At 42.5% G+C, this 119917-nt stretch overlaps 1 protein-coding gene across 1 annotated transcript; it reads right to left on the reverse strand.

Moving 5' to 3' along the window:
- Nucleotides 1-20943: 20943 nt before the first annotated feature.
- LOC139422074 (gamma-aminobutyric acid receptor subunit beta-2) lies at nucleotides 20944-111213 on the reverse strand. The gene is made up of 10 exons (XM_071173220.1): nucleotides 111130-111213; nucleotides 110902-110993; nucleotides 110140-110207; nucleotides 75210-75430; nucleotides 59519-59601; nucleotides 37979-38116; nucleotides 35945-36097; nucleotides 31761-32005; nucleotides 28560-28700; nucleotides 20944-25525 (listed from the first exon to the last, which is right to left on the reverse strand). Exons 1-10 carry the CDS (start codon nucleotides 111210-111212, stop codon nucleotides 25175-25177), a joined length of 1575 nt encoding a protein of 524 aa, XP_071029321.1. The 5' UTR covers nucleotide 111213; the 3' UTR covers nucleotides 20944-25174.
- Nucleotides 111214-119917: the final 8704 nt, after the last annotated feature.

Consider the following 119917-nt stretch of genomic DNA (forward strand, 5'->3'; position numbering starts at 1 on the left):
TTTCATGAAAATAAAAATAGTGAAATAGTGCTAAAACTATACTAACAATATTCACATGCCAACAAATAATTGATTAAAACACAATGTTCTGCAATGGAAGTCTAGAGTAGCCTCAACAGTACTCTGTAGGGTAGCACCATGGTGTAGCCAGAGGACAGCTAGTTTCTGTCCTCCTCTGGGTACATTGACTTCAACACAAAACCTAGAGGACTCATGGTTCTCACCCCCTTACATAGACTTACACAGTAATCATGACAACTTCAGGAGGACGTCCTCCAACCTATCAGAGGTCTTGCAGCATGAACTGACATGTTGTCCACCCAATCAAAGGAACAGTGTATCTGAAAGCGTAAGCTACAGCTAGCTAGCACTGCAGTGCATAAAATGTGGGGAGCAGTTGACTCAAAAAGAGAGAAAGGCAATAGTTGAACAGTTTTGAACAAATTAATTTATTCCACAATTAAGGAAAAGCAAGAGAGAGAGAGGGAGATATATATATATATATATATATATATATATATATATATATATATATATATATATATATAGCTATATATACACTCAGCAAAAAAAGAAATGTCCTGTTACTGTCAACTGCGTTTATTTTTAGCAAACTTAATATGTGTATGAACATAACAAGATTCAACAACTGAGACATAAACTGAACAAGTTCCACAGACATGTGACTAACAGACATGAAATAATGTGTCCCCGAAGACAGGGTGGAGGTCAAAATCAAAAGTAACAGTCAGTATCTGGTGTGACCACCAGCTGCATTAAGTACTTCAGTGCATCTTCTCCTCATGGACTGCACCAGCTTTGCCAGTTCTTGCTGTGAGATGTTACCCCACTCTTCCACCAAGGCACCTGCAAGTTCCCAGACATTTCTTGGGGGAATGGCCCTAGACCTCACCCTCTGATCCAACAAGTCCCAGACGTGCTCAATAGGATTGAGATCCGGGCTCTTAGCTGGCCATGGCAGAACACTGGCGTTCCTGTCTTGCAGGAAATCACGCACAGAACTAGCAGTATGGCTGATGGCATTGTCATGCTGGAGGGTCATGTCAAGATGAGCCTGCAGGAGGGGTACCACATGACGGAGGAGGATGTCTTCCCTGTAATGCACAGCGTTGAGATTGTCTGCATTGACAACAAGCTCAGTTCGATGATGCTGTGACACACCACCCCAGATCATGACTCGATCCTGCTCCAGAGTACAGGTCTCGATGTAACGCTCATTCCTTTGATGATAAACATGAATCCAACCATCACCCCTGATGAGACAAAACTGTGACTCATCAGTGAAGTGCACATTTTGCCAGTCCTGTCTGGTCCAGCGACGGTGGGTTTCTGCACATATGCGATGTTGTTGCCGGTGATGTCTGGTGAGGACCTGCCTTACAACAGGCCTACAAGCCCTCATTCCAGCCTTTGTCAGCCTATTGCAGACAGTCTGAGCATTGATGGAGGGATTGTGCGTTCCTAGTGTAACTCGGGCAGTTGCAGTTGCCATCCTGTACCTGTCCCGCGGGTGTGATGTTCGGATGTACCGATCCTGTGCAGGTGTTGTTACATGTGGTCTGCCACTGAGAGGATAATCAGCTGCCCATCCTGTCTCCCTGTAGCGCTGTCTTAGGCGTCTGACAGTACGGACATTGCAATTTATTTCCCTGGCCACATCTGCAGTCCTCATGCCTCCTTGCAGCATGCCGAAGGTACGTTCACGCAAATAAGCAGGGACCCTGGGCATCTTTCTTTTGGTGTTTTTTAGAGTCAGTAGAAAGGCCTCTTTAGTGTCCTAAGTTTTCATAACTACGACCTTAATTGCCTACCGTCTATAAGCTGTTAGTGTCTTAACGACTGTTCCACAGAAGCATGTTCATTAATTGCTTATGACTCATTGAACAAGCATGGGGGAAAAAAAAACTTTACAATGAAGATCTGTGAAGTTATTTAGATTTTTATGAAGTATCTTTGAAAGACAGGGTCCTGAAAAATTGACGTTTCTTTTTTTTTGCTGAGTTAATATACTACTGTTCAAAAGTTTGGAGTCACTTATAAATGTCCTTCTTTTTGAAAGAAAAGCACATTTTTTGTCCATTAAAATAACATTAAATTGATCAGAAATACAGTGTAGACATTGTTAATGTTGTAAATGACTGTTGTAGCTGGAAATGGCTGATTTTTATGGAACACCTACATAAGCGTACAGAGGCCCTTTGTCAGGAAACGTCAAGTTGTGTAGCTAATCCAAATTTATAATTTTAAAAGGCTAATGGATCATTAGAAAACCCTTTTGCAGTTATGTTAGCACAGCTGCAAACTGTTGTTCTGATTAAAGAAGCAATAAAACTGGCCTTCTTTAGACTAGTTTAGTATCTGGAGCATCAGCATTTGTGGGTTTGATTACAGGCTCAAAATGGCTAGAAACAAAGACCTTTCTTTTGAAACTTGTCAGTCTATTCTTGTTCTGAGAAATGAAGGCTATTCCATGCGAGAAATTGCCAAGGAGCTGAAGATCTGGTACAACGCTGTGTACTACTCCCTTCACAGAACAGCGCAAACTGACTCTAATCAAAATGGAAAGAGGAGTGGGAGCACAACTGAGCAAGAGGACAAGTACATTAGAGTGTCTAGTTTGAGAAACAGATGCCTCACAAGTCCTCAACTGGCAGCTTCCTTAAATAGTACCTGCAAAACACCAGTGTCAACATCAACAGTGAAGAGGGGACTCCGGGATGCTGGCCTTCTAGGCAGAGTTCCTCAGTCTGTGTTCTTTTGCCCATGTTAATCTTTTATTTTTATTGTTCAGTCTGAGATATGGCTTTTTCTTTGCAGCTCTGCCTTGAAGGCAAAGCATCCAGGAGTCGCCTCTTCACTATTGACGTTGAGGCCATGCTCATTAAAACAAATAACCATCCTCCCTCATATTCAACAGCACCGACCGCCACTGTGTTCCACATATTTCCTACATAATGGTTAGGTCATTTCCTCCTCCTGTATTGTCTGATCTCATCTCTGATTCATTCTGATTCATACACAACTGAATAGTACAATTTCCAACAAATGCTTCATGTAAACTATGTACAATTGTATACCACTATCATATGTTCTCTCTATTCTGTTGCCTTTCAAATTCAGCTTGCTGAGAACTGCTATAGAAGTAGTATTTCATAAGAGGACTGGAACTACACAATTATCCCAGTAGCTGCCAGTACCTCCACTCCTCAAGCCTCAGTGACCCGACACCTGGTGATGGGTTTTGTTGCCAAATGTTGGAGATTGGCGAGAAAAGGGTGCAGTGATCCTGTAGGAGTGATGTGAGCATGTCAGCAGATGGTGAGGGATCATGGTTTGAGAAATAATGGATTGACAGACTAGCCTCCTGAAGAAAACACACAGGGGAGAGATGTGAATGCGTCAACCCATGTCATGCTCCCAGTCCACTCGCCCTAGTGTCCATGGAGAAATATCTCTTTTGACTTTGCACCTACTTTCTCTATTAAAGCCATACTCTAGTTGCATCAACTGTGTGTGTGCAACCATCCACCATCATTACACATGTAATGTGCAGCGACATATTAGTGTGCAAATATGCATTCACATTTAACTTCAAAAGACGCATGCTGCTGACAGGAAAGAGTTCCAGGATTTGTGCACAGGAGGTAGTTGCAAAGACACCATGCCTAGTCTTTCTAATCTGTAGAAATATAGGATCTTTAGCAAATATATTAACTATAGCCTTATATCCCACATATACTGAATAAGAATATTTGGCAAAGATGGTATTAGTGGATCTAAGATGCCATTTAGTATGATCCACACATTAAATGTCCTCTTGGCCTTTAGTGATGTCAAGATGTAAGTCTCAGTGACCTACGAATCCCTATTATATATTTTAGGTTCATGAGCACATATTTCTTTATCTATACATAATGTTTCTGTGCCATACACACATAGCAGGAAAGTAGAAGACATGCAGGGTGGAGAAGATGACACAAATGGTATGTGAGCTCACATCAAAAGCATGCGGCTGCTTAGTGACAGCACGACATTCTGCGTCAGCCCGTCCCTGGAGTGGAAAGAGCTGTTGTTGGATATGTGGGGAGAATTCTTGGGAGATTATGATGAGAGGAGAACCAGCAGGGGGCCTCCACGAGGAACAAGCCCCAAGGCAGGGTAGGATAAGTGTACCCTCCTCAACACCTCTGCCACTCCAACTCATGACTTCCATGGCTTTGAGGTCGATCCCATTTAACTTCAAATGTAAAGGCAAAAGGCTCTAATTCCATATCCGTTATAAAGTGTTAACTTCTTGGTGACAGGGGGCAGTATTTTCACATCCAGATGAAATGCATGCCCAAATTCAACTGCCTGCTACTCATCCCCAGACGATAAAATATGCATATTATTAGTAGATTTTGATAGAAAACACTCTGAAGTTTCTAAAACTGTTTGAATCATGTCTGTGAATATAACAGAACTTATTTAGCAGGCGAAACCCCGAGGACAAACCATTCAGAATTTTTGTTTGTTTGAGGTCACTCTCTTTTCAAATGGGTTTCATTGGGAATCCAGATTTCTAAGGGACCTTCTTGGAGTTCCTATCGCTTCCACTGGATGTCAACAGTCTTTAGAAATTGGTTGAGGTTATTCCTTTGTGTAATGAAGAAGTACGGCCATCTTGAACGAGGGTAATTTGAAGTGTACTGTTAGATAGAGGCGCGTGACCAGAAAGCATGCTTCAGTTTGTTTCTTCCTGTATTGAACACAGATAATCCCGTAAAAATACCTAAAGTTGTATTACAAAAGTAGTTTGAAATGTTTTGGCAAAGTTTACAGGTACCTTTTGAGATATTTTGTAGTCACGTTGATGAATTTGGAACCGGTGTTTTTCTGGATCAAACGCGCCAAAGATATTGACATTTTGGATATATATCGACCTAATTAATCAAACAAAAGGACCATTTGTGATGTTTATGGGACATATTGGAGTGCCAACAAAAGAAGCTCGTCAAAGGTAAGGCATTAATTATATTTTTATTTCTGTGTTTTGTGTCGCGCCTGCAGGGTTGAAATATGGTTTCGCTCTTTGTTTACGGAGGTGCTATCCTCAGATAATAGCATCGTTTGCTTTCGCCGAAAAGCCTTTTTGAAATCTGACATGTTGGCTGGATTCACAACAAGTGTAGCTTTAATTTGCTATCTTGCATGTGTGATTTCTATAGTAATTTATTTGAATTTGGTGCTCTGCATTTTCCCTGGCTTTTGGCCAGGTGGGATGCTAGCGTCCTACATATCCCAGAGAGGTCAATGACTCAAACGTATGATGAATGTAAATGTGCTGTTAATGCCTTGAAGTGTGCTATAAATGCAAATACATAGGTTGGATGACTAAACCTGTTTTTCTCTTGTGCTCATCATGCTTCATAATCTGTACTTAATCAGTACATCTCTCCTATCCACCAGAACAAGAAGATACCTCAGGCAAAAATAATCTACAGCGGGGGGGTCAAAATACATTTGCCCCGGAGGCCGCACTCGGTCTTCATTGAGATCCAGAAGGCCGCACTGAAAATGTTTTATATTTCTTTGCTGTCAAAATGAGCAAAACATAGTCTAGCTGTCACAGATCCCTCCGGAACTTTCATTACGCACACTTGTCCCCTATTCCCACAGATTAGTACTTGTGTAAGTGTGCCCTTTGGTTTCCATTGGGCTGTCGATTATTGTTACAATGTCCTTTTGTGTGTGTGAGTACCTGTGCTGTGTGTTTATCATTGTGCACGTGTGTTATTTATTCAAAGTACTCCTCGCTCTTTTGTTTTGGCTTTCTAGCCTGTGTTTTGTTACATGTTTGTTTGGTCTTCGTCCCTGTAATTTGGGCACAATTTTAAAAAACTATTACGCATTCCTGCACCTGTCTCCCGAGATCATTTTTACCATCGTGACAGAATAATCTACCATTAAGGGAGACTGATATGTATCTGTTTCCAGATTCTGTGAAAAAAAGGTTGGGGCGTGGATCAGAAAACCGATTGGTTTGGTGTGACCACCATATGCCTCATTTAGCACAACACATCTCCCTCACATATAATTGGCTGTTTATTGTGGCCTGTGGAATGTTGTCCCACTCTTCAATGGCTGTGCTAAGCTGCTGGATATTGGTAAGAACTGGAACACGTTGTCATACACGTCAATCCAGAGCATCCCAAACATGTTCAATGGGTGACGTGTCTGGTGAGTATGTAGGCCATGGAATAACTGGGAAATGTTCAGCTCCCCAGAATTGTGTACAGATCCTTGCGACATGCATTGTCATGCTGATTGGACCTACTGCCAAATTCTCTAAAACGATGTTGGTAGAGAAATGAACATTCAATTATCTGGCAACAGCTCTGGAGGACAATCCTGCAGTCAGCATGCCAATTGCATGATCCCTCAAAACTTGAGACTTCTGTGGCATTGTGTTGTGTGACAAAACTGCACATTGTGGGCATTTATAGTTCCCAGCACAAGTGTATTGATCATGCTGTTTAATCAGCTTCTTACTACGATACACCTGTCAGGTGGACGGATTGTCTTGCCAAAGGAGAAATGCTCACCAACATGGATGTAAACAAATTTGTGCACAACATTTGATAGAAATAAGATGTTTGTGTGTATGGAAAATGTCTGGGATCTTTTATTTCAGCTCATTAAAAATGGGATCAACACTTTGTGTTTCTATTTTTGTTCAGTGTATATTGAGTTTGTCGCCCCTTACTATCTATTGTGTGGTTCTTTTGTTCTTTGGCCATGAGGAGTATTCCCTGGAGTTGCAGTGGGTTGAAAGGTTCCCTCAGCCTTGGAAGGAAAACAGCCGTGTAGAGAGTTCAATAGTGGAATTGCTGAGTGTGTCAGGCAGATGGATGTAGCAGGGTGTTTGAGTGAACGCTCCATTTACATCCCTCAGATTGGCCTGTTAAACACCTTTCAACCGACACATTACTCAAACTGTGTATGCCTCGACTAACCTGGAAACATTGGATATAATCTTCACCTCCCAAGAGATACTGTAAGTCACTGACTAAGTCCAGTCCATCACTTGTTTCAGCACTGATATTTGACTAAACTTTAGATTGGGAATTTCCTGGAATGAAATATGTAACAGTGAGGAAAGTTTGTATTGTATTTCAAGGTACTGTGCAATTATATACATTGCTTTTTTAGTTAAAAAAACAAACACACGAGGGACATGTAATACTACATAAACTGTACATATCTATTGTAGTAACCGTTGACAGCATAGAAAGTGACTTTCCTTTTCCATGCTGTGAGTTCACAAAGCTTTGTGAAGCCCTAAATCACTAGTAGAGACACAGCTAGCCAGGCAAGTGAAAATCCTATCTATTATTCAACAGACAAGAGCATGGTTTGAGAATTGTGAAGCACACATACACACACACACACACACACACGCATGCATGCAAGCACGCACGCACTGTGCAACATGGTCTGTGCCACAGTCAAAATTACTTGCAGAGGATGATATCAAGCCCTCCACCCCATCACTCTCTATTACACACACGTGTGAATGGACGTACGCACGCACACATACTAATATTTCTCCCTTGTTTGTCTTTTTGGTATCACCTTAGCATCCCTATGTCATTATTCTAACTTCTATCTTCCAGTGGCTGAACCAATACATTCTTCATCAATGGAATTTTGGCTCTGCCTTTGTCTTTTGTCATCCATGCACAACATCCACTACTGTATATGACCTTGCAGCACAAGCTCATACAGTATATCAAGGCGTAATGGCCATTCAAGTTAGATTTGCTTTCATGATTGTGGAGGCAGAAATTGAACCCTTGTGCATCTCATTGTTCTAGACCTTTGGTGTGCAGATGAGAAGCCTAAGCGAGAGGAATGGCAGCCCCTGTAGACCCCTGTAGACCAACTCCATACAGCGCAGACACGTGTCACTGCATGTGGTAACGCTGGAGACTGCAGCTGCTGAATTTCCACTGAAGGTAGAAAATAGGAGAAATCCGTCAGACAAAAATGTGATGAAACAAAGGAGCAGAGAGAGCGGGAGAGAGAGAAAGAGAATGAGAGAGAGGAGGAACAAGTGAGAGAATCTGAGACAGATAGAGAAAATGAGAGAGAGAGAGAGAAATATTCATCACATTTCTCTCTGTCTTCAAGCCACTGTTGCTATGCTGGAGTTACAACATATGTGAGAAACCTTTGATTTTCTCACTAGTGGGAGGAAACGTGATCTGCCTGCACATTGCAGCCTGCTCTACACAATGTGACACCTCCCTCCACAGAAATGTGACTAAGGTGGCTCCACACCTCATTAGGAGGCAGTTGAGGGCTACTGTCTCCATGATGCACTGATGATCACTTATATAATATCATCTGGTTATTTGAACAATCTTCGCCCGGGGGCCACACACTCACACACACACACACACATACCTCACGAGGCTTCTTCTCTCCAAACTGAGACCTTGCAACTGGGCGTACTGCCAAATTGCAGATACTGATAGTGAGGATTTGTTCAATGTGTCACTTGCATGAACACAGAATTTTTATTTTATTTTATATTTTTACCTTTATTTAACTAGGCAATTAAGAACAAATTCTTATTTTCAATGACGGCCTAGGAACAGTGGGTTAACTGCCTGTTCAGGGGAAGAACGACAGATTTGTACCTTGTCAGCTCAGGGGTTTGAACTTGCAACCTTCCGGTTACTAGTCCAACGCTCTAAACACTAGGCTACCCTGCCGCCCCAAATTGGTTATTAGACAAACACAAACTTAACATTTTCCATCACAATATACAGTCATATCTTACAATGGCACTTGTAAGTCCAGTTGATCCAGTTGAGGTCATGTTTCTGCTGTAAATGTCAGTATCTGGGTAATTACCCCAGCACCAGATAATGTTCTGGCTGAAAGTATCTGTGCTCTAATCAGAATCTTCATTATTTCGTGGAAAAAGACAGAGCTTTTTGCACTGTTACCAAAAAAAACTTTTATTTTCCATTGATTATGACCTGCCACCTACATCAGAGATAAGTGTCGTGGGGTGACATTAGTTCTTAATTTTTTGTCTATTACATTGCACTATAGTTGCGACCAAAATTGCACTATATTCTCTATATAATATACCACCATTCCCCATATTATAGTGTACCAATATTGTACCAATTTTAACCAGGGCCTATATGGCTCTGGTCAAAAGTAGTGCAGTACATTGGAAATATGGTGCCATTTGAGAAACAGTTTCTCCTGGAGGTAGTCTTTAAAAAGCACTAAAGCAGGCTTTGCCTTGGGTCAGTGGGTGCCAAGCAGACCACATATCAGACATGCTACTAAACAGGTATTACTATAGCATGCCACACACAGTCACACACACAGTCACACGCAAGCATACAGGCACATACACACACACACACACACACACACACACACACACACACAAAGGTAAAGCTGCCTCCTCTTCCCAGTGTGTGTCCATCCTCCAGATGACTCCTTTCATGAAAATATTAAGTGTCCTTGTTGTGAGTGAGTCACCCTGCAACAATATCTTCTATATGTTATCTGGGCCCAGCAAACCTTGTTCACATTGTATGTGTAATCTGAAACGCTCAGTACAGTAATCGGGAGCCATGGGCTGTGGGTGATGAGCACCACAGGAGACCATGCTCGTCATCAGCTCTCCTGCTGTTCCTTTGTGGCCCTGCCAAATATGCCCACAAATGGGTATCATGACTCATGTCGTTGTTCGTTCCTTCTCAAGCAACCCATCTACATGTCTAAAGGGACATGGCAAAGTTTCAGCTGACGGCGAGGGCAGATAAAGGTATTCACGTCAGTCCCAGTGTAGTGTCATCATGACACTAGGACACATAACACCATGAGTCTTTGATCTGTCTGACAGGAGAGAGACCTCTTTAGCAACGGTTGTGCTTCCGTGATCTCCAGTTTTAGTGTAAGTTTCACTGGAAAAGATACATGAGCCAACAACATCCAAGCCGCCAGTAACCTTTCCTCGCATAGCCTTAGTGAGTTTAGCTTTGTTTATGGCCTTCAGATGAATTGATCAGACATGATAATACGATCAAGCCATGATTAGATAGGATGAGACCCTAGATCTGAGAACAGAAACTCGGGTGCAGTAAGCCCTGCTCAGGTTCAGATGGATCCAAGGTGTTAATATTATTAAATCAGACATGAATGTATTTATGCAATCTAAGTCAACGGGAGTTCCGGAAAATGCTACATCGGAATGCTACGGCAGAATGCTCAATTAGGAGTGCTCTACTGAACACGACTAACTAAGCTGCCTGGGCCCCAGAAGTGGAACGCACATGGGTCTCCCCTCATCTGGGAATCGCTGTCTGGACCAAAAAGCACTCTTCCAGCAGATCTCCACATCCCCTCTCCTCCTCTCCATTTCTCCCCGGTGCCACCTTGCACTGTTATTGTGCACTCATCACATATGTCTTTCACCGGGGCCAAGCTCCAAAGATAAAATAGGATTTGTTGGGGTGTGAAAACTGTTTCAGATGCAAAGTTTGGATTGGGATGTATTTCTGAATATAAAAAGGCAGTGAGAGGTTGTGAAATGATTGGCATAAGTGCAAGGGTCTCAAAAGGTTTTCACGGGTTGAACTGCTACAACACATCTGGCCTATTTTACATGTTTTACCAAAGCAAATTGAGGTTATGTTGAGTTACACCCCTCAGGACTCTCTGCTATGATCTCCAACTCCAGGCAGACGGAATAACTCAAGTTTTTAATACCAATATTCCTATATCCTCTTAAAATTGTATATATATTAATTACTTCCATGGCATTAAAAGCTACAAAAAACACTGAAAAATAGCTTCTATCTCAAGGCCATCAGACTGTTAAACAGCCATCACTAACACAGAGAGGCTGCTGCCTACATACAGCCTTGAATTCATTGGCCACTTTAATAAATGGATCACTAGTCACTTTATTAATGCCACTTTAATAATAATGTTTACATATGTTGCATTACTCATCCCACATGTACATATTGTATTTTATACCATCTATTGTAGCTTGTCTATAGCACTCGGTCAATGCTCATCCATATATTTATATGTACATAGTCTTATTCCATCCCCTTACTTAGATTTGTGTGTATTAGGTAGATGCTGGGGAATTATTAGATTACTTGTTAGATACTGCTGCACTGTCGTAACTAGAAGCACAAGCATTTCGCTACACTTGTAATAGCATCTGCTAACCATGTGTATGTGACCAATTACATTTTATTTGATTTTGATTTGATGTTACATTTACGTGTGGGTGTGTGGGCATCACCTACATTTTTTCCTAATGGTGTTCTATACCACTGGTGAGAATGTAACATGGTGACTGTTACATCTATAGTTACTTAAAGATGCAGTTTGGGATCTTATGAACTTACAAATTTCGTAACATATTGTACGAATTGGAATTCCTAACATACGAAATTGATGACGTAGTACACAATTGTGCACAATTTCCGGGGAACCGTTTTGGCTCTGCTTTCAAAACTCCTGGCTGAAATGATACAAAAGCTCTGGAGCATCACTATACTAACCCATTAGAAAGGAGGCTGATCTGATCCTCAAAAGGGAGGAAAAGGTTTTGAGGTTTTTCATGTCAACGGTTACCCTCTCCAGTCAGGTTTGAATGTACAGCCAGCACCATTCCAACTTTTTTATTGCATTCTAACAAAATACTACAGTCCCCTTAGGCTTCCGGACCACTACACCTTCAAGTGCATCCGAAAAAATCCATAAACTCTGTGGCTACATCATTTTTCCATTCAGACTGAAATGCTGTCTCCCTGTTGCCATTAGGCGTGAACGGGTTCTGTGGGGGATTTCTGGTTCACCAGCTGGGATAGAGCATGTTGACATAAAATACTGTACATACTTCCCCTGATCAAGCTCTTTTCTTTTTCCATACAGAATGATTAAACCCATCATGATATTGCATACATTTCTAACTTACCTCCAAGAGAAAAACATATTTGATACAGAACCATGTTTAGCTCTAAATAACTCATGTGTCTGCTTTAATCTGCACTTGAATTAATCAAGATCGGTTTGAGATTCTAAACATGGTTCTTTATCAAATGTGTTTTTCTCTTGGAGGTAAGTTGGAGATGTAAGCAATGTCATGATGGGTTTAATCATTCTGTTAGTCTCCAGTCATTGGGTAAGGTTCAGACTTTGATTCATTGAGTGTTTCCAGAGAAACATAAATCACGCACATTGTCAAACTGCTTCTATCACTCCAATGAATAGAAAGTAACACTTGGAGGCCTTACCTGCAAACATTTAAAACAGTTTAAATTTAAAATGTGCATCAGACAATTTAAATCGTTGCTTTACTTGCACGTGATAGAAAGCTACATTGTAGCTGCTACTAGTTCTCACAGTCTCACTTCAGAATTAGACGTTCATTTATGTTTCTAAAATGTAAAATGTTGAAGTTGTTCCAAATGTCAAATGTAAGGATACGTTTAGGCATCATCTCCACATGTTTAAGGTTACAGTATGGTTAAGTTCAGGTATTAACCTCCAATGGTTAAGGTAAAGGGTTAAGGTTTAGGATAGGCTTAAAATAAAAAATATCAAAACCAACTTTCTATCACTGGATTCAAACTTGCAATCGTTGAAGTCAGAGGCAGATGCTTATGCTTTTATGCTCATCCGCCATCTCTCTCCACTGTACTGTAGCAAAACCCAAATCTTCTTCAAGGTAACAGCATTCACTGTTGCCCCTACTGGCCGGTTTCCATGTCAACTCCCGATGTTCTTAGACATGGATGGACATCGAATACTGACTTGTATCATGGGTGACCTGGCTGTGTAGTTGGTCCCGTCAGATAACCTGGCACACGTTAGCCCTATGCTAACCTCGCCAGATGACAGTGATTATTTCCTGGAACAAAATTCTGCATCATCAGCCCTATCAAAGATCTTAGACTTTATATCTGCCAACCAATGACATTTCTTACAATAGGTCAACCCTGGCCACAAGATAGATATGTAGCTGGGGATTTTAACAAGGCTAATCTGAAAACAAGACTCCCCAAATTTTATCAGCATATCGATTGCGCAACCAGGGGAGGAAAGACCTTGGACCATTGTTACTCTAACTTCCGCGACGCATATAAGGCCCTGCCCCGCCCCCCTTTCGGAAAAGCTGTCCACGACTCCATTTTGTTGATCCCTGCCTACAGACAGAAACTAAAACAAGAGGCTCCCACGCTGAGGTCTGTCCAACGCTGGTCCGACCAAGCTGACTCCACACTCCAAGACTGCTTCCATCACGTGGACTGGGAGATGTTTCGTATTGCGTCAGATAACAACATTGACGAATACGCTGATTCGGTGTGCGAGTTCATTAGAACGTGCGTTGAAGATGTCGTTCCCATAGCAACGATTAAAACATTCCCTAACCAGAAACCGTGGATTGATGGCAGCATTCGTGTGAAACTGAAAGCGCGAACCACTGCTTTTAATCAGGGCAAGGTGTCTGGTAACATGACCGAATACAAACAGTGCAGCTATTCCCTCCGCAAGGCTATCAAACAAGCTAAGCGCCAGTACAGAGACAAAGTAGAATCTAAATTCAACGGCTCAGACACAAGAGGCATGTGGCAGGGTCTACAGTCAATCACGGACTACAGGAAGAAACCCAGCCCAGTCACGGACCAGGATGTCTTGCTCCCAGGCAGACTAAATAACTTTTTTGCCCGCTTTGAGGACAATACAGTGCCACTGACACGGCCTGCAACGAAAACATGCGGTCTCTCCTTCACTGCAGCCGAGGTGAGTAAGACATTTAAACGTGTTAACCCTCGCAAGGCTGCAGGCCCAGATGGCATCCCCAGCCGCGCCCTCAGAGCATGCGCAGACCAGCTGGCCGGTGTGTTTACGGACATATTCAATCAATCCCTATACCAGTCTGCTGTTCCCACATGCTTCAAGAGGGCCACCATTGTTCCTGTTCCCAAGAAAGCTAAGGTAACTGAGCTAAATGACTACCGCCCCGTAGCACTCACATCCGTCATCATGAAGTGCTTTGAGAGACTAGTCAAGGACCATATCACCTCCACCCTACCTGACACCCTAGACCCACTCCAATTTGCTTACCGCCCAAATAGGTCCACAGACGATGCAATCTCAACCACACTGCACACTGCCCTAACCCATCTGGACAAGAGGAATACCTATGTGAGAATGCTGTTCATCGACTACAGCTCGGCATTCAACACCATAGTACCCTCCAAGCTCGTCATCAAGCTCGAGACCCTGGGTCTCGACCCCGCCCTGTGCAACTGGGTACTGGACTTCCTGACGGGCCGCCCCCAGGTGGTGAGGGTAGGCAACAACATCTCCTCCCCGCTGATCCTCAACACTGGGGCCCCACAAGGTTGCGTTCTGAGCCCTCTCCTGTACTCCCTGTTCACCCACGACTGCGTGGCCACGCACGCCTCCAACTCAATCATCAAGTTTGCGGACGACACAACAGTGGTAGGCTTGATTACCAACAATGATGAGACGGCCTACAGGGAGGAGGTGATGGCCCTCGGAGTGTGGTGTCAGGAAAACAACCTCACACTCAACGTCAACAAAACTAAGGAGATGATTGTGGACTTCAGGAAACAGCAGAGGGAACACCCCCCTATCCACATCGATGGAACAGTAGTGGAGAGGGTAGCAAGTTTTAAGTTCCTCGGCATACACATCACAGACAAACTGAATTGGTCCACTCACACAGACAGCATCGTGAAGAAGGCGCAGCAGCGCCTCTTCAACCTCAGGAGGCTGAAGAAATTCGGCTTGTCACCAAAAGCACTCACAAACTTCTACAGATGCACAATCGAGAGCATCCTGGCGGGCTGTATCACCGCCTGGTATGGCAACTGCACCGCCCTCAACCGTAAGGCTCTCCAGAGGGTAGTGAGGTCTGCACAACGCATCACCGGGGGCAAACTACCTGCCCTCCAGGACACCTACACCACCCGATGTCACAGGAAGGCCATAAAGATCATCAAGGACATCAACCACCCGAGCCACTGCCTGTTCACCCCGCTATCATCCAGAAGGCGAGGTCAGTACAGGTGCATCAAAGCTGGGACCGAGAGACTGAAAAACAGCTTCTATCTCAAGGCCATCAGACTGTTAAACAGCCACCACTAACACTGAGTGGCTGCTGCCAACACACTGACACTGACTCAACTCCAGCCACTTTAATAATGGGAATTGATGGGAAATGATGTAAATATATCACTAGCCACTTTAAACAATGCTACCTTATATAAATGTTACTTACCCTACATTATTCATCTCATACGCATACGTATATACTGTACTCTATATCATCGACGGTATCCTTATGTAATACATGTATCACTAGCCACTTTATACTATACTATGCCACTTTGTTTACATACTCATCTCATTTGTACATACTGTACCCGATACCATCTACTGTATCTTGCCTATGCTGCTCTGTACCATCACTCATTCATATATCCTTATGTACATATTCTTTATCCCCTTACACTGTGTACAAGACAGTAGTTTTGGAATTGTTAGTTAGATTACTTGTTATTACTGCATTGTCGGAACTAGAAGCACAAGCATTTCGCTACACTCGCATTAACATCTGCTAACCATGTGTATGTGACAAATAAAATTTGATTTGATTTGATTTGATTTGATGTTAAACCTATAAATTCAAGATTTACTTTTGATCTTTTGGTCTGTAACAAAAATGCTGTGTGCCAATATTGCATTGATGCATCCTCAACTAGTCTACTACAGTAGCTACAAGTACTACTTTCAGGTTTTCGCATATACACGTATACATTCTCTGCTTATTGGCCCCCTTCCGTCCTTGACTTATCCTAAATAAGTCTGTTTAACACACGTATGTTGTAGGAATTTCGATGTCACAAGCATCATTTGTGCTACATGCAGTTTTAAGAGAACATGGTGAATGTTCTATCAGAAAGAGTAGATTCGGAGGTTTCCAAAACCCTTACAATTGCCAAATATCTCTCAAAATTGAAGAGATGAGCTCTATTGCAAAATATAACTTTTCCCAAGAATTCCCACTGTTCTATGCGTTCCACACGCGAGAGCACGTGGCAACAGGTAGTCTACAGTAACACCAACGAATGAAAATACTATTGTGTTCTTTGAAATGACTATTTTTCAGTATTCCCAAGACCTTCATATCACAACCAAAGGATAATTTTCCCGATAGCATATACAGTGCCTTGCGAAAGTATTCGGCCCCCTTGAACTTTGCGACCTTTTGCCGCATTTCAGGCTTCAAACATAAAGATATAAAACTGTATTTTCTGTGAAGAATCAACAACAAGTGGGACACAATCATGAAGTGGAACGACATTTATTGGATATTTCAAACTTTTTTAACAAATCAAAAACTGAAAAATTGGGCGTGCAAAATTATTCAGCCCCCTTAAGTTAATACTGTGTAGCGCAGCCTTTTGCTGCGATTACAGCTGTAAGTCGCTTGGGGTATGTCTCTATCAGTTTTGAACCATTCCATTGTAGATTTTGCTTTATGTTTTGGATCATTGTCTTGTTGGAAGACAAATCTCTGTCCCAGTCTCAGGTCTTTTGCAGACTCCATCAGGTTTTCTTCCAGAATGGTCCTGTATTTGGCTCCATCCATCTTCCCATCAATTTTAACCATCTTCCCTGTCCCTGCTGAAGAAAAGCAGGCCCAAACCATGATGCTGCCACCACCATGTTTGACAGTGGGGATGGTGTGTTCAGCTGTGTTGCTTTTACGCCAAACATAACGTTTTGCATTGTTGCCAAAAAGTTCAATTTTGGTTTCATCTGACCAGAGCACCTTCTTCCATATGTTTGGTGTGTCTCCCAGGTGGCTTGTGGCAAACTTTAAACAACACTTTTTATGGATATCTTTAAGAAATGGCTTTCTTCCATAAAGGCCAGATTTGTGCAATATACGACTGATTGTTGTCCTATGGACAGAGTCTCCCACCTCAGCTGTAGATCTCTGCAGTTCATCCAGAGTGATCATGGGCCTCTTGGCTGCATCTCTGATCAGTCTTCTCCTTGTATGAGCTGAAAGTTTAGAGGCACGGCCAGGTCTTGGTAGATTTGCAGTGGTCTGATACTCCTTCCATTTCAATATTATCGCTTGCAAAGTGCTCCTTGGGATGTTTAAAGCTTGGGAAATATTTTTGTATCCAAATCCGGCTTTAAACTTCTTCACAACAGTATATCGGACCTGCCTGGTGTGTTCCTTGTTCTTCATGATGCTCTCTGCGCTTTTAACGGACCTCTGAGACTATCACAGTGCAGGTGCATTTATACGGAGACTTGATTACATACAGGTGGATTGTATTTATCATCATTAGTCATTTAGGTCAACATTGGATCATTCAGAGATCCTCACTGAACTTCTGGAGAGAGTTTGCTGCACTGAAAGTAAAGGGGCTGAATAATTTTGCACGCCCAATTTTTCAGTTTTTGATTTGTTAAAAAAGTTTGAAATATACAATAAATGTCGTTCCACTTCATGATTGTGTCCCACTTGTTGTTGATTCTTCACAAAAAAATTCAGTTTTATATCTTTATGTTTGAAGCCTGAAATGTGGCAAAAGGTCGCAAAGTTCAAGGGGGCCGAATACTTTCGCAAGGCACTGTATATATAATATATTTATTATATATATGTTAGAATGTTTGAGTCAAAATGACTGCTCAAGGGCTCGAAGGGGGGCACTTGAGGCCCGGCTTTTCTAGTGTTAAATAATTCATCCTTAAAGAGGAAAGTTACAAAAGCTATTTAAGACCGGTTTCCCAGAAGATGAAAAACACACTACTGAAATTTCTACATGTAGGAATGTGAGGTAAAACACTACACTTTGGGTACTGATATTAAGCCTCGATTCCAAACTATTCACATGTCTACAGTTGCATCTATAGAGGCTGAGTATGTTTATCCTCAACATTACATTTTATGTTAAAGGCTGTGTGTGTGTGTGTAGTTTAGGCAGGTAAAGGGCAAAAGGTAGAAAGCTCACATACAGTAACATGATAAAGGCATGTAGAGTGGTTCTATAGTGTTTCAAAGGAATCTTTTCATCAAACAATCAAGTGTGCATCTACCGTCTACCGTATGTGTAGCCGATGTGAAATGGCTAGCTAGTTAGCGGTGGTGCGCGCTAGTGGCGTTTCAATCAGTGACGTCACTTGCTCTGAGACCTTGAAGTAGTGGTTCCCCTTGCTCTGCAATGACCGCGACTTTTGTGGAGCGATGGGTAACGATGCTTCGAGGGTGACTGTTGACGTGTGCAGAGCGTCCCTGGTTTGCGCCCAGGTCGGGGCGAGGGGACGGACGTAAAGTCTATACTGTTACATATGCATGACTCAAATGTGCAATACCATACCACAACTTCACACTGTATATCACAAAATAGGACACAGTACTGACACAGACAGAAGCTTGATTCTAGATTGATGGATGAAAAACAGGAATATGATCGGAAACCTGCAGAGAAGACAAAGAAGCATGGACACCGTCATAGATTACTCTCAACAGCAGACAATAAACATGTGGATTCATAGATTCAGAACTATATACAATATTTATTGACAATGTTTTTTTCTCTCCATGTGTATTAAAAACAGATAATTCATAGGTTTCAGTACAGATCTTGTTCTGGAGATGCTCTTTGTGAGTGGCACGAAGAGGGAGGGGTTGCTGCTCTCTGGAGTGACAATAGAGGGACCGCCTAGGGCAGGGCAGGAGGCTAAAGCTTCATCTGTGAGTGTGCGCAAGCACACTGTCACCAAGATGGTTCATTTAGGCTCTGACGTCACTTCTTCCATATCATTCACCAAGAGGAATCTTTTTTATAGGAGTTTACAAATATAAAAATATATGAAAGCAAATGCGCTGTGAGGTACAAACACGTATTTGTGAAGCCATTTTATGAAGCAGACATTTTGCCAGAGATGTGCTTTCAAAACATCCCACTGGCTGACATACGTGCACACACTCTCAGACGGAAACACACACATACATACATTTATAACATACTACAAACAGTTGTACTGTATCATCACTGGGCAGATTAAGACGGGTCTGTAGCACTTTAGTAGTGAACTGGTTAGTTAGAGTTGTGCGGACCTGAGATGGGTGACTTTTCACTTGACCTGTGTGCATGTGTGTGTGAGGGGTACGTATACGTATGTGTCTTTGTGTGTGTTTGTGTGTGTGTGTGTGTGTGTGTGTGTGTGTGTGTGTGTGTGTGCGCGCGTGTGTGTGTGAGCATGTGAGTTTGTGTGTATGTGTGCATATGTACAGTATTTGTTATGTCTTTCTGATCAGCGGAACTAGAAATGCTTATACTCGTGCTTACATGTCACAGCTAGCTCAGGCATGTGCTGCAAAAGAATAACAACTACATTCTTGCCTTTGATAATGCTTTAAATTTGGCAAAACTAAAGAAATTGTGATTTGAGTGATTTGGAGCATATTGAAAACAAATCATGTATGTTTACCTAAGTGATCGAATGGTACTCTTCAAAATATTTACATTATTGTTGTCACATCAGCTGAAACCATGGAATTGCTTTGCAATCATCTTACAGTAAAGTACAAATCGGGAAGTAAAAATGTATTTTAGTATTTTCTTAAGAAATCTGCAAATATTTACAGGAATATTAGGCTCCAAATGATGTTTACTAACATATTATTTTATACGTACACCTAGAAACAGGTTTTGGAACACAGTATTTTAAGCCCTACCCCAACTCTGTGAAAACTGTACAACACCAATATCAAGATATTTTTGTAGAGCAATTTACATATAAATCATATTTAAGCATCTACAAATGTATATGTAGATTCTCTGTTAACATCATAAAGTGGATGAAGTTTGAAAGAAAAGAAATGCATGGTCATATGAGAATATATTAGCAAATTGGTGAATGGTCATGTGCTTTACACAAACACAATATTGCGATGATAAGTAAAAAGGACAAATAGCAAAAATAACCAGCCATCATATAGATGTAGATTAGGTTAAATAGCCATAGTTAATATGCATCATTAGGGGAGTATTCAGTCAACCACAGTGAAGAGTGTGGTGGCAACCTTTGTTTGGATTGTGGAAAAGTAAGTATAAGAGCAGGGGTTAAACTTTATGGGCTTGGGACCCCTTTCATGATAGGAAATTAATCAGGGATACCCTCATAATCCACTCAAACTTCCTGAGTGGCACAGTGGTTTAAGGCACTGCAGCTCAGTGTAAGAAACATCACTACAGTCTCTGGTTCAAATCCAGGCTGTATCACATCTGGCTGTGATTGGGAGTCCCATAGGGCGGTGCACAATTGGCCCAGCATTGTCTGGGTTTGGCCAGGGTAGGCCGTCATTGCAAGTAAGAATGTGCCAAGTTAAATAAAGGTTAAAAAAAAACAATCAGAAACTTGAGTGCAATAAAAATAGCATACAGATGTAGGATCTTAATTTGATCAATCTTTTGTTGCTGAGAATTTTCCTGCAAAGAAGGAAATGCAAACTTGTAGCGTGCTTGTAAAAAAGGTGTAGTGTACTTTTAAAAAGGCATCTAAAGTTTGTAATTTCCACTTTGAAATGTCAGACTTGATTTGCCCTAACAAAATCTACCCCTACACATGTTTTTATTAATTATAATCCACATAATAATTTCCATTTCCTGTTGCTGCAAGATTATTTTCTTGCTGTAGCAAACTGTACAAGGTGTTTTGCTATGATGTCTGCAGTACATGGCTGGACGAACCAAGTCTCAGGCCCGGTGAAAAAACAGGCCCACTTGGCATCAAAGAGAAAATGTTGCAGTTTTTAAGCTGCCAATCCATACAATTGTACATATTTAGAAAGAAAAATGCAATTAATTTATGTTCAAAACAAGTATTGAGTTGAACATTGGATAATTGGTGGAGTATTGTGGATACCATTATCCCTGTGAGGATCTCAGACCCATTTTGCCCATGGTTAAGAACATACTGTATGTTATAGATTAATAGAATGACATAGTATTGTACTGTATTACAACCTCTAAATGTATTCCACGACTCTCTTGGCCAAAACATGTTTAATCTGTTGTTGTTAGCAATATTCATAAAAAAAACTAAAATAAAACATATCTGGCTGCGGACACCATTTTGGGAACCCCCGTGTTAGAGGACCTAATCAAAAGCAAGGAACTGGACACAAGTTGACAGCATTGAGAAAAGAGCATGTAGATGTAAAGCATGTAGATGCAATGCAATATTACATATTTTGTGAATATCAATGATGTTGAAAACATACGCAATTGAACTTGAGGTGAAGTCACTACATCTGCATTTAAGGATAATACAAATGTTCATGGACATGTTTTCTACATTTTATTGTTACCGATCATCTAGGGTTCATCAAACACTAAAATGATCAGAAATCACTAAGGAAAATAATTTATAATATTTGTGCATTTATCCCTGTTTTTGTTTCCATTACTATTCCAAGGAGCATAAGAGAGAAATGGTAATGGTCTAGCCTAATCCTTGAAACTATCTCTGTTTGGAGGGAGTGCCAAGTTATTTTGGAACACCTACTATACAGCCACTATGGCTTTTGTATCGGTTTGTGAAAAATGTTGTTTTATAAAAGACAGTGGTCAAATATGGGAATTCCAACGTGTACAGTTCTTCACGGGGTTTCACTAATAAGTTAAACAAACAGACAGAAAAAGAGTATTATTACAGTATTGTGTGTTTTGATGTCAAAAATGTTCGAGGTTTCTTAATTTACAGTGCATTTGGAAAGTATTCAGACCCCTTGACTTTTTCCACAATTTGTTACGTTACAGCCTTATTCTAAAACGAATTGACAAAAAAAAACGTATCATCAATCTACAAGCAAAATCCCATAATGACAGGGCGAAAACAGGTTTCTAGAAATGTTTGCAAATGTATTAATAATAAAAAATAGAAATTGATTATTTACTAAGTATACAGACCCTTTGCTATGAGGCTCGAAATCGAGCTCAGGTGCATCCTGTTTTCATTGATCATCCTTGAGATGTTTCTACAACTTGATTGGAGTCCAACTGCGGTAAATTCAATTGATTGGAAATTATTTGGAAAGGCACACACCTGTCTATATAAAAGGTCCCACAGTTGACAACGCATGTCAGAGCAAAACCCAAGCCATGAGGTCGACCGAATTGAGGTCCGTAGAGCTCAGAGACAGGATCGTGTCGAGGCACAGATCTGGGGAAGGCTATCAAAAAATGTCTCCAACATTGAAGGTCTTCAAGAACAGTGGCCTACATAATTCTTAAATGGAAGAAGTTTGCAACCACCAAGACTCTTCCTAGAGCTGGCCGACCGGCCAAACTGAGCAATCGGGGGAGAAGGGCCTTGGTCAGGGAGGTGACAAAGACCCCGATGGTCACTCTGACAGAGCTCCAGAGTTCCTCCGTGGAGATGGGAGAACCTTCCAGAAGGACAACCATCTCTGCAGCACTCCACCAATCAGGTCTTTATGTAGAGTGGCCAGAAGGAACCCACTCCTCAGTAAAAGGCACATGACAACCCGCTTGGGGTTTGCCAAAAGGCACCTAAAAGACTTTGAACATGAGAAACAAGATTCTCTGGTCTGATGAAACCAAGATTGAACTCTTTGGCCTGAATGCCAAGTGTCACATCTGGAAGAAACCTTGTACCATCCCTACGGTGAAGCATGGTGGTGGCAACATCTTGCTGTGGGGATGTGTTTCAGCAGCAGGGAATGGGAGACTAGTCAGGATCGAGGGAATGATGAACAGAGCAAAGTACAGAGAGATCCTTCATGAAAACCTGCTCCAGAGCGCTCAGGACCGGGGGCGAAGGTTCACCTTCCAACAGGACAACGACCCTAAGCACACAGCCAAGACAAAGCAGGAGTGGCTTCGAGACAAGTCTATGCATGTCCTTGAGTGGCCCAGCCAGAACCTGAATGAACATCTCTGGACAGACCTGAAAATAGCTGTGCAATGACGCTCCCCATCCAACCTGACAGAGCATGAGTAGATCTGCAGAGAAGAATGGGAGAAACTCCCTAAATACAGGTGTGCCAAGCTTGTAACGTAATACCCAAGAAGACTCAAGGCTTCAACAAAGTACCGAGTAAAGGGTAAGGAATATTTATGTAAATGTGATTTCAGTTTTTTATTTGTAATAAATTTGAAACATTTTTTTTAAAAACAGTTTTTGCTTTGTCATTATGGGGTATTATGTGTAGATGAGCTGGGGGAAACGATGTAATCCATTTTAGAATTATGCTGTAACGTAATAAAATGTTGAAAAAGTCAAGGTGTCTGAATACACTGTATGTTGAATGCTGATTCTACTACTGGCAATGCTATACCTAGGCGTGATTCTTTATGGAGTATCACCATTAAGGTAAAAATTGAAGGAAAAGTAGTATTGTTACAGTATACTTATGGTAATGATTTGTCAGAAAAGTAGAGTAATGGAATGCACTGATAACCAAAAAAGAAACATATCTTTAAAATAAAAGAGGACAGTCCCTTTTCAATTGAGATTTGGAGCAGTATTGTGCTTTTATGTATTCTCGTTTGTCTTACCAGCTTGCAGGAGCAGGCTTTTCTCTCTTTCGTACATGTTCATATCGAAACCTGGATGTTAGTAATGGCAGTCATGACAATGTATATTTAGTATGTGGAGTTGCTCAAAACTGTCATGCAAACCCTTCAAGCTTCCTGAAGTGAATTATGTCATGGACAAATGCTGGATGGATCCTCTCTGGAACTATGATAGATATCATTCCTTTTTAACAATCAATCATTTACAGGAGATATTTACACATCATTGTGATAGAAAAGAATGGCTTGTGATGCATCACAAAATGCCCATGATAGACGCCTTAACTGCTGGCTCAATGTCATCAGTCATTAGGACTAGGCATGACATATCTGATGCTATCGGATGTTTCTTAACAAACTAGAGCCAAAGTGTGTTTCTGTATATCTATATGAAGAGCAAGCATGAACAAATACATCATTGTATCCTGTAATCTTAAGGATATGTGAACAAAGGACTAAAATGGACAAAGGACAATATTAAGATACACATTTGTGTATCTATCTTCAAGATACCTTTGATCACATACAGCATCTATCCCTGTATCACTGACTGGTGAACTGCATTGATGACTAATGCAGCATTATCTTTCTCAGTCTCTCTCTTTTCTTTTGTCCCCCTTTTTTGCAATATATTCAACCTCTCAGTTGACAGGGGGCTTGACATTTTATCAATCAAGCGATACATTTGATACACTTAGTGATACATTTCTCTGTACGGTGTGCTATAGCATTCAATGTGAATCGTCTATACGCTTGAACTTCTAGTTTCTTCGGTCAAGGTTTGGAATGATGTTAGTTTCTGTTGTTTGAAATATCAAATGTTTTCTTAGAATTGAAATAATGCTTGAAAGAAAGCTTATGATTTGTCAACTATATCAACGTAGAAAAGGTTGGTTCATCATAAAACCCTCATGCTATGACTTCATATAGCAATACTATGAAAATGGAAACTTCACAATATAAAGACAAAATCAATTGTAGGATAAATAACATCACATCTGTCTCTTTGAATGAATACACCTTAGAAAAGATTGACCTGAATGTGCTTGTAGCTGTATTAAGGAATGTCTTTGTGGTCTGTGAGTCATTTTAAAATCAATATATCATTAATATTTCTAACTATGTTTTGGCAACAAATTAAATATAGATTGTACAAATAAAACAAAAATATATGCAAACAAACACCTAAAAATGATAAAATACTATATTCACTAAATAATCTAAATTATAAACAAAAACTCTGGTACAGGCACCATATATGTTCTGAATCTTTCTCTCCTCTAAGGTTTTCATGTGTTAGCCAGCAATTAAGGTGTTCCAAGCTCAAATGGAATCAGTCCTGATTTTGTTTCAGTAATTCAGTCTTGTGTTGCAAGAACAAACAGCAAAATACAAATTCAGAGAAAAACAAGCAACATTTTTGCTGTTTGTTTTGTTCTGCCCTTGCTGAAGTCCATTTAGTTAACGTAGTAGAGCCAATAGATAATGTTGAACAAGGAAAATACAGTGGGGAAGATCATTCTCGACCACTTGTCGATAGAGTTTACATCAGTTAAATCGGGAATGTTAATCTTCAGCTGGGAAGCACGCCTCCGTAGCCGGCTCTTCTTCTGAGTCACATGCCGCTCCAGAGTGTTGCGTCCAAAGTTGTGCCTGGCCTGCAGCCCTGCTTTGCGGTACTGCAGGGTGGAGCTGTCATAAGTTAACATTGTGCTCCTGGGGTCACTGAGACCAAGGGTCAGCTCCGACGCTCCCATCTCATTCTTAATTTCTATTGTGCCCAGTAGAATGTTTTCATGTGGGTCCATCTAAAAGGTGAGAAATGATACAAAGAGTTAAGTTACAAAATGCTATATCCACCAAGTTTTGTTTTTCATCGGAAATGATTGCTTATGGGTACCTTTATGTGTGTGTAAAATATCACTGTTCTCAGATGTTTTATTCATAGATTTTAGATTTTCCAATGCTTACCACAGTTGTGTCGCGTTGTCTGGATGTCCTTTGGGTGGTGGACCATTCTCGATACAAACAGTGAACTGTTAAGCGTGAAAAACCAAGCAGCATTGCAGTTCTTGACACACTCAAACCAGTGCACCTGGCACCTACTACCATACCCGTTCAAAGGCACTTAATCTTTTGTCTAACCCATTCACCTAAGAATGGCACACATACACAATCCATGTCTCAAGGATTAAAAACCCTTATTTGACCTCTCCTCACCTTCATCTATACTGATTGAAGTGGATTTAACAAGTGACATCAATAAGTGATCATAGCTTTCACCTGGATTCACCTGGTCAGTCTATGTCATCGCTCGCGTAAGGAGAAAGTTTGGGTCACGTTGAACACGAAAGAGGCTGGATAGGGCACGTACACAATACTCCTCTGCTGCTAGGGCTGCACCCTAAGTTGTCTGGCCCTTCTTGCCCCCTATCGGGGGGTTCAGGCGGCGGAACCTTGCTGCGGCCGCAACTTGTTGCCCTTTGCCCACTGTGGGGCAGGTTGCAGTGACCAACGGGTTGCCACATGGCCCGGGTCTGTACAGGTCCCTTACGGAATCCTGGCCCCCAAGGGAGCCGGCCACTCGATGCCGAGTTTGGCTGTGGATCGCTACCAAATGTCAAATAGCCCAAATTTCAGGTGGGGGAGATCAAGGTTCCTCCGTCCTGGGGTCAGGAGGCATGGGGATTTTCGATGGTGGAAGAGCGGTATCTACACCCTCAATCTCAGATTCAAAGTCGAGGAGATCCACAAGATTAATCCTGCCATCCTCCTCATCATCCCATAGCTCAACCTCCCTGGCACCAAGTTGTCAGACAGTGAGGGGATGGAATTGATGCTATCCATAACGTCGACCAAACTTGGCTTGACTGTGGGGGACTCAGCCTCCACCTCGGCCAATCACTTAGAGGTGAGGGAGGTGGTAGAGATAGTGGAGCGTTTGAGCCTCCTTCTCAAAACCACTCTAGCAGTAACTATTGTACAGAGCAGGGCTTGCTGATATGAAGATGCCTGTTAGGCATGAGCTAGCTAATTAGAAGCCTTGCGGCTAGGGTGAGCACCGTGTGAAAACTAAGCCGTGAGGCCAGTAATGCGTTAGCTAGCTAGCAGTTACCTTGTAGCTAGTACAGTGCTAGCCAAGGGAACTGCGTTGGGCAGTTTGTTTTTGGGTAGATATAATCTCACAACCGTAGAGCTGGTCAAATTAACACAAATGAGTAAACAAAAGTGACATTTAGATGAGAGAAGGGATCTAACAATAGTACAATGTTGCAGGTAGTAATGCTGGTGTGGTTAGCCATCTTTCCAGCTAGCTAGCCAAGTTAGCTAAAGCCTTTCGGCGAGGACTAATAAAGTCTCGATAGCTAGGAGTAGAAAATGAATTCTACTCTAAGCAAAACTTTCCTTTCGATTAGTACTCCACACAATCGACAGGAGCTGGAGTCCTACGCTCCTTAGTGTCAACCTCGCAATTGGCCAAAGAACAGAGAATGACTAGAGGCGGGGCACGTCTCGACATGTCTGTCACAAAAAAAGATGCTGTGATTGATACCTCAGAGAATAAGCGAGATATTAAAACTTTATATTTTTTAAATTGAACCTAGCAGTACTAAATTCTCTGAGAGTGAGGCAGATATTGCGTTTTTCCGAAAAAAAACATAATTATTTGCCTCTGAAATGAAACCATCAAGTGATAGGTTTCAAATGAATACATGTCTGCCTTGCCATGGTACACCAATCTCTTTCATGTTCTTTAAACAATAAAAGCTCATATACCAACATTTCTGAAAATGGATATATAGAGTTTTGGATTTAAACTCTTCATATGTATTATTAATTACGCTACATGTAATGAATGAAGAGCCTAAGGCTTAATGTCTTCATTAGAATCCATACCAAGAAATCACTCTTAAAAATTGTGTAACAGCCCCTGCTGTTAAAATAATGTTTGTTTGGTTGAAAGGGAGCTCTGGGTCCCTTTTACCATAGAATGTGAAAGGCATATTGTACTTACTGCTTTTTTTCATTAAGTTATACTTCCTGACAATTAAGAGTTGAAGGAACAAAATCGCAGGCACAATTACAAACATATTTTAATAGTTTGATGACAAAAACACTGATACGACAAAGTGTAAACAGCGATAAAGATAGAAGACACTGTCTTTTGTCACCATCATTGCACACTCTTTGTGTTGTAAGTAGTTTTAGTAATCTATTACTAGATTAAAATATGTTTGTAATTGTGCCTGGTATTTTGTTCTTTCAACTCAACACCCCTTGCCTGGACATGCTAGGAATGGAGGATTCTGGGTTTATCAGTGGAGCTGACTCTGGCTGACCACCTCGACCCCACATGCCATGCAGCTAGAGGCATCTCTAATTCCCTCCCTGGAAAGATGAGGTGCTTTTCCGCCTCCATTTTCCAGAAGTTGAACAATAACGTATGGTATAGGGGTGAGGACAGAGAGGGCACAGTGAATGAAACACATTATTGCACAATGAGGCTTATCAGAGGGGTTGGGTTAAATGCGTTCAGTTGGACAACTAACTAGGTATCCTCCTTTCATTTCCCATGTATTCACCATCTACTAAAATGGGAAGCTATCAATCACAGTGTTTATTTGCTAGATGTTACTATAGAATACTGCCGATAAGTACATCAAACTAAAATGTGTTTAGAATGTGCAAACCAGCATCTAAAAGTGGAGTTCAGGGGAGGACAATCAATGATGGTGGTGGAAACTATAGGTAAAATGTAATAAGTGGTGTAAAGGAAATACCAAAGTGGTTCTAGTTGGGTTCTTTTTGCTATATGTTGTCACTCAGTTGTTAATCCAGTACCTTATTCTTTTGATCGCCTAGTCCCATCGCTGCGTCATCCACAAAGATTGGTTCCCACATTGAGTCATGAGCGTCAATATCCCTCTGTTTCATTCTCGCATACAGAGTATCGTCTCTCTGAACTACATTTCCCACCAACCACTGAAAGCATACAAAAACCATAATGGTCACTTGGGTCAGATGCTAGGAGAAGCAACACAAAATAGACAATTCAGGTAAAGGTAACCATGTTCAGAGAGGCAGTACCAGCAATTATCAAATTTCACTGAAAACCACCCCCAAAAAACGAACACTTTGACTCAAATGTAATACTACAGGAAACTACTATACATCCCTTTATTTAAATGCAGTCCACAACATCCAAATTTCTATCCAAAGCATGTTTTCTCTGTTATACAGTGCCTTTTGGAAAGTATTCAGTATTTTTACCACATGTTGTTAGCCTTATTCTAAAATGGATTGAATAAATTAATAATCCTCAGCAATCTACACACAGCATCCCATGACGAAAAAGCGAAAAACAGGTTTCTAGAAAGTTTTGCAAATGTATTCAAAATAAAAAACACATATGTTATTTACATAAGTATTTAGACCCTCTGCTGTGTGCCTCAAAATTGAGCTCAGGTGCATACTGTTTCCATTGATCATCCTGGAGATGTTTCTACAACTTGATTGGAGTCCACCTGTGGTAAACTCCATTGATTGGACATGATTTGGAACGGCACACACCTGTCTGTGTATAAGGTCCCACAGTTGACAGTGCATGTCAGAGCAAAAACCAAGACAAGATTGTGTCGAAGCACAGATCTGGGGAAGGGTACCAAAAAATGTCTGCAGCATAGAAGGTCCCCAAGAACACTGTGGCCTCCATCATTCTTAAATAGAAAAGTTTGGAACCACCAAGACTCTTCCGTGAGCCGGTCGCCCGGGCAAACTGAGCAATCGGGGAGAAAGGTCTTGGTCAGGGAGGTGACTAAGAACCCGATGGTCACTGACAGAGCTCTAGAGTTCCTCTGTGGAGATGGGAGAACCTTCCAGACGGACAACCACTCCATCAACAGGCCTTTATGGTAGAGTGACCAGACAGAAGCCACTCCTCAGTAAAAGGCACATGACATTCTTTGGTCTGAATACCAAGCATCACGTCTGGAGGAAACCTGGCACCATCTTACGATGAAGCACGGTGGTGGCAGCATCATGCAGTGGGGATGTTTGTCTGTGGCAGGGACTGGAAGACTAGTCAGAATCAAGGCAAAGATTAAAGGAGCAAAGCACAGAGAGATCCTTGATGAAACCCTGCTCCAGAGCGCTCAGCACCTCAGACTGGGGCGAAGGTTCACCTTCCAACAGGACGACGACCCTAAGCACATGGCCAAGACAACGCAGGAGTGACAAGTCTCTGAATGTCCATAAGTGGCCCAGCCAGAGCCTGGACTGGAACGTGATCAAACATCTCTGAAAATAGCTGTGCAGCAACGCTCTACATCCAACATGATAGCGTTTGAGAGGATCTGCAGAGAAGAATGGAAGAAACTACCCAAATACAGGTGTGCCAAGCTTGTAGCGTCATATCCAAGGAGACTCGAGGCTGTAGTCGCCACTAAAGGTGCTTCAACAAGGTACTGAGTAAAGGGTCTGAATACTTGTGAATGTGATATTTTAGTAGGTTTTTTTTGTACTGGGGTATTGTGTGTAGATTGATGAGAAAATAATTATTTAATCAATATTAGAATAATTTTAGAATAATACCTAACGAAATTTGGAAAATGTCAAGGGGTCTGAATACTTTCCAAATGCACTAAGTGTCAACCTGTAAACAGTACACATTCTGATACACCCTGTTTTCATTGAGTTAACCCACTTAACATGTAGATAAGAGAAGCTTTTACAAAACTTAATCACATTTTCAGGACATAGAAGCCCCGTTTATACCTGGTTTTAAAATGTGTACTTTGTCTTGACCTTGTCAACATTCTGATTTGCCCACATTTTTTGACAGGTGTAGATGATTAAAATATGCATTGTGATCGGATTGCGATCAGATCTTCCTGACCACCTCCTGAGGTAGTCAATGATCCATTGTATCTGGACAATAATCAAGTCTAAACAGATCTGGATGGTCAAACCTTTTAAATCATTATACCGGTCTCTAAAATAATTGACAGGTAGCACCACTGACTTATGGGATCAATAGCTTTAAAATGAATTCATTTATGTTATTTTGAAGGAATATCTATCAAATAATCAGCATACAGTGAGGCACCAGGAAATCCGGTCACATGTTATGTCGTGTTCACGTGATAGTTGGAACTAGGAAACTCTGAAATTTCCAATTGACTAATTGGTTGAAGCATCACGTGCATAACTACAGCCTATTAGCAAGTTGGACATTTCCAAGCTTCTTAGTTCCGACTAGCACATGAACGCGGCAATAGCACCAGGTATAAACAAGGCTTAAAACAGGTAAATGTAACAGGAAGAATGCTCTTCACAAGCTCCACGGGCTCTCTTACGGGCTTTAAATGTTTCCTGGCCTTTCATTCCATTTCATTTAGGCAAAAGAAACGGAGAAATTCTCTGCCTGTGTGGCAAATTGCCTTATTTGGAATTCACACAAGACTGGCGTAGGCTTATTAAGGCTGGTTCTCCTTGACGGTAAAGCAGAGTAGCATTAATCCAACCCCCCTATTTGAAGTGGTGACATTCTTCATCAAGATTTCCTTACTGGTCTTCACTACATTTTAGCTTCACAGTCAGTTCTTTCAATAATTAAATTCACTTTCATGAGGTGAAGAAAGAGAAAACATCAGCTTCATATACAGTAAGCTCAAGAATCAAGTCATGCCACTGCTTTCATCTGAAACTGTCAGCTCACAGGGGTGTGTGTGTGTGCGTGTGTGTGCGTGTGTGTGTGCGTGTTCATAGTGAAATTATGAGAATAAGACTGGACAGGAACAACTTGTACAGCGATTCACAATAAAGAAAAGACTAAGCACTCATTTTCATCAAGTATGCATTGTATGAAAAGTAAGAATGTATCTAAATGTGCACGAAGATAATTCACTACCTAAATAATTTGGTTCTTTTCAAGGCTGTGATTACATACAGTAACTTGTATCATCTATCCAGTGGGCTACTCTTTAAAATACTGGGTATCCTATCAAGGTGAAAACAATGTACAGTACATGGTGTGTACTGTACCTTGTTTGGATCCATTCTCATTTTCTCGTTGTTGGCGACAGCTGCTTTCTCAGCCGCCCTCTTCTGGCGCTGGGGTCCCCTGCCGAAGAAGATGTAGTTGACCAAGGCGTACTCCAGCAGGGCCAGAAAAACGAAGACGAAGCAGCCCATCAGGTACATGTCAATGGCCTTGACATAAGGGATTTTAGGAAGGGTCTCCCGCAGGTGAGTGTTGATGGTGGTCATGGTCAGCACAGTGGTGATTCCTGGGAAAAGAAACCACCCATTATCATCACAGATCATCACTGGAGACCAACCTCATTAGCAGAGGACTCCCGCAGAGAGAGCTACTCAAGCCTTGACCACAGATCAGATACATCAGGTTTGTTCTGCTTCTCATTTGAATGTGCTAGCAAGCAGACTGCTGTGACTGACAAGGAATCTCCTGTAGACTTTCACATCCTTTCACAACCATTTCTGTTTAATGATGACAGTCAACTGGGAGGTCAGCTCACTGTTAAAAAAGGGGTCTTGGTGTTCTTGTTTCAACTCTTTTATGACAGATTAATCTGCCTTTTTTTTCCCGTATCGACTCTGCAATCTGTAATTGACTTCATTTTCCAGCTCTGATTCTGGTCAATGACAAGTTGATAGAAGAAGGGCATTGCATCCATACACAATTGCAATGCACAAAGCCATACCTCTGTTGTTAGTGCCTATAAATGACTGAATGCAGGACAGAGTCAAACGGTTCCTGAACAGAGGTCTGATTTGGGTTGACCAACCCCCTGTCCAGCTGCCTCCATTATCAAGCCTTACATCTGGTTTTCAGTAAATCCCATACATGCCTCCCCTCTCCGATAAATAAACGCAGGTCAGTCTACAATCAAGGAGAGTGCTGCTCTTATCGAGGGCGCCAGCGATGTGGACGGGTGAGGGAGAATGGAGCTTTCTATATCCTATGCAGGCAGGCAGCACCACAAGACCTCATGGGCCAGACTTATGCAATGAAGGTTGACAGCGAGAAATTATGACTTCCAAAATACAGGGAACAAAAAAATGCAGAGGCACTCAAATCAGAGTGGAAAGAAATCACTTCAGTCATCCATCACTCTACTTTAGGAAGCATCTCGGTTGTTGTGTTCTGTAAGGCTGCTCCATCATGCTTTTTCTCCAAACCAAATTTACTATTTAGTGACTTTTTTCATGTTTCTCTTGACTTTTTTTATACCAAGAATTCATACTATTATCAAATATGGCCGCCAAGCACTTTTCAAAAGATACTAACCTCGACTTCGACTCTGACTCAGCTGTTCTTTTTGTTCATACAGGACATTATTTCTTTGTTTCATGGGGTACCAAAATTCAGCAGACATAGACGCGGTAGATGGGCTGACATCCTGGTTAGAGAAAATCAACCAGATTCCCCTCCGTTTCATTGTCCAAATGTCCAGTCACACAAGAAAAGGAGCTTCATTCGAGAGTCTTCGAGACTTAAAAAGCTGCAATAGTATATGCCTCACAGAAACTTGGATAGCCCAATCTATGAACATGGAACAGTGGTTTCTCCATGCAGCAGCATGATCGGTCAACAGCAGCCTCGGGCAAGTCCAAAAGGGGAGGGGTCTGCCTTTTCCTAACAAGAACTGGTGGCCTGCTTCCAGTGTGGATATCTCAAGCTTTTGCTTATCTGACATAGAATACCTCATGGTACCAAGAGAGTTCTCATCCATTATTATCATGGCTGTCTACATCCCTCCACCTGACAACACCACTTTGGCACTCAAACTATGACTTATGAACAAACAAGAAAGTACACACACCAAGGCAGCGTTTCACTAAAATTCATAGAAGGCCTTCCCTCGCCCTCCCTTTGCCAAATCAGACCATGACTCTATCCTACTGCTTCCTGTTTACAATCAAAAGCTCAGACAGGAAGTACCAGTGATGCACTGAATACAGAAGAGATCTAATGAGGCAGATGCAAGGCTACAAGACTGTTTTGCTAGTACAGACTGGGATACGTTCTGGGATTCATCTGATAGCACTGAGGAGTTTACCACATCAATCACAGGCTTCATCAATAACTACATAGACGACGTTCCCCCACAGTGACTATGTACGAATGTATCCAAATCAAAAGCCATGGATTACAGAAAATATCCATTCCGGGCTAAAAGGCTGGAGCTACTGCTTACAAGGAATGGGACACGGACATGGATGCATACAAGAAAGCATGCTATGACCTCCAGTGAGACATCAAACATGCAAAATGACAGTACAGGAGGAAAGTGAAATCCTATTACACCAGCTCCAACTCTTGCCGAATGTGGCAGGGCTTGCAGACGATAACAGATTACAAAGTGAAACCCAGCCGTGAGATGCCCAGTGACGCAGAACTCCCAAACGAGCTAAATGCCTTTTATGCTCGCATCGAGGAAAACAGAGTCCTGCCCCTGTTGTTCCGGATGACTGTATGATCTTTCTCTCCAGGGTCGAAGTGAGTAAAACTTTTAAACAGGTTAACACTCGCAAGGACACTGGGCCAGACAAGAGCATGCGCAGACCAGTTGGCAAGTGTCTTCACTGACATTTTCAATCCCTTTTTGTCCCGGTCTGTAACCCCAACATGTTTCAAGCTGACCACCATTATCTTTATTCCAAAGATTTCTGCGGTAACCTGCCTAAATTACTATCGCCCTGTAGTACTCACATCTTTAATTATGAAGTGCTTTGAAAAGCTGGTCATGACACACATCAACAGCATCATCCCAAACATGCTGGACCCACTCCATACCGCCCCAACAGACCCACAGATGATGCAATCTCAATTGCACTTTATACTTCCCCCTGCCACCTGGACAAAAGGGTAAACAACTATGTGAGAATGCTGTTCATATACAGGTCAGAATTCAACACCATAGTCCCCTCCAAGCTCATCACCAAGCTCGGAACCCTGAGACTGAAAACTTCCCTCTCCCTCGGCCTCTCAGGGGTGGTTCTTAGTCCACTCATGTACTTCCGGTTCACCCATGACCTCGTGGATTCGCACGACTCCAACACCATCATCAAGATTGAGGACGACATGACGGTGGTAGGCCTGATCACCAACTGTGATATGAAACAGCATACAGGGAGGAGATCAGAGACTTTGTAGCGTGGCCTTCAAGACAACAACCTTTCCCTCAACGTCAGTAAGACCAAGGTGCTGAACTACAGGAGAAAGGGGGGAGAGCACGCCCTTATCCACATTGACAGGGCTGTAGTGGAGCGGGTCGAGAGATTCAAATTTCTTGGCGTCCACATCACTAAGGACTTAAGATGGTCCAAACAGACCCGCACACTTCTTAAGAGTGCTTGACAGCGACTCTTCATCCTTAGGAGGCTGAAGAGATTTAGCATGGGGATCTTGGATCGTAAAAAAGTTCTAAAACTGCACAATCGAGCGCATCTTGACTGGATGCATCATGACAAATTCACCGCCATCGACTGCAAGGCACTACAGAGTGGGGCAGCAGGTAGCCTAGTGGTTAGAGCGTTGGCGAGTAACCGAAAGGTTGCAAGATCGAATCCCCGAGCTGACAAGGTACAAATCTGTCGTTCTGCCCCTGAACAAGGCAGTTAACCCACTGTTCCTAGGCCGGAATTGAAAATATGAATTTGTTCTTAACTGACTTGCCTAGTTAAATAAAGATAAAATAAAATAAAAACAGAAAGTGGTGTGGATGGCCCAGTACATCACTGGGGCAGAGCTCCAGTGTCAAGTTTGTATTAATCTTTCATGTGAACTCAAGAAAATATGTTTTGGCAATACAAGGTGTGACTATTAGAGATTCAAAACTTAGCTAAAAGAAACAGCATACCATCCTGTTAGTATGTGTACTGTATGATGTTGTGTTAAGGCTGTTTTCTATCAATAGCTTTGAAGATCCTCTATTATAGTGCAATTGACAATTAAAGGCAATGTTCCCGTGGTCACGGAGACTGAATTCATGATAAATGCTGCATATGTCTGCTCAATCAGAAATTCCCGGAAACATTTTCCACGGATCTTCAGCGATACATCCACGATTACAGATTGAATCCAGCCCTTACACTATGGATTCCCGCTAGCTTAACCATGCCTTAGACTTTTGCTTTGGCTAAGGTTGTTGTGAGCTTAGTCATTGGTCACATGACAAAATCCATGACACACAAGTCCTTACCTAAAGCCACTCTGGCAGCAGAGGCATCATAGTTGATCCAGAAGGAGACCCAGGAGAGGATTGTGATCAGGATAGAGGGCATGTAGGTCTGCAGGATGAAATAGCCAATGTTCCTTTTTAGCTTGAAGCTGAGGGAGAGTCGGGGGTAGGATCCTATATGGAGAGAGATAAACAAATAGACATTGTCAACGTAAGATGACACAAGACTAACATACATACATACAGGTGGTGGGTCTCCTGGGCTTGTTTGACCCTTGTTGTGTAAGACACTGATATTTCCCTCTGTTCTCTCATCCGGATCTGCTTCTACTGACTTTACTTTGCTTTATGCTTGACTCCTGAGGCTCTCTACAGTATACAGCTAACAACCTATGCCTGACAAAGGCTGATTGAATGGTCCCACTCCCTGTTGTCCTCTCCAATAGCCATGTTGGGGAAATACTCAGCCGAAAAAAATCCTGGTTCTGGCTTTAACTGTGTGGCATCAGCGTTCTCCTGCATTATCAGTTATGCCTATATCTATCTGCATGTAGAGAGGGGTTCTTTGCCTGCCTAGGAGAGCCCTCTATTTTTGCTTATCTAAGCTTTATAAAATAAAATAAACCCAGTAGGCTGTTCTATGGTAGCATTACTTGAACATGCTCATATTTTTGTGTCCTTGGGGATTGGGTTGTATTTTGATTATGTTGTATTATTCTATTAAAATGGCAGGCGAGGGACCATTAGAGCTTCATATCAAGAAGGACCCACGGTATAAGGAGCTGGGGAGAAGCTACACAGCAGGCGCAGTAAGAGCAGGAGAAGAAAGATGAATGTATTACAGAGTGGGCATAAAAATGCCTCCGGCACACATCTCCAGTGAGTAGTTCACAGTTAGCGTTTGCGAGTTTAGTGTGCAGCGCACGGCACATAGAGACGCAGGAAGGGTCTCCTCGAGGACCAATGAAATAGTGGTGTTGTTATGGTTACAGAGGGGAGGTGTTACAATCTTGTCAATAGAGCAACAAGGGCATTTTTCTGTCCTTATCACATCATAGGGGGTTGTATTGGATAAGTGCCAACCATCTCTGCTGATGTATACTTCTCCATGTGACCTGATGGTCAGTCCTTACTAATCTCAGCATGCTGCTGTAGAAATTGGGAATCCCCCATCCTCAATGCCTAAGCAGTGCAGTAACGGCAAATAAAGAAACAGGTGAGCTATAACTACTGATGGTAGTTCTCTATGCATCAGAAAACATCGGGTTTACCAACATCGGGTTTACCAGCTCTGTAATTGTTTGACTCACTCTGTGTCATTGTATTGCTCCAATTCAATAAAGCAGTTTCCCCGACCCTCTATATACAATACCATTGTGCTCCTGCCTGCTTGCACGGCAAATTCATAAATATGAAAATGTACGAATATGAATAAATCATTCCATCAAACCGGTTCTTTTTTAAATAACACATGAGCATGCTCCGTTTCTGAGGGCAGGAGTGGCCCCCATTCTGCCTGTGGGACATGTGCCAGTTTGGCTGAAGCGGGAATGTCCCACATCCGTTCCGGCACCACCACGGAGTCTCCCATCCACATCACTCACAGGACCCACCATCACTCCTTCCCCTTCATAGAAGCCTCACTCTCCTCCCACCTCCCCCTATGTGCCAAATGTCCTGGAAATAGAATGCATGTGCCAGCCTGTCAGAGAAGATCCAATGTCAAAGCTATGTGCAATCAGGGAAGATCTGAACCTCTAACTGACCTATAAAGGGATGCACTTTACCAGCTGACCCATTGCTCTACACACTTCCCCATGTTCCTTGCACTGCACAGCGGGGGACTCTGGACCGGCCTGTGGCATTACGGGAAACCAGCTAGACTGATGTAACATGGCATTTTCTGGAAATGCTAAGAGCTCTTATTCAGAAACAGGCCAGAGATAACCTTGTGAGAGAAGCAGTTTTTGTCTGCTCTGCAGTCCTTTGTATCTGTATGGTGATAAGTTAATGAGAGAAGCTTCATTTAGGGGCATTTTGGGCATAAGACATCACCTGTAGAGAAGACAACATTCTTGGAGATGAGTTTGTGGTCCACAATGGAGAACTGGGGGAGTTCTATTCTCTCCACCCCCGTCACAGCGTTGTCACCTCCTCGCCAGTAGAACTCTATGTCATCAGTGGTGTACCCATCTGAGGAAGGGCGAGAGACAGGGCATTTGATGAAGAACAAAGGGGGAAACTGCAAGTTAGTAATGTAATTAATGTGTACACGTCTCGAATGATTATTAATTCAACATTAACACTTGTAGGCACACAATCATCAATAAGGCATACAAATAATGTGTTGACTGGATCATTACCATTGTAAATACTGTAGTGTAAACCGAACATGTCTACCACTTGGATCGATACAAATACACTCCTCTACATATTTATTTGGACAGTGAAGGTAAAACATTTCAATTGGTTCTATACTCTAGTATTTGGGGTTTAAGATCAATTTTTTTTATATCAGGCGACGGTACAGAATGTCACCTTTTATTTGAGGGTATTTTTATACATTTCTGTTTTACCGTTTAGAAATGAAAGTACTTTACTGTATGTATCTCATACCCCCATTTGAAGGTGTCATAAGTATTTGGCCAAATTCACTTATAAAGTATTACATTTAGTCAAACGTTTACTAATTGGTCTCGTATTCTTAGCACAAAATTGCTACATCAAGCGTGTGACTACAAACTTGTTGGATGCATTTGCAGTTTACTTTGGTTGTGTTTCAGATGATGTTGTACCCAATAGAAACTAATGGTAAGTCATGTAACAGTGTCCTTTTGGAGTCACTTTTATTGTAAATAAGAATAGAATATGTTTCTGAACACTTCTACATGAATGTGGATGCTACCATGATTATGGATAATACATATCATACCCCCCCAAAAAATGCTAACCTCCCCTGTTATCAATAATGGTGAGAGGTTAGCTTGTCTTGGGGATGTGATCTTTGTGAATCTGTAACTTTCTCACTCATCGTTAGTCATGATTCATTTATGATTATCTGTCATCATGGTAACATTCACATTAATGTAGAAGTATTCAGAAACATGCTGTGTCTACAAACACAAGTTTGTAGAGTCACAAGCTTGATGCAGCCATTAAGTACTAGGAATATAAGGACCAAATACTACACTTTTGACTCTCTTATGAGACATTCAAATAGGCAGACTAGATACATATAGTACATTTATTTCAATGAATATATCCTCAAACATAAAGTTACATTCGGTACTATCGCCTCATAATTATATAACATTTGATCTGAAATCCAAAATACTGGAGTATAGAGACAAATAAAAAAAATGTAGCTATAAATACAAAAGTATTTGGACGCAGGCGAGACAAAAGTATTTGGATGAGTGGATTTGGATATTTCAGCAACACCCGTTGCTGACAGGTGTAGAAAATTGAGCACGCAGTCATGCATTCTCCATAGACAAATATTGCCAGTAGAACGGCCTTACTGAAGACCTCAGTGACTTTCAACGTGGCACCGTCACAGGATGCCACCTTTCCAACAAGTCAGTTCCCTGCTAGAGCGGCCCCGGTTAGCTGTAAGTGCTGTTATTGTGAAGCGGAAACGGCTCAGCCGCGAAGTGGTAGGCCACACAAGCTCAAAGAAAGGGACTACCGAGTGCTGAAGCGCATAACAAAAACATATCTGTCCTTAGTTGCAACACTCACTACCGACTTCCAAACTGCCTCCAGAAGCAATGTCGGCACAATAACTGTTTCTTTGTGAGCTTCATGAAATGGGTCTCCATGGCCGAACAGCCGCACACAAGCCAAAGATCACCCTGTGCAATGCCAAAAGCTGGCTGTAAAGCTCGCCGCCATTGCACTCTGCAGCAGTGGCAATGCGTTCTCTGGAGTGATGAATCATGCTTCACCATCTGGCAGTCCGACGGATGAATCTAAGTTTGGTGGATGCCAGGAGAATGCTTCCTGCCCCAATGCATAGTGCGAATATGTAAAGTTTGGTAGAGGAGCAATAATTTGTTCCAGTGAAGAGAAATATAAAATTACATTCTAGATAATTCTGTGCTTCCGACTTTGTGGCAACAGTTTGGGGAAGGCCCTCTCCTGTTTCAGCATGACAATGCCCCCGTGCACAAAGCGAGGTCCTGTCACGTTCTGACCATAGTTCTGTTATTTTATTCTTTGTTTTAGTATGGTCAGGGCGTGAGTTGGGGTGGGCAGTCTGTTTGTTGTTCTATGTTGGTTTTTGTGTTCGGCCAAGTATGGTTCTCAATCAGAGGCAGGTGTCGTTAGTTGTCTCTGACTGAGAGTCATACTTAGGTAGCCTGGGTTTCACTTTTGGTTTATGGGTGTTTGTTTCTGTATGAGTGTTTTGGCCACACGGTACTGTTTTGGTTTTGTAAATTCACGTTGTTATTTTCTGTTTAGTGTTCTGAGTTTGAATTGAAAATCATCATGAACACTTACCACGTTGCGCTTTGGTCCGATCCTTACTCCTCCTCAGACGAACAGGAGGAAATCCGTTACAGAAACATCCACCACAAGAGGACCAAGCAGCATGGTAACTGGCAGAAACGGCCGAAAACACAAGACTCCTGGACTTGGGAGTAGATATTGGACGGCAAGGGACACTGGGCAAAAGCAGGGGAATATCGCCGCCCTAAAGCAGAGCTGGAGGCAGCGAAAGCGGAGAGGCGCCGGTATGAGGAGGCAGCTTGGCTGGAAGCCCGAGAGGCATCCCCAAAAATGTCCTGGGAGGGGGCACACGGGGAGTGTGGCTAAGTCAGGTAGGAGACCTGAGCCAACTCCCCGTGCTAACCGGAGAGCGAGAGGGACCGAGCAGGCACTGTGTTATGCAGTGGAGCGCACGGTGTCCCCGGTGTGTGTGCATAGCCCGGTGCTGTACATTCCAGCTCCTCGTATTGGCCGGGCTAGAGTGGGCATCGAGCAAGGTGCCATGAAGCCGGCTCTACGCATCTGGTCTCCAGTGCGTCTCCTCGGGCCGGCGGACATGGCACCAACCTTATGCAGGGTGTCCCCGGTTCACCAGCACAGCCCAGTGCGGGTTATTCCACCTCGCCGCACTGGCCAGGCTACGGGGAGGATTCAACAAGGTAAGGTTGGGCAGGCTCGGTGCTCAAGAGCTCCAGTGCGCCTGCACGGTCCGGTCTATCCTGTGCCACCTCCACGCACCAGCCCTCCGGTGGCAGCCCCCCACACCAGGCTGTCTCTCTGTCTTCTCCCTACACGTGCTCCCGCCTCTCCAGCGCTGTCAGAGTCTCCCGTCTATCCTGAGCAACCAGAGCCGCCAGTCTGTCCTGAGCCGCCAGGGCCGCCAGTCTGTCCTGAGCCGCCAGAGCCGCCAGTCTGTCCTGAGCCACCAGAGCCGCCAGTCAGCCAGGAGCCGCCAGAGCCGCCAGTCAGCCGGGAACCGCCTGAGCCGCCAGTCAGCCGGGAGCCGCCAGAGCCGCCAGTCAGCCGGGAGCCGCCAGAGCCGTCCGCCAGCCAGCAGCCGCCAGAGCCGTCAGCCAGCCAGGAGCCGCCAGAGCCATCAGTCAGCCAGGAGCTTCCAGAGCCTTCAGTCAGCCAGGAGCTACCAGAGCCGTCAGTCAGCCAGGAGCTGCCAGAGCCGTCAGTCAGCCAGGAGCTGCCAGAGCCGTCAGTCAGCCAGGAGTTGCCAGAGCCGTCAGTCAGCCAGGAGTTGCCAGAGCCGTCAGTCAGCCAGGAGTTGCCAGAGCCGTCAGCCAGGAGCTGCCAGAGCCATCAGTCAGCCAGGATCTGCCAGAGCCGTCAGTCAGCCAGGAGCTGCCAGAGCCGTCAGTCAGCCAGGCGATGCCAGAATGGCCCTTCACTCTGGAGCTGCTGGAGTCTCCCGCCTGTCCGGCGCTGCCGGAATCTCCCATCCATGGCTAGGGTCCCCAGTCGGAGGTCGGCGGCGAGGGTCGCCGCTCGTAAGAGGCCATGGAGGCGGTTGAGGAGGCGGACAAAAATTGTGGTGAAGTGGAGCTTCCAGAGCCGTCAGTCAGCCAGGAGCTGCCAGAGCCGTCAGTCAGCCAGGAGCTGCCAGAGCCGTCAGTCAGCCAGGAGCTGCCAGAGCCGTCAGTCAGCCACGAGCTGCCAGAGCCGTCAGTCAGCCAGGAGTTGCCAGAGCCGTCAGCCAGCCAGGAGCTGCCAGAGCCATCATCCAGGAGCTGCCAGAGCCATCAGACAGCCAGGAGCTGCCAGAGCCGTCAGTCAGCCAGGAGCTGCCAGAGCCGTCAGTCAGCCAGGCGATGCCAGAATGGCCCTTCACTCTGGAGCTGCTGGAGTCTCCCGCCTGTCTGGCGCTGCCGGAATCTCCCGTCCATGGCTAGGGTCCCCAGTCGGAGGTCGGCGGCGAGGGTCGCCGCTCGTAAGAGGCCATGGAGGCGGTTGAGGAGGCGGACAAAAATTGTGGTGAAGTGGGGTCCACGACCCGCGCCAGAGCCGCCACCGCGGACAGACGCCCACCCAGACCCTCCCCTATAGGTTCAGGTTTTACGGCTGGAGTCCACACCTTTGGTGGGGGGGGGGTACTGTCATGTTCTGACCATAGTTCTGTTATTTTATTATTTGTTTTAGTATGGTCAGGGCGTGAGTTGGGGTGGGCAGTCTGTTTGTTTTTCTATGTTGGTTTTTGTGTTTGGCCTAGTATGGTTCTCAATCAGAGGCAGGTGTCGTTAGTTGTCTCTGATTGAGAATCATACTTAGGTAGCCTGGGTTTCACTTTTGGTTTGTGGTTGTTTGTTTCTGTGTGATTGTTTTGGCCACATAGTACTGTTTCGGTTTTGTAAATTCATGTTGTTATTTTCTGTTTAGTGTTCTGAGTTTGAATCATGAACACTTACTACGCTGCGCTTTGGTCCGATCCTTACTCCTCCTCAGACGAAGAGGAGGAAATCCATTACAGGTCCATACAGAAATGTTTGTTGAGAATGATGTGGAAGAACTTGATTGGAATGTACAGAGCGCTGACCGAAAAAGCCTCGAACAACTTTGGGATGACTTGGAACACCGGTTGCAAGCCAGGCCTAATCACCCAACATCTAGTGGAAATCCTTCCCAGACGCGTGGAGGCTGTTATAGCAGCAAAGGGGCACCAACTCCATATTAATGCCCATGATTTTGGAATGAGATGTCTGAGCAGGTGTCCAGTAGGGCTGTGGCGGTCATGAAATTTTGTCAGCCGGTGATTGTCAAGCAAATAACTGCCGATCTCACGGTAACTGACCATTCATTAACATAAACTGGCTTCCACGCATAGCCTACAAGCCACTGAACCAGACCTTCGTAACGTTTACATTTTAAAAAGTCAAATAAATCATTTTAATATAGCCTACACTCACAATAAATTCATTTTTTATTTTAGACAGGTCTAAAGAAACATAATATGAAGAAAATATTGTCTATTTGAGAAGAACTGAATAGCATACTCTGCGTTGTCCTTATGTTAGGCCTTGATCTGCCTATGCAGTGGGCTATACAAGTTCATTTAGCAGACAAGATTTGCTTAGAATTCCATGCCATTATTTTATAGCATGAAGAATACAGTTGAACATGGCTGAATAAAATAGAAAGGATGTTTTCTCCAAACGATTTCGGTTGGAGTATGTGCACATGCGCCTACTCTGTGTTGAGTGGTTAACAAAGAAACAGTTCCTCCTATATGAATATTTGAGAGTTATTTATGCAACTTTAGTTATGATACAAACAGTGGGCTGTGTTTAGATTTTTTATACATTCTAAGGTTGCATGATGCAACTGTAATGATGATTTGAAAAAAGTAGCATGAAAGACATGAGCTCTGCTTTGTTTCTTGCACAGGCTGTACACACATCATCAGTCTCTCATTCACAATTTGACAAGCAATTGACAATGCCTTGAATTTCCCTGCGGCATCCCCATAGTGTGGCCGTAGTGGCCCCTAAAAAAATCCTTGCATTTTGCGGCCATTGGCCGGTGTGCCCTTGGGCTGAATATAATAATTATAATTCTGTATTCCCAGCTGTGTTCCGAAGCACCTCTCACTCACATAGCTCTCTTAGATATCTCAATTCTTATTAGTCAATGCCCGTTGCATGTTTGGGTTCTTTTCACAGGCATCTATCTCAGCTCCAAAGTAGGCTACAAGTGAAGACAGACATATCGGGGAAACAACTGTGTCCTCTTATCGAACTCCAAGGCGCATATTGAAGATGTTATAAGAACCATCATCATTTCCTTTTCATCAACCAACAAGATGAGTAGGCCTAACGAACAACAAAAGCACTAGCCTATGTCAATTTACTATCTCCCATATTACAAAAGTTTACCTATTCTACTGGTAGAATCTCAATTCAACGGCTCAGACACAAGAGGTATGTGACAGGGTCTGCAGTCAATCACGGAATACAAAAAGAAAACCAGCCCCGTCACAGACCAGGATGTCTTGCTCCCAGGCAGACTAAATAACTTTTTTGCCCGCTTTGAGGACAATACAGTGCCACTGACACGGCCTGCAACCAAAACATTCGGCCTCTCCTTCACTGCAGCCGAGGTGAGTAAAACATTTAAACGTGTTAACCCTCGCAAGGCTGCAGGCCCAGACGGCATCCCCAGCCGCGCCCTCAGAGCATGCGCAGACCAACTGGCCGGTGTGTTTATGGACATATTCAATCAATCCCTATCCCAGTCTGCTGTTCCCACATGCTTCAAGAGGGCCACCATTGTTCCTGTTCCCAAGAAAGCTAAGGTAACTGAGCTAAACGACTACCGCCCCGTAGCACTCACTTCTGTCATCATGATTGCTTTGAGAGACTAGTCAAGGACCATATCACCTCCACCCTACCTGACACCCTAGACCCACTCCAATTTGCTTACCGCCCAAATAGGTCCACAGACGATGCAATCTCAACCACACTGCACACTGCCCTAACCCATCTGGACAAGAGGAATACCTATGTGAGAATGCTGTTCATCGACTACAGCTCTGCATTTAACACCATAGTACCCTCCAAGCCCTGGGTCTCGACCCCGCCCTGTGCAACTGGGTACTGGAATTCCTGACGGGCCGCCCCCAGGTGGTGAGGGTAGGCAACAACATCTCCACCCCGCTGATCCTCAACACTGGGGCCCCACAAGGGTGGGTTCTGAGCCCTCTCCTGTACTCCCTGTTCACCCACCACTGCGTGGCCACGCACGCCTCCAACTCAATCATCAAGTTTGCGGACGACACAAAAGTGGTAGGCTTGATTACCAACAACGATGAGACGGCCTACAGGGAGGAGGTGAGGGCCCTCGGAGTTTGGTGTCAGGAAAATAACCTCACACTCAACGTCAACAAAACTAAGGAGATGATTGTGGACTTCAGGAAACAGCAGAGGGAACACCCCCCTATCCACATCGAAGGAACAGTAGTGGAGAGGGTAGTACGTTTTAAGTTCCTCGGCATACACATCACAGACAAACTGAATTGGTCCACCCACACAGAGAGCATCGTGAAGAAGGTGCAGAAGCGCCTCTTCAACCTCAGGAGGCTGAAGAAATTTGGCTTGTCACCAAAAGCACTCACAAACTTCTACAGATGCACAATCGAGAGCATCCTGGCGGGCTGTTTCACCGCCTGGTACGGCAACTGCTCCGCCCACAACCGTAAGGCTCTCCAGAGGGTAGTGAGGTCTGCAAAACGCATCACCGGGGGCAAATTAACCTGCCCCCCAGGACACCTACATCACCCGATGATACAGGAAGGCCATAAAGATCATCAAGGACAACAACCACCCGAGCCACTGCCTGTTCACCCCGCTATCATCCAGAAGGCGAGGTCAGTACAGGTGCATCAAAGCTGGGACCGAGAGACTGAAAAACAGCTTCTATCTCAAGGCCATCAGACTGTTAAACAGCCACCACTAACATTGAGTGGCTGCTGCCAACACACTGACTCAACTCCAGCCACTTTAATAATGGGAATTTATGGGAAATGATGTGAAATATATCACTAGCCACTTTAAACAATGCTACTTAATATAATGTTTACATACCCTACATTATTCATCTCATATGTATACGTATATACTGTACTCTATATCATCTACTGCATCATTATGTAATACATGTATCACTAGCCACTTTAACTATGCCACTTTGTTTACATACTCATCTCATATGTATATACTGTACTCGATACCATCTACTGTATCTTGCCTATGCCGCTCTGTACCATCACTCATTCATATATCTTTATGTACATATTCTTTATCCCCTTACACTTGTGTGTATAAGACAGTAGTTTTGGAATTGTTAGTTAGATTACTTGTTGGTTATTACTGCATTGTCGGAACTAGAAGCACAAGCATTTCGCTACACTCGCATTAACATCTGCTAACCATTGTATGTGACAAATAAAATTTGATTTGATTTGATTTGGAACTTGTCCTGTGCGAGAAAGAAATATTCCAAACATAGTCTGGGTCAGCTGTGGGATGCAATAGATCCCAAATTAATACAACCACTCAAAATCAATGAGGCTGATGCAACAGAACGTTTAGCTTAAAATGTTGATAAACAATTAAGCTATTTCTTCACATTTTAAGCGCAGAAACGTGCACAAAATGCAATTAATTCTCAAAAGTGATCACAAATGCAATTATTCATGAAATACTTCATTATAAAAGTGCATTTTTATGGTGAAAATGATCTTCCCCAAACCAGTTAGGCTCTACACTGGTTGTAAAGAGGATTAAAGTGCTTCATTTTAAGAAGTTATTTGGTCACTTTAGTGGCCTATAGGCCTATTGGCTAGGCTACATGAGGTGTGGAACTATAGTTTGAATAAGTCTTGCCTAACTGCACAAAAGCTGGGCATCATTCACAGTGATAATATATAATTAACAAGTGATAGACTAATATTGTCACCCATCAGACTATTCTTGATATAATCTTCTTTACATATACTAAATAATATATGTGTGAAATTAGTTTTGATTTAGAATGGCCCATTATCATGCACCTGTCTCGGAACAGCTGCAGGGGGAAAAAATACATGTGATCCAGGGGCGCAACTTTGGTTTTAGAAGTGGGGGAGGAAATATATATATTTTTAATAAACACTCCAAACAGCCTACTAGACAGCTCGGAGGCGTCCGTATGGTCCTAAAGCACACCGTTGCCTCATGTCGTATCATATTCTAATGATAAAACTGGGGGGAGCCTAGTTACCATGACTAAATGGTCATGTGGAAATTGGACTGCGGTCATGACTCGTGACTGCCGGCGTGGCGGTAATACGATCACCATAACAGCCCACATACTTTTGGTCACGTAGTGTACTGTATATCACAATAGAGAAGCTGTTCAAATAAAACAACCAGAAGACAAAGTCAATTTACTGACCACAATTAGAAATAAAGAAATAGAACAGAGGATAAATACTCACATAAAACAATGTTGTTTTGTCTGCCTTAGTGCTCGCTCAACTGAAACTAGTACAGAAACGAGCATCCAGCCAGTGCACTCCCGGCTATAAATGATTGAGCAACATCTTACAGAATCCCAGTGAAAAAAAGTGATTTTCCATCAGACCATGAAACTGGGCCTTGCATAATCCACTGCCTGCCAGCCTGGGCCAATGCAGTTGTCAAGTCGTCTGACTCCAGGGTACTGTCGGTGCACGCATTGTAACAGAGAGGCAAGAGACAGGGTTAGTGATAGAGGGTTCTGCACCACTCAAAAACACAAAAGAAATTCAGGGTAGTGAAATAAATTGTTGTTTTTCTCTTTTCTCTATTAGAGTTATGTCAAAAGCATTTCCTCCTCATATTGTCTGGTAATCAAAATGTGCGTCTGTATGTGTATTTGTGTGACTGTGTGTCTGTGAGCCTGAAATATCACATTTACATAAGTATTCAGACCCTTTACTCAGTACTTTGTTGAAACACCTTTGGCGATTAGAGCCCCAAGTCTTCTTGGGTACGACGCTACAAGCTTGGCATTCCTCTCTGCACATCCTCTCAAGCTCTGTCAGGCTGGATGGAGAGCATTGCTGCACAGCTATTTTCAGGTATCTCCAGACATGTTTGATCGGCTTCAAGTCCGGCTCTGGCTGGGCACTTCAAGGACATTCAGAGACGTGTCCCGAAGCCACTCCAGCTTTGTCTTGGTTGTGTGCTGTGTCCTGTTGAAAAGTGAACCTTCCGCCCCCAGTCTGATGTCCTGAGCCCTCTGGAACAGTTTTTCATCAAGGATCTCTATGTACTGCTCCGTTCATCTTTGCCTCGATCTTGACTAGTCTCCCAGTCCCTGCCGCTGAAAAACATCACCACAGCATGATGCTGCCACCACCATGCTTCACCTTAGGGATGGTGCCAAGTTTCCTCCTCTTGGTTTCATCAGACCAGATAATCTTGTTTCTCATGGTCTGAGAGTCTTTAGGTGCATTTTTGGCAAACTCCAAGTGGGCTGTCATATGCCTTTTACTGAGGAGTGTCTTCCATCCGAACACTCTACCATAAAAGCCTATTGGTGGAGTGCTGCAGAGACAGTTGTCCTTCTAAAAGACTCTCCCATCTCCAGAGGAACTCTAGAGCTCTGTCAGAGTGACTATCGGGTTCTTGGTCACCTTCTCTGACCAAGGCCCTTCTCCCTTGATTGCTCAGGTTCTGCCTTTCCAAATCATGTCAAATCAATAAAATTTACCATAGGGTGACTCCAATCAACCAATACATGTTTGTAGAAACATCTCAAGGATGATCAATGGAAACAGGATGCACCTGAGCTCGATTTTGAGTCTAAAAAAAAACTAAAAACCTGTTTAGAATTTGTCATTATGGGGTATTGAGTGTAGATTGCTGAGGATTTTTTGTTTATTTAATCGATTTTAGAATACGTCTGTAATGTAACAAAATGTGGAAAAAGTGAAGGGGTCTAAATACAGTTGAAGTCGGAAGTTTACATAAACTGATTTTAAATATATTTGGCGAAGGTGTTTCACAATTCCTGACATTTAATCCTAGTAAAAATGAGTTAGGATCACCACTGTATTCTACGATTGTGAAATGTAAAAATAATAGTTGAGAGAATGATTTAGTTCAGCTTTTTTTCTTTCATCACATTCACAGTGGGTCAGAAGTTTACATACACTCAATTAGTATTTGGTAGCATTGCCTTTAAATTGTTTAACTTCGGTCAACCGTTTCAGGTAGCCTTCCACAAGCTTCTCACAATAAGTTGGGTGAATTTTGGTCAGGTGTTTAGGCCTCCTTGCTCACACAAGCTTTATCAGTTCTGCCCACAAATGTTCAATAGGATTGAGGTCAGGGCTTTGTCCTTAAACCATTTTGCCACAACTTTGGAAGTATAATTGGGGTCATTGTCCATTTGGAAGACCCATTTGCGACCAAGCTTTAACTTCCTGACTGATGTCTTGAGATGTTGCTTCAATATCTCCACATAATGTTCCTCCCTCATGATGCCATCTATTTTGTGAAGTGCACCAGTCCCTCCTGCAGCAAAGCACCCCCACATGCTGCCACCCCAGTTCTTCACGGTTGGGATGGTGTTCTTCAACTTGCAAGCCTCCCCCTTTTTCCTCTAAACATAACGATGGTCATTATGGCCAAACAGTTCTATTTTTGTTTCATCACACCATGTCCCCATGTGCAGTTGCAGCCTGTAGTCTGGCTTTTTTTATGGTGGTTTTGGAGCAGTGGCTTCTTCCTTTTTGAGCGGCCTACAGGTTATGTCGTTATAGGACTCGTTTTACTGTGGATATAGATACTTTTGTACCTGTTTCCTTCATCATCTTCACAAGGTCATTTGCTGTTGTTCTGGGATTGATTTGCACTTTTCGCACCAAAGTATGTTCATCTCTAGGAGACAGAATGCGTTTCCTTCCTGAGCAGTCCCATGATGTTTATACTTGCATACTATTGTTTGTACAGCTGAACATGGTAACTTCAGGCGTTTGGAAATTGCTCCCAAGGATGAACCAGACTTGTGGAGGTCTATAAATGTTTTTCTGAGGTCTTGGCTGATATCTTTTGGTTTTTCCCATGATGTCAAGCAAAGAGGCACTGAGTTTGAAGGTAGGCGTTGAAATACATCCACAGGTACACCTCCAATTGACTCAAATGATGTCAATTAGCCTTACTATCAGAAGCTTCTAAAGCCATTAAATTATTTTCTGGAATTTTCCAAGCTGTTTAAAGGCACAGTCAACTTAGTGTATGTAAACTTCTGACCCCCTGGAATTGTGGTACAGTGAATTATAAATGTAATAATCTGTCTGTAAACAATTATTGGAAAAATTACTTGTGTCATGCACAAAGTAGATGCCCTAACCGACTTGCCAAAACTATAGTTTGTTAACAAGAAATTTGTGGAGTGGTTGAAAACAAGTTTTAATGACTCCAACCTAAGTGTATGTAAACTTCTGACTTCAACTGTACTTTCCGAAGGCACTATACATGTATATGTAAGTGCGAGAGCGTGGTGTGAGCGAGCGGGTAGACCGCTGGGCTGATCTATGACAGGATTATTCAGGAACTCTCCCACTGCCTCATTGATTAGTACCATGCAGGCATTCCCTCTCTCTTCCTCCTCTCTCCTCTCCTCCCTCGGCTTTCTCCTCATAATTACTACTGGTGACCTATTTAGATGCTATAAATAATTAAGTCACTCAGAAACTGGTTTTACCATATTATGTTCAGAGTGTGTTCTAATTTCTGGATCATCCTGCACAAAAAAAAATTGGTGCTCATATCTAAGCTTTAAAACAGCAGATGGTATGTGTTTAATTGGAAACATGTGGGATAGGCTATTTCCAAAAGGCTATTAAAGAGATATTTGCTTTTAGGATATTTCATTTAGTTAATAAAGCGTACAGCATATTATTACGTGAAGTTTGCAATTATGAAATCAAAGTGCTATTATCGTAGAGCCTACACGATAAATATCCTTTCATCCCTTGCTATAGAAATGTCTAGATCTGGCCGTTGCTTGGTCGGTTGAGCTTATCTGATCCACTTAACTCCATTGTTTCAATGTCATTGAGCCTGACTTTGCTAATTATATTTAGCCTCTATTTTTCTGTTACATCACTGCATTTTGCTTGGATGGATCCCAAATTAGAACCGGTGGTGCACAATAACTGAAGGGAGGAAATGGGGGGGGGGGAGGAGAAAACTCCCTGCCTTTCCACAGAGGCTGGGAATTCCTTGTGCAGGGGAACGCACCAGACCCGATCCAAGAATTAAACCATGTCCTTGGTTGAAATAAATACAATTCCCTCTTGATAACATAGTTGGAGATATAATAATAATAATACTGAAGCTGTTTAACTAGGGCCGGTCATGTCCTAGGCCCATCTGACTGGAGGCATTTTATACAGCTTAAATAAAATAAAGTTGTACAAGAAAGACATTTCTTATAAAAATGAAGAAAATAAAGAAATTGATTTGTTTTATTGTTCCAAGGAAGGAGGCCTTTGTCAGAGTGTGGTGGGGAAAACTATGTATGGACTTTACTAACAATCTACTGTACCTTGACTTCAAAATTAACATTTTGGTTCAAATCAAACATTCAAATGTGTCTCTGTTAGGGGATTCAACTTGAGTAGCATTGAAACAAAGTGACAACTGAATCCTGGGGGTATACTCTCAGGTAAAATCCTAACTTGAGAGATGCGCTTGACTTTGAATTTTGTGTAAATCATGTAAGTCCAAAACGAGGATGGATATCAGCTAGTATTAATGGAAAAGCTGTGGCCTGTAATGAATTAAAACTTGCTTTATGCTTGGAGTTATACGTAAGCTTATTAAAGATCAGTGATACTATCAAGAGCAGTGTGCGGTTTCCTTTTTCCTTCATGCTTGGAGTTATTAACATCCCTTGGTTCATACATGAGTACCTCATCATCAAAATTCAATCGAAAGTAGACAAAAAACAGAGCCCAAGCCTCAGTAAAGTATGCATTGAGTCAACAAAAGTTTCAGACATGCCAAACAAAGGTCTACACAGGTAGACTTAAAAGAAAATTCCACACCAAAACTATATTTTGGTATTTATTTCATTAGTCCATTGTTGACACAGTCCCAAAATGTTTTACTTGTCATCAATGAGGTTTTCCAAATATGTTAAATCATCCCTATATGATGCATTTTCATAGACAGAGCTATTTTATAGTTGTAACCATGTTTTGAGGCTATATAGTGTTTACAATTACTTTGTTTATAAACATTGGAGTAAAACAAGCTTACATGAATACTGAATTTTGGGTTGTGATGTGGGTGTGAAAGTTGAACCAAGCTCATGAGGCATTTGTAAGCTTTATTCTTCAAGGATCAATGGGTATGCAGTGTTTTTAGAAGGTATTCATACCCCTTGACTTTTTCCACATTTTGTTGTGTTACAAAGTGGGATTAAAATAGATGTATTTGTCAATAATCTACACAAAATACTCAGTCAAAATGGAAGAACAATTCTAACATAAAATAAATAAATAAATAAATAAAAACACTAACATATCTTGATTAGAGAAGTATTCAACCCCCTGAGTCAACACATGTGAAAATCACCTTTGACAGCGAATTCTTTGAGTAAATCTCTAAGAGCTTTCCACATGTGGATTATGCAACATATGTCCATTATTCTTTTCAAAATTCTTCAAGCTCTCTCAACTCTCTCAAATTGGTTGTTAATCATTGCTAGACAACCATTTCAGGTTTTGCCATAGATTCTCAAGCAGATTTAAGTTAAAACTGTAACTTGGCCATTCAGGAATATTCACTGTCTTCTTGGTAAGATTTTGCCATGTGTTTAAGGTTATTGTCCTGCTTAAAGGTGAATTAATCTCCCAGTGTCTGGTGGAAAGCAGACCGAGTCAGGTTTCCTCTAGGATTTTGCCTGTGCTTAGCTCAATTCTTTTTTTATCCTGAAAAACTCCCTAGCGTTAATGATTAAAAGCATACCCATAACATGATGCAGCCACCACTATGCCTGAACATGTGAAGAGTGGTACTCAGTAATGTGTTATATTGTATTTGCTTCAAACATAACACTTTGTATTCGGGACACATTTTCAGCAGTATTACTTTAGTGCCTTGTTGCAAACAGGATGCATGTTTTGTAATATTTGTATTATATACAGGCTTCCTTCTTTTCACACTGTCAATTAGGTTAGTATTGTGGATTAACTAGAATGTTGTTGATCCATCCTCAGTTTTCTCCTATCACAGCCATTAAACTCTAACTGTTTTAAAGTCACCATTGACATCATGGTGAAATCCCTGTGCGGTTTCCTTCCTCTATGGCAACTGAGTTAGGAAGGACGGCTGTATCTTTGTAGTGACTGGGTGTATTGATACACCATCCAAAGTGTAATTAATAACGTCACCATGCTCAAATGGATATTCAATGTGTGATTTTTTTTATTTTTGTTACCCATCGACCAATAGGTGCCCTTCTTCGCCAGGTATTGGAAAACCTCCCTGGTCTTTGTGGTTGAATCTGTGTTTGAAATTCACTGTTTGAGTGAGGGATGTTACAGATAATTGCATGAGTGGGGTACAGATTTAGCCAGATGGTTAAAACACGTAGCTGTGTTAATTTACATCCACTAGATGGCAGTTTCCCGTTAAGAGACCCATAAATAATGTGTGCAAGCGGTTATGGGATTGCGTCTGAGTAGTGTGTAAGAGTGAGAGCAAGCATTACACTGAAGAGCTGTTTAAAATCCATTATGGGTTCAACATTACTTTAAATAATACTTTTTCTTTTGCTCTTGTAGCGGAATATACCATATTTCGCATCATCTGCAGTGTGGTTAGGGTATCACGTGGACAGTGTGTTTTTACGTATTCATATTGCTTTATGACAACATTTATTTAGTCCATAGAACTTATGTGACTTGTGAAAGACAGTTTTACTCCTGAACATATTTAGGCTTGCCATAACAAAGGTGTAGAATACTTTTGCCTCAATTTTTATTAATTTGCTCAAATGTTGAAAAAACAACATAATTCAACTTTGACTCCACAATCAATTTCTAATTCAGGCTGTAACACAACATAATGTCGAAAAAGTCAAGGGGTGTGAATACTTTATGAAGAGCACTGTATATAATACATTTATAAGTCAAAACATGTATCTAGTAACTGCTGATTGCCCCTTTAACTGGACAGGAAAAGTCCAAATCCAAAACAGCTGATGCATAGTCCCCCTGTATGTGCTTGGGAGGTTCTTCTTAAACATGACTAAAATTAATGTTTGATACCGATGGTTCAAAGGTACTTTAATCTTATTCCTGGTGTCCAATTAAAAGCTTGGCTCTAAAGTCTGGCAGTGTGCAGTGAGCTATCTATCTTCAGCTCAGCAGGTTGGCAAACGTGCAGGAGCGGCAAAAGGAACATCTAAGGCACGAAATATACTCCAGTGTACAAACTGTTCAGACCCCAGAGGACATTTGTGGTGTCTAAAAGAGGATATCATAGCAGTGCTGCTCTCTATATAGGTTGTGCACCGCTGGTGCAGAAAATGTAACTATTACTTGGTGGAACATTGAGATGATCATTTCATAATTTCACACTGACAACAGCGTAAAACCAGCCCAATAATGTGGCATCTCAACTTTTGCCAAGACATCTTAGAAAGAAAAACAGCATGTAGGTGGAGAGATAAGGCTGGTATGTGGGTCTACTTGTGGCATTATCCGCTCAAACACAATATATGTTCTTCAAAATGGTACACAGGCGCAATTTAATCTCACTTTCTCTCAAAATAGGTCATTTGAATGCCTCAAAGTTGTCAGAGAATAAAGTAATGTACTCAAGGTTGTCTGGACAATGATTACATAATGATATTCATAGATATATTTTAGAAAAAGGGGTTCAGAAAGAAGCAAGATGTAATCTATTCTACATCACCTACATTTGGCACTGGCAGCTCGATTTAAACTGTGTAGTAGTCCATACAGTATGCTTTAATAACACAGGTCTGTGTATGTACAAAACTATGCAACTACTATAACATGCCTATACGACTGCAGGGGTTTGACATTGTTCATCAGGGCTGACTTTAGCCTTCTGGGGGCCCAAAGCAATAATTTTTTTTGTGACTCTTTTGCACTGGTTCTCTGCACACTCACTGGACTCTACCCATACACTCACACATACTACACTGACACTCCAGCACAATCACACACACACACAAAAAAACACACACACACACACATGCATATTGATGCAACACACACACACACACACACACACACACACACACACACACACACACACAGCCAAACTAGACACTCTAATGTACTTGTCCTCTTGCTCAGTTGTGCACCCGGGCCTCCCACTCCTTTCAGAAGAAACTTATTTGTTTCTGGTCATTTTGAGCCTGTAATCGAACCCACAAATGTTGATGCTCCAGATACTCAACTTGTCTAAAGAAGGACAGTTTTATTGCTTCTTTAATCAGAAGAACAGTTTTCAGCTGTGCTAGCATAATTGCAAAAGTGTTTCCTAAAGATCAATTAGTCTTTTAAAATGATAAACTTGAACTAGCTAACACAACGTGCCATTGGAACACAGGAGTGATGGTTACTGATATTGGGCCTCTGTACGCCTATGTAGATATTCCATAAAAAATATGTCGTTTCTAGGTACAATAGTCCTTTACAACATTAACAGAGTCTACACAGTATTTCTGATCTATTTTATTTTAAAATCGACAAAACATGTGCTTTTCTTTCAAAAACAAGGACATTTCTAAGTGACCCCAAACTTTTGAATGGCAGTGTACATTTTGGGAGGGGGTTGGAGGCCACCTAGCGGCCTGGGGCCCTAAGCGACCGCTTAAGTCGTTTGTGCCATGTTGTTGAATAATACAGCCCACGGTTATCGCTTCCCAGATATATGTTATGTGTACTACTGCACTTACTACAGCCGAGAGTTACGTACATGCATTATAGAGAAGCCGGGAAGAAACCACTGCCCACCATGAGAACACCAGTCTGTCACACTACTAGTCCCGGGAGAGAACAAGTCTGCGCTAAAGACGTATTTCATTACAATCAAATTAATATGAAGACAGAGGGGCATATTAGTGGAACAATTTATAGAAGGAGAGTAACTAATTGCATCACAATAATTGTATTGTGCATGTTAAGTGCTCTCACAATAATGATTTGAGTAATTAAGTGTTGGATATGTATTATTGCTTGCAGACATATACTGTATCTTGGGCAGTGTACTGTATACAGGTGCCCTGTAATTACCCCTCTCTTTACCCAGTCAAACTATGTTTCTGATGCTTCATCCTCTCTTCCCTTCCACCTTCTGAACCTGACAAAGCTTCCATCTCACCATATGTGATATCTTCAGAAGCCATCTGAACTACCTATATGCATGCATCAGCTCTGACAGGCATGAAGAGAAATACATACAGTGCATTCTGAAAGTATTCAGACCCCTTTACCTTTCCCACATTGTGTTATGTTAAAGCCTTATTCTAAAATAAATAAAATAGTTTTTTCCCCTCATCAATCTACACAGAATACCCCATAATGACAAAGCAAAAACAGGTTTTAGATATTTTTGCACCAAAGAAAACGGCTACAAGCTTGGCACACCTGTATTTGGAGAGTTTCTCCCGATCTTCTCAAGCTCTGTCAGGTTGGATGGAGAGCATTGCTGCACAGCTATTTTCAGGTCTCTCCAGAGAGGTTCAATCAGGTTCATGTCCGGGCTCTTACTGGGCCACTCAAGGACATTCAGATACTTGTCCTGAAACCACTCCTGCGTTTTTTGGCTGTGTGCTTAGGGTCATTGTCTTGTTGGAAGGTGAACCTTTGCCCAGTCTGACGTCCTGAGCACTCTGGAACAGGTTTTCATCAAGGATCTCTCTGTACTTTTCTCCGTTCATCTTTCCCTCGATCCTGACTAGTCTCCCATTCCCTGCAGCTGAAAAACATCCCTACAGCATGATGATGCCACCACCATGCTTCACAGTAGAAATGTTCCTCCAGACATGACACTTGGAAATCAGAACAAAGAGTTCAAGCTTGGTATCATCAGACCAGATAATCTTATTACTCATGGTCAGAGTCCTTTAGGTGCCTTTTGGCAAACTCCAAGTGAGCTGACATGTTCCTTTTACTGAGGAGTGGCCACTCTACCAAAAAGGCCTGATTAGTGGAGTGCTGCAGAGATGGTTGTCCTTCTGGAAGGTTCTCCCATCACCATTGAGGAACTCTGGAGCTCTGTCAGAGTGACCATCGGGTTCTTGGTCACCTCCCTGATCAAGGCCCTTCTTCCCCCGATTGCTCAATGATGGAGGCCACTGTGTTCTTGGGAACCTTCAATGCTGCAGAAATTTGTGCCTCAACAGAATCCTGTCTCGGAGTTCTACATATTTGACTTTTTGCTCTGACATGCACTGTCAACTGTGGGACCTGATATAGACACGTGTGTGCTTTTCCATGTCCAATCTATTGAATTTACCACAGGAGGACTCCAATCAAGTTGTAGAAGCTCATTTACTGCATTGCTATACAATTTAAAAACTCTAAAATGCTATTTGGAGAACAGGAAAAGCAAGCAAAACTTGCCCAGCTATTATCACATTGGTTGCTATAGCTTCATTCAGCTCAGTCGATCTACAAACACATAACCTATTAGCTACACAATTAGCCGCTACACATTAACTCAGCACCGGGATTAAAAACTATAATTTAATTCGTATAGAGAGATCTCTTAGCAAAAAAAAAATGTATTAAGAAAAGGTAAACAAATATATTTTCTTTACAGAACACATTATTTCTTACAGTTTTAAAGCTAATTTCCTGCAATTTTACAAATGTTTACATGATATCTGAGTGAGTGACTAACAAAATCAATTGGGGCTCCCTGGAGGTCAGGACCCCTGGGAACATGCCCTGTGTGCCTGGTCGGTAATTCTACAAGTTTAGATAGCTGGCTAGACTAACTACACTAATTTACCAATCACTTTTTTTTACTGACATTGGCTAATTGAGTGACTGTCAGTGAGTGACATATAACAAGAGGAAAACTGCTGATGCACAACCAATTTTCGAAAATTGCACCTTGTGTATTCTACTATTCTGACTTTCAAGTTGAGACCCCGACTGATAATACTGATATGTAGCTATGGCCCTGGCTGTATGTAATAACACTGCAGACAGAAGAGCTATAGTACTTAATCTGCACCTTATTTCACATTTCCACACTCACTTCCTAGTGGACTTCTAATTGTGATTTACAACATGCCATTTAAGTATGTTTTGGTTATGTTCCTTCCCCCGTATTCTGTTTCATTCTATAGGCAGCAGACCTTTACAAGTTACAAAACAAGAACATTTCAATATTATTCATTTTCTAGTAACGCTGCTTTGTAAGGTAATTGAATAATTATAATAAATGAATTAACTTCTGAAAAAAAGATGAAGCCTCGTGTTTTTCCACTTTTATTAGGGAGAGACGCATTACATATTCACTCCACACAGTCGCTGTTGCGCTGGGAAATAAATCAGCCACCAAAATAGTAGGCTTTGTGTTTGAGAGCTGAAGTGTTCTGTGAGGCATGTACACTCCCATACGCTCTCTGTCCCTGCCTTTAGCTACTGAGCCATGTCTGAACAGCAGTTGAACAGGACCACACTGGACCTAACATTTGCCTCCACAAAACTACACTCTCGACAAAGGCAAAACAGGTCCCAATTAGATTTGATTAGGTCATTTTTGTTCACTGTATTCCTAATACGGAGAAACAATGGATGCACAATGATAGTTGGTTCTGTCAAGATAAAGGTCAGCATCATTAGGATAATGCAAATGTAGTGCTGTTGCCCCATGCTCTTGCATTGCGTGGCCTTTCAAATTGTCGCTATATTTCCAAAGATGAGAAATCTAGTAGAAAAACATTGATATGCTGTTTGGGAAATTAAGTGATTTAGCAAAAACGAATTAGGCTACTCACTAATGCTCACCAGAAACAAGAATGAATAAAAAGTGGAAGGTGATAATAGATATTTTTTGATTGAAATGTTTGTTTTCTGTTTTGATTTCTTAAAGTGATAAATGTGGGGCAATGAAAGGCCATAAAGCATTTACCAAGCAGTTGAGGAAGGAATACACTTTTCAAACAGCAGCATTTACAGTAGACCTTGGCCTCCAAATGAACTGCCTTGTTTGGCTTCCTTTCTTGCACAACGTTGTTATGCGGAAATCCCTGAATTGCTGAAATGATGCAAAATAGTATACTGTCAAATCGGCTGACAGGAAGCACTGTTCATTTCCCCTCCTGGGGCCACATTTACTGTACAGCAACACATTCTTACAGAGATGGTTCATGTCCATGAGTGGTTTCAAGGTTTGAGATATTATTGTGTTATTGTAACTGACTAGAAATTGTATGTCTTACACTGTGGATTGCTTATAATGTGCAGTGCTAGTACAGAGCATTGGTTTGGCACATGCTGTTTCCCATTTATGCCAATTCAAATCAAATTGAAATGAGGTGAATTGAAAGCGAGAAATATAGGGAACTCACAGCTCTCTATCTCCAATGTGCAGTTTTGCTCGTCCAGTGGATATCGTCTCAGGTCCATCATACAAGCTGCTGTAGTGGTGATCCTGAAGAGAAGGGGAGGAAAAATACATTGTCAAGAGTCTGTACAGACCAAGGAGGTCACATTGAAGATTCAAGTGGTACTCAGCACTGCCGATGGGATCCTAACTTCACTCGGTAATTGCTTAATTGCAGCTTTAGGTCCAAGGCCGATTAGTATGAAGACAATTTCCTACAATCAAAATATCAATCAGTATCTGGGCCCTGGGTCTAGCAGATAACTACACCCTAGTAGCAAGGACACATATTGCTACTAAACGGCTTGGCTTTTTATAGCAGCGTCAGGAGGTTCTTCATAATGTACTGCTCTCATCTTGTGTCTTGTCAGTATACAGACAAACTAAATAGTGTGATGAAGTCGACGATAACCATGAGCTAATATTGATCCCCAGTTAAATCAACGTTGGATAAATCTCTAGATTATCTCAACCTTATTTAGCAGCTATAACACTGTAGCAGCACTTCCAGCAAGATTAGACAATTAAAATAAAGAACTAATTTTCAAAGTTTCCCAGACACATGACCAAAGAAAGACGATACAAAACAACGGTTATTTACCAGCAATGGGCATTATCGTCTTTTTCTGCGAACCAGCCCGTCTACAGTGGTGTTTCTATAGAGCAGGTGAGTAAGCCTACAGCTGCACGCAAGTAAATATGAACTTTTTATCTAGCCTGCTCTCAGCATACAGTATGTTGCCAGATAAATAAGCAGTCCATGACTACAGAAACACTAAACAAGCCGTACACGATTCTGTATCTGTAGGTGCAGTCCATGGGGCCACGGATTAAAAGGCCAAACCTAATACTTTTCCTGAAGGTAGCATTCTTGAAATGATCCCACTGTGCACGCTCCAGGTTCCCCTACCTGAGAGGTGAATCACACCCTAGGTAGCTGCAGGCCAGCAAGGCCAACCAGAATAGCTACTGGTAACAGTCCCACACTGCACTAAATCACTCAGCGACATACTGTATCCTCTGGATACTGCTACGCTACATTTGTAGGATCTTCACATTGATTGGGGGGGAACTCCTGTTCTGGTCCTGAGGAAATGGGTGTGCAGGCTTTTATTCCAGCCCATTACTAAACTAAGCCAATTCAAAATATCAACAATGAATATCTTCAGTCGGGACCATGATTAGCTGAATCAGGTGGGCACGGAAGGGCTGCAATAAAGCTCTTACGTTGTCGGATCATAAGTGACCTTGTTGTCTAACCTATGAGGCAAGGTTCTCTAGTCTGATGAAACCAAGTTTGAACTCTTTGGCATGAATGCCAAGCGTCACGAACTGGAGGAAACTTGGCACCATCTCTACGGGGAAGCATGGTGGTGGCAGCATCATGCTGTGGGGATGTTTATATCGCAGCAGGGACTGGGAGACTAGTCAGGATCGAGGGAAAGATGATATGAGCAATATACATAGAGATCCTTGATGAAATCCTGCTCCAGAGTGCTCAGGACCTCAGACTGGGGCGAAGGTTCACCTTCCAATAGGACAATGACCCTAAGCACACAGCCAAGACAACGCAGGAGTGGCTTCGGGACAAGTCTCTGAATGTCCGTGATTGGCCCAGCAAGAGCCCTGACATGAACCCGATCGAACATCTCTGGAGAAACCTGAAAATAGCTGTGCAGCAATGCTCCCAAACCAACCTGACAGAGCTTGAGAGGATCTGCAAAGAAGAAAGAGAGAAACTCCCCAAATACAGGTGTGCAAAGCTTGTTGCATCGTACCCAAGAAGACTGTAATCGCTGACAAAGGAGCTTCAACAAAATACTGAGTAAAGGGTTTGAATACTTATGGAAATGCGATATATCCTATTTTTATTGTTCATACATTTGCATACATTTCTAAAAACCTGTTTTTGCTTTGGCATTATGGGGAGTTGTGTTTAGATTGAAAAAACAACAATTTAATACATTTTAAAATAAGGCTGTAATGTAACAAAATGTGGAAAAAGTCAAGGGGTCTGAATACTTTCCGAATGTATTGTATATTCTTATTGACACAGAGCCCACTAACAAGACATAGATATCAGGAGAGAAAAGATGAGGGTGATGGTGAGAGACGGTTTGGGAGTATTCAGCTCTGAGTCAAATCTATTTTTATCTCGTAAAGAATCAGCTGTGTAGAGCTAGGGCAAAAAAACGAATCGTGCACCCAGGGAGGGTCCCCAGGACCAATTTTGGTAACCTTGGAAGTCTACTGGCATAACTCAACAAGAACAAAGCAAATGGATGACGTGAATACTTGCGAAAAATCAACTCCGCGTGCTCTCTAGTCAGTGTTGTGTAGGCAACATAATGACTGTGGCAATTAACTCGAAAAACAGAGCCGCATCGTAGAAAATATACAAAAATGTTCTTTGCAAATGTGCAGCCTATTGCAAAAAACTGTCTACAGTGCTTTTTAAATGATGTACTACCCTTATCATTCCAATATTATTAACATACCTGCCCATTTATTATCTTGCAGTGTTCATTATCATCAGAATTAAAGCATTAAAATTACTAATGGAAATCATATAGTCCTGGATCTAGTTATAGGTTCTGGCACATCCTGATATTGCCCCAGGTGCCAAACAGCCATTAAACCTGAACACTATAATTCTTTATGACAGATACTGGCATAAAGATCATTAAGTGTGTAGATGACAACTCCAGGGTGCTTTTATAGCAGCTTAAATGAACATTGCCAAAGGTAGAAGGATGCACAAAGCTGACCTTAAACGTTCCACTGGTTCAATCAAAGTTTGTTTCCATGTCATTTCAATGAAATTAGGTTGAACCAACATGGGATAGATGTTGAATTTACTTCTTTGCCCTGTGGGTTCCTTCCCCATCATCCCAGTAGGCAGAAACAGGACAAACTGATTGAAATGACTGCTGTTTCAACCAGTTTCTTGTTGTGAAGATGTCATTATAACACGTTTTGCCTGATGAGGTGTTTAGCACGCTAGTCTGATCACATAAAACAAACTCCCATTTCCCCTGGTCTGTGTTTGTGTTTGGACCTTTTGCAAACATTCCTATTTGTAAGCCAAACGTCTGACTGTGACGTTCTTTTAGAAAACACAATGCATTCAAAACACATTTGATGGGCTTTTAGGGGTCTGAATATTAGGCCACCTTTGTTTACCCCGCAGAATGTGGAGATAAAGGTGTTTCAAATGGTAACCGTGGAGAGTTGAGAAACATTTATGCAAGGTCTTGTGTGACCCAAGGGGGACAGGGCACCTTTAAAACCAAATTACTCTCTGTCTGCGTTTACTGGGGCTTTAAAGGGCACACACTGAACTGTAACACCTGTATCAGAAACACTGGGAGATTTATTGAGTGCCAACACAGGGGACTGTTTATGTTCGTACAAGAGGTCTGCCGTAGATGAACCCAATGCTATTTTCAACAGCAACATGATTCTACATTCTGGATGTAAGACAGAATGATTACTTTGCCTACTCGTAGGGTCCAGAGTTTTTTGTAATCAGGTTGCGTGGTCAGGAAAAACTCTTAGCCCAAACGAAGTCAATCATCCACACAGAGGACAGAGCAGCCTTTATCCCACTGGAACTGTTTCAACACTGTAATACCAGTCATGAGTGACTAGATAAGATCAGCGTATCCATCAGGCAGGAGCAGGAACAGAAGGCGCTCATAGAGAATGAGTAATAGGGCGTAACTCTCCCTGGCTCTGGCCTTGTGCGTGAAGAGGTGGACACCCACAGTCGGTGCTGCCAGCCAGCCACGGACCTGCATGGCAACATGGGCAATCGTCTAAACCCACCTGACGGCGCTGATAAATGCCGGCCAGCGGAGAGGCTCATCTTGGAGCCCAATCCTCTGCGGTATGGCACAGAGATAATCACCTGCTCCCTGCTTTCTACGCACCTGTCTCTCTATCGTCCACCACCGTCCCCACACTACAGACGAGGTCAACACATCCTTCAGCTCTGCTCTCCACCACAGGAGTGGTCAGTGTGTACAACACTCTCCATCTCCACTTACAGTCTGGAGATCTGGGCCAATAATCCATTATAAATTGGTATATTGGTCAACCACTAGTTGATTTCAAGTAACAGTAGATGGTCCAACTGGGTGCACTGGGTCTTTGCTTCATATTTCCCATAAATCAGAATGACAGGTATTCTCTCATAGCCTATGTCAGGTAGCTACATAGTTGGCAGTAGTGATCAGGTTATTATTAGCTAATCAGGCTCAAATAAAATAAGTAAAATTACCATCTAATTATATGATGTTCTTGAGCACATTCATGGGGCACACTCATATTCATGTCCTCTATGATATCACATTTTAGAACAAACACATTGTTCGTCATCACCATCCGTCTCACTACCAGCGAGAGATAATAGGCAATTTATTTGAGATCATGAAAGCAGACCAGAGAATGGTTGGTTGATGCTCTCACAGTGGTGGCAAAGCCTAAATTATTTTTGCATGAGCAATCGGCCGATCACAAGGGTGTCAAGTGTAGAATTAACTGTCTACATGCCACAGACCTTCCTGTGATGAGCAACACTTCAATGCCCTAAACACCTTCTGTACTGCACTGTATTGTCCCTCAATCCACACTGTGAGAGGGATTGGGGTTCTGTGAAATAGATAATCAGGCAGTGGAATGTCCCATCAGATAATCTCACAAGAAACTGAAAACCAGGCCTACAGATTCTCCATCTGAGCAGGCCCACAAATGATCCATGTCACGTCACTTCACGTCACACCTGTCAATTATCTGTGTTTATATATAAGATACTGTAGCATTGACCTACAACACAACGGAAAAAAAGGTTCCAGAGGTCAATCCCAGTTTGATCCCTTATCCGATCTTTAATCTAATACAGGCACCATCCTGCCAAAAATACATATGCTAAACAGAGGTTAACAGGAGGGAGCATGGCACTGATTTATGACCACATACAGATTGGGAAGCTATTAATGTGTTAATCTCATGTCCCCACAAAACGCAATGCTCTGTTTCTGTAGGTGTAGTAGTACTTAACAGGCCAAACTCTCGCATGACACAGAGACAGATCTTGTCACAAAGCCAGTTAATATCAATGAAGAAATGGAGAAAAAAAATACATTTTTGGTCGTTTCAAATGAGGGGTTCTGCACCCAGGAGTGGCCTAGTTCTTTGAGCCTCTGAGGTCGAGATGAATGTCCTATTTCTGCCTGTGGTCACCCTGTCTTTGTTAGCAGTCATTTCCCTTCGATGCATCTGCTGCAGCTGATGTGGCTTCTGACTTCCAAGTGTTTAACCAAGGAGCAAATTGGCAGTTACTTGCCAGCAACTTTCTGATCTCTGTGTCAAGATGGAGTCAATGGAGTAGAATTTGAGCAAGCGCCTTTGGCACAGTCTTCAAAGGAGTGTGTACACATACAGTGGTAGGCCAGTACTGTTAATGTGAGTGTGTGTAGCAGCGTCTGTATATGCTTGTGTATTTGTGTGTGTTTGTGTGCGCGTGCGCTCACTTGAGCGTGGTGTGTGTCTCCGTGAATATTTACCTCAAGCATTAATTGATGTACAAAATAATTGTTCACGTTTCCACCACAACCCTCGGTTGCTTGGTTACTGACGACAAGCGGTGCCAAGCGAGCCCCATATGGCTGTCCACCTACTGTGACCTCAAGTGTCAGGCAGCGCGCCTGGACTCTGGCACGGGCTCAGTGCACATTATGGCAGGGGTTTTGGGTCACACTAGGATCCAGCACCCCTCTGGAGCTCCAGAAGTTTGAGGTCAGAACAGCGGCCTCAGGGAGGGGAGGAGGGCACCAGCGCCAGGGGGAAGGAGAGACAGACCAATCAAATCCATCCACATGTCTTAGCAACCCACTTCTACTGCTGTCTGTTCTGGTTTTCACACACAGGCATCAGCACTTCTCCCCTGGACATATTTTCACACAATATTTTGTTCATTATATGTGTGGTCACCTTGGCTTTCCTACTGCTGGTCTTTCCTGATGAATGTTTGGGACATGGGTTTATATATTTTCACATGGATAGGCAATACAATGCTGTTCAATGCTCAAGCATCATTCCCCCCTTTAACAGAGCAAGCACATCATTAATAGTGTCTGTTTATGCATGAAAAACATACAGTTATAAAAAAACTATTTTCAATTCATGAAAGTCTTCTCACTTGGCATTATCATTTTCTAAGGAGTGAGAGGGGGATCAATTGTACCTCAAGTCACCTCCTGTGCTGGGCACATGCAGTGTAGCAGTCCTATCAATTCTCAATATTTTTCTCTAGAATTCGTCATTGTTTTCTTGGACTAGTTTTCTTTGTGCTCCTCTGCAGTGACTCAAGACAACAGCTACTTGAACAAAGAGCAATCATGTCCATAACAGTGTCTGCCTGCAGAAATACAACACAAATACAAACCAAAGCCTTGTTTCATGTGCTGCTCTGTAGCGGATTGAAACTTGGGCAAACAAAAAGGCATCTTTTTTAACCTAGCTAATTCCATAGTTTCCTCTTTTCAATTGGTTTCCTTCGAAAGGTCAATACGAATCTTTATTGTTGGGTCGAAAGGAATGCCCTTGAATAAGTGAATTTCAATGTTTAATATCAAACCAGGCTGCAAGTTATTGCTTTATCAAAACACGGTCTCAGCATGTCAACAAAAGCACATTTGAATACACACTGGGGCATAAAAGCCTGTATTGTTTGCTTTGTAGTGGACTGTAATCATTCTGCAGGCGAATTGGCAGCTCAATGGCGAATAAATGAGTTTGGCAAATTTGAATATTCATCATGTATTTGTGCACAGTGGCTGTGTCAGCAATCAGGAAACACTACATGCGCGGAATCTAATTAAGATACCAATGAAAGACATGTATGAAAAGATCTAGCAGCACTATTGTAATGCATATTGTGTTTTTATGTGGATGCTGCATGTAGAACAGTCTGACCACTCAACACAGGTAATCTGCATCTCACTGAGGAGGAATAACGAGGTCATGGAAAGAAAGGGCATGATTCCCGGTTCCATGACTGGGTCAGCCAACCTACACAGTTATATTGTTACAACAATATGCAAATGTGTGAATTGCATTTTTCAAAACAGATCTGTGAGAAACAACTATTAAAATTCCATGCGGATGCACACCATTTTTGCCTGTCTGATAATAGAAAATCAAATACATTTTGGTTTGTCACATGCGCCAAATACAACAAATGTGTAGAATTTACCGTGAAATGTTAGCTTGAGAAACCTTCCCAACGATACAGAGTTAAAAAAAATAATAATAATAGCACAACCGGAATATATATACACAAGAATGGAGCTAGTATATACAGTGAGTACCAGAACAAGATCACTGTGCAGAGGTGTGAGGTCTTTTTTTTATTTTGTATTATTATTTAACTAGGCAAGTCAGTTAAGAACAAATTCTCATTTTCACTTTGAGGTAGATATGTACATAAAGGAAGGTTAAAGTGACTAGACATCAGGATAGATAATAATACTATTAAAATAAAGTACAGTATCAGCATATGATGAGTAAAACATGTGTGTATGTGTGTGTGGTATGTGTGTGTGTATGTAGTGTACGTGAATATGTGTGGGTTTTGTGTGAGAGTGACAGTGTAGTGTTTGTGAGTGCGTGTGTATTTAGTTTGTATAGTCTTGTGAATGTGCATAGACTCAGTCCAAAGTAGGGTCCGTGCAGATTGTCCAGGTAACTGTTTAATTAACTATTTAGCAGTCATGGCTATTTAACAGTTTTAAGGTTTGGAGGTAGAAGCTGTCTAGGAGCCTGTTGGTCCATGAGTTGATGATCTGGTACCGTTTGCCGGACGGCAGCAGAGTGAACAGTCTTTGGCTTGCATGGTTGGAGTCTTTAGTAATGTTTTGGGCCTTTGCCTGATATCTAGGTCTTGGATGGCAGGGAGCTCAGCCCCAGTGATGTACTGGGCTGTCCGCACCACCCTCTGTAGCATTTGCAATACCAAGCGGTGATGCAGCCAGTCAAGATGCTCTTAATGGTGCAGCTGTATACATTTTTGAGGATCCGAGGGCCCATGCCAAATCTTTTCAGCCTCCTGAGGGGGAAGAGGCCCTGTCGTGCCCTCTTTACGACTGCGCGGGTGTATGTGGACGTACCCTGGTATTTTGTCTGGTCTGGTGGCCTTGCGAGGGTTAACCTGTTTAAAAGATTTACTCACATAATTTTGCTTATTTGGGAGATCAACATCACTGGGCATCTCATGGCTGGGTTTCCCTTTGTAATATGTTATCATCTGCAAGCTACTTAAAAAAAGTATATAATGTTAGACACAACCATGCCGGGTGTCAAGGTTGGAGGATTTCAATCAAACCATATTTTCACTGTGACCTCCACCTCCACCTTCACATCCACCTACACCATAAATCTCATTCCTACCATCACTTAAAGATGCACTCCGGGATCTTAAGCACAAGAAATGTGTAACATATTGCACAAATTGCATTTGTACCATATCAGACAAAATGGATGACATAGTAAAAAAATTGGATGATTTAGTACACAAAAAAATGGGGACCCGTTTTGGCTCATGAGCGCCACTTTCAAAACTACTGGCTGAAATTATACAAAAGTTTGAGAGTACAGTGGCTTGTGAAAGTATTCACCCCCCTTGGGTTTTTTCCTATTTTGTTACCTTACAACCTGGAATTAAAATAGACTTTTGGGGGGTTGTATCATGTGATTTACACAACATGTCTACCACTTTGAAAATGCAAAATATTATTTATTGTAAAACAAACAAGAAACAATACAAAAAAACTGAAAACTTGAGCGTGCATAACTATTCACCCTCCCAAAGTCAATACGTTGTAGAGCCACCATTTGCAGCAATACAGCTGCAAGTCTCTTGAGGTGTGTTTCTATAAGCTTGGCACAACTAGCCACTGGGATTTTTGCCCATTCTTCAAGGCAAAACTGCTCCAGCTCCTTCAAGTTGGACAGGTTCCACTGGTGTACAGCAATCTTTAAGTCATACCACAGATTCTCAATTGGATTGAGGTCTGAGCTTTGACTAGGCCATTTCAAGACATTTAAATGTTTCCCCTTAAACCACACGAGTGTTGCTTTAGCAGCATGCTTAGGGGCATTGTCCTGCTGGAAGGTGAACCTCCGTACCAGTCTCAAATCTCTGGAAGACTGAAACAGGTTTCCCTCAAGAATTTCCCTGAATTTAGCGCCATCCATCATTCCTTCAATTCGGATCAGTTTCCCAGTCCCTGCTGATGAAAAACATCCCCACAGCACGATGCTGCCACCACCATACCACCATGATGGTATTCTTGGGGTGATGAGAGGTGTTGCGTTTGCACCAGACATAGCGTTTTCCTTGATGGCCAAAAAGCTCAAATTTAGTCTCATCTGACCAGAGTACCTTCTTCCAAATGTTTGGGTAATCTCCCACATGCCTTTTGGCAAACACCAAAGGTGTTTGTTTATTTTTTTCTTTCAGCAATGGCTTTTTTTCTGGCCACTCTTCTGTAAAGCCCAGCTCTGCAGAGTGTGCGGCTTAAAGTGGTCCTATGGACAGACACTCCAATCTCCACTGTGGAGCTTTGCAGCTCCTTAAGGGTTATCTTTGGTCTCTTTGTTGCCTCTCTGAATAATGCCCTCCTTGCCTGCTCTGTGAGTTTTGGTGGGCGGCGCTCTCTTGGCAGGTTTGTTGTGGTGCCATATTCTTTCCATTTTTTAATAATGGATTTAATGGTGCTCTGTGGGATGTTCAAAGTTTTGGATATTTTTTTATAACCCAACCCTGATCTGTACTTCTCCACAACTTTGTCCCTGACCTGTTTGGAGAACTCCTTGGTCTTTGTGGTGCCCCTTGCTTAGTGGTGATGCAGACTCTGGGGCCTTTCAGAACAGGTGTATATATACAATAAGATCATGTGACAGATCATGTGACACTTAGATTGAACACAGATGGACTTCATTTAACTAATGTGACTTCTGAAGGTAATTGGTTGCACCAGATCGTATTTAGGGGATTCATAGCAAAGGGGGTGAATACATATGCTCCCACCACTTTTCAGTTTTTTAATAAAAACATTTTTTAAATTTCACTTCACCAACTTGGACTATTTTGTGTCCATTACATGAAATCCAAATAAAAATCCATTTAAATTACAGGATGTAATGCAACAAAATAGTAAAAACGCCAAGGGGGATGAATACTTTTGCAAGCCACCGTATGTCTTTATTCCTTAAGTTATGAGCCAAATTTAACCCCTGCTTTCATGCTACAGCTCTCAAAATAAGTGCTTCTGGTCACGTTGGGCTTGACAGCGGCCTGTGAAGGTCATTAGTCTAAACACAAATGCACTGTCAAAGGTCTGTCTCACACTGCTAGTCAGTGTCATCCTCCTCTCCTTCACCCTTCCCTTCGGGCCCCATCTAAATTTGCATCCTGTAATCCTTTAGAAACAAGATGAAAATCAATGTAGAAAGGGGATAAATTCCATTCTGCAATCATGACTATAACAATGTACGCTGAGAGTCGGGAAGCAAGTTCAGGGAGTGAGTGTTTTAATAAATTAAACAAACACGCAACACAAACAAAGCACAGACATGACCCAGGAACAGAAACAATGACGACTTGGGGAGAAACCAAAGGGAGTGACATATTAATGGCAGGTAATCAATGAGGTGATGGAGTCCAGGTGAGTGTCATTATGCGCAGTTGCACACGTGACAGTAACCCCTCCCCGACGAGCGGCTCCGGCCGCAGGACACCGGCCAAGGTGACGATCCCTTGGGATCAGGAGTGGACCGGTCACCTATGCTAAGGCACGGGAACCTGTCGATCCAGCTGAGGCACGGGAGCATGACGATCTAGAGCGCTGGAGAGAGAGCATACTTGACAGTACCCCCTCCTCAGCACGTTCGTCTCCAGCCGCAGGACGTGCCTCAGTCGAGGCACGGGAACCGATTCACCCGGTTCGAGTCCGCTGAGGCATGGGAGGCTATCGTTCCCACTGAGGTATGGAAACCTGTCGGGCCAACTGAGACATGGGAATCCGACAAACCAGCCGAGACCTCTCAGGTAGCTCCGGCTCCACCACCCAGACCAGACATCACCTCCAACACAAAAAACAAAACAAAAAAATCACTCCCTGATGCTTCCCTTTCAGTCGTCATTCTGTAACGATGTACGCTGAGAGTCAGGAAGCAAGTTCAGGGAGTGTTTTAATAAATAAAAAAAACCAAATACGTAACATAAAACAACGCACAGACATGACCGAGGAACAGAAACAATGACGACTGCGGGAGAAACCAAAGGGAGTGACATGTAAAGGGCAGGTAATGGAGGGCAGGTGATGGAGTCCAGGTGAGTATCATTGTGCACAGATGCACGTAACGATGGTGACAGGTGTGCGCCATAACGAGCAGCCTGGTGACCTAGAGGCCGGCGAGGGAGCACACGTGACAATGACTTGACTTCCAAAGCCTCTGCTTAATGTGATTTTTCCACACAGCGGTCGGGGAATAAAAGAGTAATTTTCCAGGAGCTTGGTAAAAAATGCATGCTCTCTCTCTCCATTACACCCAGATTATGAAACTCAGAAAAAAAAGAAACGTCCTCTCACAGTCAACTGCATTTATTTTTTTATATATATTTTTTTTATGTACAAATATTTGTATGAACATAACAAGATTCAACAACTGAGACAAACTGAACAAGTTCCAAATACATGTGACAAAAATAAATGTAACAATGTGTCCCTGGGGGGTTCAAAATCAAAAGTAACAGTCAGTATCTGGTGTGCTGCAGTGCATCTCCTCCTCATGGACTCCACCAGATCTGCCAGTTCTTGCTGTGAGATGTTACGTCAATCTTCCACCAAGGCACCTGCAAGTTCCCAGACATTTCTGGGGGGAATGTCCTTAGCCCTCACCCTCTGATCCAACAGGTCAAGGGGATTGAGATCTGGGCTCTTCGCTAGCCATGGCAGAACACTGACATTCCTGTCTTGCAGGAAATCATGCACAGAACGAGCAGTATGGCTGGTGGCATTGTCATGCTGGAGGGTCATGTCAGGATGAGCCTGCAAGAAGGGAACCACATGAGGGAGGATGATGTCTTCCCTGTAACGCATAGCTTGGAGATTGCCTGCAATGACAACAACCTCAGTCCGATGATGCTGTGACACACCGTCCCAGACCATAACGGACTCTCCAACTCCAAATCGATCCCGCTCCAGAGTACAGACCTCTGTGTAACGCTCATTCCTTCGACGATTAACGCAAATCCGACCATCACCCCTGGTGAGATAAAACTGCGACTCATCAGGGAAGAGCACTTTTTGCCAGTCCTGTCTGGTCCAGCGACGGTGGGTTTGGTGACATTGTTGCCGGTGATGTCTGGTGAGGACCTGCCTTACAACAGGCCTAGAAGCCCTCAGTCCAGCCTCTCTCAGCCTATTGCAGACAGTCTGAGCACTGATGGAGGGACTGTGCGTTCCTGGTGTAACTCGGGAGTTGTTGTTGCCATCCTGTACCTGTCCCGCAGGTGTAATGTTCGGATGTACCGATCCTGTGCAGGTGTTGTTACACATGATCTGCCACTGCAAAGACGATCAAGTGTCCGTCCTGTCTCCCTGTAGCGCTGTCTTAGGCGTCTCACAGTACGGACATTGCCATTTATTGCCCTGGCCACATCTGCAGTCCTCATGCCTCCTTGCAGCATGCCTAAGGCATCTTCACACAGATGAGCAGGGACCCTGGGCATCTTCCTTTTGGTGTTTTTCAGAGTCAGTAGAAAGGCCTCTTTAGTGTCCTAAGTTTTCATAACTATGATTGAATACCATCTGTTAGTGTCTTAACGACCGTTCCACAGGTGCATGTTCTTTAATTGTTTATGGTTCATTGAATAAGTATGGGACACAGTGTTTAAACCCTTTACAATGAAGATCTGGGAAGTTATTTGGATTTTAACAAATTATATTTGAATGACAGGGTCCTGAAAAGGGTCCGTTTCTTTTTTTGCTGAGTATATTTGTTTTGAAGAGATCTTTTCTCAGCGTATGTAGCATATAAAAATCCCCACTAGAACTAGTTATCTTGCCAGGAAAATACAGTGCATTATTCCAAACACTTGTGTATAATAGGACACTTTGCAATACAGTAAGAATTACTTCGCCCACATCTATAATATATGAAGTTCCTAAGGGCCCAATTTCCTATTCTTTGTTTGGCTCAGGCCTATGCAACTGGCTGCATTTAACAAGTGATTCACCTCATTGTTAGCAATATAATAACCATGTAAAATATTTCTGTTGACAACTCAAAGCCCTGGCCTTGCGTCACAAAAGGGGGAGGATATAATGCAGCTTTAGTAGTGCTGTTTGTTATCAGGAAGTAAGATGGGAAGGGGAAATATGATGGGAGACAGGGGAGACAAGGCTTCCAGTTCCCCTCCTCTTTCTCTCGTCTGATAGGACGGCTCAGATCAATGATAGATGGAGAGATTATTCTGGACTCTGACACTCTAATAACTTAAAGCTATCTAGCCTCAGCAATAATGTGGCTTCTATGGTTGACATATTTAATAATCAATGAATCACTCCATGAAACAATCAGCTAATTGCTCTTTGCTGCAGTGGAGGAGAGAGAAGGAATTACGTAACGTGGAGTGTCGAACACTAAGCCAACATACCAAGTGCTAACTCATAGTGGGGGGGGGGGGGGGGGGGGGGGCAGATGGAGGCTAGGGAAAAAATACAGTGCCTTATGAAAGTATTCATATCCCTTGACTTATTCCACATTTTGGTGTGTTAAAGTCTGAACTCAAAATTGATAAATATTTTTTAACCAATCTACACACAATAGCCCATAATAACAAAGTGAAAACATGTTTCTTGATATATTTTTATTTTTTCAACATTTGACCATTATTATTTTCAAGATTCTTCAAGCTCTGTCTAGTTGGTTGTTGATCATTGTTAGACTAAATTTTGAAGTAGATTTATGTCAAAACTTTAACTCGGCCACTCAGGGACATTCACTGTCATCTTGGTAAGCAACTTCAGTGTATATTTGGTCTTGTATTTTAGTTTATTGTCCTGCTGAAAGGTGAATTTGTCTCCCAGTGTCTGTTTGAAAGCAGACTGAACTACATTTTCCTCTAGGATTTAGCCTGTGCTTAATTCCATTCTGTTAATGTTTTATCCTGAAAAACACTGCAGTCCTTAATGATTACAAGCATTCCCATAACATGATGCAGACGCCACTATGCTTGAAAATATGGAGAGTGGTATTCAGTAATGTGCTGTATTGGATTGCCCCAAACATAACACTTTGTGGACAAATGTTTGGCCTTGTTACAAACAGGATGCATATTTTGGGAAATTTTTATTCTGTGCAGGCTGCCTTCTTTTCACTTCGTCAATTAGGTTAGTATTGTGGAATAACTACAATGCTGTTGATCCATCCTCAGTTTTCTCCTATCACAGCCATTAAACTCTGTAAGTGTTTTAAAGTCGCCATTGGCCTCATGGTGAAATCCCTTAGCGGTTTCCTTCCTCTTTGATAACTGAGTTAAGAAGGACGCCTGTATCTTTTTAGTGACTGGGTATATTGGTACACCATCCAAAGTGTAATGAATATCTTAACCATGCTCAAAGGGATATTTAAATGTCTGCTTTTCATTTTATTTTTTACCCACCATCTACCAATAGGTGCTCTTTTTTGCGAGGCATTGGAAAACCTGCCTGGTCTTTGTGGTTGAATTTGTGCTTGAAATTCACTGCTCGACTGAGGGACCTTAGCGATATTTGTATGTCTGGGGTACAGAGATGAGCTAGTCATATCCGCCTTATCCGACAAGTCCCCCTGCCCTCCCTCTTCCCATTTTCTGCAACTCAACAATAGCCCGTCAGTTTATTGGATAGGGGGATATCTGCACACAGCGGTGTTGTCATGACGTTTGGATGATGTTCAATAACCTGTGTTTACAAATGGGATGCGAAGGCATTATTCTGGCCCCTTTTCTAAGTAACAGATCCAACTTCCAAAAAGCTACGTAGGTGTATTATCATCCACAGCACTGCAGTCATTATACTCTTCAATATATATCCACCCACCTTACAAATGTGCTATGCAGTGGCTCATCTGATTGAAACCAACAAAAGTACTCCTTAAGAAATGGACTTCAACTGATTTTAAAGAGGTCCCAGCCCATTTGAATATTCCATTGGAAATCCATTCACATTATATAGAGGCCATTAATCAGGAAACAGGTTATAGCATCTCAATATGAACCACCCAAAAATGTCAAACAAGCTTTTCAGTTGACATACTGTTGTCTAAAGCATCCGGTAATTTGTTAAAATGACTCTGGGGAATATTCAAGGATATGGATTGTCTGCTCTCATACTGTTGGATAGTTAGAAAGATAATGATGATGGATGACTAAGTCTACCGGCTCACTAAGTAACTTGCCAACAAACATAGTCTTTATTGGGTTGAGATAGGCCTATTCAAGGTGTGGTTTTGTACATGGCTTGGTTACAATATTTACTTATTTCTCCAAAGTAATGTCAAGTCATTGATTTATTTTTACAATTATGAAACATTACAAACATTACCTCAGGCTATAGAGCACAGTGCCATCTGGATGCAGTCGAATCATTCTGTTTTTCACAGTGACACCATGGACAAAAGACTTCTTGTCATTTAGGAAGTAGGTGTCCGGGACCCACAGCTGATCCGCTACCCGGTTATCCAGGGTGAGATTGAGGGGAATCTCTGAGTAGGATAACCGCTTGTCTCGCCAAGCTTGCTGGAAATACATAGTCAATGTATAGTCCTAAAAAAGAGAAAGAGATAGAGACAGACAGACAGACAGACAGACAGACAGACAGACAGACAGACAGACAGACAGACAGACAGACAGACAGACAGACAGAGAGAGAGAGAGACAAAGAAAGAGAGAGGCAGAGAGAGAGAGAGAGAGAGACAAAGAGAGAGAGACAAAGAAAGAGAGAGGCAGAGAGAGAGAGAGAGAGAGGGAGGCAGAGAGAGAGACAAAGAAAGAGAGAGGCAGAGAGAGAGAGAGAGAGAGAGAGAGAGATATTATTGGGGCCCAGGGATCAGGACGGAAAGTCAAGAAAAAATATATTAACTCAACATGAGTAGTGTCTAACCATTTGTCTTTGACAGAGTTATAGAGACCCCAAAAACATTATTTTAGCAAGACATGAATGTTGGTTTTAAGAATGTTGTCTGCAATGGCTTAGTACTACTGCACATGTGAAATGCCAGCATGTCCAAATAAAAAAAACATGTTTTTTATTTCAGTAGCAAGCGTTTCAGACCCTCCCTTGGCATTGTGCATTCGCATCACAACAACTCGAAAAGCTACACTATATTTGCAAAAGTATGTGGACGCCCCTTCAAATGAGTGGATTTGATTATTTCAGCCACAACCGTTGCTGACAGGTGTATAAAATCGAGCACCCAAATCGAGCAATCTTCATAGGCAAACATTGGCAGTAGAATGGCCTTACTGAAGAGCTCAGTGACTTTCCAACAAGTCAGTTCATCAAATTTCTTCCCTGCTAGAGTGGCCCAGGTCAACTGTAAGTGCTGTTATTGTAAAGTGGAAACGCCTAGGAGCAACAACGTAGGCCACACAAGCTCACAGAACAGGACAACCGAGTGCTGAAGCACATAGTGCGTAGCACGTCATCTGTCCTTGGTTGCAACACTCGCTACCGAGTTCCAATCTGCTTCCGGAAGCAAAATCAGCACAAGAACTGTTCGTAGGGAGCTTCATGAAATATGTTTCCATGGCCGAGCAGCAGCACACAAGCCTAACATCATCATGTGCAATGCCAAGCATCGACTGGAGTGATGTAAAGCTTGCCGCCATTGGACTTTTGAGTAGTGAAAACGCATTCTCTGGAGTGATGAATCACGCTTCACCGTCTGCCAGTCCGACAGACAAATCTGGGTTAGGTGGATGCCAGGAGAACACTACACGCCCGAATGCATAGTGCGAAATTTAAAGTTAGGTGGAGGAGAAATAATGGTCTGGGGCTGTTTTTCATGGTTCGGGCTAGGCCCCTTAGTTCTAGTGAAGAGAAATCTTAATGCTACAGTATACAATGACATTGTCAATTATTCTGTGCTTCCAACTTTGTGGCAACAGGTTAGGGAAGGCCCTTTCCTGTTTCAGCATAACAATGCCCCTGTGAACAAAGTGAGGTCGATACAGAAATGGTTTGTTGAGATCGGTGTAGAAGAACTTGACTGGCCTGCACAGAGTCCTGACCTCAACCAATGTTCTAACATCTAGTGGAAAGCCTTCGCAGAAGAGTGGAGGCTGTTATAGCTGCAAAGGGGGACCAACTCCACATTAATGCCCATGATTCTGGAATGAGATGTTCCACGAGCAGGTGCCCACATACCTTTGGTCATGTGGTGCATGTCTGCACTGCACTGTAAAACAGGTATTCTGTTTAACATGTATCTGTGTACTGTAGAGATTACATCATCAATATGTTTAATAGAAAAACAAGCTAAAAAATATCTAAGGAGAGAAAATATGACCCCAATTCATATACTGCATATTGACTACTTCAGGTTTTTTACATCCTTGGTAACTTAGCCCAGTCCTGACTTCATATCGAAATGTATTGACTGAGTCACTGCAAATTATTCCTAATATTCTCTATAAAACAACAATTGACAAAATTAGAGTTGCAGAGCACATTGCATGTCAGCTGAATATAATCATTTGTGTGGTTAGCCAGAGAGTATTGCAAAATGTTCAGAGTGAATTTGGAACAAACAGCCAAGCCAGCACACTGCTCCTGCTACGCTAACAATAAGAAGCACAGCAATCCATCCATCCATGAAAAATAAACTTGGGAAACTTGCTGTCTCAGGGCACTTTTGTCCCCACTAGCAGATCCACTTCTCCTAACAGAGGCTGAACATGCATTTTGGATATGTCTGTTGGTTGCAAAGATGATGACATCCCTATATCTACTACACTGAATGGACTGACTGGAAAGAGGGGCATGAAAGCAGAAACAGAGATTGAGTCAGTGAGCTATCGTCACGTGGCTCAAGCCCAACATATCCCTCAATTTCTCTCCACATGAAATTCTTGTTTGCAACAAACTTTGTTACTAACATTTTTGATGACCTAACTATGCTATTCCAAGTCCCATCAAACATTGTGCATCATAACATTCAAAAACAAACGGCAGAGCCTGGTTGTAACTTTCATAATTTTGAAATGTTTCCATTTCCTTTTCCGGGCTAAGGGTGTTTTTACAGCTTATCAAAAATGTTTATGTTTATGTCAAATGACGTATTTATATTCAATAAAGTGTTAATTGTTGGTCATTGTTATGTCAATTGATCAATAGTATTGCCTGTGAGGTGTATTAATTAACACTGTCTGTTGAAAATACAAATAATACCTGGTCTAGGTGCTAATGGTTTAGGGAATATATTTTTATCATTCAGAGAGGCTGCTTATGAGGTAACATGCTGTGACAAAGATCTGCCAGTATATAGGCACCTACTCAGCTGTGTGAGTTTTATATACTGAACAAAAATATAAAAGCCCCTTACGAAAAAGATTGCAGTCAGAGTGTAGTATTGCCGCAGTGTGCCGCAAGTGCTGTGTCCAAAGTAACCTTTTTATTTACTGCAGTAATTCTGCAGTATAACTGCAGATGGAGTGCAGTATAACTGCAGTTCAGCTGCGATACACTGCAATTACTATGTCCAAAATACCACAGTCGACTGCAGTTACTGCATTTTTACTGCAGTTTCAAAACTGAAATCTGTTTTTGTAAAGGGATACATGCAACAATTTCAATGATTTTCCCGAGTTACAATTCATATAAGGAAATCAGTCAATTGAAAGGAATTCATTAAGCCCTAATCTATGGATTTCACATGCCTGGGAATACAGATATGCACGTGTTGTTCACAGATACGTTAACAAAAAGTAGGGGCGTGGATCAGAAAACGATAGTTACCGGATTTGAAACTCTAGTTCTATTTTTTATACCTTTACACACACACATGCAGCCAATAGGAGTACAGGTGTCCACATATAAGGGGACGCTTCCCCTCAATCGGCCTCCCTAGAAATTATCTTCAGCAAGACTGGGGGTCGGCAGGGTCTTAAGCTGTATGGGGCTCCGCTCCACTCATAGAACTGGAGTTATAACTCCGGTAACTACCGTTCTACTTCGTGGAGCTCTGCTCCTAGTGGTTTAAGGCGGAACGCAATGCTCCAAAATGTACTCCGTGCCGAACCTAACACTTCCAAAATTAATGAAAAGGTCGGGCTCAGCTATGGCTGCGACCACATCCCGCAGTACTGTAACATACTGTGTAAACACTGTATCACAACATACTGCGTCCTCGGTCTTATCCACCCTACTCAGCCTGGAGGCATTCCCCAATGACTAGTGGGCAGATAAACAGAATATGAGCCATACTAATCTGTACAAGCAGATAGATGATACTTCAATATTCTGTCAATATTAAAGATTGGTCTAATAGTACCGTAATACCAGTTATAGAACTATACCCCTAATCTGTTATAGACAGTCATTGACTTGTGGGCAGGACATAACATGTGACTCTACTGCACCACACCCTCAGCCAGGAGTCTTGTCATGTAGTCATTCTAATGCAAAAAAAGCGGACATGATGGAAACCCTGTCCATTGGTCCTGGGTTTCTCACCTTAGTTCTACCCTTCCCATCAGCAATGCTGAGTGCAGGCTGAACCAATTTAGAAGACATACTCACTGATTTCTCAGTGTGTAATCCGCCACACTCAATCCATAGGCCAAAACCAATGATTCGTGGGCAGATAGCAGAATATGGGTCATACTAATCTGACTCAGCAGATGGATGGAATATTGAGGTATCATGTATGTTAGTGACCGTTCTAATAGTACAGTAATACCAGTTACAGTACTATTTCCCTCATCACTCTACCCCAACACAGTGAAACACTGGTGGGCAGTCAAGACATCTACTATACTGTACTGACAAATTCAGATATGAGTTATGTCACATGTCTCTCTCCTTGAAAAAAGAACGGACCTAATGGGAACCGCGCCCAACGGTCCTGCATCTTTTCCCGTAACTCATGTTCCCCCATCAGCCACGTCGAGTACAGAACGAGCTAGCGAGTTCGAAGACATGTCTAGAAGGTAGAACCGGATAAAAGGAGATGGTGACGACCACGACGCCGCTGCATATGTATCCTCTACCCATGTTCCTCTGAAAAGGGCCGTAGACGCCGCTACTCCACGAGTGGAGTGGGCCCTTACTCCCTGAGGCAGTGGTTGCCCTGCCGCCTTATAAACCGCCTCAATGGCTTCGCAATGCCAATGAGACAGCTGCTGTTCTGAAAGTGGTCTACCATGTGTACTAGCACCGTGACACACAAACAGCTGAGGTGATAACCTAATCATCGCTGCACCGGGCACATGCGATGAAGCCTCTCCTCTCTCCGCTCCGCATGGGGAGGGGGGAGAAGGCCCACAGCTCAACGGTCCGTGACCTATATGAGCTTTTAATAACCGTCGGCATAAATTCTGCTCTGCTCAGATCGCCATTGATGGCAAGGCAGTCGGGTCTCGTCGAAAAAGCACACAAATCACTGACGCGCTTGGCCGATGTCAAAGCAAGCAACAGTGCCGTCTTCAGAGAGAGCATCTTGAGGGGGATTTGATTTAATGGCTCAAAAGGCGTCTCGCAGAGCGCCTCGAGTACCAAAGTTAAATCCCACTCGGGCAGCATGGCTTTGGGCATTGGCCTAAAACCGTTTCACTAGAGGGTGGCTGAAGACGGTGTCTCTGCCAAACCCCTCATGACAAGATGAAATCGCTGCCGCGAACACCTTAATGGTGGCGGGTGAGCGCTGATGTCAAACATGAACTGTAGGAATGAGAGCACGCTCTCAACCTGACAGCACACGGGGTCCACATTCTCTTTGGCACACCATTGTGAAAACATGTTCCATTTGCTGGCATACATCCTGGATGTGGTACTGGCACGCAAACCCTGTATGGTTCTGATTACTGAATCAGATAACCCATGGCGCTCTATTCTGTCCCTCAGGGGCCAGACTCTCAGTGGTTGACCGAATAGAGGCAATTGCACTATTATGCCTCCCGCCTGAGACATCGCGTCCTCTCGATGTGGAATGGTCCATGATGGTGCAACCAACATTTGAGTCATCTCCGCGTACCACTGGGCCCCTGGGCGATCGGACACTATCAATATGATTCACACGCTGGCTAGCAGTGGGAGAAATTTTGACAGCGGTGGAAATGCGTCCAGGAAAACATCCGGCAATGGTTGGTGAGCAAAAGCGTCTATCCCTAGTGGTGGTTTGTCCTGGGCTCGTAGGGAGAACCATAGGGGGCTCCACAGCCACAATTCCTCCGCCAGCCGGTGAAGTGCAGTGACTTCTCCTTGGCGATTTATGTAGACTACTGTGGTTCGGTTGTCACCAGCACCAGCACTACACCAGCACGTCATGACCCCATAGGGTAGAAACGAAGTAAGTCAGAACCAGTAGAACGGTCTCCAACTCCAGCAGGTTGATGTGGCGTCCCGAGGGAGGCTTGATATGTCCCTCTCCATCCAGTCAGACAAGCATCTGTAAACACTGGAATGTAGGAGGACACTTTTGCTATTGGGAACCCTTGCGTCAAAATGCACGGGTCTCTCCAATAGTTCAGGTCCGCTATGAGCGAGATGGGAACCACCAACAACCGATGACGGTGATTCACTGGGTTCAGTCGTAGTTTGGCAAACCATTGCTGTGTTCTGCACATGTGCAGAAGTCCCAGCGGAAACACGGAGTGGGTAGACGACATGAGACCCAGCAACAAGGCAGCCCATCGAGGATCTGAAATTTGAGTCTTCATAGTCACAGTGTCTAGCTGTAAACCCAGGTAGACAATCTGATGACTGGGCTCTTTCCCAATTCACAGTGAACCCCAGACGTGTGAGATGAATCACTGTCTGTGTCGTGTATGCGATCGCCAGCTCTGCTGATGGGGCGAGAACCAGTAGGTCGTCTAGGTAGGCTAATAGCCTTATGACGACGCAACGGTACCAACGCCGCCTCCACGCATTTGGAAAAGGTGTGGGGTTCAAGGGCGTACCCGAATGGCATCCTCGCATACTCGTAAGCCACTCCTTGGAAGGCGAAATGCAGAAACTTCCTGTGACGAGGATGTACCAGCATATGAAAGTATTCGTCCTTTAGGTCTATGCTTACACAAAAGTCTCTGTTGTGGATACATTCCAGCAGACGTTTTGTCGTAAGCATTCGGAAGGGCCATTTGGCTAAGTTCTCATTGAGAGTGCGTAAATCCAATATTGGCCTCATTCCCACTGTCTTTTTTGGCACTAGGAAGTAGGAACTACTGTAACCGCCTCCTTCACCAAAAGATGCGTAATTTCTTTCACAAGTGTAGTTACTTTCTCTGGTGTCGTCATCGCCGTCTGCATCATGCCCAAAAATGGGAGAGGCGTTCGGTAGAATTGGATGGGACAGTTCAAGGGGGGCCACCTTTGAAAGGGAGAGGAAATATTGGCGTGTTCTGTGAGAAACAGGGGCGACGACACGTTGGTTTTACACATACGCAGCACACCTGCCTGAGTTAGTGTGCCGTCTCCCAACAGTGATTGCGTCAACAACGAGCTGTTCTTTAGACCCTGAGCCACATTACTCATAGGAGTGTGTGGCGTAGGGTTTTTACGAGGTATAAGAGACTCTCATCAAGAGCGTCTCTTGGTGCACCGGATGCTGTCGTCCGGTGGAGTGAGGGAGATCTTTTGAAGCTGCTCTAGACCCTCCTACTAAAGGCAGGTGTCTCGATAGGCAGCTCCAAAGAGCCTGCTGTCAGAGATGGGGGCGTTTAGCAGGGTGGCTTTGTAGGTCTCCTTCATAGCCATCATAGACAGCCAATGGTGTCGCTCCGCGACCACCGAAGTGGCCATGGATCTCCCCGCCCATACAGCCAATGCTTGTGTGAGATGGAGGTCTTCAATGCTTCCTCTATCTCCTCTTCAGACAGCTCAGTCTTACCCGTGGTGAGACGGGACAGAGAGGCTGCTAGGAGGGCAATATTATTTGCTGCTGCTACAGCCTATTCACCTAGGATAAAGGACTCTGACGAATGGGGTGTCCACATTTTCCGACGCTCTGACCGTTAAAGGCGACCCCCATGCACCCTCCACGTATTTTCAGAGCGAGGGTACAGCCAGTGTCAAAGGCATGGCCGCCCTTCTTGGTCTTGAGTATGGGCCGCCCACCATCATATCCACTTCCGGGTTGGAGGGAATGGGGGGCAATGTAATCTCCAGATGGCTCGCAGCCCGCTCAATGAGCCCTGTAAAGTCAGAGCGCAGAGAGGCAGTTGCGTAGTAGGGGGCTGTGAAATTCCCCTTGCTCTCCCTAGGGATGGGGGTCATTTCAGTCTCGGTCAGTAGGGTGGATTTTCCGGAGGAAAACCCAAACACTTCCCAACATCCTCGTCGAGGCACCGTTGTCATATGACACCTCAGAATCTGAGGCTAACACAGTCATGGCATCTTCTAGAGCGAAATCTACCCTGAAAAATGCCCACCGCTGCTTCCTCTCATTTAAAGAAAGGATGGAGTAGCTAGGGCATTCCGGGGGATCTGGGAGGCCTAAGCACAGCAATACTGGTGGAGCAGCGACACTGAGCTCTTAAAAGAGCTTTTGGGTTGAATAGAAAAGGCGTGTTCATTCAGCACGACACACCTCCTTTGCATAGAGTTGATCAGGCTGTTGATTCTGGCCTGTGGAATGTTGTCTCACTTCCCTTCAAAGGCTGTGTGAAGTTGCTGGATGTTGGTGGAAACTAGAACACGCTGTCATTCATTCATGCTCAATGGGTGACATGTCTGGTGAGTATGCAGGCCATGGAAGAACTGGGACATTTTCAGCTTCCAGGAATTATGTACAGATCCTTGTGACATGGGGCTGTGCATTATCATGCTGAAACATGAGGTGATGGGGGTGGATGAATGTCACGACAATGTCACGATGTTCATTGGTCGTAGCTTATGCCTGCCCATACCATAACACCACCGCCACCATGGGACAGGACAGTCTGTTCATAACGTTGACATCAGCAAAACGCTCGCCCACACGACACCATACACATAGTTTGCGGTTGTGAGGCCATGGGTTATCTTCTCAAAAATTACGTTGTTGGCTTTTGGTAGAGTAATTTACATTAAATGACCTGGAAACAGCTCTGGTGGAAATTCCTGCAGTCAGCATGCCAATTGCATGATCCCTCAAAACTTGAGAAATCTGTGGCATTGTGTCATGTGACAAAACTGTACATTTTCGATTGTCCCCAGCACACACAGTGCACCTGTGTAATGCTCATGCTGTATAATCAACTTCTTGACATGCCACACCTGTCAATGCTCATGCTGTATAATCAACTTCTTGACATGCCACACCTGTCAGGTGGATGGATTATCTTGGCAAAGGTGAAATGCTCACTAACAGGGATGTAAACAAATTTGTGCACAACATTTTAGAAAAATAAGGTTTTTGTGCATATGGAACATTTCTGGGATATTTTATTTCAGCTCATTAAACATGGGAAGAACATTTTACATTATGCTTTTTTTAAATTATTTTCCTGCATCTGTATTTAGTAAATAACCTCTGTATCCAGTCTTCTTCATCATCTGCACTGACTTCTTAGGGCTAGGGTCTTTTTTTCAGAATTTCCGCCTTACTGACATGCCCAAAGTAAACTGCATGTTACTCCGGGCCAGAAGCCAGGATATGTATATGATTGGTATCATTGGATAGAAATGTTAAAATAATGTATGAGACTACAACACAATTGATATGGTAGCCGAAAATCCAAAGAAAAGCCAACCTGAAATTGTTATTTTTTTAGATCCCATGCTCTTTCAATGGAAAGCTATGGGGTCTATATAATTCCAGCTGCCATATTGCAATTCCTATGGCTTTCACTAGATGTTAACAGTCTTTGATCAAGGTTTCAGGACAGTTTCTTCCAAAACGAGGAAGAATTTTGAGTTTTGGTACCAGGAGTCACAGTTGGAAATCAGTCTGTGGCCGTGTGACGAAGAGGACGCGCACTTGCTCATTTGACTTTCTATTGAAAATACTCCTTTCTGTATGAAATATTACAGTTTATTTACATTTTAGGGTACCTGAGCATTGAATATAAATGCAGTTTGACTTGTTTTAACAAAGTTTAGGGGTAGCTTTTTTGGATTCCTTTGTCTGCATGTTGAACGAGTAGATTGCTCAAATCGATGGCGCCAACTAAAGAGACTTTTTGGGATATAAAGAAGGATTTTATCTAACAAAACGACCATGCATGTTGTAGCTGGGACCATTTGGATAGCAGACAGAGGAATATTTTCACAAAGTAGGTGATTATTTAATCGCTATTTGTGATTTTATGAAGCCTGTGCTGGCTGAAAAATATGTGGATGTGCGGCGCGGTCCTCAAACAATTGCATGGTATGCTTTCGCTGTAAAGCCTATTGTAAATCGGACAATGCAGTTAGATTAACAAGAATTTAAGATTTTAACCGATATAAGATACTTGTATGTTCATACATGTTTAATATTACGATTATTTATTTGAATTGCGCACCCTCCAATTTCACCAGATGTTGTCGTCAGGTGTCCCGCTGACGGGCGCCTAGCCCTAATTATTTTCAAATAAATTGAATCTATTTTTGCACCTGATCCTCTGACGAATCAACTGCTGCTCCAAGACTAAGTAACTAGGCTGCCGAGTCCCCTATGTTAACAGTCCAGACAGAAGGTAAGTGTGGGCACAGGAAATTGAGAAACCGTTTAGTCTGCTGTTGGTTAGTGGTGGTTGAGGATATGTACAGATGTGCTTTCTTAACTTGATCACTCTGTTGTCGCAGATCATTTTCCTGCACAACAGGAAATGCTAACTTGTAGTATATTTAAGGTTTAAAAGGCTTCTAAATTGTGCAATTTTGAATGTCAGGCTTGATTTGCACAAACGCACAATTTATCAACCATTACAAAAATGTCCATTATTACAATCCACATAATAATTCACGTTTCCTGTTGCTGCAGGATTATTTGACTTGTGTGAGAAGCTGGTCAAATTAAGATAGTATATCTGTAGGCCTACTTACAGCACTTTACTGTACTAACCAGGCCCCTTCCTGCACGTGCAGCCTCCCAACACTTGAGATACATCCCAGTTGATCTTTATGTAATCACTCACGCTGCGCTCACTCTCGCAATCTTAACAACACATGCTGGGCTTTGTTTCCATGGAGGCTTCACAACCTAGTTCCCTCTCCACTCATCACTACACACTACAGATCTGCTATCTTAATTTGATCACTCTGTTGTCGCAAAGCATCTTCCTGCGTAGCAGGAAATTCAACTTTGTAGTGTATTCAATGTTTAAAAAGGCTTCATAAGCTTGTCATTTCCTCTTAAAAATGTCAAACTTGATTTGCCCTAACAAAACTTGTATCACCCCTAACAATAAATGTCCATTCATTATAATCCACATATTAAATCATGTCCTTTTACTGCAGGATTATTTGAATGTTGTGAGAAACTAGTCAAATTAAGGTAGTATATCTGTAGCATCTACTAGGCATGGGGTCCTTCTCTCTTTCTGATGAGAAAGTCTCAAGGCCGTTGTGCATTGTAGTATGAGCTCTCCCTTTGGCTTTGGTTACATTGATCTATCATATCAATCTGTCTGTGGTCCATGTACTGTGTACACAACACTCCACAGTGAACTATTGTGAGTATTGTATGTATTGATGTTGTCACTAGAGTCTGCATTTGGTAGACCACAGAACCAACATTGGCAAAATAACTTGTACCACAGTATTCACTATGAAAGTCATAGAGTAGAAGAGATAGGAGATGATAGGAACAGAGTGGAGTGTGTGCGTGAGAGAGAGAGAGTGTGTGTGTTTGTGTGTATATGTGTTTACGTGTTTGGGTGTGCAACCGTGTGTGTTTCCATGCACGTTACATGTGTGTGTTTATTCAGGCAGAGAAATTTGAACATTTATAGATCCATGTACGATAACAAACAGTTTTCCATGACTGCTCACTGTGCGTGTCTGGGGAATAGTCCCTTGGGGTAAGAGTAAACTGCATCTGTTTTCGCCTGGCAGAAGGATTACACCTGCAATTTAGGATTACTATTATTATTATTATTATTATTATCTATGATTATAAATGTGTGTACTGTACAATTCAGTCTGACTGCCAATTTGCCAATAAAGCCTACTATCATCTATACCCGCGGTATTCACATCATTATGAAATCTCATGCAATTTGAAGCATGTTTTCGTTAGCGATTAGATAATCATTGGAGGCATTTCCTGTGAGGCTTTTCCTGTTTTCACACAGAGGAGTTTTCACAGCTGTCCAAAGTTTGGACAGACGCCACACTTGAATAAAGACTGCATTATGGCTGTGGCTTGTTATGCAGAGGGATAGAGAGTCCCTCTTGTCATCCCATTGCTGCTATTGTCTTGAACCAGCTTCACCTGATAGGGAAGGCTTGCTTAGCAGGATGGCCCTGCTAATGGGCCACTGTGCCAAAGTTACTGGGACTGGAGTAAAACATGGAGCTCCTCAAAGGTGTGTTATAGCCTCCATCTCTCTGTAAGGAGAGGAGAGGGTGATGGGGAACTGCTGCTGAGAATCAACAGAATCGCAGTGCTAGCCAGTGTCCGTGTGGAGGAGTCTGTCATAACACCAGTGGTAATGAGCATCACTAAGTAATCTAAGTCAGAGGAGAGAAAAAGAGACGGCTAGATTTATGAGAGCTGGGCTGCCAGTGAGGACGACAATAGAGTAATTATTTTTCTCCAACCTCTCCCACAGCTGTTGGCTTCATATTAACAAATCCCTTTAATAAATGGCTGCATCCAATGGCTCAGTTTGGCCACTTATCGCAGTCACAAAACCAAACCTCCACACCATCAAAACCTAGATTATGACTATGCATTATTAAGGTAGATCTAAAGGTTTCATTTTCTTTCTACCTTTTGAAAGTTTCCAAAATCCTTTTTCTCCTTCTCAGACTCAGGGCAAGTGCCACTGCAGCCTAAGAGGCTTTCACAGAATGCTAACTGAAGAGAAGTGCTGAAACATTGGTCAGGTCTGAGTACCAAAGAGTGTTGTGCAATTACTCAGCTGCTGACAGGAAAGTAAGGATTCATTAGCAATACTATATTCAACAGGGAATAATCACGTGTCCACATTTTGTATCCATTGTATAACCTTGTTCCTTATCGCGGGAAATGGTATTTCAGATATATCCTCTCTCCATGCCATTGCATGTCTTTAGTTTCCGATACACACAGAGATTGAAAACAACAATGACTAAAACAAAAAAAACATGTTGAGTAGCCCTGGCATGACTGACCCGTGTTGGGCCAAAAACGCTGCAGGCACGATTTGTGGATAAAACACAGCCTCGGGTTAGAGATGCTGCCTCACTAGGCGGGCTCCTATCAAATGTATCCTGGCAGTGGCAATAGCAGGGCCTGGGCAGAGCATGCAACAAGGCCACCTTTTTGTTACTATTCCCCCCCGTAACCAGTCCCCCACCCTAAGTGGACCGAGGCAGTGCGGGATGGTGGTGGGGGGGAGCGGGTTGGTAGGGGGGCGACTATAGGTTATATTTCTGCTTCCTCATCACCCACTACCCTTTGAAGTGAGTTATCAATTTCAATGGCAGTGGTGTGTTTGCTGGAAGGGATGGAATATGAAAGGTAAGAAAAGCTCAGTGGAGCAGTGATGCAAATTGCTTTTTGTCTCGCCACACTTTCAACCTCCCCTCCCTCCTTTCTTTCTTTATATCTCCTTCCCCCTTCTCCCTCTGTGACTTTCCATCTCAATCTCTGAGGAGGCGCCTCTTGCGTCAAATCCACGTGCCTCTGTTGAATAATATTTAAAAAAAATGTCCTGACACTTTCACAGCAAGCGTGTGAACACATCTGATCATTACTACTGAACAAATGCCGCCGAGTAAGCTACTCTATCCATAAAACGTAGCTGGTGTTGGGCCCTATTAGAAGGTGCAAGATGGCTTTAAAGAGTTTACGACAAGAGCTGAACTGGAATGCCTCGCACACGGAATGGCAGCAAAAGTCTGCTGACGCCTGAATCCCAAAGCAACTTCACACTTTCCTCCTGTCTTTTGAATAGATTGAGTGAGAAGACCTGATCCACCCAGCATTCATCCAGATGTCCACAGTACGGCCTGATGTTAACCCACTTCAGTCACTGGAAAAGCGCTCAGAAAAGACGCATCCCTTGTTCCACTCACATAGCCTACCGACAGTATACAGCACTGCTACAGAACGTTTCCTAATAATAATAGACAACAGATGTATACCCACAGCTGTATAACGTATCTATCCACCCAGTACCCTGGTATACTTGTATCTGGGTATATGTAGAATCCTTTGAACAGCTTGTCCACACTGCACAGAATATCTGAAATGGAACGCCATATTTTGCTCCAATGCCCTGTGAAATAAAAACACAATACAAATGTTGCTTTTGTATGACAGGGTGAAGTGGAGAAACCAACCACGACAAATTACAATGTCTAGAAATGGCATAGCAGCCAGTAAACAGGCACAGCAGTCTCAATGCAGTGTGTGTCATGTTCATTTACAGGAGGTTTCACTCCTCAGATACTGAGACTCAAGCAACAAAAAAGCATTTTCTGGTTGGATGATTGGATTTCCCAGAGGGCATTGTTCTTCTCTGAGGACTTACAGGGTTTGTCATCATTTTGTCTTTTGCTCATCATTTCCTAAGTATAGCCTGTTGCAGAGTTGATGAGCGTTTCAATGGGGCACTATCTCTTGGGCTGTATAGCCTAAATACCTTCCACTCTCTCTCGGTCCTCTCTACTCCTTCATTATTTAGCTTGTCCCGGACATAACATTCCGGGCTTGTGAAGGGGAAATGAATTTAGGCAGCCCTTTTTGTGAGCACAAGCCAATAGCTCCGTGGTTGGCATCAGTGCAGTTAACTGACTGTATGCAATTTATTTGATATGATTGGTGCATCTGCAGGCCTTTTTGTGTCCCAGAATGACGTTGACTTGAGTGGCAATTTATCTGTATAGGGAGGCATCGGAAGAGGGGATAAGATTATTAGGGCTCTTTTTAGCTCGAGGGGAAGAGGGGAAGTTGACAAGAGTTTCTATCTCCGCCGTGGACGTCAGAATGTAAACCAGTCTAACATTAGAGATGAGTCTCTTTCTCTCCATGCAATTTCTCCCACTTTACTTGCCTCTCATCCTCTTCCTCCGTGTGTGTGTGTTGATGTGTGTGTGTGTCTGTGTATGTGTGTGTGCACGGGCATTGGTGTAGTCACGAGCCTACGTTTGTGCGCGCATGCTGTGTGTGAGTAAGTGTGTGCCAGAGTTAGTATGTAGCTTAGTGCCGCTGTGTGTATGGCTGAGTGTGGGTATGTCACGCTCTGACCTTTTAATATCTCTGTTATCTTTATATTTAGGTTAGGTCAGGGTGTGACGAGGGTGGGTATGCTAGTTTTTGTCTAGGGTTTTTGTATGTTTAGGCGCTTTGTAGGTCTAGGTATATATCAGTCTATGGTGGCCTGATATGGTTCCCAATCAGAGTCAGCTGTTTATCGTTGTCTCTGATTGGGGATTATACAGTATTTAGGTGGCCATTTTCCCTTTTGTGTTCGTGGGTTCTTGTTCTATGTTTAGTTGCCTGTCTGCACTACTCATATTAGCATCACGGTTTGTTATTTTGTTCAGTATTCATTCGTTAAATAAAGAAGAATGTACGTATACCACGCTACACCTTGGTCTCCTTCATATGACGAATGTGACAGGGTATGTTTCAGAGGGTTGCTCTGCCAAGCTTCTGCCTTTCCATAGCCTTTCAAATTCCTCTGACTCCACCACACAGAAAATAATATATTCTAAGCAAACAGAGCTAGGAGTCTCAATTCCTCATGCATTATGTAGGTCTGAGAAGAAGCCTTTTTGCAATTGCAGTAGTGTAGCGAAAACATACCCAAATCTGATATTGTCAACAATGAGATCATGTAATACATTGACATTTAGAGATCGATGTCAGGCAACCACAATTCAGGAAGCGAGTTCTCATCTTTGAAAAAGCCTCCTGCTGTTTCTGACCCACAATTGTCAGTCAGTGTGGAGGTTTGCACATACATTCTTGACCAGGGACACACTTAAATAAGCAATACCTCCTCTCACTTGGTGTGACTTACAGGAGAGTGTGTGTGTGTGTGTGTGTGTGGGGGGGGGGTATTTATTTCAATGCATTTGGGTACATCTTCGCATTATAAATCAACTGATATGGTAGCTTAACGACTTTAAATCATTTTGGGATATCCAAGGAGTCATGTTATTTCTGAGAGAGATTGAATCTTTCCTCACAAGCATATTTCAAGCCAAACTGGGAGAAGGATCGTTCTTGAATTATGGTGGCATTTGGGCATGGCATTTTGGGAAAAATGAATTGCATTTTTCTAGATGTATTTGAATAAAATCTAAATCAACTAATATGGTAGCTTAACGACTTTAAATATGTTTTACCATTATGATAACTTGTACCACCAGTTGGAGTAGTAACACCAATGATGGTAACGCCAATGAGAAATGTTATGTAAATCAGGATCTGAAATAGAGGCCACAAATGCTTCAATGTAAGGTCATCAATTCTTTCAAAATAATTGACTAAAGTGATATGATTAATTATTTTGCTCACAATGTTATTTCCCTTCACTTAAAATGACTAACACCAAGTGACACTTTGGATTTAGACACCCCAAATGAATATTTAGTCAGCCACCAATTGTGCAAGTTCTCCCACTTAAAAAGATGAGAGAGGCCTGTAATTTTCATCATAGGTACACTTCAACTATGACAGACAAAATGAGAAAAAAATCCAGAAAATCACATTGTAGGATTTTGAATGAATTTATTTGCAAATTATGGTGGAAAATAAGTATTTGGTCACCTACAAACAAGCAAGATTTCTGTAACAGACTTGTAACTTCTTCTTTAAGAGGCTCCTCTGTCCTCCACTCGTTACCTGTATTAAAGGCACCTGTTTGAACTTGTTATCAGTATAAAAGACACCTGTCCACAACCTCAAACAGTCACACTCCAAACTCCACTATGGCCAAGACCAGAGAGCTGGGACCAAAGTAACAAAGCCTACCATCAGTAACACACTACGCCGCCAGGGACTCAAATCCTGCAGTACCAGACGTGTCCCCCTGCTTAAGCCAGTACATGTCCAGGCCCATCTGAAGTTTGCTAGAGAACATTTGGATGATCCAGAAGAAGATCGAGAGAATGTCATATGGTCAGATGAAACCAAAATATAACTTTTTGGTAAAAACTCAACTCGTCGTGTTTGGAGGACAAAGAATTCTGAGTTGCATCCAAAGAACACCATACCTACTGTGAAGCATGGGGGTGGAAACATCATGCTTTGGGGCTGTTTTTCTGCAAAAGGACCAGGACGACTGATCCGTCCGTGTAAAGGAAAGAATGAATGAGGCCATGTATCGTGAGATTTTGAGTGAAAACCTTCCATCAGCAAGGGCATTGAAGATGAAACTGGGTCTTTCAGCATAATAATGATCCCAAACACACCGCCCGGGCAACGAAGGAGTGGCTTCGTAAGAAGCATTTCAAGGTCCTGGAGTGGCCTAGCCAGTCTCCAGATCTCAACCCCATAGAAAATCTTTGGAGGGAGTTGAAAGTCCGTGTTGCCCAGCAACAGCCCCAAAACATCACTTCTCTAGAGGAGATCTGCATGGAGGAATGGGCCAAAATACCAGCAACAGTGTGTGAAAACCTTGTGAAGACTTACAGAAAATGTTTGACCTCTGTCATTGCCAACAAAGGGTATATAACAAAGTATTGAGATAAACTTTTGTTATTGACCAAATACTTATTTTCCACCATAATTTGCAAATAAATTCATTAAAAATCCTACAATGTGATTTTCTGGATTTTATTCTCCTCATTTTGTCTGTCATAGTTGAAGTGTACCTATGATGAAAATTACAGGCCTCTCTCATATTTTTAAGTGGGAGAACTTGCACAATTGGTGGCTGACTAAATACTTTTTTGCCCCACTGTATATATCTATATATACTGATACTTTGGAGGGGAATACACACTGTTGCATGTGATAGAGCAGAACTGGACATGTAGTTGTCAGATGGGGCTTCATTTGACTACAACACAAGTACACTGGCTGAGAATATTTCAGGGGGAATAATGCCCCACGCATGCTGGATTTTTGCTGGCAAACCGTAATACATAGAGGATATAAAATTGACTACCCCTTTCAACAACATCCAGTTCCCTGAATTTAATCCATTACATGAAATAAACCCTGTTGTTCTCCTTCCATTTCTCTGTATTTCCCATCCCACTGAATTCAATCTGGGATGTTACAGTGGGTATTTCAGAGAGAGAGAGAGAGCGAAAGAGAGAGAGTGAGAGCGAGAGGAGGCAGAAATCCGTCCGCTCCCACATGCAACAGCCCACATCCTTCTCGGAATGAAGGGAAGGGAATAATGAAGACGGGCATTGGGCAACCCTGACATGCACCCACTAATCCTCCTCCCTTCATGCCACCCTCTGTTTCCCCTCCTTTTAGTTAGCTCCCTTAGCCACTGTTGTCGGCCTGCATAATTAAAAGCTCAGGAATTGTTTTGGGGATCAGCTTTAGCATAACTGCTGATGCAAACCGCTTGGCCTAGAAAGCACCTTACTTGTTCTTGGGTTAATTTTCCTCTCTGCGGGAACTCTTATGTAAGGCAGCGAGACAGCACAGGGAGGAGAGACAGTGAGCCCAGTATTTTTGGTTTAAAATCTGAGTTCTTAAGCTGAATTGTCTAAGATCTTCCATGGTTACAGGGTTTCTCATTAAATGCAATCATCCCTGCTGAAGAGCAACACAGTGATTTGACAAGTGTCTTTCGATACAGTATGTTTGACCATTGACAACTCGCTATTCTTTTCTCAATTATTTTCTCAGATAAAACTCAGTGAGGGGAAAAAACGAACAGATACTGTAGCTTGCAGGATAGCCAATTAGAGTCCTCGATGACATGATGCATTGGGAGAGCAGAATGATGACACTCCATCTCTAGTCAGCATGAGCAGCGACACCTATTCTCACCTCTGTACCTCCCACTGTGGCTTGCTGAAATGACTTGCTGTCCAGTCACAGGCACACGGCGCTAACACTTCATATATGAAATAACTGTGAGCGGCTCCTTCACACTCAAGCCTGTAGACGTAGCTTGATTAATCTTCTAATCATACACGGTGTCAGTGGAGTGGAGTGGCAATCTCTGCTCTCCACCACGAAGGTAGCGGGACAGGCCAGTAGCTCACTGCAGAGCATTTCTTATTCCAGCTTCAGCTTTTTACTGTTAGAACCTTTTGAGACTTATCCAGAGGTCAGAGTTGATTGGCTTTTGATATGTTCTAGTGGAGGTATTGATCTTGCATCACTACAGTGCTATATGTGTACTGTGTAGTAAGGTGAACAGAAATACATCAGTCAGACATCCACGTATAATTGCCACTCAGCTATTTATCTAACAGAGACAAATCTAGGTTTGTGTGTTCATTTCCCAGTGCACAATATTCACATCAGATAGGAGAGCACAGTGTTCAGTGTCCTTTGCCCAACATCCAGCTGGGCCCATCAGTGACAGAGAGACAGCACCATGAGACGGCCACATGAGACCACTACAAATAAATAAATAGAGAAAGCTCCGTCGGTGCTGCATCCCGAACAGCACACCGAGAGTAGCACTGGCGGCGATTAAACCCACTTTCATTTGTCACTCCGCCTCATCCGTTGCGTCGGCCATTTTCGAACGCTGTGAAAGAACAGGTGGGGAGATTATCGCTCCACAATGAGCTGCAGAAGACAATATGTTGTCAATTCCCAACGCTTCCCTGTGACAAGCAGACAAGATGCAGCAGCCTATGTGTATGTGCATAGGGCTGCGGCTATGGCCTGAAGGCTATACATGCCGGCTCATTGTTCACTGTCGACGACACCCCTGAATCAGTGCATAACTACTGTAGTCTAACCACAGGGAATTCATGACATGCCTGCCTTCCCTTGACATTTGGAGCACTATCCCTAATTGCATGATAAGCCATATCTGCATCATTAATAACAGTGTAAGCAGTAAATCATTAGTGTTTGTCACTGTGTGTGTGATTGCTGTTAAATGAGCATGAGGGTATAGCTCAGCTAGAGTCCCCCCAAGCCATGCTATGCTAGGCTATGGAATGCGCCTATCCAGTATACAGTAATAGCAGCACTCAGTCAGACTGTCTGTGTTCCCTTAAGGCTCGGCACCCTCTTCTGCTCACCCACTTCCCCCAGCTAGGCCAATCTCACACTTAGTAACCATGGGTACGCCCCATAGGAATTCGTTTATCATCCTTACACATTTCTTGGGTACAAAATGCTGTAAAACCTGTTTCTTTTTTGCTGGGTTTCAAAACAACTTCCCATACTTTCAGTGGTTTTCCAAAAATGAGCCCTGAAATGAGTTCTAGGGCCAGCTGATTTTTACAGCTGTGAATCCAAGGGTTTTCAGCTGGTTCTCATCAAAGACATATCAAGAGTGGAGGGAATGAGGTGGTGAGAGAGAGAACGAGAGATAGAGAGGGGAAAGGAGAGACATGGGGGCAAAAACTGAGAGGTGGAGTGGGAAGGAGAGATTGCAGAGGAGGTACAGCAAGCAATGCATGATAAACAAGACAGGATATATGTGATGTGGAGGAGGCTGAGAGAGAGAGCAATTAGGATGTGCAGACTGTGGCGGATAAGTGATGCATAAGTCTTTGAGAAAGCAACAAAAAAAATGAAAGAACTTGTACAGACAGTGTCGAAACTTGGCAGAGAAGCATGATTCAGCAGACGTGAGTCTTACTGGCGAAGAACAGGTTTAATTCTGGTACTATAAAGTCTCACTCAACTCCAGCCCAACTACCTCAGCACACAGGCTTAGGGAATTGACACTGAGACTGGCTGGAGCCAGGGTTTATCAAAAGTGATTCTAGAGCAGGTTGAAGTTCTATGAACAAATGTTAATTGATTGACAGACATTATATATTTCAATCCCCCTGTCTAAATGCAAGCGAGAGAAAAATAATTCCCATGTTCACATGACTGAAAATGACAGATAATGGTTGATAATGACAGCCATTATCATCTATAGCCAAGGTAGGAGCACAGCTAAGTCACACTTTTTAACACATGCTAGTTAACTAGGCTCACGTCTTGGCAGTTGTTCAGATTCTCCATATTCTCCAGATTTCTCTTCAAAGTCCCAAATACAGTGACTTGCGAAAGTATTCATCCCCCTTGGCATTTTTACTATTTTGTTACCTTAGAACCTGGAATTAAAATATATTTTGGGGGGGATTTATATAATTTGATTTGTACAAAATGCCTACCTCTTTGAAAATGCAAAATATTTTTTATTGTGAAACAAACAAGAAATAAGACAAAAAAACGGAAAAGTTGAGCGTGCATAACTATTCACCCCCCAAAGTCAATACTTTGTAGAGCCACCTTTTGCAGCAATACAGCTGCAGGTTTCTTGGGGTATGTCTCTATAAGCTTGGAACATCTAGCCACTGGGATTTTTGTCCATTCGTCAAGAAAAAACTGCTCCATCTCCTTCAAGTTGGATGGGTTCCGCTGGTGTACAGAAATCTTTCAGTCAAACCACAGATTCTCAATTGGACTGAGGTCAGGGCTTTGACTAGGCCATTCCAGAACATTTAAATATTTCCCCTTAAACCACTCGAGTGTTACTTTAGCAGTTTGCTAAAGGGTCATTGTCCAGCTGGAAGGTGAACCTCTGTCCCAGACTCAAATCTCTGGAAGACTGAAACAGGTTTCCCTCAAGAATTTCCCTGTATTTAGCACTATCCATCATTCCTTCAATTCTGACAAGCTTCCCAGTCCCTGCCGATGAAAACCTTCCCCACAGCATAATGCTGCCACCACCATGTGTCACTGTGGGGATGGCATTCTCAGGGTGATGAGAGGTGTTGGATTTGCGTCATAGCGTTTTCCTTGATGGCCAAAAAGCTCTCATCACCCTGAGTACCTTCTTCCATATGTTTGGAGAGTCGCCCACATGCCTTTTGGTGAACACCAAACGTCAGAGACTGTAACGTTCTTTGCTTCACGGAAACGTGGCTTACTGGAGAGACGCAATCCGAAGCGGTGCAGCCAACAGGTTTCTCCACGCATCGCGCAGACAGGAAAAAACATCTTTCTGGTAAAAAGAGGGGCGGGGGCGTATGCCTTATGACTAACGTGACATGGTGCGATGAAAGAAACATACAGGAACTCAAATCCTTCTGTTCACCTGATTTAGAATTCCTCACAATCAAATGTAGACCGCATTATCTACCAAGAGAATTCTCTTCGATTATAATCACAGCCGTATATATCCCCCCCCAAGCAGACACATCGATGGCTCTGAACGAACTTTATTTAACTCTCTGCAAACTGGAAACAATTTATCCGGAGGCTGCATTCATTGTAGCTGGGGATTTTAACAAGGCTAATCTGAAAACAAGACTCCCCAAATTTTATCAGCATATCGATTGCGCAACCAGGGGAGGAAAGACCTTGGACCATTGTTACTCTAACTTCCGCGACGCATATAAGGCCCTGCCCCGCCCCCCTTTCGGAAAAGCTGACCACGACTCCATTTTGTTGATCCCTGCCTACAGACAGAAACTAAAACAAGAGGCTCCCACGCTGAGGTCTGTCCAACGCTGGTCCGACCAAGCTGACTCCACACTCCAAGACTGCTTCCATCACGTGGACTGGGAGATGTTTCGTATTGCGTCAGATAACAACATTGACGAATACGCTGATTCGGTGTGCGAGTTCATTAGAACGTGCGTTGAAGATGTCGTTCCCATAGCAACGATTAAAACATTCCCTAACCAGAAACCGTGGATTGATGGCAGCATTCGTGTGAAACTGAAAGCGCGAACCACTGCTTTTAATCAGGGCAAGGTGTCTGGTAACATGACCGAATACAAACAGTGCAGCTATTCCCTCCGCAAGGCTATCAAACAAGCTAAGCGCCAGTACAGAGACAAAGTAGAATCTCAATTCAACGGCTCAGACACAAGAGGCATGTGGCAGGGTCTACAGTCAATCACGGACTACAGGAAGAAACCCAGCCCAGTCACGGACCAGGATGTCTTGCTCCCAGGCAGACTAAATAACTTTTTTGCCCGCTTTGAGGACAATACAGTGCCACTGACACGGCCTGCAACGAAAACATGCGGTCTCTCCTTCACTGCAGCCGAGGTGAGTAAGACATTTAAACGTGTTAACCCTCGCAAGGCTGCAGGCCCAGATGGCATCCCCAGCCGCGCCCTCAGAGCATGCGCAGACCAGCTGGCCGGTGTGTTTACGGACATATTCAATCAATCCCTATACCAGTCTGCTGTTCCCACATGCTTCAAGAGGGCCACCATTGTTCCTGTTCCCAAGAAAGCTAAGGTAACTGAGCTAAATGACTACCGCCCCGTAGCACTCACATCCGTCATCATGAAGTGCTTTGAGAGACTAGTCAAGGACCATATCACCTCCACCCTACCTGACACCCTAGACCCACTCCAATTTGCTTACCGCCCAAATAGGTCCACAGACGATGCAATCTCAACCACACTGCACACTGCCCTAACCCATCTGGACAAGAGGAATACCTATGTGAGAATGCTGTTCATCGACTACAGCTCGGCATTCAACACCATAGTACCCTCCAAGCTCGTCATCAAGCTCGAGACCCTGGGTCTCGACCCCGCCCTGTGCAACTGGGTACTGGACTTCCTGACGGGCCGCCCCCAGGTGGTGAGGGTAGGCAACAACATCTCCTCCCCGCTGATCCTCAACACTGGGGCCCCACAAGGTTGCGTTCTGAGCCCTCTCCTGTACTCCCTGTTCACCCACGACTGCGTGGCCACGCACGCCTCCAACTCAATCATCAAGTTTGCGGACGACACAACAGTGGTAGGCTTGATTACCAACAACGATGAGACGGCCTACAGGGAGGAGGTGAGGGCCCTCGGAGTGTGGTGTCAGGAAAACAACCTCACACTCAACGTCAACAAAACTAAGGAGATGATTGTGGACTTCAGGAAACAGCAGAGGGAACACCCCCCTATCCACATCGATGGAACAGTAGTGGAGAGGGTAGCAAGTTTTAAGTTCCTCGGCATACACATCACAGACAAACTGAATTGGTCCACTCACACAGACAGCATCGTGAAGAAGGCGCAGCAGCGCCTCTTCAACCTCAGGAGGCTGAAGAAATTCGGCTTGTCATCAAAAGCACTCACAAACTTCTACAGATGCACAATCGAGAGCATCCTGGCGGGCTGTATCACCGCCTGGTATGGCAACTGCACCGCCCTCAACCGTAAGGCTCTCCAGAGGGTAGTGAGGTCTGCACAACGCATCACCGGGGGCAAACTACCTGCCCTCCAGGACACCTACACCACCCGATGTCACAGGAAGGCCATAAAGATCATCAAGGACATCAACCACCCGAGCCACTGCCTGTTCACCCCGCTATCATCCAGAAGGCGAGGTCAGTACAGGTGCATCAAAGCTGGGACCGAGAGACTGAAAAACAGCTTCTATCTCAAGGCCATCAGACTGTTAAACAGCCACCACTAACACTGAGTGGCTGCTGCCAACACACTGACACTGACTCAACTCCAGCCACTTTAATAATGGGAATTGATGGGAAATGATGTAAATATATCACTAGCCACTTTAAACAATGCTACCTTATATAAATGTTACTTACCCTACATTATTCATCTCATACGCATACGTATATACTGTACTCTATATCATCGACGGTATCCTTATGTAATACATGTATCACTAGCCACTTTATACTATACTATGCCACTTTGTTTACATACTCATCTCATTTGTACATACTGTACCCGATACCATCTACTGTATCTTGCCTATGCTGCTCTGTACCATCACTCATTCATATATCCTTATGTACATATTCTTTATCCCCTTACACTGTGTACAAGACAGTAGTTTGGAATTGTTAGTTAGATTACTTGTTATTACTGCATTGTCGGAACTAGAAGCACAAGCATTTCGCTACACTCGCATTAACATCTGCTAACCATGTGTATGTGACAAATAAAATTTGATTTGATTTGATTTGGTGTTAGCTTGCTTCTTCTTTAAGCAATGGCTTTTTTTCTGACCACTCTTCTGTAAAGCCCAGCTGTGTGGAGTGTATGGCTTAAAGTGGTACTATGGACAGATACTCCAATCTCCGCTGTTGGAGCATTGCAGCTCCTTCAGGGTTATCTTTGGTCTCTTTGTTGCCTCGAATTAATACCCACCTTGTCTGGTCCATTAGTTTTGGTGGGCAGCACTCTCTTGGCAGGTTTGTTGTGGTGCCATACTCTTTCCATTTTTTAATAATGGATTTAAATAGTGCTTCGTGGGAAGTATCTGATATTTTTTTAGAACCCAACCCTGATCTGTACTTCTCCACAACTTTGTCCCTGGCCTGTTTGGAGAGCTCCTTGGTCTTCATGGTGCAACTTGTTTGTTGGTGTCCATTGCTTAGTGGTGTTGCAGACTCTGGGGCCTTACAGAACATACAGTTGAATTCGGAAGTTTACATACACTTAGGTTGGAGTCATTAAAACTCATTTTTCAACCACTCTACAAATATCTTGTTAACCTCTCTGGGATATGTGGGATGGTGGCGTCCCACTTGGCCAAAAGCCAGAGAAAATGCAGAGCGCCAAATTAAAATAAATTCCTAAAAAATCTAACTTTCATGAAATCACACATGTAAGATACCAAATTAAAGCTACAAGTGTTGTGAATCCAGCCAACATGTCAGATTTCAAAAAGGCTTTTCGGCGAAAGCAAACAATGCTATTATCCATAAACAAAAGAGAGAAAACATATTTCAACCCTGCAGGCGCGACACTAAACGCAGAAATAAAAATATAAATCATGCCTTACCTTTGACGAGCTTCTTCTGTTGGCACTCCAATATGTACCATAAACATCACAAATGGTCATTTTGTTCAATTCATTCCGTCCATATATATCCAAAATGTCCATTTATTTGGCACATTTCATCCAGAAAAACACCGGTTCCAACTTGCGCAACGTGACTACAAAATATCTCAAAAGTTACCTGTAGACTTTACATTTCAAACTACTTTTGTAATACAACTTTAGGTATTTTTTAAATTGAATAATTGCGAAAATTGAAGATGGAATGATCCGTGTATCATCAGCTCTGTCAGGAGGAATGGGCCAAAATTCCACCAACTTATTGTGGGAAGCTTGTGGAAGGCTACCTGAAATGTTTGACCCAAGTTAAACAATTTAAATGCAATGCTACCAAATACTAATTGAGTGCATGTAAGCTTCTGAACCACTGGGAATGTGATGAAAGAACTAGAAGCTGAACTAAATAATTCTCTCTGCTATTATTCTGACATTTCACATTCTTAAAATAAAGTGGTGATCCTAACTGACCAAACACGGGGAATTTTTACTAGGATTACATGTCAGGAATTGTGAAAAACTGAGTTTAAACGTATTTGGCTAAGGTGTATGTAAACTTCCAACTTCATGTGACAGATCATGTGACATTTAGATTGCATATTGGTGGACTTTGTTGAACTAATCATGACTTCTGAAGGTAATTGGTTGCACCAGATCATATTTAGGGGATTCATAGCAAAGGGGGTGAATACATTTTTTTTTTTCACTTGACCAATTTGGACTATTTTGTGTTTGTCCATTAGATTAAATAAAAATCAATTTAAATTGCAGGTTATAATGCAACAAAATAGGAAAAATGCCAAGGGGGATGAATATTTTGCAAGGCACTGTAGGACCAGCAAGAGGTACACCAAAAGTTTTAGTGGCCCCCACTACTAACAGTGTGTACAACACTAGTCACAAGTCACATGACTGTAATGGGCAAGCAGGTGGACCTCTGGTGCTGCACTGTATAATGATACTCCTGCCACACAGACTGTAATGTACAGTGGGTATGACAGCCTGCACTTCTAATGAGCCATGACAGGCCTTTTTGAGCAGAGCAGACAAGTGGGAGCCTCCAACCATTAGAAGTCAAGTTGGTAAAGTCCTGTTGAGTCTGCAGTGTGAACTTACTGCCATTGGTACTAGGGACATTAATATGTATGCTCCAGTTTAACTGTGGAATACCCCTCTTGATCCGTCTAATTAAAAGCAGAATGCCATTGTTAACTTATGTGGCTATAACGTGGCCACTTACATACACCAAGGGTGCCCCAAAAAATGATGAATGTTTGATGATTTAGTTCATGTGTGACATCATATGTGACTGACAATTGTATTAACCCAGTGTTTCCAAATCCAGCCAATCAATAAAAGATGCAGACAAAGTGCAAAAGCAATTAGGTGTTACAGTATGGTCCTCGAAGGACAAAACACAACAACCACATGTGTCTGTGTGTCCAGAAAGACTGTCAATACCTTGTTCTATAAGATTAATACAAAAAAAAAAAGTTAGAAACACAGGATGACCTCATTTGCTTTCAAACAGATTTCAAGAATAGTGCTTGCTGAAAGCCTGTGTGTGCTGGAATCTCCAACCAACGCAATTAATCCACTAAGGCAAATGATTAAAAACACTAACATTTCCAATCTGAACCGCAATTGCCTTTTAAATGGAACGTGCCGCCATTTGTTTCATTAACTTTAATAATGAAAGAGGGCGTGCTGCATGTACATGGAAGAGGTTTCTTGCTTTATTGCAAAGTTGTCGAAATTAAAAATGGGCATATCAAAGCTCAGAGGCAGCCATTAAGACAATTACTGGCTGACTAAACATGACAAAGCTCCCCTTAGCTTGTGACTCATTTGTGTAATGGAGGAGATGGTCATGTGACATGGCCCGCCACATGTCTCTTCGCTGGTAAAAATCAACATGGCAGCGTTATGGGTTGTAACAGACAGGAACTCCCCACCCACTCACTTAAGCTGCCACATAAAGTGTACAGTGTACAAAACATTAGGAACACCTGCTCTTTCCATAACATAAGACTGACGAAGTGAATCTAGGTGAAAGCTATGATCCCTTATTGATGTCACTTGTTAAATCCATGTCAATCAGTGTAGATGGGAAGGAGACAGGTTAAAGGTTGATTTTTAAGCCGTGAGACAATTGAGACATGGATTGTGTATGTGTGTCATTGGGAGGGTGAATGTGCAAGACAAAATATTGAAATGTCTTTGATTGGGGTATGGTACAGTAGTTGGTGCCAGGAGCACCGGTTTGTGTCAAGAATTGCAACGCTGCTGGGTTTTTCACACTCTATAGTTTCCAGTGTGTATCAAGAATGGTCCACCACCCAAAAGACATCCAGCCAACTGGACACAACTGTAGAAAGCATTGGAGTCAACATGGCCAGCATCCCTATGGAACGCTTTTGACACCTTGTAGTCCCTGCCCCAACGAATTGAGGATGCAGTGATGGAAAAATGGTGTGCAGCTCAATGTTAGGAAGGTGTTCCTAATGTTTTGTACACTCAGTGTATTCAATAATAATACACTTCACTAGAATTAATTAGGTAAGGCGTAGAGGGTAATCTTCAACATTGTCATACCGAACATGCAAGAGCCTCACCGTAAAAAAAAGGTAATATACCAATATGTGGAGGGTAATATAACCACAGAGATTATTACGTAAGAGACCCATAATTGACTCTCCCCTGAGTTTCACATACTGAGGAAGTCAGCAAATTGGTTTCAATTTCACTTTTCAATTAATGTATGAGTCCAGTGTCTTTTCGACACAATCAGCAAAATAGTTTTCTCTGAGTCAAACACAGAGTGTGCGGAACAGAAGTTCCCCTGAGAACCATGTCTGGAATACACAGAGGCAGTGGGCCATTCTTGTTCTATCACCACCAAGGCTCCTGAGAATACACACTCCAGAGAGTATTGATATCAAGCCCACTGTAGTTTGTTGATCACAACATCACCAGAAAACAACAGTGCCTAGAGCAGCCACAGACCTTGGAGAGCGAGATGCAAGCGCGTGAAATGATCTAAAACGTTTGTTGTCTCCACGCCAGTCATGTTCATCAGCCACACATCCAAAAAGGCAAGGAACCAATCCTCACCATTACCATCACCACCGCCATCATCAACACTATTAGATGTCCTTCACATTTGCAATGACAGTCAACTCATTATTAGCATACATATAAACAATCTAATTGATATTCTGCTTTCTTAGTAAATGTAATATGACTGGATATACGATTGATCCCAAACTCTACAGGGACGTACATAACAAATGATGTAGAATGCAGTGTGCGTTGCTGTTGATCTCTGGTGTCTACCCCACACTCTCTTGTGAATTCCCTCCGCATATACTTGTCCCTGAATGATGCATGAACCGAGCATATGCAATGTATACAAAGCCAGTGGGTCTGCCTGTGTCTGTACTCCGTTTGTTGATGGGCCCAGAGCAGTTAGTTCCCATGGCTGTCAGTTGGAACAGGCAGGTTAAATAGGTCAAAGGGACCCAAGAGACCATTACAGGGCAACTGAACTGAAAATGAAACAATTTGCCATGTAACAGGCCACATGGCAAAGCCTGACTAATGAAAAAAAAAAATGAAAAAAAATAATAATAATTTTCCAGGAAATGTAATTCATGGCAGTTTCGGTTTTTGCATGTTGCTGTATAAAGGATTACTTAGTATTATTACAACTTTCAACAGCCGTAGGTGAAAAATGTATGTCATGTCTCAGGCAAGGTTACCTGCTAATCACGTGGATAATGTTAATCGAATAGATTAAGGGGAAAGAAGCCAAATCTATTTGGCCTTTCTGTGAAACTGCTCTTCCACTTAGTTGTTCATTTCTAAAAGACACTGCTTGACAAACAATTAGCGTTACACTAGCCTGTGAAGATCGGCATTTGCTCGCTTAGTCACGTCAATGAGACAGGATTTGAGAGGATGGCTTCGTGAGATTGTACACATGAGTGTCACATTTCCAGGGCACAGACTCGCCCAGCCAGGATGGATGATCCAGCATCAACATGCATGGCATCTATTATTTCATTGTATCTCAAATCTATTAAAATGACAAGACTGGTTTCCCCGTCATACATAGCACTTTACAACAGCATCTAGTTTCAGATGTCTTCTACATCCCTTAGGGAGATAACATATATTGCATTTTGTCCAGTACTTAGCGCAGTCATTTCTCAGGGGAAAATTTCACACACATTACTGCGCTAAGCTAGCTAATATATGCTAACTAACCTTAGGGGGATATTAACTCTGCATTCTTAAAGGTTAGGCATTAACTCAGAATGGTTGGAACCAGAGACAACATGCAACCTTTAGAAGGAGAGGCAGGCGCTTAGTCATCCACCATCCCTGTTTTAAGTGTGTATACACGGGGCACAATACTATCTGCTCTGTAAACAATAAAAATATAAATACTATGCGTATGAGACATAAAACTGACAAAACGTATTCATTATTTGTATGGGGTAGGGTGGACATTGGCTCAACATACCTCATGGCCATAACCTCAACTTACCCCAAGACAAACATTTTGACTACATTAGCCCACAGAGCTAGAAATATGCACTTTCATACTAGGTTTAGGACATCATACTGTAGCTTATATTGTACATAACTGGTGTACAAAACAATCTTAGAACGATCTCTTTTGGTTTAGACACAAGCATCATGAAACCTAGGGGACACTGGGGTAAATTAAGCAATTTTCTATATTCGGCATCACCCCATCAAGGGAAATATAGTATTATTTCTAAGAAATATATCTACATATACACTGAGTGTATAAAACATTAAGAACACCTGCTCTTTTCATGACATAGACTGACCAGGTGAATCCAGGTGAAAGCTCTGATCCCATATGTATATAAATTGTTAAATCCACTTCAGTCAGTGTAGATGAAGGGGAGGAGACAGGTTAAAGAAGGATTTTTAAGCCTCGAGACAATTGAGACATTGTGTACGTGTGCCATTCAGATTGTGAATGGATTTAAGTGCCTATGAACGAGGTATGTTAGTAGGTGCCAGGCACACCAGTTTCAGTGTGTCAAGAACTGCAATGCAGCTGGGTTTTTCACACTCAACAGTTTCCCGTGTGTATCAAGAATGATACACCATCCAAAGGACCTTCAACCACCTTGACACAACTGTGGGAAGCATTGGAGTCAACATGGGCCAGCATCCCTGTGGAACGCGTCCATGTCCCGATGAATTGAGGCTGTTCTGAGAGCAAAAGGGGATGCAACTCAATATTAGGAAGGCCTTCCTAATGTTTTGTACACTCAGTGTATTTCAGGATGTTGTGCATCCCTGGAAATAATCAGTTACAGTTTTGAAAACATAGCTTGTCCAAAGAAATTAACATCACAGTTTTGAATACATAGCTTGTCAAGGGACAAAGTGGTCTCTTGGCACAACGTATGGGGTAAATTGAGCCAATGGGACAGGGTAAGTTGAGGCGCCTCCAAATTTCGGTACTGAATGAAATATTACCCCTATCTTTTTAAAACCATGTCTATCTTGATTTCCCAAACACAATTCAAAACAATCACAATCACTTTTTCTATTTGAATCATTTTAAGCATAGTTTAACACATGCTTAACACCTAACAAATGCTTTGTAACAATTTGTATTTTTTTAAACATAGGCCAGGCCCTGGTGTTACCTCATATCCCAGCGATAAGGCCTTGCATTACACCTGGGTAGAAAACACCTCAATTTGCTCAACTTGCTATTGGCTCAACAATTGGCTCAACTTTACCCATGGCCAATGGCTCGATTTATCCTAAGACAAACATTTTGACTATATTAGCCCACACAGCTACAAGGATGCACTATCATGCTAGGTTTAGGACCTTATATTGAAAATTATAAAGAACCCAACTGATGTATGGAACAATCTGTAAATTACCTACTTTGGTTTAGATACCAGAATCATGGAACCTCTAACACAATATATTCATTTGATTTGGTTTCTTCCTTTACCGACTACACAAAATGATGACCTCTTCCTAAATACTTGGTGACATGATTCATGTTTTGTATGGTTGCTTAGAAACAATGGGTGGCTCAATTAACCCTTTGGTTCAACTTAACCCACTCTCCCCTTTCAGCTTCATGTGTCATCTCAGGAACACTCAATATTTTAAACTTATTGCAATAAATGTGTCCAACTATGCCAACATAAACACGCCTTGGGTAAATTTTGCTCCACGTTGTATCTCTCAATCACTTAATCATACAGTATAGTAATCCTTTGATACAGGACAGTCTGTTCTTCACAGTTTTCTACAGATATGTCTGTGATATCTTGATCTCCACAGCTGCCATGAATCGACTGTGCTGAGTTTCAAAATGGAGGGCTCTGCATTCTGAGCACCTTCTCCAGCAATCAATAAGCTCCTCTTGACCTTTGTCTACATCAATAATGGTATTTCTGATTTTTGGAATAGGAGAAGAAGTTTGTCTCATCCTCAACACAGAGTATTTCTTTCCCTGAGGACTCTGTTGGCATAGTCTTTTACAATAAAAATGGCTCATTCAACAGTAATATTACTCAACTAGGAAAGAAAGAAAGAAAGAAAGAAAGAAAGAAAGAAAGAAAGAAAGAAAGAAAGAAAGAAAGAAAGAAAGAAAGAAATAGAGAAAGAAACTAGTTTAAATGTAGGAAAACACTGCAGTAGATTCTTCCATGAAAAAAGATTAACTAGCTGAATGGAGTTAAAGTTGCTCTATTTCATTTGTATTATGTGTGTGTCTATCTCTGAATCATATGAACCCCAAGCAACATTAGGTGCATGGCCTTCCCTCCAACCTAACGGACACTGCCTCTCCAAATAGCAGGTTGTTAATGTTAGGACACTTTCTTGCGCGCCAGGCCTGACGCCAAGGATTTACTTCGCCCAGCCTCACATCTAACCTTTTCTCTCCTCCCAGGGCTCTGGATGGAAGAACATCCAGGAGCAGAAGACCTTTTCGGGGAATGTGCATTCAAACACAGGCCTATTAAATACCTGGCACGCTGGATCAACATACGTTACGTGACTCAGTAACCACGGCGAATTCAAACCAGAGGACAGACGGCACCTGGGGCCTTTGTTCCACAGACCAAGCACATCACCACGGAGCTCCCTTCCCTGGCTCTAATGAGTTAACATTGTCTGAGGCAGGTAGAGTAGCTGCTAAAGACATGGTGCTGCTGGAGTACAGTGGGGGAGGATGGGAGAGGATGAGTTGTCGGTAGACTTTAAAAAACGTCACCCTCACTCAGCCTCTTGTTAAAAGGGGTCCATTAGGAAACACTACTGTCCCACCCCCTCCTTCCAGTCCACTATGTGGGCTTCTCTGGGGAAGTAGTGAGGCTTATGCATTCAACCAACTATGTGGCCTGAATCTAAACAGAAGAAGAAACCATCCGTATCCCATCTATGATTTTAAGAGGAGCTAAAAGCTTGGGGGAGCTGAGATAAAAGAGGAGGCACCACAGAGTAGTGATGGGGGGGAAAATGTATACAGTTACATATTGCGGTACTATTTCTGACAATATTATACTGATCATTTGACTCAAAGTATTGATTTAAAAAAATATATAATAAAAAAAATAAAAAAAACTTTTTGGAAGAGCACAATCCCTCTCCTATTTCTACTTCCGGCTTTGTGGATTAGCGCAACGTGATAATAGTCGCTGAGCATATTTGTTGAAAGCATTAAAGGTCAAATCAATATCTAAAGCAATAACCCAGGTGGAGATTAAACATGCAGACGCATAACAAAGGCCAACGTCTTGTCATCACATAGGGGTCGTCCACATTGCCACAGGCAGTAGCCTTCAGTTCATGGTGCGTTGGCCACTCGCTTTGTGGCGACACAGTGAAAAGCACTGTTTAATCTGGATGAAGGCATGCAGGAGTCAGAGCCAGACAAATCGAAATGCGGAGGGCACTAGACCAGTGATCCATGTGTTTACTCTCTCCGGCTTTCCTTCTGACATCATGCAAATGCATGCTAATATGGATGACAGGGGCAACTTCCACGAGTAACATCTTGTAAATCATACATCTTGTTTTATACAATAAACCCAACTGGAATTACAGTTGGTGTGGGGGATGACTATGATGACAACAGTTTAAACTAAAGCCTATGGGTATTTGTGCCGAAAACAGTGTGCTCTTAACCTCGTATCACGATGAGTCCCATTACCACTGGGAAACACCATTTCAACAACCAGTAGAGTTGAAATGTACCTGAGCAAAGCTAGACCTTTGTGTGTGTCTGCTATTTCATCGCAAATGCAGTCGTTGTACGCGAACTCAGCAGTGATCTAAATACATGCATTTATAATATTATTTATATTTATTATAATAATAGCAGTTTCAGTGTCATGTAAAAAAAAAAGGCCTTTATTGGTCTATTGGTTTCTCGTAACACGTGTCAAAGCTGAGAGATGACAACACAACTGAGAACATACTAATAGCAGAGATTAGCGGAGATATTGATATGACTGGAAGCATAACCACAGATTTTTTATCCAAAAGATACCCAAGGGTTTGGTGGAGGGACCTTTCCTCTCAGTCAAAGCCTGGAAAACCTGTCACCCTTTACATTGATGTGCAGTTCTGACTAAGTAGCACTAGGGGATGCTCTTGCATGAAGCAAAACTTCTCTCCAGCAGTATGCACTTCGTAAATTCCTTGAAACATTAGTATTTCCAGGCTACCTAATGTAAACACATTACAAAGACTCAAACCACCTTGTTCACTCTTCTCAAACACAGGTAAGTGACATGTCAACCAACCCCTTTTGTTCATCCCATAAGGCAGGAGCTTCCATAATCAACTGACATAAATTGAAATTCAGGTTACATCCTGAAACATGTTTTTAGGAAACATTCACATTTGTGAAACTCTGTTATGGGTGGATTAGCAACAACATTGTAGGCCTATAGGTGTGAATTTAAAAACGTCGATATTCATAGTAAAATTGGTTGTTGCCATTGAGATGACTTCTGAAGGTTTTTGGATTGTTCCTACCCTATTATGCAAGCAATCACCGTAGGTGTATTGACAATATCCAGCAGATCAATGCAGCTGTGAGAAGACAAAATATTTTTGATAGCATCGGTTAGACTGGTAGCCTATTCCTTGCAGTGCGCTGGGGGGTTTCCTTTGGGAAAGACCGTGCGTGGAATATCAGAGGAATACCCACAAATCATTAGGAGAGGGTGATAATCGAGTACTTACCATATTGACTTCCGATACCATGTCTATGCTGGCTATGTCTATATTCATCCCCACTCCCACAGGGGGACCTGCAACAAATCAACAAAACGGACCGTAATGTTAACCATTTCATTATTTTGGGGGGTTTATAAAATGAATACCATAAACCACAAATGTGTGATAACACTTTGAATTATAGCAACTGCGTGCCATCAACACACGAGAGCAATCATTCATTGACTTGCTGTCAGCCAGATAACACCAAACACTATGGGCATTAAAAAAAAACAGGTGCGCACGGTGCCTTTGATGTCCATCGCAAAACACCGTGCATGGTGTTTATTTCGTCTAAGTGCTTCCGAGGAAATTGAAAGTGTGTACCTATGTCGACCGCTTTTACACCTGAATAGAGAGATGAGCGCGTTCGTAAGGTAGCCTCGGCAAGACACAAATCGCCGACATAACACTGGGTTGGGGAATTGAAAATCACGTTTCATGACACTACAGTCAAAATGTGTATCGTCGATTGAGCCTACAATGTAAAATACCCTTCTGGTATTGTGTTATAAAGTGTTCCTAATCCGTGTCGTTTAGCACATGTGGAACGAGGTGGCCAAATGTATCTATAGGCTACCTGTACAACCGGTGGGTAAACTATGTGCGTTTAACTTTTATAAAATGAGAAGGGATTTGTGCGATCCACCCAATTAGAGCAACAACTGGGTGTTATAGGGCTGACAACAGAAACGTCAATTAGAGTTTGTATTAAATTATTTCAATTACCTCCGAAATCCGGCCTCAAGCGAATGTCATATCCTTTCAACAGTCTATCCACAGTTTCTTTTACGATTGACATATTGCTAGGGTCATTGACACTAGAGAAAGAGAAGGAATACATTATTATATTTACAGGCTTCTGAAGGCATTATTTAACTGTTTTCTACAGTTTTTCTACAGTACAGTGTAAAGCACAGCCATACAAAGTGAAGAGCATCTAAACTGACCACTTACCTTTGCGCACAGACCACGGCCACTATTACAGGAAAGGTCCAAACCCCAAAGCAGCTCATTTTTCTTATTCTCAACACCGCCATAGTTTTGATATGATTTTGGATTTCAGTGAAGACAGACGAGATCCAACTTATTCTGGCCAGTGCAGTAATTCCAGTGTGGGACGCATGCGCATTTCTTACCACAACATCAAGAAGCAGTGGCTGCTGATGCTGGTGGTAGAGCAATTTCCCTGCCAGAGAAAATGTTTTAATGGGCAAGCGAAGCCTACAAGTTAGTTAGAGGCAAACGGATAGATCTCACTCGCCCTTCATGATTTTCTAAAACGTGTGAAACAAACGTAATATAGATAACACTTTACCTTCTTATTTTCCGTTCATATCGATGTTTTATTCCACTTAGAAGGAATGTTTAAAGACTACAACAATAGCAATTAGGATGAGGTGTTGCATCGGCTACTTTATCTAACATCAATGTATGCTTCAACAGATTTGTGGTTGTTGCATGCTTCGACAGAACATTGGGAGGGACAACTATTTAACAGTGTGTGTGAGTGTGTGTACATAATATGCGCGCACTCTGAGCTGTAGCTACACACGTTCTCTTATCTTTCACGTTTTCTCTCTTTCACGGGCGAGAGAAGCACTTACAGCTCAGAGTGCGCGTGATCCAGGATGTTTTGAGGCGCAGAATGATGAGCAGTAATAGGTAATAATCGGATTATTTGTTAGTGGTGTGTTTAGAGGGGCAGGGCAGCGACGGAACATATGATTCGTTCCTTTGGAATTGATCAATATTCAGAATATGTAGGCCTAGATTGAAATCATTCGAACACAACATGTATAGGCTATATAAACCTATAATGTCAGAGCATTCGTGAAATAGTCAACGCCAGTTTGGACTGGGCTGGGCTGGATGTGCTCGCTCGCTTGCGCTCTCTCTCTCTTTCAAGGTGGGATGCTCCTCAAAGTTTTTATGACATGACTCAACTTCCCAATCAATTTCACCCATTGCACCTCTCCTACGGGTTCGGGTTTTTGACGCAAACTTGCAAAGGCGTGTTCAAATTGGTTTCATTACCACTCGCTGTTGCTCTTGCGTCAATAATGCGCCTCGAGGCCGATAGAATACATGAACAATAGAAAGTATGCTATACATTTCAAATCAAGCGCTACCCACTCCTGAAACTGACATATGCCACTTTGTAAAAGTGGACAAGCGTTGGTGGAATACAAATGCAATGGCGCACCGCACTGGGCAGAGAGCGCACGAGACCCCTGGACAATAGTCACAATTAATCAACATCCCTCTCATCTGTCATTCCTTAACAACCCACAATTAAGATGTGTATCATTGAGCTACTAGCTGCCACATGTGTAGACCTACATCAACATGATATTAGTGGACATTATTGGACAATTGAATGTTGAAGTCCCCTCTTGGGGTATATTTTGTTTCATATCGGTTTACTTGTAGCCTGGTTACTTGATTTGCTATGCATGAGATTATGTTTTTGGAAAGTAGCTGAATAACCCAGCTATTCTGAGATTGTAATTAGACCATGTAGAGAGAGAGAAACCTCAGTTAGACAAATAACCATTAGAACATCTGTCATTAAAACCATAGTGGACAAACTTGTAAATAAACAACAAGGTCAAATTCAAAAGCTTTATTGTCCATTTGCTAAAAACTGACATGTGTATTTGGCTTCCATCGTGGTTTACATCAGATACATAAAAACACACCATGCACAATACAATAAAAATGGTTTGTTAAATTGTCACTAGTTCATTCATTCACTCACCTCTGTTGTTTGTTATCCATCATGAATGCACATAAACCCCTGTCTCAGCCACTACCCCTTCTAATAATTGTTCATTTGCTCTACACTTCTTAATAACATCTCAAGTATTCAACACTTGATCATGTTGCTTTCAGAGAGTTTATTTTCACGTGTTTCCTCTCCAAGGTCAAACAGACTTCCTCTCAGCACTAAGACTGAAGAGCATAGGTTTACAAGTGACTGATAGGTTACTGACTCTTCATAATCAAACACTAGTCATATTTTCTCCCACATGTCCAGTCAAACTGCATCACACCATGTATTGGAATACAGCGTTTTTGGCTGTGTTTAAGTACAGGGTTTGTTTGCTGGCATGAAGGGTATTGATGGAGAGAGAGGCCAGTCTAGTCTGTTTGTGCAGAGAGCCTGTGGACACAGATAGCACACCACAGCGTATCATCTGCCACGACTTTGGGTCGCACTGTTACCACAAGCAAGGAAAAAGAGGAAGAAAGTAAACATTAGCAGTCCTCCCACAATGGTACACACTCTGTGATGTGCTATGTTTGCCGGTTAAACTAATACACTGGAAAGGTCAAAGCTCAAATACTGAATACTGAAATGCTGTACATTAGTCGTAAAAATAATGTACAGACACATTCCCGGACTCATTTCAAAATGTTAAATACTAAAGTTACATGATGTTTGAGTTCTTCTTTTTACTTGAGTGTTGACAAGTATTGCAATCTCCTTACTGAAGGCAATGTTATTTTTGTTGTCTCTGGTGTCTGATTTAATATTACGTTTCAGATGAAAGGAAACGTATACCGATGTAGGATCTTCATTTGAGACAGTTTTTGGCTACCGTACAGCTGGAAAATAAGCCTACAGCAACAGGAAATTAGAATTATTGTGTGGATTATAATTATTATTAATGGACATTTTTATAGGTGTTGATGCATTTTTCGTAAGGGAAAATCACATTTAAAATGTCTAAGTGTAAATTACAAATTTCAGAAGCTTTTTTAAATATCTAAATACGCTACAAGTTTTCCATTCCCTGCAACAGGGCGATCAAATTATGATTGCACATCTGCATAATAGAGAAATAGCTTGGGCAGGACACTGAGTGCATCCCTCAGTATACTCAAAGCAAAATTGCACGCACGTACACACATGCACTACATACGCACGCACACATAACACACACACATATTGTGTCCACGCACACACGCATAGTGTTGCCTCTATACCTAGCCTGTGTTGCCTCTATACCTAGCCTGTGTTGCCTCTATACCTAGCCTGTGTTGCCTCTATACCTAGCCTGTGTTGCCGCTATACCTAGCCTGTGTTGCCTCTATACCTAGCCTGTGTTGCCTCTATACCTAGCCTGTGTTGCCTCTATACCTAGCCTGTGTTGCCTAACTACAACAATATTATTTCTTAGGAACTGCTATATAATTACTGTTTATCAGTATAGGTTGTTACACAATGGAACATGGACTGTGTGTTTACAGATCCACTTGCTGAAGTTAATTCCATGTGTTGTATATTGAATCAAATGTTATGTAAGTATATTGCTGTTGCAAAGGATACACTTGTAATTATGATGTACCTACTCGGGAGCAAGCAACTTATTGTAAACTGGAGCACAATAGGTTTAATCTTTTTAATTATTAGCTAGCTATGAAATTACAATAGCATTCTTTGCAGACTATTCATTCTAACCAGGGGTGTATTCACGCACGAACGCACGCACGCACACACACACACAGTAGCCTACGTAAAGTGTAATACATGAAAACAACATCATCACATGATTATTGAAAGCAGTATCCATATGTGTGGACAGACTGGATTATTTTTGATAAACTTAATGTGAGGAGTTTGCACCTGGTCACAGATCTGTGTATAGACCCCCTGTGGACGTCTGACATGGCCAGGTACCAAAGTGAGATGGCGACGTGGCAGGATGCCGGGGTGGCACATTGAAGCTGTATGGGACTCATATCTTTTGAGGCATAGTTTTTCAAAACCCATCTTTTGGATTATAATTTTGATGTTTGGTGTATATACCTGTAGTACGTACAGTGTGTCATGTATCAAAATTGCAATCACATTGTTTTCCACCACAATGAATGTTTTTTGTGTATTTAACATGCAGTGAAATGATGACTGCACTTACAGTGTTGAGTAGCCCTTTCTTGCAGTCAATGACCAAAAGCACCCCATTTGGCCTCTTGGGTGGAATGTTAATCATATTTTTCTGAATTTCCAAATTAATATATATATGTATTGAGTTATTTTTGATGACAATCGGGTGTTTCTATGTCAAACACTTTTTGTTATATTTCAGTCTTCTGTGGTGTGTATATAAAGTGTAATAATGGGAGGCAATCTCAAAATGGAATACATTTTAACTATTTTTTGTTGTTGTTCATGAACATGTGTGTGAGGTATATACTTTTCTTTCAAATGATATTAGTTTAAGACAACCAAGAATCACTCTGTGTGACCTTGATTTGCCCTTTGAAGTAAAAGGTTAAATGGAGGATCACAATTAAACGGCCCTAAAAGGTACATTTTAATGATGCCTCTCTTGACAAGATGTTTCGTCAAAGTAGTCTTATAGTGATGAAATAAAAGAGCTTTGCCAATTAAAACAGATAATCAAAGCATAAAAACTCAAAAAGGACACATCTGGTACTCGAAGGACCGATCATAGCTGACTCATTGAACAAAGTCTGATTTCCAAAGCAAGCTGTATTTCAACATGAACTTGATGTTTCTCAGAACTGTTTCTCATGCCAAAAGATACACGGCATAGAGTAGCATATACTGTATATACATTTACGTGCTGTTTCTAAAGTTGTTGTGAAACCATTTGAAGAACTTAAGTTATTGACGTCAAAAGCTTTTGATATCTATAATGTACATGCAATACGTCATAGCTTCTCCAAAATGGAAATTATAACGCCAATCTTTACATTTGTTTATGTTCTTCAGCAGACTTGTGGTTTCCCCACACTGTGACACCAGGTTGCTTTGGCTATGACTATCAACAGTTTCCTTGCCAATGCCAGGAGTGAGCTACGTTTTGAAACTGTAGATAACCAGTAAAAACAGAGACCATCAGCCATCCTCTATGCCTCATTAACTGCCACCAACAGGAGGAGGCACCACCTTCTGTTTCTCAAGGTCACAGCGCCCTTCACACGACACGACAATGGACACCATCGCCAAATCCGGGGTGAGTGTCTTGGGGTGAGTGTCAGCTTTCAGCCACAGTTGGGAAGAATATCAGAGCGACCTTGCCAAACAGTGCCTTTTGGTGTCTTGGCTTCAAATATGGAGATTCCAACGGAGTAACTGGAGCTCTTCCACCAGCAGACCTCCCACGTGAGACCCTCATGTCAACATCTGCTCCTCACTCCTCCTATGTCCCCTCTTTTGCCCCCTTCTCTGCCCCCTCACAGAAGAGCCCTGCTAGGCTTACCTCAGAGCAACCACTGCCCACCCACACCACCTCTGCAGGCTCTCTGACGTTGACTTGACTCACTGAGTTTCTTTTTTTGTAACAGCGAGCCGTTACCATAGATACTGTATAATAAAGCAGAATTGCCACATCCACTGTTGGCGGTATGTTAAATATAACACAGCACTACAGAATTGCTTCAGATTTTGATAAGTTTTAAACACATTTACTTTATACATTTGGACTAATATGTCATTGAATACAAACTTGGATTAAAAGTAGACATTGATCTCATCGAATTAGAGAAAGGATGTAATCTGGTGTTTACCCAGAGTTGATGTTAATAATTAAAGAGGTTATGCAGTAAACAGGGGATTTAATTAGTATTGAAAGAGACTGACACTCAATGACAACAACATGTCCCAGATCAGCTGGCTGTAAAATAGGAGATTCACTGGGTCACAAGCTGGTGTCTGTATTTTAGTGGAGGAGGGCCTGCTCCTCAGCCTGATCTTTTACTAGCTTTTTTTTATCATGAAATGCTTTGACTGCCTCTTAGTACACCACAGCATTAGCTAACCTTCTGCTGCTGTCCATGGTGCTGAAGTTTTAAGACCGCCTAACCTAGGTCTGGTAGGATTATGCCACTGTCCATAGAGCTGAAGTTTCAATTGCAGTTGGTTGCCTTACAAGGGTCTATTGGGAGTTGTGTTGCTGACCATGCTGTTGAAATGTACACTACTAAAGTTGGTGGGGTGAATAAAGTTAACTTTCCTTCATTCCATGTCAATGCACAATTATGAACAATAACATTTCATTGCATAAATAATATGTGTTTTTTTTCGGCTGGAGATGCTGAGTATGCCCAGAAGTTGTTGAACTGACCAAAACAAAGTACCAAATGTTCTATTTTCCCAGGCAATTTGGTAAAGGTCTCTTTTACAAAGGTCAGGGAGTTAGAAAAAGGTTTCTGTGAAGCAAGTAACTGCAAGGCACTGAGAAAGCTGCTTGATTGAATTATAATACTTGAAAATCAAGAGTTATTTGCGAACACTCAGACGTCGTCAGAGGCTTAATCAAGTTTAGTTTGTCATCTCTGGAGTGACTCAGTTATGACACAAGTCATGTAAAATATTTGTATCTTAAAAAATGGAATGGAAAACCCTCACCGTTAATGTGTGTGATATCCTGGCTCAAAATGTCTACAGTGCAGAAATAAACATTGGTGATGAGTGTAGTTAGCCCTCAAGTTACCCCTGTGCAATATGAAGTGCTTTGAGAGCTGTATAATGCACAATGTTAATGTAATCCATTATTATCATTGTTAACATGTACGCAGTTCAACTCTTAAGATTCAAGTGATCTGTTCAACGATCCAGAGATACCTTTAATTCAAACACTGCATATTGAATGTAATGAACCAGAATGAATGCTTCCCAGAGTAGGATATGTTGTATCTGGACAATTAGCAATTAGGCTCCACTTGTGGGCCAAAATGCCTTTCAGCGGCACTATCTTTGACCATTTGGCACTTTATGATATAGATGCTTCTCCAAAGAACAGCAAAGCTTAAAAATCACCATATCTGTCTCTGCATCAGTGCACTCTGGGACACCATCATGGATTTGTGTGTGTGTGTCAGTCAGGGAGCACACCTCGGCCGCTTCAACAGAGATGTGATGGTCATGGTTCTACCTCTTCTTAATGATCTGTGGTTGAAGCCCCTGCTGTATTGCCTTCTGAACGGACCCCTATTCCCATAATGGATAGCACGGCTCATGTGATGAATAATGCTGTGCCCATTGCACGGTGCTTAAACCTCACTGCCATGGAGGTGGATTAGGGTAATGGCCCTGTGTCATTTCAATGGTGGCATTACATAGCATGCCAAGCAGATTCACACCAGTGAAATCTGAAATAAGCTCCCTTCCTAAAGGGCATCTTGGCTCAGAGCATGGCTTCCATTAATGCTAAATGAATCATATTACACAGTAATGTTTACTATAATGTTAATTCAACCACTGCCCTTGCTACCATCTTTTTTTACAGATGTTGTCATCCAGAGCAATTTACAGTAGTGAGTGCATCATTTTTCCTACTGCCAGCACTCTATGGGACATGAACCCACAACCTTGACATTGGAAGCATCATGCTCTAACAACTGAGCTACACAGAACCGCAATCATTATCACTACCATCGCTATCAGTGCTTCTGCTGCTATCACCAGGGCTGACCATGTGACCTTCCTAGGGTCAAACTCAGGTCTCCTGCAGGCCACAACACTGTGTTAGCCCGTGGTGTACAAAATATTAGGAACACCTGCTCTTTCCATGACATAGACTGAATCCAGGTGAAGCTGTGTATGATCCCTTATTGATGTCACCTGTTAAATTCACTTCAATCAGTGTAGATGAAGGGGAGGAGACAAGTTAAAGAAGGATTGTTTAGTATTGAGACAATAGAGATATGGATTGTGCATGTGTGCATTTCAGATTGTGAATGGCCATGACAAAGATTTAAGTGCCTTTGAACAGGGTATGGTGGTAGGTGCCAGGCGCAATAGTTTGAGTGTGTCAAGAATTGCAACACTGCTGGGTTTTCACGCTTTACAGTTTCTCATGTGCATCAAGAATGGTCCACCACCCAAAGGACATCCAGCCAACTTGACACAACTGTGGGAATCATTGGAGTCAACATGGGCCAGCATCCCTAATGCTTTTGAAACCTTGTAGTCAATGCCCCGGCAAATTGAGGCTGTTCTGAGGGCAAAAGGCGGTGCAACTCAATATTAGGAAGATGTTCCTAATGTTTTGTACACTCAGTGTATATTTTCATGACCATTCCCTTGACCGCCTACATTTAACACATTTTTTATAACGTAGACACAGCATTACCCACTGCACCACATCTTGAAGGAGATGAGGTGGGCGTACACTGTTCAAAGTGCATTTATAACATTATATAACTTACACATTGAGTACAATAACACTATGATTGTGGTATATCATTGCATAAATCATTTATAACACTTTTCATGCTTTTTTTTTTTTTAGAAAACATGTATCTATAAATTATAAATATGGTGAATATGTTATACCCTTAATTTAAAGGATATGTAAAAGTTACAATTAAAAGTGGTCTACCATGTTTTGTACTGACTAACACAGTAGAAGATAAGTACAAAATATGAATCAAATATTAACAGAAAATCAAAGTAGAGATTGTGACAGAGAACTTATTTGAACTAAATAGCATATAATATTTGACTGCACAAAGCACTTTGCTCTCACATTTGTCTTTGCGCTGTATGAAATATTCCCCTATTCCCTATTTGAAATGAGATCCGTTGTTACTGTACTGGTCAGAATCAATGTGTCCATACAACTATGATTCTATCTAAGTGGTATAACACAAGTAATACTTTTTTTTTTAAACAGTCAAATTTGAAATTTGGACAACGTCACTCCAGGTGAGCGAGAGTTGAGTGAGCCAGCAAACCTCCTACTCCTGCCTTGCCACCACCACCACC

Source organism: Oncorhynchus clarkii, chromosome 12 (genome assembly GCF_045791955.1).
Source record: "Oncorhynchus clarkii lewisi isolate Uvic-CL-2024 chromosome 12, UVic_Ocla_1.0, whole genome shotgun sequence".
Classification (NCBI taxonomy): Eukaryota; Metazoa; Chordata; class Actinopteri; order Salmoniformes; family Salmonidae; genus Oncorhynchus; species Oncorhynchus clarkii.

What these genes read in the sequence shown, in the direction of transcription:
- LOC139422074 (XM_071173220.1), bottom strand. Translation starts at nt 111,212, where the DNA reads ATGGCGGTGTTGAGAATAAGAAAAATGAGCTGCTTTGGGGTTTGGACC. An exon ending in GCCGTGGTCTGTGCGCAAAG is followed by an intron (nt 110,994 to 111,129) that starts GTAAGTGGTCAG and finishes CTCTTTCTCTAG; the next exon opens with TGTCAATGACCCTAGCAATA. An exon ending in GAATGTTGTCTTCTCTACAG is followed by an intron (nt 36,098 to 37,978) that starts GTGATGTCTTAT and finishes CTCTCCATATAG; the next exon opens with GATCCTACCCCCGACTCTCC.